The sequence below is a fragment of the Lethenteron reissneri genome, chromosome 25 (genome assembly GCF_015708825.2).
Source record: "Lethenteron reissneri isolate LAM-NWPU_2019-01 chromosome 25, ASM1570882v1, whole genome shotgun sequence".
Classification (NCBI taxonomy): Eukaryota; Metazoa; Chordata; class Hyperoartia; order Petromyzontiformes; family Petromyzontidae; genus Lethenteron; species Lethenteron reissneri.
The window spans coordinates 15,677,567-15,804,512 of record NC_083803.1 but is presented as its reverse complement, the minus strand read 5'-3'; the positions used below and the strand labels follow the sequence as shown (position 1 = coordinate 15,804,512).

The 126,946-nt window shown below is 45.4% G+C and overlaps 5 protein-coding genes across 11 annotated transcripts; 4 read left to right on the top strand and 1 right to left on the bottom strand.

Moving 5' to 3' along the window:
• The first annotated feature begins 7,744 nt into the window (after nt 1-7,744).
• LOC133346932 (ankyrin repeat and SOCS box protein 2-like) lies at nt 7,745-27,241 on the top strand. The gene is made up of 10 exons (XM_061558759.1): nt 7,745-7,795; nt 10,090-10,383; nt 13,765-13,869; nt 15,077-15,246; nt 15,873-16,028; nt 19,041-19,286; nt 20,558-20,729; nt 21,948-22,509; nt 24,640-24,793; nt 25,623-27,241. Exons 2-10 carry the CDS (start codon nt 10,115-10,117, stop codon nt 25,763-25,765), a joined length of 1,977 nt encoding a protein of 658 aa, XP_061414743.1. The 5' UTR covers nt 7,745-7,795; nt 10,090-10,114; the 3' UTR covers nt 25,766-27,241.
• A 2,526-nt stretch (nt 27,242-29,767) lies between these two features.
• LOC133347318 (ankyrin repeat and SOCS box protein 2-like) lies at nt 29,768-43,336 on the top strand. The gene is made up of 10 exons (XM_061559484.1): nt 29,768-29,896; nt 30,715-30,937; nt 33,235-33,342; nt 34,664-34,833; nt 35,143-35,298; nt 36,466-36,711; nt 37,822-37,993; nt 39,661-40,228; nt 40,924-41,077; nt 41,627-43,336. The coding sequence occupies exons 2-10, from the start codon at nt 30,738-30,740 to the stop codon at nt 41,773-41,775; spliced, it is 1,923 nt and encodes a 640-aa protein (XP_061415468.1). The 5' UTR covers nt 29,768-29,896; nt 30,715-30,737; the 3' UTR covers nt 41,776-43,336.
• A 537-nt stretch (nt 43,337-43,873) lies between these two features.
• LYSET (lysosomal enzyme trafficking factor) lies at nt 43,874-52,136 on the bottom strand. 7 transcript variants are annotated; one of them, XM_061559486.1, is made up of 3 exons: nt 51,442-52,129; nt 47,577-47,872; nt 43,874-46,252 (listed from the first exon to the last, which is right to left on the bottom strand). In XM_061559486.1, exon 3 carries the CDS (start codon nt 46,228-46,230, stop codon nt 45,826-45,828), a length of 405 nt encoding a protein of 134 aa, XP_061415470.1. In that variant the 5' UTR covers nt 46,231-46,252; nt 47,577-47,872; nt 51,442-52,129; the 3' UTR covers nt 43,874-45,825. The 7 variants fall into 7 exon arrangements, with proteins under 7 accessions (XP_061415470.1, XP_061415469.1, XP_061415472.1 ...); XM_061559485.1 differs by having other exon boundaries at nt 51,460-52,129; XM_061559488.1 differs by having other exon boundaries at nt 51,519-52,129.
• A 328-nt stretch (nt 52,137-52,464) lies between these two features.
• POLR3F (RNA polymerase III subunit F) lies at nt 52,465-59,687 on the top strand. The gene is made up of 9 exons (XM_061559482.1): nt 52,465-52,872; nt 55,680-55,797; nt 56,188-56,255; nt 56,360-56,427; nt 56,573-56,685; nt 57,150-57,293; nt 57,803-57,910; nt 58,038-58,229; nt 59,259-59,687. The coding sequence occupies exons 1-9, from the start codon at nt 52,817-52,819 to the stop codon at nt 59,334-59,336; spliced, it is 945 nt and encodes a 314-aa protein (XP_061415466.1). The 5' UTR covers nt 52,465-52,816; the 3' UTR covers nt 59,337-59,687.
• A 3,733-nt stretch (nt 59,688-63,420) lies between these two features.
• Nucleotides 63,421-75,484, top strand: SRP54 (signal recognition particle 54). Its single transcript, XM_061559481.1, has 15 exons — nt 63,421-63,993; nt 65,910-66,001; nt 66,102-66,186; nt 67,010-67,114; nt 67,914-67,980; nt 68,266-68,323; nt 68,586-68,736; nt 68,921-69,069; nt 69,447-69,547; nt 69,675-69,761; nt 70,370-70,443; nt 70,591-70,699; nt 71,982-72,152; nt 72,964-73,059; nt 73,802-75,484. The coding sequence occupies exons 1-15, from the start codon at nt 63,916-63,918 to the stop codon at nt 73,891-73,893; spliced, it is 1,515 nt and encodes a 504-aa protein (XP_061415465.1). The 5' UTR covers nt 63,421-63,915; the 3' UTR covers nt 73,894-75,484.
• Nucleotides 75,485-126,946: the final 51,462 nt, after the last annotated feature.

Sequence of the window (126,946 nt, the reverse complement as noted above, 5' to 3'; positions counted from 1 at the left end):
TACAAAAAAATTGTGTTTATTTATTAGTCGAGATAAAACTTCGATTGGTCGGGGGGAACGCCAGTGAATCATTGCATGCCCAATGTATGGTGCAGCCTTGGAATCAGGACCTCTGCCCCTCCACTCTTTCCACGGTCACAAACGACGGGGGCTTTCTACGTCTCTGTCTGCTTGTAGATGTGGCTTTATGAGAACCGATCGAATTTCACGCTCGAGTGGTTTTGTTGTTGTTATTGTTGTTTTTGCTGTTGCCAACTCTTGCACCGTGATAGAGACACGCGAAAAAAAACAAGTTTGTGCATACGGCGCTATTTATACACGGTGACGCTACGTCAAATGTGTGCGTTGGGCGGCGATGTTGTTACTTTAAATAAAGTATGATCTTCCTGGAATGTGTTCGCGGTGCATTACCACGCAAGTTGAAGCCTATCGCATGCGATAGGTGCATGACACATTCGAATATTTGTGACCCTTTGCCCATGACATTTTACGGTTCCACCCTAAAACATTATACCACATTGTCCGCTGTCGTGGACACACATCGTAATTTTTTGTGTTACGACTGCCCACAATCTTATGCTGATTATACAAATCGTAAAACAATAAACAAACCCGCTCGATTGTTATTTTCTCCATTTATTGTAAAGTGCCTAAGCACGCGTCCCTTTTGTCGCACAGCAACATACACTAATGTAGAGCAATGGCACCCTTTAATACGGTGTAGATATGAACACTGTGACCAGCGGCTTGACATTAGTGGGAGCAACGATGGCGAGATGGTAACATGCTCGCCTGGGTATGACGGAGATTGTGGGTTCGATCCCAACGCTGACCTTGTTTTATATATTTGGAGTTTGCGTGTTCCCCCCATTGATTTTTCTCCGGGTCCTCCAGCTTTCCCCTCCACATTTGTAAAAATGCATTTAGAGTATTTGGACAATTTCCACATTGGTAAGCCACTTCGTTTGAGCTATCATCTGTGGCCAGGTCGCTTCTGAAAAATCGCTATAAAATTCAGTGGGCCTTACCTGGTAAAATATAAAATAATTAGTAAGCGGTAGGGGGCCCTGGTGTGAGGAATTAAATGAGGCCCCCTATCCAATGTGCCCCATCTTCATAACGCGGCACCTGCCCGCCCCTCCCCCCCCCAGAATGCACCTCCTTTTTTGGGATCAGCAGTACGGAGTAAGTGCATTTGGTATTCACATAATTCCCTATAGCTTACAAGGCGATAAATGAAAGCACTGTGTTCATGCGGTACGTTGTTAGCTTTACAGAACATTTCAGTATTGGGTCTACAGCAGAGCTGGGCTGACAACACAGTGACAAATCCCAGAAAGGACATCATGCCAGGGAAGTGCAATGGAAGATCGAGGAAGATGGGAAGACCAAAGCATAAGAGAAACAGAGCAATGTACTGTACAGTAATAGCAATTTCAAGACGTAGGGACATTTTACATGAAAGAAGGGAGGTTTAACACGTAGGCTTTCGCGATCAATATCATCCCTTATACAGGTTTTTTGGGTTAGATGGCGTAAATATATATTTTACTACACACAATCGACAGGAGGGGCAAGAGCAGTGGGCTTGCATAATGTGCATGCATAATGTACGTTGATTACCATATAAATAACTCAAACGGCAATGGATACCCATAGTCATTTATATGCATTCATTAATCCCCTACCCCACTTCGCGCAAAAAGAGCACACAAATGACGTCATCACACCTACCCCTCTATTTAAGGAACGAAACAGGAGGATTTCTCCACAAATCTGGCTGTCGCCTGATGAAGCCAGTTGCAATTACTGGCGAAAACGTCGTACTCAGATTGTAAATGTTGCGGCTTTGCTTTCCAACACACCGATGTGCTGTACTAGTGACGAATTGGCACGTTCTGTTTACGTGACAAACCTTACTAATGGGCTGTGTCGGGTGGTGGCGGGTTTAACGACACATTTATATATTTACGCGATCTAAGCCAAAAAAAACCTGTATTGTGAAAAAAGAGACATTAACACGATCGTTATTTGTATATTGAGTATATTCCAGAATAGCTATCAGCGGTTTGTCAATCTACAGATGGATGGTGTCATCTCCACACCACGTCAGTCATGGCGGTAGTTCAACCATGCTTCACCACGCTGGTCAAGTGTGGATTAGTGAGAGTGGGGGAAAGGCCCAAACAAGTTCAGATACCACGTGCCACTGATGTGAACCCTGGCTGGGAATCGACCTCGGGTTTGCGGGTTCATAGGTCAATGTGCTAACAACTGCACTGCTGCTCCATCCCCTTTGAAACGAACTCGGTCCGTAAATATCAGTCTCCTTGGATTACACTTGTTCAAGGCTCAGTGCTAAATAATACAAAACTTTGCATTGAATAAATAACAGAGTATGATCCAGTGACCCTTTAACACATTCACTATGTCCTATTTTTGTCTCCAAGTGCAGCTGAGGTGCCTCGATGACAGATTCTATTCGAGGCAACATAGTAAAAGCCTACAAGGTATTGTATGATTTAAATGCGCTAAATGTGGATGATGAAATGTATGGCACACGTTATTTATATGTCAGTCCACTGCTAGATGAGTGTCTCCCAACGCCATGCGGGTCTTGGGGGATATTTGACCATACTTCACTGCGCTGGTCAGTGCAGGTTTTGGCGAAGACGATGTGTAAGTAAATATGTAAATATAATTGCAGGTGTTTAGCTAACAAGCAAGATGATGGCCAGATAACAAATGTAATCATATTAATCCGTAGAAACAGATGTAGACGCCCATGGCATGCATGACAAAGCGTGCGTCTGAGTTCTATAGAAGCAGAGCATGCCAGTAGCACCAGACTTGCTTATCCCAACTAAACTAAAATCCAAACTAAAACTATTTAAATTCTACCAGGTTAAGGTACACTAGGCTTGACATCTTTTTTTGTTGTCAGAAGCGACCTGGCGACAAATGATAGCTCAACGATGTGGCATATCACGTGGAAATGTATAGCAGTCACATATAATAAACGCATGTTTCTAAATGTGGAGGGGAAAAACCGGAGGACCCGGAGAAAAATTCCACACGACCGCGGGAAGAGAGACATGCAACTCCAAATATACAGACGTCAAGGGCGGGGTCGGGATCGAATCCACGACCTCTTGTATACCATGCGAGGTAGTTAACATCTCACCACCACGGCGCCTAACTGAACTCGTTCAGTCGCAGTTTGTAACACCTTCCTGCCGTTCTCAAGGGGGTCGAGACAATTCCCTACTCTGTGCCATCAGCTGGGTGCATAGCTCAGCTTGCTTTATTCCCCGTGTGCCCACTTCACCCAAAATGCATTTGTGATGCTGTTGTACCCTAACACTCGTGACTTATTTGCGGTATGCCAGCGGGCACTTGTAACACTCTGCACACTCATTTTGACCGGACTTCAATGACTGACCTCCAAATGAGTCACAGGACATGTGGTGAATATACAATGCACATGCGCCTTAGTACGAACACGGCCGTGTAACATATAAAATAGGCCGACGTGTCGGGCAGTGTGCCTTTTTCGGATAAGGTCACTGTTAAGGAGAAAGATGTTTTCTCTCGTCTAAATGAACTTGACTTTTTAAAAAGTTTCACCCTAAGTAAACGGGGTGCACTGACGCAATGAATAGTCACGATTCGATTTCAGAATCGATGATTTCTTTTCAACATTGGGACGAATGTAGCGACCTCCGGCAGCCGTGACATGAGAGTTGGCACATCGGAAGAAGAGCATCGACACATCGAACACTCGACGATATTCACCATAACATCGGAACACGCACATCGATGTTCGATTTTTTTCACTCCAAATAAACTTCGTATTAAAAAAATGTGCAATGTAAATATAGAACAAAAAGAATATGAAAATAGCACAATCACGTATACGATACATAAGTGTTCACTTTGAGAGTAGTTTCCGGTTTATACACCTAGCAACAACGTTTAGAGAGGGACCTTTTGAACAAAAAAAATCAAAGCCCTAAAAAAATTCTACCTTTTTTTCAGCGTGAAAACACACACACACACACGACATCGACATCGACAGAAAAACATCGAAACGAAAACCCTGATGTTCAGATAGGGTCAACATCGATGTCAAAACATCGACTTATCTGAACAAAAACATCGGTCTTACAGATGTGTTCATGTATTTTTTTTGCCCATCCCTGAATGTACAAATCGGAAACACCATCGGTTATCACTCACATGACTTCGACGCATTTACCTCCGAGATTAGCAATCGATCTTAACAGATGAATCGGTGCATCGATAGTCCCCCCAAATGCTCAGGGTGTCGACTGCATACACGCGGTCGTCGTCAAAAGGACACAAGAACACAAACCCTTCCCCCCCCATTCCCGTCGTGTTTTTTGCGCATTGGTTTACATGGCCCAGATTTGCTTGCTTGGCTTGCCAAGGTCAGCTGGGTTGCCCACGGCTGAACTTGCCATGGAGTGACGGGATGATGCGTGCTGGAGGAGCTCACGGGAGACGGCCCCTCGTGCATGTGTATCCACGTGGTTGCAAGATGCTTGCAAGGCATTTAGTTTGCGATTATGGCTGGTTACGCTTTGCCGGTTTAAGCACATGTTAGCAGCAGCAGCAACAACAACGATATACATACAGAGCCCACGTGCAGTAATGGCACAGCGTGCTGCATGATGAACCCGGTAACCCAAGTTCGAGTCCTTGCCACGGCTTGACATCAGTGGCGAGTAATGTCTGTACCGTTTTTTATTTATGTTGTGTGCTTGTACACCACTGCCAACGCAGAAACACCAAATCATTTTATACGATATTAGTCCGTTTGAAATGTTCTTGCCGTTGTAAGATATCCTAACTCGGCTTTTAATACGAACCTTCATCGTACAAATATAGACGTTTAATGAGTGTCCATATCATTTCCAACATCGTGTTACTTCAAACTTAGATGCATTCAACAACAGGTTCTGCAATATATTTCACATATTGACAACTATACCATTTGGGTTTCAAACTTTAAGATTAAAAAAAAAAATGTCATAACATTGTATCGGGTATTATTTGTCAACATACTAAACCAACATGAATTATTGTTTTCACTCTGTCGCAACATTGAGTATTGTTTTTGATGGCCACGTGAATGCTGGATGTATAACTTGGCTTGTCACTGAGATGCACACTCAATTGAGAAGGTTGGCCTTTGGAAAAATATATTCAGGAGGGTTTCAAGTAGAAAAAAACAACCACAGTGCTACTCCTAATAATAGCATGAGGTGTCTAAAAAATTACGCATGTGCTCCCACAGCTCACCAGCTGATAACGGAACAGATTTAAAATCAGCTGTCAATTAGTTTTGTTTTCCTCTCACAGCATTTAAACAAATAATTGGTGGCGAGAGTTTAGTCGAGGTCTGGTGAGTTTGCATTTTGAAACAAGATAGACAAACATTGCTTGTATTATCACGAGGCCACAGTCAGGAAACAAAATGGTAAAAGACTGCCGCACACATAGAAATGTCTCGGTATAAACGTCACGTGTTCACCTCTTTACGTCACGTGTTCACCTCTGGAAATTAAGAGATATGTCACGGTGGTGTAACGGGTGTCACACTGGGCCGGCCTTGCCACCTCGAGGTGGCCGCTTCGATTGCGCCGCCCGGAGGGGCAGTTGAAGCAGTGGGACATTGGGGGAAGTTTCTTAAATCCACCCCCTTCTGTCCACCCATTGGTATACATTGGAGCTCCACAGTTAGTTGGTCGGCGGTTTGCATGTGGTGGGGTAATGTGTGGATACGCCAACTTCTCCCAACACCTCCGATTAGCACGGGTGGAATCGTACGGTGTAAAAGAAGTTCAGCATACGTATACAACACGTCTGGTCAATGTGGAAGAGTAGACCAAATACCCTCCGTAGATCCCTTTAATGGAGGCCCTTCTGCCCGCAGTGGTGTTAGCATGCAATTGCAGGGCTGCACCTTTTACCTGTATTTTCTCCGGGATAAATAAAGATGCCGATTCTGATTCTATTTACAAAACTAGTATTTACCCTTAAACCTGCCACCGTGTGGTTTGTACGTTCGCAGGCGTAAATTCGTGCACTTATGAGGAATACAGATTCTACTGCAATCGATTACAGGTCCCAAACTTTCGGAATCGTGATTCGATTTTGAAAACAGGTGCCGGTTTACCTGTTATCTTTCAACGTCGTTGACAATTGCCCTGTCTTCTAAGAGCACGTGTTTACTTTGTATTTTTTTATTGCTCTATTCCCACGATCAACGCAAGGCTTCAAATTACTCTCGTGAGCATGTACACGGAATCGCATGAAAATGTAAAATATAACAAACGCTGAACGTTTTTTACTCTCACCGACAGGAACATAAAAATACAGTATTTCGACGTTTCAGCCAACTAGACTCCACCAGGAAACATCGCAACGGTTATCCCTCCACCTGCAGCCCTTTTCCACGCGCTGCGTGTTTCAATTGATGTACGGCCATCGTGTTAGCGGTGGAGGGGGGGGCACGCACCTGGTTAAAAATAAACGAACGTGCCATGAAATTTCAAGAATGGGGTCAGCCGAGGATGAATGGAGGAGGGGTACACGAGGGCGGCCGGAGGCGTCGTCGGGCGCGTGGCTGTTGAACCACGATTTTCGTGGTCGCGAGAGTAAGGCCCTGGAGACGACGATTATAAACAGACTTTGTTGTTGTCGTTTTCTCCGCGCAATGTCTATCCCGTGCCCGTAATGTTGAATGAATGACTGAATATTCGCGAATACCAGCACAGAGAAAAGCTCGGAACGAGTATTACTCAACAGGTATGACGACGATGAGGAGGATGATGATATTGCTAGTTGTGGGTGGAGCGGTGGCGCAGTGGTTAGTGCGCGGTGCCATGGACCTGAAGACCAGAGTTCGATTTCCGACCACGGCTAGCACCGGCTGAGAGTGATACATGAACCAGACCGAGGCTCCCTACTCCCTTCACCAACCTGCACTGACCCGCTTGGTGAAGTATGGACATACGACTGACACGACGCAGGGAGGCTTTCGTCTCGAAGTGGATTGACAAAGGGACAATATTAGCACGAGCAATGTTACTCGTAAACTGTATTGGCACCACATCTCGATCGCTGCATACTACATAGGGCATCCAAGCACACACGGCCTCCCTGGTGAGAGGTGTGTTGTGTTTGGCCCTGGAGATTACTGCATGATGTTTATAAACTGAGCTCATTGTCCGGAGCTGTCCTCTGTGTGCATACCTATTTAATGAATGTACTGTATACATGTACATCTCCTCTATTAGGAAGCCACCGGGGATAGGCACGGTTAAATCGAGATTGAAAACTCATTTCTTTAGAACTGCTTTTTTGTGTTTAGTTTGTTGTCCTTCCCCGCACCTCCAATTAGCACGGTTGCCTATGTACGGTGCGAAAGAAGTTCAACATACATACACAGTACATGCGTTCCAGCCAGCTTCCGCCACTCCACCGACTCTGGCCTCCTTGGTCCGACGTTTAACTCCACCTGCTGGGGCCTGAAATAACACATCTGGAAGTATATGGAACGTTCTTCCGGAGAGCAGGAGGATCATGCGCTCTGCAGCTATTTCGAGGCGGCGGTGGAGGAGAGGAGGAGTTGGCATGTAAACACACACCCGACTTTCTCGCTATAAAAGTCCTCCGTGGCAGAGGCCCGCGCCCCATATTCACCCGCTCGCTGTGTGCGCGCTCCGAGCGCGACGACACGTCCCGAGAGAGACACAGAGAGACAGAGGTACGGCGGGCACCTCACGCGCGGCTCGCACGCGGCAGCGAGCCGTGACGTCCGTTCGTTGCGCGCGCAGAGAACCCACGCGTATGCGCACGCGTGCACCTGTCACGCGCGCGCGTGCACCTGTCACGCGCGCGCGTGCACCTGTCACGCGCGCGCGTGCTACTGTCACGCGCGCGCGTGCACCTGTCACGCGCGCGCGTGCTACTGTCACGCGCGCGCGTGCACCTGTCAAGCGCGCGCGTGCTACTGTCACGCGCGCGCGTGCACATGTCACGCGCGCGCGTGTAAGCGAGTGAGTGGCACACGTGGAGTAAGAAGGCACTTGCACACAGAGGTGGTGGTGGCGAAATGGGGGAACTCGGCAGTTTCTAAAACTCTATTGAGGTGGCCGAAGAGGTGTTGACAAGGGGTAGGAGATGTGGGGAGGGTGAGGCAATAGAGACGCAAGACAATAATCGGGTCGAGAGAATAATTGGCTGCACGTGCGATGTTGATGAGCTCGTGATTGTTGGCGTTTAAATTTCGAGGTGAGCTTTGATGCACGCCCACGTTTGTTTCGTGAACCCGGAGCACCTTGCGCTGAGACGGGCGGGGGGGGAGGTTCCTACGCTTTTGCTTTTGCTAATTTAAGTCGTAGCGCCACCACCGCTTGCAACGTGCAGCGCTCACGTGGTCGTGATAACGCGTGCAACACTGCCACGGCCACATACGCACGTGGAGTTCAGAATCATAACATTTACTCAGAGCGGAGGAATCCGATGAGCTATAAAGCGTGCAGGGTATAAACACAGCATGCGTACAGGGCACCGCGTGTCAATTCGCAGCCAACAAGAACGGCCACGACGTAGCGAACCGTCACTGGGTTTGTAACAACCAGTCGAAGCCGTGATAACGAATACAAATTCAATGTTGAGCGGTGCTTGGGCTTCGGAGGCAAACGAAGTGGGTAGCATCAGCTAAAAACAAGTCGGGGCCGGGGGGAAGAAACCCCCCCCCCCCCCCCATACATACGCATGGATTCCGTCGCGTTTGTAAACATGCGTATTTTTCTGTGGAAGTGTTCAAGCAGCAGTAACGAAGTCGACGAGTAACTATTGGAGCAAGGTGCGTTTGCGTCATTACATTCCCTTTGCTCTGGTTTGCGTTTGCAAATGTTTGGGCGGTACTTCTTATTTAACCTGGTCGGTTTCCAATGGGATACCAAGTCCCGAATAGAAACACAACCTCGTACAAACGTTCGTCTTAATCTTTAGGAAAGTTGATGTGCATCCCCGATTACATACGGACAGAGATCGTGCATTAACGCTAACGCGATCAGATGGAAAGCGTGAAAACTCGCGTCGAACCGTGCATACGGAAATTTAAAAAAAAAATTCAGTTATCGGTTTTAACCGGTTCACAGCCAAATTTGTGTGGCTGTGGGTTATTAAAAGTGAAACCGATCGTGATCCTTGGGCCAAGTTCACTTTGAGGACGCTAGAGGAGGGGGGGGGGCACATCTGTCGTGGCAAAAGTTCTGCAGGGAGGTCGGCACTCGGCACAGACGACACGGTGAGACGACCCCACTCGAGACACGGAGACTCAACAGAGACTTAGAACGCAGACGGACACACGGATGGAGGTGGCTGTCCCGCCGACGAGTCGAACTTCATTTTCTCTTAACATTTCGGAGGAAGATTAATCGGGTCAGGGTTTATCTGGAGCATTTTGCTAGGAATATATTTAAGTAAATAATGAAAGCAAATTTGAGGTACTGTACCGTGTATTGTTCGGTGTGATTGCTCGTGGCGTGTGCACTGCTGTAGGTGCTGTTCTTTTGAGATTCCGAATGTCGTAACTGGTCCAGAGTTTGCTTGCTTGGATATGTGCTGCTGGATAATATTGGCCGATTGCCTAGCACCGGATTACACGGGTGTTAGGCAATCGGTTAACCAGAACGAAACCGGTCATTTGCATCCGAGCCATAACCGGTGTAATAGTTTTTTTCAGTCAACCCGATCAGTGTATATGTTATAATAAATTTGTATTTATTAAATGTTTACCATATGTAATATTTAGTGCGATGAACAATACCCCAATAAAGCCCTTATATATTGCGCAAACGACAGAAGTTAACGCTGTCGGGAACGCATCCCCACGTATACAATGGTTATAACGACCCCTTTAGCGCCGATTCGACGAGCGCTCACTTCTCCAGGAACGCATCTTAAGCGCTAAGCGAGGTCTGCCTGTAATATAAAAAAACCGTGGTGAACCACATCCACACTCGCATCTCCCCCCGTACCCCCTTTCAGGAGGAAACACAAACCACTACCTGCGATGGCGACGGGGCTGCAGCGCCACAGCAGCGCGCCCGACTTTGAGAGCGCTGAGCGGATGTGCGTGGAGGAGGACTACTCCCTGTACGGCAGCCTGAGCGAGGACGAGCAGATCTGCCTCGCCATCGAGCAGAGCCTGCAGGAGCTCGCGGGCAGAGGCGCGACGCCGCACAAGCCCGGCGCGGCGCCCGTGCTCGCCGTCACGGGCAGGAGCCATACGCCGGCCGCACCGACGCATCGCCCCGTAGCGGCGAACGACGTGTCCAGCAGGTGGTGGGGGTTGGTGGGGGGGGGGGGGCGTGGGGTGGTTGGTAGTGGCAAGGGGATGTTGGCAAGGGGGTGGGGAGAGGTCGTGGCAGTATATGGGGGGGGGGGGGGGGGGGGGTCACGAGGGAGGGCAGCAGGTGAGGGCCCATAAGGGGAATGTGGTAGCGGGGACAGCGGGAGTGGGCCGTAAGCAATAGGGGGGGCACAGAGGGGCACGGGGGGCAGCAGGTGTGGGAGGGGGCAGCAAGAGCGAGGCCACGGTGGTGGTAGAGGGGGGGGGGAGTGTGTGATTGAGTAATGTTCAATTATTCACTTTGTCCAAAGTAATACGCACGTGTTAATTTACACACATTTTACCGTGCAAATTAAGTAATCTGGCTTCCTAACTGGGGTATGGACAAATGTATATATAGTTCCCACCCAGTTTGCCAAGTCGGGAGTGCCAGTGCCTTTTTCCAAGTGGCACCGCCTATGGCAGCACTGGAGAACCTGGCCATGGTTGCAAAACTCGATCTCATTCGGGTTGCGGCCGCACGGGACCCACCAACTTCGAAGCGGCCAGCAAAGGGCGTCCATCCACCACCGGCAGAGTCTGATTGGGCACGTAGAGGGAATATATTTTTTCCGTGGCAACAGCGGTGCTTCTAATTTTAGTGCGCTCACTCGCTTCCCTGGCCTCTTTACACTTTACTTGGTCGATGTTAACTCTCCCCCACTGATTGTTGGGTAACGCCGAGGTGTGTGTGTATGCGTGGCTCCACCAAGAGGTATTTATTTCTAGATTTGAAGCTTTCGTGACTGCAAGGATTCATATTCTTAGGTTTTTTCGGTAAAGTCACGTAGGTAAAAAATTGAAATTCATAAAAGTTAAATAAAAATAAAATAAAAATCACGACGTTTCGGAGGTAACACAAGCTTCCGTCTTCAGGTGGAACCGTCAGCACGATAGCTGTATCAAGTAAGAGCTATCGTGCTGTGACGGTTCCACCTGCAGAAGGAAGCTTGTGTTGCCTCCGAAACGTCGTGATTTTTTGTTATTTTATTTTTAATTTACTTTTATTAATATTAATTTTAAATTTTTACCTACGTGACTTTACCGAAAAAAACTAAGAAGAGGTATTTATTTGCGCGTCCTATTGGCTCCTGAGTAAATGTGTTCTGCTCTCCCCTGGCTGATGGCGTTGTCTCTCGTCTGTTGTGATTCCTGGACATTGGCGCGTGTTGAGGGCGAGTTTGAGAGGAGCTCTCAGCCGAACGTGAAACTGAAGCCGGCCTTCACATATACGCCTTGCTCCCAGTGCTCGCCGCCTCCGCGGTGACCGTGCAGAACCCGCTCTGAGGTTTCACGGCTTTCTATTTGAGGGCAGTGCGCTATTCTTGGGCTCAACGTTTCGCTTTTTGCAGACGTGCCAAACGTCGAAGACGCAACCCTGAATGTATACACGGCTCTCTCGATACCCAAGCTGTGTCAGACACGAGTTTGAAACTATGTTCATAAAAAAAAAGTTTACAGCTGTTTTCAGGGTTTATCACGATGACTGTGCAACAATGTGACGCGTATGTTGTGATACCTCTAGACAGTCACATCACGAAAGCGCGATGACAACACACCTGCCCGTGATTTTAAATGGACATTTTTGTATCATTTGAAGAAGCTGCATTCCTTGCGTTGGACATGCCAGAACACGGCCTCGAGAAATTTGTCTTTTCCGTTTCTGTCTTTAAATTCACTCGGCCGACATTGGAGGGGTGGAGTGGTGGCAAAGTGGCCAGCGCGCTGCCCCATGAATCCGGAGAATGGAGTTCGATTCCTGACCACGGCGAATGTTCAGTGGCGGCGATATTAGAAACAGTCCTGCCTGCACCCCCTTCGTCAAGCCAATGTGGTGACCAATGTGGTGAAGTATGCTCAAACACCGCCCCCCTCCCCGTCCAGCCGGGAGGCGTTCATCCATCGGTGGATTGAGCATGACCGATTTCTTTTCAAATCTCTGCTAATTCATGTTTGACATGAGGTGATCATCTCTGATTAGCACGGTTGGTTAAGTACGGTGCGAAAGAAGTTCAACACACATTCAATGCACGTGTTGTTCCCTCTAGATTGTTGTGTTTTGCATGTCGAGAGATGCATTTTGTATGATACCCGGCATGGGTGGATATTTGTAAATGTCATAATTTCTTGGGATTTAACGACTGTAAGAATAAACTTAAAAATGAATAATTGGTGAAACATCCAAATCTTCCTGGAGAGAGAGAGAGAGAAATACATGGTCTGGATGTAGGTGAGGCTTTTTTGGGCAAATACAAAAAGTATTTAGAGAGGTCTTGAAATCTGACTTTGTGGCATATTGACAACACGTGAGTGGGAAAAAAACCCTGCGATGTTTCCGTCGCGTGATGTGGTATACACAGTAAAAGTCGAACACATGGAACACATGGAAGGCACCTTGATGATATGGCTGTGAAGCAGCGACACGAATGCACAGATCAGATGTTTGCTGCGGCTTCACCTGACCGAGTGCACGCTACATTCTGCAAGACTATAATTAGCCGCTAGTATGTTTTTCTCCATGCCTAACTTACGAGTCACTTACATACACACAAGCCAACAACCCCAGCTCCAGTTCCCAATGACACCACCGAAACCCTCCAGCACTCTCCAACAGTGCAACTTGAAAACACAGGTTCACTCGGGGACAGGTGCGACCCCGTTTTGGGGTTGGCTGGCACACTGAACTCTAAACGTAGACGATGCAAACAAGGCGCTGGTGTCGATCTGTCACGTACTGACAGGTCGTGTTTCCATTGCAAGCGTCCGTAGTCTACGTCTACCCGGACAAACAAGAAAGTGTGAGAGCAAGAGGTGTGATTCGCAGACATTTTGCTGAGCTGTGAAACTCCGAAATACGCTGTAGACCATCGAGTTTCCCGTTGTTGCCAACTTCAATTCGCTACCTTTTTGCGTTTCAAGATTCTTGAAATGCGCGTCAATCAAATCGGAAAGCTGGTTCACGCACGTTAAAAGACACCGCTTTCCGTTTGTCAAACTTTAGTTGTGCATCACAGCTAATTCACTTAGTTATTTCAATCAAGGGACAGGGCAGTGGTGCAGTAATCACCGCCACCACCACCACCACCACCGCCTTCCCCGCCCCCCATGTCCCTGCGAAATAAAATGAACAAAAATCCACCGCAGCATCGGGGATCGCTCAGAGTCGAATTCTAATGCACCGGGCTGTAGAAACGCGCAACCTCAGCACTCTTGCTGTCCTCGGCGCTGCTGCCCCCTTGCATGAGGATCGCTGACGGGGAGCGCCGCTCAGCTGACTGACTCGCGCGCGTGTGGATTTCTCTCTCACCCCCCCCCCCCCCTCTTCCTCGTAGGAGCAACCAGAGGAACGAGCAGCAGACGACAGAGGGGCTCGTGTCACGGCAGGGCGCCCGCAACTGGCGCTCCCTCCCTCGCCAGATCTTTCAGGAGCATCAGCAGTGAGTGATCGCCCTAAATATAAGAAAAAACAACGCGTAAATATTAAAACACACATATTTTTTACTTGCATAGTAAAGTAATTGTATTTTTTAATTTGCTATCCAGACAGATAATACGACAAATCGCTAACCTTAAACACCCAGTCGTTCATAAAAGTCGAAGGCGGTATAGTACTATAGTAATAGAGCAGAATCACTGAACCGTAATTTATAGCTTCAAAGCATTTAGCGCGGGGCCCTTGTAAGTGCGGGGACCGGAGCATTTGCTACTTTTGCTCCTAGGATAATCCGGCACTAGGTCGCGATCGAATCCAGGCGAGGATGATAATTAATATTTAACAGCCACGGCGCCCCTGTTAACACATTCCTGTGGAGGGAGCTGGTAGGAACGTTGGGTTGCTCGGTCAATGGCCAGGGTCAACGGCGGCGTGGTGTATTCCGCAAATATGCCCGACTGTGAGGGGTGACCAGCCCTCTCCACCCAGCCCCACCCTCCCCACCCAGCCCCTCCCCACCCTCCCCACCCAGCCCCTCCCCACCCAGCCCCACCCCTCCCACCCCCCACCCAGCCCCACCCTCCCCACCCACCCAGCCCCTTCCCACCCTCCCCACCCAGCCCCTCCCCACCCTCCCCACCCAGCCCCTCCCCACCCTCCCCACCCAGCCCCTCCCTACCCTCCCCTCCCGACCCAGCCCCTCCCCACCCAGCCCGTCCCCACCCTCCCCTCCCCACCCAGCCCCACCCCTCCCACCTCCGACCCAGCCCCACCCTCCCCACCACCTAGCCCCACCTCCCACCAGCCCTCCCACCCTCCCCACCCAGCCCCTCCCCTCCCCACCCAGCCCCTCCCCTCCCCACCCAGCCCCTTCCTCCCTACCCTCCCCACCCAGCCCCTCCCCACCCAGCCCGTCCCCACCCTCCCCTCCCCACCCGGGCCCACCCCTCCCACCTCCCACCCAGCCCCACCCTCCCCACCCACCCAGCCCCTCCCCACCCTCCCCACCCAGCCCCTCCCCACCCTCCCCACCCAGCCCCTCCCCTCTCCACCCAGCCCCTCCCCTCCCCACTCAGCACCTTCCTCCCTACCCTCCCCACCCAGCCCCTCCCCACCCAGCCCCTCCATGCACGACGGACACAATAATCCCCTGTGGGCTGGTGTAACCAGGAGGTTCCTACCAGTAACTGTCATCGCGCGTCTGCGTGCAGGAGCACCGACCCGGTGGCGCTGGCCATCGAGAATGACGACGTCTCGATGCTGCAGAGGATCATCGTGACCGGCACCGACCTCAGCAAAGTCCAGGGCCCAGACACCGTCCACCCGGTCCACGCGGCAGCCTTCCTCAACAAGCCCCGCTGCCTGCGGTTGCTTCTGCAGAGTACGTGTGGCCTGAATGGACGCGCTCCCACCCTGCTCACCACCAATCCCCCCCCCACTCCCTTCACCACCCAGTCCTCTATCCTCCCACCCTCGACCTCGGAGCTCTCACGCTCTATCGTCGACGGAGGCCGTATCCGTGCCATGTCGGTCACACGGGTTGCTTGACTCTACTCCACCATGCTAGTTGGTGCGGGTCAGTACGTACGTGTGCACTGCTAATCGCAGGTGAAGGTGGCAGGCTCGGGACAGGTGCAGATGTCAACTCAGCAGTGGCTGCGAATTGAACTCGGGTTGTTGGGTTTATGGCGGTGAGTGCTAACCACTACGCAGCCACACCTAGCAGGAATTGGTTACCTTTGTTTCATCGGTGGGATAAACTTTAGGACTGCTTTTTGTGTTTAGTTTGTTGCCCTTCCCCGGCACATCCGATTAGCACGGTTGACTACGCACGGCTTGAAATAAGTTCAACATACATACGTACAACCTATTGGTGTTACGGTGGCGTTGTAGCCCGTTCTTTGCCGTAGCCGTTCACGTCTCGGACCTCTCCACAGTTGTGCCTGTACCTCCGTGCCCCAGCGGCTCGGATAAGCGACGTTGCACCGCGCGTGTTTCTGGAACCAGAGTACCCGCAGCTGGTGAATCTGCGCTCGCGTAACAACGAGACTCCGCTGACGCTGGCATCTGGCACTTGCAACCTGGAATGCATGAAGGTGCTGCTGGGCATGGGCGCCTCCCCGGACGTTTGCCAGAGCTACAAGGAGACGCCACTGCACCAAGGCAAATCCGCTCGCATGTCGCGACACGCGCCCCAGGTCACTCGCTCCGAATGTCGAGGGAGGGAGGGAGGGGACATTGATCACGAAGTCGTGGCGGTTTTCAAGGCCGATTTTGCGTGACCGCTACGCGATGATTCCGCTTCTTGTGCAAGGCCAGCACGTTTAAATTTAATTTGAACTAAGTGCAACGCATATCCATTACCTGGCGTACATGAATATCTTGTTCTCTGGAAAGCTTGCATAATTGGAACTGAGGACCGTCAGCTGCGAGCAGGGATGTTGTAACATGTACCCATTCATGGACTCAATTAGATGCATTTGTAATTGAATCGTGCACTTAGGAATCAATTAATTACGATCAGTGCACACTATAAATAAATAAATAAACGTTCACATTGGATTTAGGCTACCGACGCACACAAATGTGTATCAATAAGCAAGCCAGACGGCAAGAGCATTACAATTAAAAAACGATTCTGGCAAATCGCCCGATGATGCTGGTTGATGTAATTACCAGCGAAACGTCGGACTACTGGATTTACTCTCCAACACACCGGTGGGCTGAAGCAGTAACTAATTGGCGTTTTGTTTACATGACAAATCCCTAACTAATTGTCTGTGTCGGGTGGTGGAGGGTTACGACACAACATTTATACTTACCCGATCTAACCTAAAAACCTTAATTATGAATAAATATTGGTCGCGAAAGCCTACTCCGTGGAAATCCTGAAAAAAGGGGTTTGCGAGTCGAATTGCGGCCGCGAATTGCGACGGATCGTCAAACTGAAGCGGTGATGAATCGTGTGGCGTGACCACCCACCCCCACGCGATCACCCTCACACGACACTCAGAGTGGCGCTGAGATTCATCTCAAGAGCGTTGCGCGGTTTTCAAGTCCCAATCACGGTCACCTCGGCAGGAATTTTGCTTCTCTTGCACAGCGGCATGCTTCCAATCAGTCGTGCTGCAAGTTACGAGCTGAACACCGTTGCGTTCATCTTCTTGGTTCTTTCGGTAAAGTCACGTAGAATGGCAATAATAAAATAAAAAAATAAAACATAATAAAATAATTCTCACGACGTTTCGGCCACAACGCAAGCAGCCGTCCTCAGGTGGAGAACAGGTCTGTCGAGAAGACAGAGTCTGAATGACACGCCCCAGGCTTGGAGCGACTATTTAAGCTGGGATGGAAGGGCGAAGAGCGCCTTGACAAAATATTTTGCATATCAAGAGGAATTTAGCATATTTATTGGAAATGCAGATATGCGATTAGTACTACTTGCGTTCGTTGCAGTCTGCTCATGTGTAGCCGACGAGTTGCCGTGCCGTGGAGAGGTTGTGGTGCTACAACCGAAAGCCACGGGGTTGCTCGTAATAGTTCTGCGACATTAAAAGTGTGTGACGTTTAAATTATTTCCAAAAATCAATTACCCTCGCCAGCCCCGCGGGACTGTGGTTTAATCTGTATTCATGTCTTATTGATCTGGTGCCCGTGGCTTCACGTTATGGGATCTCGGTCCTGATGGAAGGGACATACGGTTGTTTGTATGAAAAAATAAGAATAGGTTTTACTCTTTATGGCAAAAAACAGTTGTGTTAAGATGTTCAAACACCAGATATGAAACCTTTTGCAAGGAATCGTGTCTGCATTAACCACACGTACTTGTGGTGAACACGCAAACAAAACACGCTCTGATAATGATCATTTATAATAATCAATGGCATTGTCTTTGAAACCTATTGGTCTACACCAGAGACAGCCTTCTTTAGAGCCTCGTCTCAGCAGTGTCAGACCAGAAAACGCCAATACTGGCAAAAAGGTCCCATTTTTTTACGGTACTGTTGTTGGTGTTGAGTCGATGGTGGTCACTCTCCCCTAGAGGGCACCATGCGCTTTGGGAACGCAGACGAGCCGCGAGCGACACCGCGTGGATTGTTGGGCACGACGCCGTTAGCCGAAAGCAGAAGGGAATGCGTCAACGCGAGAGCAATTGCGCGTTTTGTTGTTTGCTCAATGTTACGGATGAATACCAACAACAACAAAAAAACAACAACAAAATATACTGACAAAAAATATAAAAAAATACACTCACAAAAAAATACTAACAAAAAATATATTAACAAAAATACTAAAATAAAATAAAAAAAATACCAACAAAAAAACTCAACGTCGCTATAAGGTCAAGAGACGTCATTAGGGGGGTAGCCAAAATGTGTTGAGAGAGGAGGTGACTTTAAAATGTTATATTATCGATGTTTTTTTGTTGAACTGAGACTGATAGCTCTTTTCGGTGAAGTCTGTTTTACGGCTATTTGAAAAATAAATGAGCGCCATTGGTCCAGAGAAGAAAACAAATGACACTTAGCTTTTTTTCTAAGGCAAACTTCAAACTTGAAAATATGCATTATCCAAAGACCGGCTGTGTCAAGTCCGTGATCTGAAGGTAAAGTCGCAGCACTGCAGTTGCATGCTCATGGCGCTGCTGGCAGAAGGGCCTCCACTCGAGGGCGTTCTGGACAGCCCCTCTAGATGGTATCTTGGCCTACTCTTCTACACTGGCCGGGTGTCTTGGAAGAGATGGGAGTACCCACACCTTCCCCCCGCCACTCGCAAATTGCCGATTGCATACCCAGTTCCGCTGCCGGGTGGACAGAAGCGGAGATGGAGGAGGGCGGGATTTAATCCATTTGTACCATTGTTCAAACTGCTAAGATACGCGTGTAAAGTGTTTTTGTTTCTCCTGCTTGGTTATTTCTGTAAAATCACGTAGAATGGAAATAATAAAATAATAAAAAGCTTGCGTTGTGGCCGAAACGTCGTGAGAATTATTTTATTATGCTTTATTTCTATTATTTTATTATTTCCATTCTACGTGACTTTACCGAAAGAACCAAGAAGATGAATCCCTGCAGTCACGAAAGAAGCTTTAAATCGAAATAGTTTTTTGTTTGTTTGTAACATACCTGCGTTCGTAGTCCCGCCGTGAACGCTCCAACTCGTTGTCCTCCGCAGCCTGCGAATGTGCCAACATCGAGGCAGCCTCGCTGCTCATCAAGTTCAACGCCAACGTCAACTTCCGCGGCAACCACGGCCACACGCCGCTGTACGAGGCAATCTCTAAGAACAACCTGGACATGGTGATCCTCCTCATGTCCGCCGGGGCCAAGATGAACGTGGCCAACGATTACGGTGTCTCGCCGCACTTCGTCGCGGCCGAATGTGGCCACCTGGCCATCCTGAGACACCTCGTGAGCCTTGGTACGAGCACGTATGTATGTATCCATCCATGCACGTGTGTGTCCATGTATGTATCCATCCATGCACGTGTGTGTCCATGTATGTATGTATGCACGTGTGTGTCTATGTATGTCGAACTTATTTTGCACCGTGCCGGGGAAGGACCACGAACTTAAACACAAAAAGGAGTTCTAAAGAAATTCGTTTTCAATGGAGATTAAAAAGTGCATAGCTCCAGTGGCTTCCTAATATCGGAAGGAAGAGCGTTCCAGACGGCGCGCGATGCGGTGGCCGTCTTCATTTCGATGGCTGGCACAAGCCGCTGCCGCGAGGATGACCGGAGTTTGCGTGATGGTTTATGCGCCTTCACGAGATCAGCAAGGTGTTGTGGTTCTTTTGAAGAAAGCACTTCGTGTGTAATGAGTGCGACCAGCAGGGCATGTACACATCGTGTTTGTGGGAGAGCCTTCTTTTGAGGCAGGCCCGACAATTCGGGGAGCGCGCAATGGTAAACGTTGTACGTTAAATCTCCACTGGATAGGAATTATAGGGCGCGAGATATATTCCCAGAGTGATTGATGGTCTGCTAATTTTTATTTGTTTGGAAATGAATAAAGTAAAACTTGTCAGCCAAAGAGGCGCTTTCACAATTTCAAAATAAATAAGCAGACAATATGCCCCCTTCCCATATCTGTCTCCACGTCATCCCATCGACGACATGGCCTTCTGCGAGTGTTTTTTTTCTTTTCCTCAGAAACTTTGGTTTAACGTAAACGAACTGTGGACTTGTTTCAGCATTCAGGGTTACTTATATTTTCCACGATGACACTAATGATTATTGTGTTTCTCGAGAATGTCTTTTACAAATACACTTTGTCAAAATTCATATAGTTTAATTATTTTGACGAAAAGATACGGCAAAGGAAGAACGTCAACATATTTATGCGATCATTGAACCCTTTCCCGTTCCGATGACGTACGTGTACATCATCCGTTTTTAAAGTAAAATAACTTTACCGGTACCGAGGCTCCCACAAGGCCACGCGGGAGGGCGTGGCACAATTTGGCGCCAGCTATCGTAGAGTGCGGTCGTGTCGCTACAGTTCTCTGCGGTGAGTACAGCGTCTTTAAAAACGACGGCGCTGTGCCTCTCCAAACAAAATTAACATACTGAACCGCTCGCACGTTCCTAGATTCAGCGGTGAACGGGACCACCCACCCTGCGACTTGCAGACGTCTCGGGACAGTTAAATGGTTAATTGGTTAAAACATTCCGAAACGTCCGCTTGCAGGTGCTGACATCGACACGGAAGCGAGGAACGGAGCGACGGCCCTCTACGAGGCGACGAAGAACAACCACGGGGACGTGGTGGAGTTTCTGTTGTCGGTGGGCGCCAACGCGAACAAGCCCACCAAGGAGGGCCTGCTGCCCCTGCACATCGCCGCGTCAAACGGAAACGAGGAGTGAGACCCCCACGCACCGTGGCGGCTCGTCGGTGGTGGTTGGGGGGGGGGACATTGGGGCCGGCCGCCACTCACGGAGACATCAAAACTGAACCTGATCAAAACTTACCGGTTCATTTTTAAAGATTGCACTGGTCAACACACTTTTTCTGGCATGAGGTATTCCAACGGTTTTAAGGTAATTTTGGGGTGCTGATTCCAAATCTGGCATCAGTTTTTGTCTATCACATCAGGTTTTTGAGATATCAAATATTGAATTTTCAATAAAAATGCAGAAGAAAAATATTAAATAAATGTGGATATCTACATAAAATTATATTATAAACACACTATCCTAAAAATACAGCACCATATTTTAACACTAAAGCAGTCACTGACTCGCAACAACTTGCAATCATAAGTGACAGAGTTAATTTCGGGTAAAATCAATAAAAATGGGGTATGCCGATAGCATAATAATGAGATGTGATAGAGCAAATCTGAGATCAGATTTGGAATCAGCACCCTGAAATTAGTCTAAAACAGCTGCAAAAGTCCAGGCCAGAAAAAAATTTTTTTGTTTGTTGACCAGTGTTGTAGCTCGTATACACCACCACTGGTTCCCCCCCCCCCACCCACAACGGCTTCCGTGCCTCCACAATACTTTTGCCAACAGGCACCACCGCATTCACCTAGCCGATGCAACTTTATTTCATTTCACCTTGTGTGTAAAAAGAAAAAAAGATGCAATTTCTTCCTATCATCCTAAAAAACGTGGTCAATCCACTGCTGGATGAAGGCCTCCCCAAGCCGCCGCCTCCCCTCACGATCCTGGCTACGCGAGAATTAGTCCACCCAGCACCCGCACATTCACTGATATCATAGCTCCGTCTCCACGGCGGACTACCTCTGAGACTGTGTTCCATTCCTTGGCTGCCGCTTCGTGGCCTATTTAACCCGATTCTATTGAATCTCACGTAAAATCAAGAAAATTTTTTTGCAAACTGCTATGCCTATCTTTTAATGTTACAGTCATGCGTTCTGTTTATGCCCGTACCCTTGATCTTTCCCGTTTTGTTTCTCTGCGGCGTTTTGGTAAAAAATATGCGTCGCAGTGTTCAGAGTTTTGAGACGCAATATGCATTAACGTTATACGTAAAATAAAAAAATATATTTTAACACTTTTTTTTAATTTTGACCCCCCACCCCTCCCCATTTGTCCACAAACCACCCACACAGAATGGTCTGCCTCCTGCTGCCCGGCACGAAAAAGGCTCGCATCAAGCGGTGCGGCATCAGCCCGCTGCACCTCGCCGCCAAGAACGGCCACTACGACGTCCTGCAGATCCTCATCAACAGCGGCTTCGACGTCAACTTCCAGCTGTCGGACGACCACTCGTTCTTCTACGAGGACCGCCGCACCACCGCCCTCTACTTCGCCGTCGCCGCCACCGACGTCGACTGCGCCGAGCTGCTCCTCGAGTCCGGCGCCGACCCCAACCTGGACCCCATCAACCCGCTGCTCGTCGCCATCCGCCTCCACGCTCACTCGCTCGTCGGGCTCCTGCTGGCGCACGGGGCCGACGTGAACGCGTGCGTCGCCACGCACCCGACCGCCTTCCCGGCCGCCGTCATGTTCTCCCTGCAGGACCTGCGCACCCTCGAGCTGGTGCTGAGGCACGGCGCCAGCGGGGAGGCCTGCTTCCGATGCCCCTTCGGCGGCGGGAAGCACCCGCCCGTGCCGCCCAAGAGGAGGAATTCGGACGACACTCGGGTGAACGCCCAGCCCAGGGTGGTGCACGTAAGTGCGCGCGGCGTGTCGTGCGGGAGAAGCGCTCGTGTCTGTGCGTGTCCGTGTGTGGGGAGCGGTGGTGCAGCGGTTAGCGCGCTGCGCTATGAACCCGGCGACCCGAGATCGATTTATCGCTCACGCCCAACACCGGTGACGATTTTCTGAACCGGTCCTGGGCCTCCCCTAGGTCGACTCAGCCTCAAATGAGTACCTGGTGTGATGTGTAAACATCGCCACTGGGGAGACAAAGGCGGTCGGGCGTGGTGCTGGTCACCCACCCCCTCGTGTTCCGTTCCCGCCTTCATAGGTGCTCGCTAACAGCACTTGCCCCTACAGTCTGTTAAGGCTATATGGGGGATCTTTATCTTTGTGTGTCCGTGTGGGGAACAGTAGTGTAGCGGTTAGCGCGCTGCGCTATGAACCCGGCGACCCGAGATGAGTACCTGGTGCGGTTGTGTAAACATCGCCGCTGCGGAAACAAAGGCGGTTTGGTGTGGTGCTGGCCACCCACCCCCTTGTGTGCCGTGCCGGCCTTCACAGGTGCTGCTACTCGCTAACAGCACTCGCCCCAACAGTCTGTTCAGGCTGTGAGTGGGATCTTTGTCTTTGCATGTCTTTGTGTCTACGTGTCCGTGTCCGGTTTGGGGTGGACGCGTTGGGGGGGCAGTCGAGGATGGGGTCTCGCCAACCTCGGCAGGGTTGAAGAGCCCTGGGTGACGCTCGCACGTGTGACCGCCGTGCAGAGCGTGGTGCAGAAAAATCCATTGCACTGAGAATTGTTTGGAACCGCGTGGAGATGCCCTCATCCAGCGGTGGGATTGACAAGAAGGGCCTGTAACACCCGCATGTGTTTTGAGGATATTCAGTTTAGTTATGAGTGCATTGCACACATTGTGCTGTGCTTTGGAGTTGTTTTAATCCAACGAGAGCCAGTGGATTCATCAACACCTTCATCATAATCATCCATGTTTTATCCACTGCTGGATGAAGGCCTTCCCAAGTCATCACCGCTCTTTGCAAGGCGATGCAACAATCCATAGGCCTAGCTCCTGCTCCCGAGCTGATCCCTGGTTTCTCTCAACTCATCCGGCCGGCACAAAGGAGTTGATTGAAAGCTTCTCCAGTCCGATTAGAAGTCCGGCGGTTGGTTTGGATTATTGTGGCACGGGTAAACCCCATTGGGCAATAATTGCTCATTTTCAATCAGGGACCTGGTGACACCAAGGAAACTTGGTTGTGCGTCAGGCTGGCACAACCAAGGCAAAGAATACAGCGTGGCTGATGGAACACATCACACACAAAAAGTATTGCCAAACAGCACCAAGGTCAGTAAGATTGGGGAAAAAAACACAACTTCGAGTCTGCAAACACAGAGCGATCAATTGCACTTACACGTGGAAGGCATAGAGCCTCTTAGCTCCTACTGAGAAGGCATCCACATCATCCTGCAGTGTAGCAGGTCGTGCTGACATTGCCATCCATCAATATGTGGCAAAGGCAATTCTCGCCGAGTGTAACGATTCAACATTTATGGGGTGATGCGCTGGTTTTCAGAGGGCAGCGCAGAAAAAAACTATTGTTGGACTGTACTTTGCCCTGCCCGTCTATCCACCTCGCCTTCACCAACCCGCACTGACAAGCGCAACGAACTTTAGTCAAATAAATTCCATGAACTGCGCAGGTTGACAAGGCCCTCATCCAGCAGTGGATTGGCATAGGGCTGTACCTGTGCAAACGTGCTGGATATAATAAAAACTCGATTTAAAGTGCAGGCTCCATCCGCAGTATGTTTGGCACCTGTAATAAAAGCTGCATGGCATCTACGAGGGCGATGGGTTTAGCAGTGAAGAAATAAGGAGAAGAATAAGAACGTCGCCGATGCCGTCATTAAAACAAAAACAAATGAAAGCGCACAAGGTGCGTGACGCATCACGAGCTCACTTGTGGACAAGAGCAGCTCAGCAAGGGAAGGGCGTGAAGGAGGATGGCGGAGGTCTTTGTCCACCAGTGGAAAGTCACAGGCCGACAACAACAACAACAAAAGCAACAACAACAAACAACGATTGCGCGCGTGGCGTCTTCGGCGTAAGTCGCTGCGAAAGGGTCCTAACGCCACGGCGCGCCGTTCCGCGTGTGCAGTTCTGCGAATTGCTGGTCTCCGACGAGCTCGAGTCTTGGGCTGGGCCGATCGTCGACGTCCTCCTCAACTTCGTGACCGACGTGCGCTTGTGCTCCCGCATCAAGGAGCAACTGGATAGCTACCACGAGTGGAGCCCCATCATCGAGATGGCAGGTGTGTGGCGCGGCTCGCCTCCTTGGCGCGGGTGATTTACGTGCCGTGTTTCCATACGCGGGCTTCGGAAAAGGGGGGCTGTGGAAAGAGAGGGGCGCGCGCACTTGCGTCCGATCGATTGGGGGGCCGTGCCTGGAGGGGGAAGTGTGCGAGCGACCGAAGCGGTCGAACGTCGTCGCTGCGTCGTTGTTGGGGGAGAGTATTTTTTTTCCTTGACGGGCGACAAAGCGCCGTCGATTCAAATGTTTCGATCTGCCGAGCGCAGTGAATTGATTGTGCTGAGCCTTGGGGGGGGGGGGGCGGGGGGTGGAAACAACAACAAACTCGTGCTTAAACTATAGCCGTCCGTCATGGGTACTGAGTTGAGTTATTATACAACGTGTTGTGGAATACATTGCAATGTATAGCATCACACAATGTACTGCTTTACAATACATTTAAGTGGACTTGAGAAATGGTCAAATGCAGTTTCATAAAACTCAACGCACGCCGTCAGATGCCCGTTGTTTACACCGCTGCTCGACGGATAACGATCCAAAAACATTAAATATCCAGATGTAGATATTTTAGGTGCTTTGAAGAAGCCCTCTTGCCCCGAAATGTCGCCCATTATACACGTTCTCTTTGTAAGGTCACAGTGGCATTGACAAACACGTTGAGTTCTCAGTTTGGAGGAACATCGAATGCCTCGGTGTTTTCCTGCCGCTCTGCATTGATCTGCCGATAGCAACTGCACACCGCGCACCTGAGTTTCGAACTGATAAAAAAAAAAACGTCCCGGGTGTTTATCTGTGCCGACGGTAATGCTCCGCTCTCTGTGCTCCCGCAGAAAACCCACGTCCGCTCTCCCACCTGTGCAGGATGACGATCAGAAGCCTGTTTAAATCTCAACGCATGCGCCTGATCGATTCGCTGCCTTTGCCCAAGAGACTGCGTGACTACTTGCTCCACAAATCCGGAGAAGAGGACTGAGCATGCATTTCACGCCGCACGTCTGTGCCATTGCTGAGAGCAGACTTCTCGCTTGGTAAGGGGTGGCTCTGTGTGTTCCACTGAGGCTCATGGTTCCGAGCGCGAGCCGTCCTTTCGTGCCACCAATATCTCAAGTGTATTGACAATAAAGGTTTTTGGGGTTAGATCGCGTAAGTATAAACGTGTCGTAACCCTCCACCACCCGACACAGCCAGTAAGGTTTGTCACGTAAACAACGCGCCAATTAGTTTACTACTACAGCGCACCGGTACGTTGGAGAGTAAATGCACAACATTTACAATTACATGGCTGATGTGCGAGCCATCCCCGAAGATGATGTTTAGGTCAGTCAGGAGTCATATTTTCTTCTCTCCTCGGGTGCAGTACAACCCCGCAGCTCGAAGCAGTGTGCTCATGTGTACCAGAACTGTGGTCGTTTCGTCAAATATTATCTGCAGTTCCACACATCCATGATACAGGTTTTTTGGGGGTTAGATCGCGTAAATATATAAACGTGTCGTTAAACCCGCCATCACCCGACACAGCCAATTAGTAAGGGTTGTCACGTCAACAGAACGTGCCAATTCGTGTTAAACTGTTCCACAAAAGGCCACAGCATGCTGGGAGCTACGTAAAATCCAATTGTGCAGTAACTCATCCTGGGATATGTGATTGTACAGCATTCACAACACAGGGTTCTGAATGCATCGATGCATTGATACGTCAATTCAGATTGATTGGTAGGCTTATAATTGTTCATGTGTTGAACTGTGCACCTAAGAGTCTGCTAATTTTGATCGGCGTGTCCTCTATCCGCTATAACCCTGGATCCACTCGCGATTCTACGTGAATCACAAAAGCAAAATAAAAAGTAATCGAATCTCGAATCTAATTGCGGCCCCATGTCGTAACAATTCATAGGGATGCTTTATTTCGTGCCTATCACATGTCCCGACTCTATAGGCCCGATACAGTATAGGGCTTTGAGCTTCATAACACACGTGTTAAACAAAAATGTGAAAGTAATATATTATGCAATCCAAATTGTACGCTGCAAATACTTTTCAACAGTGTAGATAACTCCATAGTAAGTTGTGCCTGGATTATCTGCATGTAAACAAGCAGAATTTTGGCTAATAGCGTAAACTGGCTTGCTATTGTTAAGCACCTTGTGCGTACTGTTTATATGCGATATACGATAATCAGGATTTACTTTAAATCTCATCTAATCTAAAGACGTCTGCAACTTATTGGCACGAGCATTGCAAAGCCATACCTTTAATGATGTCTACTCTATTTTATAAGCTGATTGTGTACACTCTTTCTATGCACAGGCATTCTTACGATGCCTCTCTGCACTAGAGGAGAGCGTTCGGATTTCATTTTACGTTCAATGTGTATTTTATTTTTTACTTGCATTTTTTTATTGCATAGAAATCATCAGTCAGTTTGTAAGATATCCAAAGGCAGTGTTTTAATGTGCAATAAATGCATTTTCCTTGGAAACGCTTTTATTTGTTGTGTTTAGTGTATTGTCAATCAATCAATCAAACGTTATTTCTGTAACACTTCGTGCAAAAAAATGCAATACATAGTGCTTTACAGGCATGAACAATGGAAGTGAAATTGTAGGCAAAATAAAATCACGTCACACATTTCTAGGAAAGGCATGCAAATAACACGTGAAGAGAATCCTAATTAAAAGCAAGTTTAAAAAAATAAGTTCTTAAATATATATTTTAAAAGTGCTTAATGATTCAGAAGCCCTCAGATCCCCTGGGCAGGCTGTTCCACAGGCGAGGACTGTGAACACTCAAAGCCGCCGCTTCTCCCGATGTTTTGGTCCCTGGCCTTTGGGAGGGATCTTGTTGGTTCATATCTCAAGAGAATGGAAGACATGTATACAGGTGGCAGACCATTCAACGCCTTAGAAAACAATAGAATGATTTTTAAATCAGTTCTACGACTGCCTTGCAGCCGGTACAAGGATCGTAAAATGGGTGTTACTTAGGTACTCTCTGTCTGGTTTTCGTCAGTACACGTACCGCTGCATTCTGAATTAGTTGCAGTTTACTTATTAATTTACAGACAGGAGAGCATGACACTAGTCGAGTCTGCTAGTGATAAAAGTATGCATCCGTCTCTCAGTAGTAGACCGAGAGCGAAAAGGCTGTACCTTTGATATGTTTCTGAGATTATAAAAGGCCGTTTTTGGTGACATATCTATTGTGGGCTTCAAAGTTCAAATCCGGATCAAACAAAACACCGACATATTTAACCTGCAGTTTGGCGTTTTCTGTCAACGAGCTTAAATGTGTGATCTCTTTGGGCTTATGCTCCAATGACTAGCACCTCTGTTTTATCTTTGTTGAGTACCAGAAAAATTATATGACATCAACATTTTTATTTCATCAATTCACTTCGTCAGGTTCTCAATGGGGCTTACATCATTAGGCGATACAGACATGTAAAGTTGTGTATCATCAGCATAACAATGAAAATCAATCCCTTCTCTCCTGATGACACCGCCTAGTGGTAGCATATGAAGATTTAATAAAAACAGGTCCCAGAATGAAGCCTTGTGGAACACCGCACGTAATTTCTGTTTTTTAGGGAGAAAGATCACCTAGAGATACAAAATAATCTCTACCGGTCAAATAGCCACTGTGGCGGAGAGGGCAACCCATCTCCGAAGTCTATCAAAGAGAATGTTGTGATAAACCTATCGAATGCTGCGCTCGGGTCCAAAAGTACGAAAACGGATGCTTTTTTGTCATCCGTGTTAACTCTTAGATCATTAACAATTCTAACAAGAGCTGTTTCAGTGCTATGTAGAGCATAAAAACTAGATTGGAATTTCCCCAAATATACAGTTAGTATTTAGGAAAACATTTAGTTGTTTGCGAACTAAGTTTTCTAGAATTTAACTTAAAAATGCAATGTTGGAAATTGGCCTGAAATTATTGAGCCATCAGCGGATCCTGGTGACTTTTCTTAAGAAGCGGTTTTACCACAATGGTGGCCTCAAGTTTATTGGGACAAATAGTTGTAGCTAGGGAGTGGTTTGCAATGGCAAGAAAATCCTCGGCCACACAATTATAAACTATTTTGAAAAAAGGAGGTCGGGACAGGATCAAGTGAGCAGGTTGAAGGGTCGAGGTGCATTACTTCTGTTTTTTAGCATCTCCGAGTTGACAAAAGTGAAGGTGCTCATTGTTTTTTCATGCAGTGGGCTGGGGCACTGGAGCAAGGATTCACACATACAGTATCATGTTTATCTTGGATTATATAATTTCTAACTGTAGTTATCTTGTCTCTGAAGTATGCCGCAAACTCTTCACATTTGGAAAAAGCGATGTGGTCAGAGATGTGTTTAGGGGCCAGATTAATAAGGCTCTCAATTGTTGAGAAAAGTACTCTTAGGTTGTTCTGATGGTTCGTCAACCGATTTTTTAAAATAAGACCATCGAGCATTTCTAATTGCGTTATTGAATATAGTGAGATGCCCCGTTTAGAATATCATAGTTGACAATTTGGTTTGTCTCCATTTCCGTTCAGCCTTTCCGCAATTCCTCTTAAGTATAAGAATGTCCGATTAGCACGATTGGCTACGTATGGTGCGAAAAAAGTTCAACGTGCATGCATACATGTAATGTACGAGCATTGTGTGGTGTTGCTATGTGTCGTCGTAATTGAGTAATTTGCAGTATTTTTTTATTCGGAGCACGATGCCAGCGCACAGTTGCAGACTCTTTTCGCACGACAACGCACGATCTTTAAGGTCCACCGTGAAGCAGACGGAGCATAGCAATTAACGGTCAACTTACGCCTTGCAGTATTAATCAGGGTGGCCTGCCGGATTCGAACCGCGAACCTCCGCAACAATCGGCGCACATCCTCCCACTGGGCTGCGTCATTGCCCCCCTTCCCCCCCCCCCCCCGCTTCACAGAGAAAGTTCCTGCAGTTTTTTTTTACTCGGTGCTGCGTAGTCATGTAAAAGTCAAAGTTTAAACTCGCCCGTCCTCCACCAAAGTCATGCCATGTACTCGTCCAAAAATACCGAGCAGCCTCCACTCACGTGGTCTGGACCCTGACATTGGGACCCTGGCCACTGTCGCCACAGCTTCACGGTGAGAACGTGCCGCAGGGAAACGCTTGCGGGTTTCCCGCCCTTACGCGTAGCCATGTAAAAATAAAATTTGAAACTAAAATGTATTTTTTTAAATGTGCTCATATTATCTTTTGTCAGTGCCAGTAACGAAGGCCACATGCTTTGCCACTTGTTACAGGTTGACGGCGCGTTGCGGCATGTTTTTTGTTTTGTTCTACCGTGTTGCTAAACTGTACGGAAATATTAAGAAGCGGCATAGTGGCCAATTGCTATCGAGATTGCACCTCCGATTAGCGCAGTACGGCTACGTGCGGTGCGCAAAAAGTTCAACATACGTACATACGAGATTGCTGAATGGTTACTGCAGCTAAAGTAGAAGGATGTAATGGTTTATTGACATGCTCAAGAGCTTTATCGCAATGTGCGTAGGCATGTGGCTGGCTTTGTGCAGGCGTGGGGCATCGAGTGTCCGTGTCGGGTTGCTGAAGGAAATGTCACAGATTTGTGCTGGCACGGTGCTTCTTAAAGCACAACCACTGCACTGTACTGAGAATACATTTGGCAGGCTACTGAAAGACGTTTTAGTGTGTCTAAGAATTGGATCAAAACGTTTTCAGAACTCAAAAATTCGAGAATATCGTTCCTCTGCCTATATTCCTTGAATGGGATGAAACTCATAAAACATGCTCGGTATTATTAGAAAAAAAAAAAATAGTCACCGAAATTGCAATCGATTTATCCGACCAGATTTGTGCTCCAGACGGCCCTGACTTTCTAATGACAAAACCATTGCCCGTGCCCTCTGCGCGCACACGCACACCTCGGATCGGTGTGAAGAGCACGCACACACTTCACAAAGCATGGCATCGGGCCACAGCCTCGATGCGGAAGACTACAGCCTCTACAGCAGCCTGGGGGAAGAGGAGCTCATCAGGATGGCCGTGGAGCAGAGTCTGCAGGAGGTGTGTGGCGGTGACGGAGCCCCGTTCCAGCAACTCAACGCGGCCACGGCCACAGCGAACCCGGGCCTCCGCAGGCAGCCGGGGAGCCAGGGCCGACGGTGAATTCCAAACCCTTGAGTTCCGCCCACAGGTCACGCGCTCGAGGGGAAGAAAAAAACAATCGGTGGGTTGTTCGAGAAGTGCGAATGGCATCGAGGCAGTCGAAACAATAGGCGTTGCGCATCGCTCGACACGTTGAGTTGAGGTGTTTACTGATTGATGTTTGCCGGCTGACGCTCTTAGCTGGAGCGGTCAAAAGGGTAGTCACTTTTCTTTTCTTCCGTTTATTGCCTTGATGTTTTTTTTATTTTCTATGGATTTGTAAGTCACTCTTGAGATGCCAGGGCATTTAAGCAATGAAATAACATCACCAATTCAGGTTTGTCAAATACCGTATATGCCGCTGAACAGGGTCCCGCATGTTGTATGGAGTGCCTTTGCCAATACCATCTGGTAATCCTATAGCATGTTTGGCAAGCCTGACTGCCAACAGGACGCAGAATATTGTAATCGGTTCAGATTTTGCTGACTTGTGCCAGTGCTGCTTGATAATTTTAATATGGCTGAAACATTTAAAAAATATGTATGTGGAGAGATAGAATGGAGTTCTGCTGATGATATTTGCTTTTACCAATGCATATGAACACTTTCCAAAACTCGCATAAGTGTGGAGACACCGTGACATTGACTTGTACCGTATAATCACCTAGCGTTGTGTACAACCCCTGGTTTCAAATTAGCCCTCCCCCTGTCTGCTGATCTCAGTTCAGAATTTTCGTGGGTGGTGAGACACTGCTAGGGGTTGTCGGTGAATTCCATGCCAGGCATCAGCCTTAGGAGTGTTGGCTGAAGTGAGCTGAGTCCACTCCCGGTTGGAAGTAAAAAAGATGTTTTAGTGTAGTGAACTATTTTTTGGGTTTAACACGTAGGCTTTCGTGACCAATATCATCCACAATACAGTTTTTTAGGTTAGATCGAGTACATATGAATGTCTCGTTAAACCTGCCACCACCCAACACAGCCAATGAGTAAGGGTTTGGAACGTAAACAGAACATGCCAATTCGTTACTAGTACAGCACACAGGTTGTGTGCTGGAGAGAAAATCCACAACATTTACAATCTGAGTACGACGTTTCGCCAGTAATTACAACTAGCATCATCAGGCGGACAGCCAGATTTGTGACAGCCAGATTCGAAATGGCATGCTTTATTTACATGAAAAAACGTTACTAATTGGCTGTGTCGGGTGGTGGCGGGTTTAACGACACATTTATATTAACGCGATCTAACCCATAGAAAAAAACCTGTATTATGGAAGTATTTTTTACTATTTTTTATTTTACTAGGTAAGGCCCACTAAGCTTGTTCAGAAGTGGCCTGGCCACAAATGACAGCTCAGCGAGGTGGCTCATCGTGTGGAAATTTATCGCAGCCAAATACTCTCAGCGCATGTTTATAAATGTGGATGGAAAAACCGGACCCGGAGAAAAATCCACGCCACCACTGGGAGAACACACGCAAATATACAAGCGTCAGGCTCCATATCGAACCCACAACTTCATGTATACGAGACGAGGTAGTTCGCATCTCGCCACCGTGGCGTTAAACATTTGGAGCACACATGAGTGCAATGACACGATGGGTGTCGCAGCCATTCCTCGTGTACACAGGAGGGGGTGGGAGCGATGTACGTGTGTACGTTGAACTTATTTCGCACCAGACGTAGCCAACTGTGCTCATTAGAGGTGCGTGCTAATCGGAGGAGCTAGAGCAGAATGCACGATAGACACAAGCGGATCGTATCGTTACTCATTCTGCTTAGCGTTTAACATTTGATTCAATTTTGTTTAACAGACTGTGCCGTGCCTTCCCCCATCGTTACCAGGCATAGGGAACATCTGGCATATGTGGCTAGATTAAATGTATTCTTACATACATTATCCAGGCTGGGCATTATTCGCACTGCGGCTTATCCAATTTACTGGTTCGCTGTTTCCCATGCAGTCCATTAAGACCCCTCGTCGTGGCAGGCAATGAACCGATTCATTATGCCTGATAATATAATTTGTTCAATATTGAGATAAAAAATATATATTTGTAAGGTCTGCATTGAATCAAATTCCCAATTTGTCAATTGTTGCTTCAGCGCTAATATATTATTTCAAGCCACCTATAACCTTACTTGTTTGCAATGTACAGTATATATATTTTTAATATTTGTTCCAAATATGTATTTCTCGTTGAGATGGATTGTGGCATCGCAGGACCATCAGCGATGGTGTTGGCATGGGAAGGCCTTCGTCCAGCAATGGCTGATATGATTATCAAACAATTATTCCCTTCTCGGGTTGTTAGGGTCGTGTTCTCCCATGGCTCGCAGGACCAGGAGGGCCTCTTCAAGCCTCCAACAAACAAAGTCAGTCCATGGAGGAGTATTCCACCACCAGTTCAAGAACAGACAGGGTAGGTGTGTGTGTATGTGTTTAATAAAGGTTCTCCCGTGCATATACTCTGTGCATAAACTCCAAAGTTTGTGTCCCGGAGTGTGTGATTAATCCGAAAAAAATCTGGAAATCAGGCTTCCGTACGAAACTTCTGATCAGAATAGATTTTTTTTCTAGAATTAATAAAAAATGTTTGCTATCACTGGAAAACGTGTCACTTAGATTACACCACTTCCGTGCCCCCCCCTAATAGTGGCATCACATGGCATACGACGATGTTACTTTTGTTAGCTAGAAGAAACGTTAAGCTCTCATAGAATGTACATTCTCCGAAATTTCGAAGAGAACATCCGAAATTGACCTTAGAAATGTGAAAATCCTCATTCAGATATATTTGTAAGAATCCCAAAACTCATCCCTAACGTGTATGCAAGTTACATATAAACATGGACACCTACTGAGCATTTATTTTTAGAACTGGATCGGAGGATCTTCCGCCAGCATTAGCGTAAGCAAGCAATTGCAAGGGCTGCACCTTTACGTGTTGCTATTATTGTGCAGTAAGCATGCGGCGAACACGACTAGGGCTCGGTGTTGTCGCCCTGCAATACAATACAGGCGATTAAATAGCCACCACGTGGAACCACAGCAAACACCACGTGGCGCACGGCGCTGGCTGGCCGCGCGCCCGTGTCACGCGCGCGTCTCCCCCGTGTCACGCGCGCGTCTCCCCCGTGTCACGCGCGCGCCTCTCGCGTGTGTGGGGATCGCGCGCACCGGGTCATAGCCGTGACTGCCAACAAGGGGCTCTTCCTACTCTTCCAAATAAGGCGGACAATTTACGGTGACCGAGGGCTTAATGCGTGCATGAATGTTATCCGGGGCGCTGGTATAAACGGGAGGTGGCACGTGACTACAGCCTTTGCGAGAGGTGATACTACTTCACCATGCTGGTCAATACGAGTTGGTGACGGGTGTGTTGGGGGGGGGGGGAGATTCCCAGCACTGGTTCATATATCTCTCAACTGATGTTGGCCATGACCAGGATTCGAAACTTCGATAACCAGGTTTGTAGTGCGGTATTCTTACAACTGTGCCACTGATACATGTGCCAGGCGTGGAGACATTATCCTGGAGATCCTGGTAGGAACGGGAGGTGTGGTGCATTGCAGAACTAGAAGCCACCACAGGCTTTGCGAAAAGGCGTTACTTGATGCGGTGTTCAGAGCGCAGAAATCTCTCTCTTTTTTTTCTCTGGAGCTCAGTAGCCCGGGGACAGCTGCGGCTAAAACGAATCTCCAATATCTGAGAGAGGCTCCGCGTCTGTTGCCATCCTTGAGGAGGCTGCTGGACCCGGTGTGGGAAGCCGTCTCCGCGGATGACGGCACGGCGCTGACTCGGCTGCGACGCAGCGGCGCGGAGCTGAGGGTCACCACGCCGCACGGCTGGATGGCCGTGCACGAGGCGGCCTACCACGACAAGCCGTGCTGCCTCGGCATCCTGCTGCAGGGTGAGCGAGCAGCAGCTGCAGCCCGCTGGTCGCTCCGCGTGTCTTGTAGTTGGTGATGCTGCTGCTGCGTTGTGCAGCAGCACAAACATAACAAATGAAAAAAATGAAAAAATGAATAGAACATTCCACGATAGTTTATCTGGCGAATATCAATAAAACACTAATTTTCAGGGTCTCATTATGGGGAGTGGGGTGTACCCCAATCGTTCCCCCCGACCCATGCATCTGCCACTGTCGGCGTAGCGTGTGGCCACGTTGGCTGTTCCGTCGCGTTCAACTTTCGCGGTGTCCCTCCGCCCGCTGCTGCAGCTCACCCCGACACGGTGGACGCTCGCAGCAAGCAGAACGAGACGCCGCTCTACCTCGCCGCGTACCGTGGCCACGTGGCCTGCGTGCGCATCTTGCTGGCGGAGAACGCCACCGTGGACGTCTGCAGGCACGTCAAGGAGACCCCGCTCTACAAAGGCGAGTCGTTCCCGATCCGGCATCCACACGCGCAAGCAGACGAATCGTCTCGGAGTCCGGAGGACCAACGGCCCCCTCCCTGCCCCACGAGGACAAAGGGATGAGTGGCCGACGCTGAAAGCCACAAGGTCAAGATTAAGTTCAAGGCTGGTGGGAAGCAATTTAGGTTGAGGCCACTGTCGGGATGATGATGATGGTGTTGTGGATGCGTGTTTGCGTCTGTGGGTGCTGTTTTAGTTTCATTCTGCCACTGCCATCTCTTCCACCCCAGTATATAAACCACCACGTACCCTGTGTGGACACGGAGAGCCCGAACTCAAACATTAAAGGACGATGTTACGTTTTTTTTGCTTTATTCACGTCAGAATACATTTGTAATTCCGTGCACTTTCCACAACCCCGAATGACGTTGCCATCTCCCTGTCCCCATTTACACTTGGACTGTATCATGCACGTGTTGCAGAACCCACCGCCAAATTGGTATCCCTCTGTGCCATATCGGTCGTGAGAGTTGTTAATACGCGTTGGTGACGGGTGTGTGGTGAGGGGGGGGGGGGGGTGCCCCGGACCGGTTGATATATCGCTTAACTGATATAGGCCATGCCAAGGAATTGAACTCCAATGACCAGGTTCGTAGTGCAGTGCCACTGATACATTTCGACGATGCCTGTCTTGTGGTCTGAACTTTGATCTTGATCTCCACCCTTTCCTTGCTATCAAACCCCCTCTGCAATCCTTAAAAGTAATCTCCAGTTCTGGGGGAGGCGTGCTGCCACGGTGAATGGTTAGCACACTGGAGTTGAGGTCCAGAAATGACCGGTTCAACCTCCCAGCATGAAAGTTGAACCTCTATCCACCCAGCAGTGGGAATGGCGGCAATGTCATGAACCTTTTACTATTATTCAATGACCATGGTTATGGCTCAATGCATGTACGTATTTACATACATTGAATATATGTACATACATTGCATTTATGGCTATACATTGTACACATTATATGTATGTACAACACAATAAAAATGCTTAAATAGACCCGTCGCCAGTTCGATACAAGCTCCCGGACGTGGCAGTTGCTACGACTGGCAAAGCGATTAAATGAACCCTGTCTCGAAAAACAAAATCTCTGAATAAACTCTTTGCCGCATGCACAAACCTATCGCCGCAGCCTGCGAAATCAACAACTCCGAGGTGGCGTCGCTGCTCATCGCTCGCAGAGCCGACGTGAACTACCGCAACATCTACGGCAACATGCCGTTGCACGAGGCCACGTCGAAGGGCAACCTGGAGCTGGTGAAGCTGCTCGTCGCCTACGGGGCCAAGCTCCAGTTCAAGAACAAGTTCGGCATCTGTCCCTTCTTCATGGCGGCTCAGTGCGGGTGCCTGAAGGTCGTCCGGTACCTCGTGTCTCTGGGTAAGCGTCACGCGGGGGGGGGGGGGTCTTCGGTTTTTTACCTAATATTTTCCTTGAAAACAACAACAACAACACGTCCTTCAATAACACCGTGGCCTCGTAAAGAAGAAAAGTGAGTGGTAGGCAACGTTTCGGGCAATGGGCCTACTTCTTATTCGTAGCACACACAATTAGAGAGGTTAGAGAGACAGGGTGGGCAATAAGAGTTGTATACTGCACTTTGCACCACGGGGCTTGAAGAGTACAAACAGCATCACCACTTATAGAGCAATGAAAATCAGCTCGTGCCAAGGATCTACATGGATTGACCCTATAAACTATGTTCAGCTTGGGGAGGCCTTCATCCAGCAGTGGAAAGATCATGGCTGATGGTGACAATGATGACTTCAGCTAATTTCATTCAAGCTCAACTGTGCGTACATGATAGCATCACTGTGGCACAACCGTGCTGTCCTTTCACTGTTTCGCTGGGCACAGGCGATAGTTTACCACCAATATTGACGCCAGTGATGAAGGCGAGGAGGAACGCAGAGAGGGAGTAGTTATAACGCGCACCTTCACGGCATCCCTTCCGGGGAACACGGAGGGGGTAATGAGGGCTCGGGTTAAGCATCTACATCATTAGACCTTCTTTGCCAGTACCAAAATATAATAATAGTTACTTTGATAGTGCATTGTCTTTGAGCTGTACGCCTTTTGGCGTCCTCTGGTCGAGTACCAATTGAGACGAGGCTCAAATGAAAGCTGTTTCTTGTGTGGACCAATCAGTTTCAAGGACAATGCATATATTATCAGTGTGTTTTTTGTTTGCATTTTGACCACAAGTATTGTGGTTAAGGCACACATGATTCCTTGTAAAAAGGTTTCAGTTTTGTTGCCAGAAAAAAGGGAAAAAAAACATTTTATTATACTTGACGACCAATTTGTATCTATCGAGGGGGCTGCAGAAACCCTTCCGTGTCCTCTGTCCACCTTGGCGTCCCTCTGCCTGGAGGCACTCCACACCACCACCATCATCACGAACGTGTGCTTGAGCCACTGGTTGACGACCGCTTTTTTGCAGGTTGTTGATGTGAACAGCGAGGCATGAGTGACGGTGCTGTGTTGCAGGTGTTGATGTGAACAGCGAGGCCTGTGACGGCACCACGGTGCTGTTTGAAGCCGCCAAGAACGGCCACGCGGACGTGGTAGAGTTCTTATTGTCTCAGGGAGCCGACCCCAACCGACCTACCAAGGACGGGCTGCTGCCCATACACGTGGTGGCAGCCAATGGCAATGAAGGGTATGTGACGAATATTTTATCTTGTTTTGAAAAATAATATTTCTGTTTTCCCACACCCAATTTTATTCACTTGTCATGAGACTAATTAATTCTTTATCCATTGAATTATCACGCAGGGCAGCGTGACTCTTCGTGTTGGTGGATATCGCAAAGCTACCACTTTAGAAGGATTGCCTTATCCGGGGTAGAAAAAAATGGGACATCACGAGAACAAGAATATAAATGGTGTATTGTTGTGTAATTGACAAAAAAATTGAACTTTTAATGTCCCGGAAAGACTTACTAATTTAGCAAGATAGCTGCTACATCAACAGGAGGGCAATCCTGGAAAAATAAATAGGACAAGTGGAAACCCTGCTGGAAAACTCAGCAGAGGGCAGCACTTTCCCGAGTGCACATGTTCGTTGCATAATTCTCAAGAGCTGTAATTTTAGACATTGAGTGCAGAAACAAATTAAATGTGATTACGTATTTTGTGTCGTAATTGGGGACGGGGTAGAGACCATCAACTCCATACACTGTTGAGCCCGATTTAATCACAGGCCTGGATTCACATCCAGGATCTCAGAGGTGCTGGTTCAGCACTCCGACCTTTGACCTACCCAGTCACCTCCTGAGCACAAGTATTTTTTTTTCAACAAAGTTGGCAATTTCTTCTCTAATATTAGCACTTCGGAATGTAAATAACAAAAATAAATCCCTCCCGAAGTACCTTGGGTAGGTTGCTGGAATCGCTATTAAAAAAAAATTCTGCCGACCGCCTTTGTCTCCCTAGTGACGATGTTTACACACCCCACCAGGTACTCATTTGAGGCTGAGTCTACCTAGGGGAGGCCCCGTGACCGTTTCAGATCATCGTCACTGGTCGCTGGCCATGAGCGAGATTCGAACTCGGGTCGCCGGGTGCTGAGTCTCACGCACACACACACAACACATAGCGTTGAAGACCTCGTGAGCAGTGCCGGATTATCCTAGTAGCAAAAGTAGCAAATGCTACGGGCCACGCACTTTCAAGGGCCCCGCGCTAAATGGTTTCAAGCTATCAATTACGGTTCAGTGATTCTGCACTTGCTCTATTACTATAGGACCGGTTCAGATAATCGTCACTGGTGTTGGCCGTGAGCGTGAAGCAAACTCGGGTTCGGAGCGCAGCGTCAATAACAGCTGCACCACCGCGCGTGTACACACGTATGTGTGTGTGTCAAGGCCGTAATTATAATATGTATTGGGGGGGCATATCCCCCCCCATGTTCAAATATGCTCAAAATGTCCCCCCAATATATTGCGATAAAATAGATTTCTGTGTATATGATTGTGGTTATGGTTGTACCTTATAAATCCCCAATCTCTGCCATTACATACAATGAAACAAGAAAAGGTAAAAAAGAAAAAAACAGAGCAATGTAATGCAATACTCTATTAAACATTATTGTATAAAATAAAAAGTCAATCCCATGTTTTAGTGATTTTTTAAAATATTTTAGCCGGAGAATTCATCTTCAAATTTCGATTTTGTTTTTCTGGGGGGGACCCCCAGACGCCCCGGAAGATTTGTTCCCCCCCAATGTTGACTCCATGGCTACGGCCTTGGTGTGTGTTATGTACAAGCGCGTGTGTACACACGAATGCGTGCGCACACACATGCGCGTACACGCGTTATCTCGCAGGATCGTCGAGCAGCTGCTGATGCCCGTGACCGACGAGCTCCAGGTGAGGCGGAGCGGCATCAGCCCGCTGCACCTGGCCACCAAGAACGGCCACAGCGACGTCCTGGAGCTGCTTCTCAGCAGCGGCGGGCTGGACGTGAACGCGACCCTCTCCATGGACCGCGCGCGCCTCTACGAGGACTGCCGCTCCACGCCGCTCTACTTCGCCATCATCAACGGCGACTACCGCTGCGCCGAGCTGCTCCTGGAGGCGGGCGCCGACCCCAACATCGACCTCCTCAATCCGCTGCTGGTCGCCTCGCGCATGCACGCCTACGCCCTGGTGAGGCTCCTGCTAAACCACGGGGCCAACGTGAACGCGTACATCCCCGCGCGACCCACCGCCTTCCCGGCCACAATCATGGTGTGCCTGCGGGACCTGCGCATCCTCAAGCTGGTGCTGGAGCGCGGCGCCGATGGGGGCGCCTGCTTCGATTGCCCCTTCGGCAGCGGGGAGCACCCGCCCCTGCCCGAGAAGCTCAAGCCGTGGGAGGAGAGGTGGTTCAACGGGCCTGGGAACGTCCTACAGGTCTGTGCGGTCGGTCGGTCACCTGCCGGGTTGACGCGCGGCGTTGTTCACTCCTCAAGAGGTGGGGGGGGGGGGCACAGTTGGCCAAATCGAGCCTCGTTTGGCCAACTGGCGAAACGTCGTACTCACATTGTAGATGTTGTGGATTTACTCTCCAACACACCGGTGTGTTGTACTCGTAACGAATTGGCGAGTTCTGTTTCCGTGGCAAACATGACTAATTGGCTGTGTCGGGTGGTGGCGGGTTTAATGACACATTTATATTTACGCAATCTAACCCAAAAAAAAACCTATGGAGCCTGGAAGAGTCGCTCGTTGTCGCTTGCGCAGATCCTTTTGAGTTAATACGTGCATGTACAGCCCCCTTTGTCAGACTGTCATCACATCGCAGTACTTTCAGATGTGCTTCTGCGGCCGTCTGGAACGCTCTTCTTTCCGAAAGAAGGAAGCCACTTTTAAATAATCTAGATTGAAGACTCATTTCTGTAAAACTGCTTTTGTGTTTAGGTTGTTGTCCTTTCCCCGCTTAGCACGGTTGGCTAGTTACGGTGCGAAAGAAGCTGAACATACATTTCAAAGTTTGCTTTAAACTGTAGGCTACATAATGGCTGTGTGGTGTCTGCAATGAAAGTTGCCATTGGGGTCGAACGGCACCGTCGTCGTCGTTGTTGTTGTTGTTGTTGTTCCGTGTGCAGTTCTGTGAGATGATGGCGTCCTCAGAGATAAACAGCTGGGCCGGGCCCATCATAGACACCATCCTGCACTTCGTGGCCAACGTGCGCCTGTGCTCCAGGCTTAAGGAGCAGCTTGACACCTTCAAAGAATGGACCTTGGTCAAAGACATTGCAGGTGCGTATTTATGTGTGTGTGTTGAAACTCATATACTTATGAAGTATGATGCCCTTTAGTCTGCTTCCATCCTAGGTGATCCAGAGAGGCTCGCTGCTATAGAAAGTTGTTTCAGTGTACAAGTGACAGGAGGAGGGGGGGGTCATGAATAATAGGAAAATTACAGAGCACAGCAACCACAAATAGAGCATTTAACATCAGATTTGAAGCTTTCGTGACTGCAAGGATTCATACTTTTAGTTTTTTCGGTAAAGTCACATAGGTAAAAAAAATTAAATAAAAATAAAGGAAATTAATAAATTATTATATTTTTTTTAATTAATTTTAATTTACATTTTTTTACCTACGTGACTTTACCGAAAAAACTAAGAGTATACATTTAACATCAACCGCTCGCATTCATAAGAGTGAACCAACCGAGGCCGCCCATCAAGATATTGCCAATGGGCACAGCACAGCTGATAAAACAGGTTTAAGTCACATTCCAAATTTGAACGTACTGTGACGATATGCCAGTTACCCTGTTGACCTGTCACTCTCGCACGACAGAATGCCCACGACCGCTGGCACACCTGTGCAGGCTGCAGATCCGTGCCAGCGTGGGAACTCAGCGAGTGCTTTTGTTGGAAAAGCTGCCCCTGCCTCGCCCGCTGCTCAACTATCTGCGCCACAAAGACAACGACAGCGTGGCAGTCTGATGGCAATACAACTCCCCCCATACGTTGATTCGTCCACCCAGATGGACTAGCTATCAGTCTTACCCACAGTGTTCAACTATAACAGTGCGGGTAAACGTACTTCTATTTCTCCTGCTTCCCGCTTATCGTTGATGTTTCCAAGTCCTAATAACTTTGCTCTGCTCACATATTAACTCTTTATTTATTACAAGTTTAAGGGTGTTGTTTGTTGCTGGCTCCTTGGTATTTCGGGCCACTAATGCCTGCCGACGTTGGAGGTGAGGTTAAAATTGGTTAAGTGGTCGGTGCCATTTCATTTTTTTTGCCAATTTTTATTCCAATTATTCCGTATGAGTTTCCCAATGAGATAAAGCGTTCGTTTGGAATGCAAGCCAGTTCTTCAACCTGCAGAATAATATATTAAAAAACGACCAATGACATAAATTCAAGTCACCTCCCGTATCCAAATGCCATGCGACACCATATATATTAAAAAAAAAACAATATTGTAACTGCAAGGCCTGGACTATAGCCATATTAAGTGAAACAAAAAAATAATGTAAAGTGCGTTTTTGTGTGTGCGGTCACTGTTGACTGGCTTGAGACCATCACATTTCTACATTTTGATAACCAGGTTTAAACAAGGGTTGACTGAAACTGAAACTCAGGATGACAATGGTGGGGATTCAGTCCGACGATTGCTTTTTCCACCCGGTCCACCTAGGTGCTCTTTTTATATTTTATCTGCCCCTCCACATTTATACAGACGCATTTCTTTGCTCTTTTTTATGCGTCCGTGTATAACGAAGTTAATGGAGGTTTCATTCATTAACTTTGTTTGGTTTGCACTTTCATTTGGATGACTTTTGAAATAGCTTTGCATTATTTGTGGATGTCAACTAAAAAATGGTGCATTTTTTAGTACATTTAAGCAGAAAATTCATTTAAAAAGACGCAGTGCTATGCAGTCAAGACAAAACATCCAAAGTGCAAATTATTAAAATAATCCCAGCACTATTTACGGTTACGTGAACAGAATATGACCTTTTGTGGTAGTGTAATTTTTAATAAAGAATAGAAAGGTATACATTTAAGAACCACAATAGAACATAGCTTATAAATGTTATTTTTTGTAATTGCACACCATACCTTGAAATCACTTACTTTCAAGAACTTTTCAGTGAAACATTATCGCATAGAAAATGTTGCCTGGATTTGAAAGTTAATTTTTAAGCGTTTCATGAACAGACATGTTTAAAATGCATTTTCAATTGTCTGTTATGCGTGTGCAATTATAATAATAAAGTGAATTCGTGTGCACATGGAAATGTATATACATCTTCACATGAACACGACTCATGCCTACACGTTGCAATATTAAAGAATGACTGCTGGCAAATCTCACTTTATAAATACATCACCACTCCCCCTGGAGGGAGCTCCAGGGGGAGTGGTGGCACAGTGGTGAGTGCACTTCACTGTGATTAGGGCTAAGTTCTAGATAATAAGTTTTCGTGACTGCAAGGATCCATACTCTTTGGTTCTTTCGGTAAAATCACGTAGGTGAAAAAATAAAAATGAAGAATAAAAAAAAAATAGAACTAAATTAAATCACGACGTCTCGGAAGCAACACAAGCTTCCATCATCAGGTGGGACAACCACAGCAAGAAACAAAAATTACTGGAGTGGGCAAAAAAAATTGTTTCTTACTGTGGTTGTCCCACCTGATGACGGAAGGTCGTGTTGCTTCCGAAACGCCGTGATTTAATTTAGTTATTTCTATTTTTTATTCTCCATTTTTTATTTTACTTTTTGACCTACGTGACTTTACCGAAAGAACCAAAGAGTAGGGCTAAGTTATTTTCTCTTTTTCTTCTTCAGAAAAGCCCTCAATCCTCTGGACAGAACTCAACAGTGCCCCCTCTTGCACATTGACACCAAGAACATGAGCACAACATTTAGAAGACTATATTTTTCTTTAAAATCACATTTCACAAAAGTATGGTCAAACACCCACAACTGACACTCTGCGGGAAGGCCTTCATCCAGCAGTGGATTAATAAAGAGCTGTAATTTGCAGTTATACCATACAACACACGAAGCAGATACTGCGAGATGTATTGTGAATCACTTTTATTCCACCTCAATGAAGAAACATTCAACTTGAATGTATGTACAGTATTTTAATTAGCTCTTTAACCTTGCAGTGAATGTTATTTGCAATTACAAAGCCATTGTAATATATGCTTGTAATCGCTAGGGCTTGGAAATATGGCGGTGGATAGAAATATGTACACCTTATGTACAAAAGATGGAAAAAGTGCAGTTTTACATAGATGTTACCTGAATTACTTAATTTGGTTGAAGTTACACTTTCCAAAATGTTTCTTTGCCAACAGCTCCACAGAATACACTTATGAAAAAACGACAAACCACGAAGAGACCACAAGGTTCCACCCCGGATTATGCCATTTAACATGCAACCCAAAGTTACCTTATGCATTTGTAAGTATAGAATAGCGCAGCATCAAACTCCGAGTCACAGACAATCAACTTTAACCTAAGTCTCGTGTAGTCAACACTGGCCAAAAAACAGATCCTGTATACTGTCATGCAATTTGTTCATTATGCCATTTATATACATATATAAAAGATATCCCAGTTTTATGTGTCATATAAAACCAAGGGTAAAATACACCAAAAACTCTTATTATACTGCCCATCATGCAGTGGTGATACAATGTATCATATTCGTATATTGGATGGAAAAAAATGCCAAACAAAAAAGGTATAACTCTACATTCTATTATGTTAAAGCAATTTACCATATCCTCCAGATTGTAAGACACTTCTGAAAGTAAGACATCCCAAAGAATTCTGCCGGGCATCAATACGGTTATACAAACTTGATCATAAGCACACACACGTACCTAACAGATTATATGACGCATCCCAGCTCTTGAGGTGCGTCGTGTAATGTTTTATAATCCAGACATAACGGCAATATTCCAGCACCTGCTCTTGTGCACACGTTACCATGGGTATCACACGTACAAATGATATCCTTAACACACATATATTACAACCATTTATAGAAGGCACTTTTAGAAATTAATACAAATTGAAATTCACATTTGTTTTTACATAAATCATTAAAGAAAACAAAAGAGAAAATAAATTGTTCAAGGGAAAAATAAATAAAAGTTTCCTATTTAGGAGGCCTGGTCTCCATACTTTTTGGAGTGAAAATGGTACATTTTTTAATCCTATACAAATATATTGTTCCTAAAAGACATTTAGGAGGTGCAATTAGGAGACCAACTGCAAACTCATGAGATGATGTCCAAATTGAAGCGTGCAATATTGCTGAATCACCACAATTATGGTAACGCTTGTACAAATACCATCTTTGTAAAATACGATAGCTAGTGTATAACGAGAGTTTGTTAGAAACCATAATTTGTAATAATTATACATCATATTTTTCAAAGTTTGAATTTTTATAAAATTGGTTGATCATTTATTAGACAGGGTAAAATGCACAGTATTCAATGTCAATAATACAAAAAGCCACCATCAAATTCAAACTCTCCAATAATATACTCTTACGTGAAGCCATGTTCTGAAAATAATCTATTTTTCCCAAAGCCACCTGTAACAAACATGAAACATAGTACATCTCTATAAATTACAATCCCGGCCCAAGCAGTGATATGTCGAAAAAAAGGGTCACAAATACATGTTTTAGCTTTTGATAGTGTTTATACGAATACACCTATCACAGCAATTGGCAAATACAAGCATCATGGGCCTTGGTCCATCTGTTTTTCATTGTGGAATAGATCCCCCAAATTGAGGTGTTCACAATAACGAACTGTACAATTATTTTCTTTCGCACAAGGAACTCGTGTGTCCAACTGAGCCTTCAATGGCCCATCGCGGCCATGCTATCCCCGCTAAGATGGTTAGGCGATAACAAAGACCCCCGTATAGCCTTAACATACTATTGGGGCGGTAAGCGAGCGCCTATAGGCGGTACACATATACACACACACTACTCAAAAGCGTCCTCACATATTAATGACTTGCACACCATTGTTGGCGTGAGCATACGTCTTCAAGCGTGGCTGCCGTGGCCTCAGCAGCACGAGCAGGCAGAGCGGGAAGAGGCAGTAGCCGACCTTCTTGGGCTCGGTTCGGGTGCACGACACCAAGAAGCAAAACACCTGGAGGTAGACGAAGAGGAGCAGCGCCACCCACAGCGCGAGCGGTGCCGACAGCAGAGCGTCCCTGAGCCACGTGAGTCTGCCTCTTGCGTGGGCGCCGGACTCGGAGGCCACGCGGTCCAGGGCAAGGGCCCCGTACGAGTCGCTCACGTCGAACATGTAGTGTGCCAGCGCCAGGCTGGCCAGCATGTAGAGACCCAGGCACACCCAGCCCATCCGCTGGCGGAAGTTCATGTTGCTCCATGCCATATGGATGCTGAAGCCAACATGCCTGCAATGACGTGGGTATGGGGGGGGGAATAAATAACAAGCTGGTGAAAATTATTCTGCACACGTGTCGGTTGTGTAATGCTCGTTAGTACGATGGGTAGCTGTAGGGGTAATATCAATTTGTATCCTGAATTCGCAAATAGTCCTTACTGCTTTGGTTTCAGTCTCATCTCCAAGTGTTGGGCAAAGCCTTTGATCAATTTGTGTAGCTGTCAAGAGAGCACTTTGCGAACTGGGAGCAGAAACTTTACACTACAGGTTTGGTTTATACGGGGTTGTGTTTGCACGAGTAGAGAAGATCCTGTTATGTACGGGCAGAGTTAATGCACAAACGATTTCCACCTTATTCCATTTGCGAAGCATTACACATATTATCAATAAATTACTTCCAAATAGCTTAGGCAAGTAAAAAGAACTCTTTCTTTCATCTCAAGCACATGCACACATGTACTCTGCCTAGACGTATTGAAGACGCATGAAACATTCTATAGTTTGTCAATGTACATTAAACCACTGCAATAATAAAACATTTAGCACAAGCTCTGACTTGTACCACTGTATGGCAACTGGCAGACTTTGAAGTTATTTTGAAAGCAGTGTCACATGTCAGATGTCATCATAAAGTCACCCCCTAAAAGGAACAATCATATATTCACGAATAGGCAGCAAGTATACACAACAGCTTCTTGGCGTTTACCCACACAAAATTGCCAAGAGCCTCTTTCGCGTCGACATTTACTTAGTTGGTAAGCTCAGTTTAATAATAAACTCCACAGGAAAAATGTAAATTGGCCCAAGGAATGAGTTGTACCTGTTAAGCCAGGCCAAAGAGCACAATGTCCTTATCCTTAACACACATCGGCAGGTTGAACATCTCTAATTGTGCAAGCGATGAGTAATCACGGCTGCTGATGTAGTGAAGAGAGATGAAGCGGGGAGGAGGATGATGAGTATCTACCCGTGTTCGGACGTGGTTGAAACCACGGCTGCTGATGTAGTCAAGAGGGAGGAGAGAGGAGGAAGGATGATTCAGTTTTTCAGTTTAATTTATTAGGTATAGCCCTGTGAGCCATTCGGCTCTTGAATCGGGTGCAACCGCAACAAACCAAAAAACAAAAACATGAACAAGAAAACATCTTAAAGTGACTATGTGACTATGTGCAAACAAAAAATCCAAGAAAAGACAGCAAAATATTGCAGAAAAAGCCCCGTACACCAACGCTGTGTGCAAAAATCACAGTGGGATGCATGTCAAACAACAACAAACCACAGCTGCTGATGAAGTGAAGAGGGAGGAAGAGAGTAGTAGGAGGATGAGTATCTACCCGTGTTCGGACGTGGTTGAAACCACGGCTGCTGATGTAGTGGAGAGGGAGGAAGAATTAGTGAAGAGTACGACTCTGGTTCGGTTCCTGGGGGGGGGAGCGGCCCAGGTGCTTTGTTGCTCCGCTGTGCAGCTCAGGCCCCGGGAGATGTTGGTGCGGTGATGGGGCGGCTTTTATGAGCTCGGAAGCAGCGGCCCTGGTTCCCGGGTAGAAGGCGTGAGCTCAGGTCCGGGGTGAGTGGTGGAGAGTCCAGAGTCTAGTGTTGTTACAGCTCCCGAGAGATGAGTTCTCTGATCCTGGAAGACAGATTTCAGGGTTCCAAATATGAGAGGTCCACGTCCTACACGACAGATCCCATAGAACTATGGGGTACGACGTACGGGGTGACATAGATGAGAGGACTCTTGGTCGTGGAGTGTTCAAGTCCTAGAATGGAGGTGCAAGGTTCATATATGAGGTTCCAGATCCAGGACGAGAATTCTCAAGGACTAGAGCAGAGGTCTCCAATTCTGTAGTGCTTAATGTTGAGCTTCTGGGACTGCGAGAGGCGAGGGTCCAGCCATGTCCCGCCGCTTACAAGGCACGAAACTATTGAGGGGGCCCCACAATGTACTTGGGACACCAATTCCCAGATCTTGGATAAGCGTTCCTAGGTCTTAGGCGATCTGGCTCGTATCGATCCCAAGTTCGTGTGAAGAGGTATCAAATCCAAGGGGAAAATCCCAAGGTCCTAGACGAGCAGGTTCAAGTCCTGTGGTGAAAAATGCCAAATCCTAAAGCAGAGCGCGTCCAGATCCTAGGCGGAACGGGTAAGAAATCCCCAGGTCCTAGAGGCGAGGTCCCTGGTTCCAGACGGAAATCCCAGTTTCTGAAAGAGTTCCTCGAGAGAATGTTCCAGCTCCTAGAGGCGAGGTCTCTGGTTCCAGACGGAAATCCCAGTTTCTGAAAGAGTTCCTCGAGATAATGTCCCAGCTCCTAGAGGAGAGGTCTCTGGTTCCAGACGGAAATCCCAGTTTCTGAAAGAGTTCCTCGAGATAATGTCCCAGCTCCTAGAGGAGAGGTCTCTGGTTCCAGACGGAAATCCCAGTTTCTGAAAGAGTTCCTCGAGAGAATGTTCCAGCTCCTAGAGGAGAGGTCTCTGGTTCCAGACGGAAATCCCAGTTTCTAAAAGAGTTCCTCGAGAGAATGTTCCAGCTCCTAGAGGCGAGGTCTCTGGTTCCAGACGGAAATCCCAGTTTCTGAAAGAGTTCCTCGAGAAAATGTCCCAGGTCCTATAGGAGAGGTCTCTGGTTCCAGACGGAAATCCCAGTTTCTGAAAGAGTTCCTCGAGAAAATGTCCCAGCTCCTAGAGGAGAGGTCTCTGGTTCCAGACGGAAATCCCAGTTTCTGAAAGAGTTTCTCGAGAGAATGTTCCAGCTCCTAGAGGAGAGGTCTCTGGTTCCAGACGGAAATCCCAGTTTCTAAAAGAGTTCCTCGAGAGAATGTTCCAGCTCCTAGAGGCGAGGTCTCTGGTTCCAGACGGAAATCCCAGTTTCTGAAAGAGTTCCTCGAGAAAATGTCCCAGGTCCTATAGGAGAGGTCTCTGGTTCCAGACGGAAATCCAAGTTTCTGAAAGAGTTCCTCGAGAAAATGTCCCAGCTCCTAGAGGAGAGGTCTCTGGTTCCAGACGGAAATCCCAGTTTCTGAAATAGTTCCTCGAGAAGATGTCTCAGGTCCTAGAGGAGAGGTCTCTGGTTCCAGACGGAAATCCCAGTTTCTGAAATAGTTCCTCGAGAAAATGTCCCAGGTCCTATAGGAGAGGTCTCTGGTTCCAGACGGAAATCCCAGTTTCTGAAAGAGTTCCTCGAGAAAATGTCCCAGCTCCTAGAGGAGAGGTCTCTGGTTCCAGACGGAAATCCCAGTTTCTGAAATAGTTCCTCGAGAAGATGTCTCAGGTCCTAGAGGAGAGGTCTCTGGTTCCAGACGGAAATCCCAGTTTCTGAAAGAGTTCCTCGAGAGAATGTTCCAGCTCCTAGAGGAGAGGTCTCTGGTTCCAGACGGAAATCCCAGTTTCTGAAAGAGTTCCTCGAGAGAATGTTCCAGCTCCTAGAGGAGAGGTCTCTGGTTCCAGACGGAAATCCCAGTTTCTGAAAGAGTTCCTCGAGATAATGTCCCAGCTCCTAGAGGAGAGGTCTCTGGTTCCAGACGGAAATCCCAGTTTCTGAAATAGTTCCTAGAGGAGAGGTCTCTGGTTCCAGACGGAAATCCCAGTTTCTGAAAGAGTTCCTCGAGATAATGTCCCAGCTCCTAGAGGAGAGGTCTCTGGTTCCAGACGGAAATCCCAGTTTCTGAAAGAGTTCCTCGAGAAAATGTCCCAGCTCCTAGAGGAGAGGTCTCTGGTTCCAGACGGAAATCCCAGTTTCTGAAAGAGTTCCTCGAGAGAATGTTCCAGCTCCTAGAGGAGAGGTCTCTGGTTCCAGACGGAAATCCCAGTTTCTGAAAGAGTTCCTCGAGAAAATGTCCCAGCTCCTAGAGGAGAGGTCTCTGGTTCCAGACGGAAATCCCAGTTTCTGAAATAGTTCCTCGAGAAGATGTCTCAGGTCCTAGAGGAGAGGTCTCTGGTTCCAGACGGAAATCCCAGTTTCTGAAAGAGTTCCTCGAGAGAATGTTCCAGCTCCTAGAGGAGAGGTCTCTGGTTCCAGACGGAAATCCCAGTTTCTGAAAGAGTTCCTCGAGAGAATGTTCCAGCTCCTAGAGGAGAGGTCTCTGGTTCCAGACGGAAATCCCAGTTTCTGAAAGAGTTCCTCGAGAGAATGTTCCAGCTCCTAGAGGCGAGGTCTCTGGTTCCAGACGGAAATCCCAGTTTCTGAAATAGTTCCTCGAGAGAATGTTCCAGCTCCTAGAGGTCTCTGGTTCCAGACGGAAACCCCAGTTTCTGAAAGAGTTCCTCGAGAGAATGTTCCAGCTCCTAGAGGAGAGGTCTCTGGTTCCAGACGGAAATCCCAGTTTCTGAAAGAGTTCCTCGAGAGAATGTTCCAGCTCCTAGAGGAGAGGTCTCTGGTTCCAGACGGAAATCCCAGTTTCTGAAAGAGTTCCTCGAGAGAATGTTCCAGCTCCTAGAGGACAGGTCTCTGGTTCCAGACGGAAATCCCAGTTTCTGAAAGAGTTCCTCGAGATAATGTCCCAGCTCCTAGATGAGAGGTCTCTGGTTCCAGACGGAAATCCCAGTTTCTGAAAGAGTTCCTCGAGAAAATGTCCCAGCTCCTAGAGGCGAGTTCCCTGGTTCCAGACGGAAATCCCAGTTTCTGAAAGAGTTCCTCGAGAAAATGTCCCAGCTCCTAGAGGCGAGTTCCCTGGTTCCAGACGGAAATCCCAGTTTCTGAAAGAGTTCCTCGAGATAATGTCCCAGCTCCTAGATGAGAGGTCTCTGGTTCCAGACGGAAATCCCAGTTTCTGAAAGAGTTCCTCGAGAAAATGTCCCAGCTCCTAGAGGCGAGTTCCCTGGTTCCAGACGGAAATCCCAGTTTCTGAAAGAGTTCCTCGAGATAATGTCCCAGCTCCTAGATGAGAGGTCTCTGGTTCCAGACGGAAATCCCAGTTTCTGAAAGAGTTCCTCGAGAAAATGTCCCAGCTCCTAGAGGCGAGTTCCCTGGTTCCAGACGGAAATCCCAGTTTCTGAAAGAGTTCCTCGAGAAAATGTCCCAGCTCCTAGAGGAGAGGTCTCTGGTTCCAGACGGAAATCCCAGTTTCTGAAAGAGTTCCTCGAGAAAATGTCCCAGGTCCTAAATGAAAGCCACCCAAGTGCTAGATGAAGACATCCCAGGCTTAGTGGTGACGCGTCGTAAAAAAAAAACCCCACCTTCTAGACAATGAAGGGTCCCCTTACGTGCAACGCGAGAGCTACCCGAGGGCCTGGCGGCGAAACGTCGGGCTTGACGATCGCGTCCTGCTCCTCCTCCTCACCCGGGAAGCGAGAACCCGTCACGTGACTCGCCGCCTCTCACTGTCCCGCGCACGTGCGCGCAGTGCCTCGCGTGCCGGTGTCACGCGCAGAGAGTTGACGGCGGAGGAGGCACCGCGGGAGTCGTGGAGTTTGTTACCGTCGCCACGTATTTGTGTCGATAGCCGCCGCCGTCGTCGTCGTTGTTGTCGTCGTCGCCGTTGTTGTTGCAGCGGCCACAGAAGGAAGCCGGCGGCATCGGCGCGAGCCGCGATACGCCGACGCGTGACGTCACGACGCCGTCGTGGTTGATGACGTCACGCGTGCGCACGGCAACCAGCGGCCACGTTGCTAAGGGGGCTGGTGCGTTCTGGTGCGCTCACGTGTCACGCCGATGGAATCGGAACGCTCACTTTGAACTGCGTGAGGAAACCGATGAGCTTGTAAAGATTTTGTTTTTTTTCAGACGTACAGAGAGGGGGACGAGTAGGACCGTCAACAACAATAAACACCAAAATAAAACATAGGATGGGGCGGGCGGTGTTGTAAGGGATCGCAGGCCACCAAGCTTCATGTATTCAGTGTTGTGCTGTGAACACTCGCGGGGACATGGCTGCTTGCTGTGTCCTATTGGCGTGGTCGACTGCGGGGGTAACGTGCAGACGGCCTCGCCAAGCTGAACGCAGAACGCCCGCGTCGCTTGGCGCCTCCCACCCCTCACGTAATATGGCCGCCGGAAGCAGCTTGAGGGCGGGGGCACGCGGGGTGGGCGGGGTTACACGGGGGGTGGGCGGGGTTACACGGGGGGTGGGCGGGGTTACACGGGGGGTGGGAGGAGTTACACGGGGGGTGGGAGGGGTTACACGGGGGGTGGGAGGGGTTACACGGGGGGTGGGAGGGGTTACACGGGGGGTGGGAGGGGTTACACGAAGGCACGCGGGGTGGGGTGCCACCGGACGTGACGTAACGCCAGTCAGCTGGTTCTCGTGCATCGAAGTTTCGAGTCCGCGATCCGCTGCGTTCCATTTAAGAGGCGAGATTAAGTTTCTCGCCTCGCTCGGTCTCTTTTTTTTTTAAGTCATTATAATTATCTCGCTCTCACACCGAACGGGTCAACTGTGCATCTGGCGCAACTTTACCACAAACCGTAATCAATCGGTGCTTGACATAACGCGCGAACGACACGTGCGTTCAGTTGAGTCGGCGACCACGAATCGATCCGTCGCCGTGGAGCATCGGGATGAGTGGCGTCTATTCCCCGCGCGTGGTTCAGGCTTGAGGTTGTTTCGTCTCTCTCTCGCTCGCTGTCGTGGAGGCGACAATGACGGACGTGGTGGTGAAGCAAGAGGCTACCGACGCCGTGGACCTGGAGAGCAGGTAGAGGCACCGAGCTGGAGAAGAGCAGTGGCTACATCCACTCGCCCACGTGCCCCCACCAGGGTTGCTGGACGGGGCACACATGGGTCGAACACACGGGCCACCCATTGAGCAAATTGGTGAACATGTCTTGCGCCTATTTATGTAAAGGCGCAACCCTGCAATTGCTTGCTCCGTCGCATTGCTAGCGGAAGGGCCTGCTTGTCTAAATGGCCATTGAACTCCTCTGCCAAATCTAGATCGAAACTAATTTCGTTAGAACTGTTTGTTGCGTTCAGTTTGTTCTCCCCCCCCCGCCCGCACCCCCGATCATCACGGGTGGCTACGTACGGTGCGAAAGAAGTTCAACAACATTACCGTGGTTTAGGCATCTTGGAATAATAAATAGGTGGGGAAAATCGCACGCTACGTGGCCGCAATCAACCTGCCGATCGACTGCCGAGGCGTGCTCATGCTTGTGGGTAAACAGCAGCATCCTGTTGACGTAATGAGAGCACCTGGACTAGGAGCTCATCCACCTGTTGGCTTTTTTAAATCCTTTATATTAAGTTCGCTTGCTTGCTTAGGACCGTGCAAATCTTTCGGTCGTTTTTTAACCCACTTCCCGTGATCCAATCGAGCTGACATTTTCCACACAGACTCGTTGTGCGTGACAATGTTCGTGAAATTTTTTTTCCAAAATTTTACACTTTTTAGGACAAAAATATATTTAATTATTAATTGCTTAATGGTGCAATGCAATCATCTGACCCATAGGTGGCAGCCATCTCAAGCCAGAGGACGAGAGGACTCTAGCCGCCACGCATATAAAGGATTTATAGTGAAAAACTTTGTTTTTACTGGTTATACTTATTATCGGTTTATATAGGAACGTAGACTCGCTCGAGTACTTGAACCCACTCCGTGGTTGTATATAGGCAAAGCAAATCGAACAAAAGCTGAACAGTTTGAAATGTTCAGGCGCACGCTTAAAGTGACACCGAGAGAACGAGATAGGCTTAGTTTAGAAAGCAAGCAAAGAGGCAATGAATTGTCAGGAAGGCTGAGTTTGGTCAGGACATGCCATAGCTAGAAGGGACGATGACTATACTATTTTTATTGTATTAGGTAAGGCACACAGCTATGCAGCTCTTTTTTCAGAAGCGACCTGGCCAGAGATGATGGCGCAACGAAGTGGCTTATGTGGACATCTATTGCAGACAAATAATGTAAACGCATGTTTCTGAAATGTGGAGGGAAAAGCCGGTGGACCGGAGAATAATCCACGCCATCACGGGGGAGAACATGCAAACTCCAAATATACAGCAAGCGGTCAGGGTTGGGATCGAACCCACGGACCTCCTTGCATATCATCAGGTTTTGGAAATGACACCTCGCCAACGTGGCGGTCGAGACTAACGACGGAGTGGCAGACATAACAGAGCACACTCGACTGCGGAGATGAAGCAGCAGCAATGAAGCTCATGAGTGAGTCAAATGGACCGTTTCATCTCTGGTCCGTGAGAGATGGTGACGTCTTGAGATCATCCAGCATTTTATGAACGATGGGCTCATTGCATTATCTAATTGAGCAGATGCACCAATCAAGAGTTCTATACATGAGCCCTCTGGTGAGCATGAATCAAGTGCACATGAAGCAGTCAGTAGGGGCACTCCCGCTAATCGCTGGAAGGTCATGCATGCATTTAACGCACACAGCACCCATTAGTATTCAAGCAAAAGGTTTGTGCGTGTAGCTTTGCAATGGTGACAAACAGCTTTGCAAATGTGACCCAGATCAGTCTTACAGACGAGACTAATTTAACCTTGTCCCCCTAGTTCTCACCCGGTTAAACAAGATGGATTTGAAACTTGAGGTTTACAATAAAGTAGTAACACTTGAATACGTGCTGTTTACCTTGTTTTAAGCTTACGATGTACCTTTTTATAAGGGGTGCTGTGTTAATTTCAACAGGGTGTATTCTTCTTCTTGGTTCTTTCGGTAAAGTCACGTAGAAGGGAAGTAATAAACCGAGCCAAGAAAGTTATACGCTTGCCAAATATCTCCGGAGAAAAGTATTTTAAACGTACTTTATATTGTAGAGAGGTTAATGAATTAATTATTAAATAAGGTTAACAGTCGTCACTGGTGATCTTACTAAAAAAAAAGCTAAATAAATCAAATTGGAAATGGGCAGAACGCATCAAGAGAAGAATGTCGAGAGATGAGAGATAAAATTAACTGTGGAATGGAGATAGGTAAAAAGGAGAGGGAGACAGCGGAGGAAGATGGCAAAATTAAATCAAAGACTTTGTAGGCCACTACTAGACAGTTTCAGTTTTTTCAGTTTCATTTATTAGGTATAGCCCTGTGAGCCATTCGGCTCTTGAATCGGGTGCAACCGCAACAAACAAAAAACAAAAATATGAACAAGAAAACATTTTAATGTGACTGCACAAACAGAAAAATCCAGGAAAAAACCAGATAAAAAAGCACCGTACATCAACGCTGTGCAAAAATCCCAATGGGATGCAAGTCAAACAACAACAACCACAAGACGACAAGAACAAAGAATGGAGAAATATAGCATCGAGTTTGGCTCAATCGGAACCAAATTCAATACGACTGCTTTTTATATTCGGCACCGACAAGCTTTGTTTTCCACAACGGTGCGTGTGGCATTTCAGGCATAGGATCATTTGACTGTTTGCCTTTTTTATAATGCATTTCAGTCATCTTTTCTCTTTCATTTACATTTTACAATGCAGACACTCCATGGTGATGATGGAGCAATAACGCTAGTGCCAATTGCCGTCTTCGTTCTCAGAATAATTGAGCTGTGCCAGCAGTTCCCACATGGCATCACGGACCAGGTGATCCAAAATGACATGCCACAACTGGAGCCCCAGCAGAGAGCCATGGCCATCAACCGTCTGCTCTCTACGGTGACTTTAGTTTCGCGTTTGCAACACACACACATACGTGATCTACCAAATTTGTACAATTAGTTTTGTGTCTTATCATCGGTATCGTCACAATCCATCGGCAGATAGCCCATTTTGTCATTTGTTTACACTTTCCTCTCTGTCTTGTGCTACTATTCTCAAGTAGTGAGCATATTGTTCCGTGTCTACATCATATTAAATCTTGTTTGTCCGTTAGAGTTTGAATTCCGGCCGCTCACTCTACAGCTGAACCGCCTCGCTGTCTTACTGCATGATCGTGTATTCAATATTTAACAATCTACTTTGCACGTAGAATATCGGTGTATAGTATGTGTCTATATATATTTGTTTTATCATTGCCTTCGTAATCTGAAAGTATTATTTACACAGGGCCGGCTGGACTTACTAAGAAGCAATGCAGGTTTACTTTACAGACTTAAGGATGCTCAAGCTGCCAGGTACTGTTTGGTTTTGTTTTCAACTTATTTACATTTGTGATTCATTGCATCAGATTTCGTCACTGAAGCATTCTTTAAAGAAAGTTCTTTTTTTTACATTGCAGCAAAGTGAAAGGAGCCGATAATCAGGAAAAGCTCGTGTATCAAATAATAGAAGATGCTGGGAATAAAGGTAAGGATGTAATCGCACGTTACAAGATATGATTCCGCGTCAAAGGCTCCATTCTTAGTGACAGTCTGAAACCACATACTGTGGTGAATAAAGATGAAGAATCTAGTCACTTATGTAAATGGCATGCTCTGTTTCTCCTGCGCAGGGATTTGGAGCAGAGATATAAGGTATAAGAGCAACCTGCCCTTGACCGAGATTAACAAAATCCTAAAAAGTCTCGAAAGCAAGAAGCTCATCAAAGCAGTCAAATCTGTTGCGGTATGGAAATGACTGAAACGCACGTCATTGCCGTAAACATGTATGCACCATAAAAATATGTCCAATGTTTTATACTGCCAATATATGCAACTCATTAACACTTTTTACCTGCTAGGATGCTATCATAAGTAGGTATGTAATCAGATTAAAATCAGCTCTTGGGCCCAGAATACATGTGTATCAAGATGTGTGCAAGAATCAATTATTTAAATGACTTGTTTACGCAAATTATATAATTTGAAGATTGGTGGGAATGAATAAGGCAGTACAAACAAGAATTGACAAGCGAGAGAGTAGCTGCAGTATAAATGGTTGAAATTAGACAATGCATCAGACTAGTGGGGGGAGGAGGAAAAGGGGAGTTATTACATCAGTCGCAATGGAGATTTCAGTCGGTTAACTTGTGCTGTAACCGATCACGTGCATATTAATTCTATAACTTTAAATGTTTGTGCATTATGTAGGCTTCCAAGAAAAAGGTGTACATGCTGTACAACATTGAGCCGGATCGATCTGTAACTGGTGGTGCCTGGTACAGTGATCAAGATTTTGAAGCGGAGTTTGTGGAAATCCTCAACCAGCAGTGCTGCAAGTTTTTGCAGCAAAAGGTATGGAGCATGTATCACTAGTAGTAAACTACAGTTAACTCTCGACTTTCCATTTGTCCATTGTCCGGGTTGCAGATTAACTGGGCTTGTGACGACGGTAACGTAGAAAATGTGGCATTGCACACTCGTTCTTGCCTTTACACACATGCTGGTTCTACGATTAACTGCTCACGTGACACTTAGGGACCGATTACATGCACTCTTAACAATAAAAACAGACAATGCATTCGATATCTTCACGCCTATTCTACAAAGGTAAAATAATGTCTGTCGTCTAATTTGAATATACCTTTGTATGTTATTGTTTTATCTGGACCCCCTAATATTACCCTGAGAAATTGATAGTTGACTGTAACTTACAGATTAAAAATATATTTTGCAACATCAATGTAAGTTAATGTGGATCATATTGTGCAAAACTAGTGGTTGTAGTTGTCATTCGATCACATCTACTGGGGAATCAGTTCCGTATTGTAGAATGTGTAATTTGAATTGTTTTGTTTCGGTAGGCTGAAGCAGCCCAGGAGAGCAAGCAGGGGCCATTGCTGCAAAGGAACAGTTCTTACGCTTCTTCCCATGAAGTGTGGAAATACATCTGTGAGCTCGGCATTAGCAAGGTCTCTTATTGCACCTCGCACACATTTGTATATTTTATTCTGCAGTAAATTCTGACTCTTTGCAGCATTTAACAATGTGCTTAAGATGTGGGTTGACAGATGCATCACTGTCTGCTTTGCCTGGCAGGTGGAACTTTCAATGGAGGATGTGGAGACAATTCTGAACACGCTTATTTACGATGGGAAGGTAGAAAGGACGATTTTGTCTGCGAAGGAGGGCACTGTAGGATGTGTCGATGGGTACATAAAACTTTTCCGTGCCATCAACCCACTGGTGCCTCCCACAGGGCTTGTCCGGACACCGTGTGGTGTCTGCCCCGTAAGTATTGCCATGCTCACAAACCAATTTCAACTTTTGTAATAGGTGTGGGGAATCAATCGTTTCATTCTTGAGGGCCTAACGCAACTTTCAGATACTTTGGCAGGCCATATATTAACACATCTCAGTCACTTATATCACCACAAGAGATTCTTTCAGACACAAATAAATTGACCAAGCTCATGGCAACCAGTGTTGCCAAGTGGAAACTATGCTCTATAGTTACCGAATTGAGCAGCTTGCAGTGATGGACAAAGAGGTATACTGTATATCAAGTGGAAGGCCTCATGTGGCTGTAACCTAAAAAATAGAAATTTTGTCATATCCATAGATTTTTTGACTTTATAACCAGACTAGCTTTACTACCCGGCTTCGCCCGAGACTTGGATTCTTGTCTTGGATTAGTACACGGTCTACGCGGAGGGTGGGGGATGCGTGACGTCAGCAGGCACACTGCGTGACGCTGCCGCATGCGGGTGACATCACAGATGTGACGTCACCACTCACTTGCAGTGCAAAATATATCCATTGCGCCGTCCCCCAAAATACAAAAGTCTAGTTTTATACATTTTGCATTGTGTACAGTCTGGAAGCTACCCAAATGCCAAATTTCAAGTTTGTTGCATGTCGGTAAGTATGCTAAACATTTCAAACAGACACACGTATTCACACATTTTCCTTTTTTATATACAGTAAAACCTTGGATTGCGAGCATAATTCGTTCCGGAAACGTGTTTGTAATCCCAAGCACTCGTATATCAAAGCACTCGTATATCAAAGCACTCGTATATCAGTTGTGATCACGTGACGCTCGGCAGACAGAACGTACTACTCGTATTGCAAGACCTCGCTCATTTATCAAATTAATATTTATAAAAAAAATACTCGTCTTGCAAAACACTCGCAGACCAAGTTACTTGCAATCCAAGGTTTTACTGTATATAGATGACCACATCTTTGTCAATGAGAATTTTACACATCTCAGATGCATGAAGTATGGCATTTAATGACTGTTTTCATTTTCACCAGATATTTCATGAATGTCACGAAGGCGGAGACATCTCTCCAGAAACATGCGTCTACATGACAGAATGGATGGCATTCTGATATATTTTTTAAATGTCTCCATTTTGCTTTGAAATTAGTCTATAAATGCGATCTTTATTGCAAAATGTAATTTATTTGAATGTTAACAAAATCCATGATTTAAATTTGTGCAAACCATGTGATACATTTTTTATTTTTAAGAAAAGTAAAATATCAGGTCAAGTTCAGATACTACTTTCGTGTCACAAAATGCCCAAAGTTAATCATATCGTAATGTTTGTTAACAAACTCCTTGTACATTGCCAACCATTACTTTAGTTACCCGAATGTATCCATCTGGGAAGCTTTATTTAAAATGGAATATAATTTATTTTGTATGAAAGATGTATTAAAGTTGTACGTTTAAACATTGATATTAAAATAATCTTTAATTTTTGGAAAATTATTGACACGGTAACTTGGAAGCGCTGAATATTTGCACAACTCAAGTTTACATTGTCCTGAAAAGTATTTTAATGTTTGGACATGGCTTGTATAAATGTTGAAATTAAGTGTATGACGAGTAAGTTAATTTGGTATTCAAGCCATTCCTGCTGTACAAAGATCATGAATTATAAAACATTTCCAAATTCAGCATACTCCAGAACTGGCCAAGTGACATCCCTGAATCTGAGCAGCAGTGACTTCCACGTAGATGGGCTGAAAACTGCACTTAAAAGTATAGTTATATTAGCCATGAGCAATCCACTGCTGGATGAAGGCCTCCGGAGGATGTTTACATAGTTCATGAGCCTGCGATGTGGATGTATCTCTTGGTTGCCAATCATTCTAGCAAGATGTCATGTTCAAGTCCACTTTTAAATAAAGTCCACAAAAAGGGACAATGTAGGATTTTTGCACGGTGAGCTGAATGCCACCAGCATAAGCGGACAGCTCTGATTAGTAGTGCTTGTAACTGCATATATCGTCTACACACCAACAATTTATCCACCGGGCTACTTTCAGATCAATATAACCCAATAGCGGCCTTTAATCAAGAGAACTACTGTACTGCACATCTGTGAAAAAGCTTTATAGCTCATAATATAGGGTGTTTGGGTTAGATCACGTAAATGTGGCGTTAAACTCGCCACTACCCGATACAGCCAATTAGTAAGGATTGTCACGTAAACAGAACATGCCAATTCGCTATTAGTACATCAACACCGGTGTGTTGGGAGAGCAAATCCACAATATTTACAATCTTTATAGCTCATCGGATCCCTCCAGTATAAAGATACATTCTGATATTTTGACTGCTTTCGACCATCCTGTGTCTCATCGGCGGGCAGGCTTGTTAAACACGCCGCCGAGTTGACTCGTTATTTGGCAGGCGCACTCCACACCTCGACCAACAACAACGTTGCCTCCGCCGTGCACGGGTTGAGTAGTGATCGCGTGGAAGCTCCACGTGGCACGCGTGGAAGGAACACGTGGCCTCGCTAACCAGCCAATCGGCGGCCGCTCAGAGCGGAAATCCCCCGAGCTCTTCCCGCTCGGATATTGAGTTCCGCGTGGAAATTAACATGTGACGGTGAAAAAAAAGTGGGTGACACTCACTAAAACGGATTTTCACGAATGGTTATCTCAATGTTTTCGGCGTTTTATTCGTCTAATTGGTCAGCAAGAGCATTGACTTAAAAAAAAATATGAAAGGTAATGGCCCCATTAAAGCTCGGAACCTTTAATTAATTTGACCCGGAAGCCGATGACGTTGGAAGGCGACGGAAACACCCCCAACCAGACTCCCACCACAAGGCAGAAATCGATTCGGACGTGTACTCGATTCACACTTCCCGATTCACGGATCGATTCGAAGTTCAACATTGTCTCAAGAAATGGGACCTTTTTTGCCAGTATCAAAGTATGAAAAAAAACTAAAATAGGTTTTACCCTTACTGGCAATAAAAAAAAGTCGTAAGATGATCAAACCACCAAATAGAAACATTTTAAATGTTCACCGCAAGTACTCTGTGTGGTTAATGCGAACTTAATTCCTTGCAAAAGCTTGCCATCTGGTGTTTGAGCATCTTAACGCCTGTTTTATTGCCAAAAAGGGTAAAAACCTATTATTATAATTTAATACTTTCATACTGGCAAAACATTTCCCATTTTGTAGCAGCTCACCCAGAGCTATGTCTACATGCCCTGATAGTGCATTGCCCTTGTGCTGTTCGTCTGTTGACGTTCTCTGGTCTGACATTGGTGAGACTAGGCCATAAAGAAAGCAAATGTATACTCTTTGGTTCTTTCGGTAAAGTCACGTAGGTGAAAATAAAAAGAATAAAACATAATAAAATAAAATAATAAAAATTAAATAAAAATAACTAAATTAAATCACGACGTTTCGGAAGCAACACAAGCCTCCGTCATCAGGTAGGACAGCCACAGCAAGAAATAATGGTAAGATGTTGAAACCACCAAATAGAAACATTATTATTTTCACCTACGTGACTTTACCGAAAGAACCAAAGAGTATGGATCCTTGCAGTCACGAAAACTTCAAATCTAGAAGGCTGATGTTTCTGGTATAGACAATGCCATATACTGTATTATCAGAGCATGTTTGTTTGAATATTCGCCACAAGTACTCTGTGGTTAAGTCAGTCCTTGATTCCTTGCAAAAGGTTTCTATTTGGTGTTTGAACATCTTAACACAACTCCTGTTTTATTGCCAGAAAGGGTAAAACACATTCTTATTTATTCACATCGTCCCAATAAAAATGATACAATTCTTGAATCGAATCTTCATTGTCAAACATCTTGGCTATTCATTGATTTGCCGTAGGGAGGGGGGGGGATCAGAAAATCATCCCTGTCAACCCCTTATCAGTGCCCGACCTTATAGCAGACCAACTCAGACCTTATTGGCCACCCCGTGGCCCTTATAAATCTCAAAGTTCATCCTACAAAGTCCAATCACAAGGGAGAAACACAAATAGATAAAACAATGGCTTTGCCCTTAGTGAAACGGCTGCACGCCGTATGGACCTGAAACTAAATTTCCCTGTACAAGAATACGGGGTAAACCGTATGGGGTTGACAGCTATGGAATATTTATTCATACTGGAGGAATCCGATGGGATGTAAAGCTCTTTAACAGCATCCAGAAGGCGCGGGTCAGAACGTTGCAACAAATAATACAACACCACGATAGGAGTGCAAAGTATAGTTTCAAGTTTCATTTATTAGGTATAGCCCTGTGAGCCATTCGGCTCCTGAATCGGGTTAAACCGCAACAAACAACAAAAACATGAACAAGAAAACATCTTAAAGTGACTGTGCAAACTGAAAATCCAGGAAAAAAACACAGCAAAAATTCCAGTATAAGAAAGGTAAACCAATAACTTTTAAAAAGTTATGAATGAGTAAAAGTATATATATAAAAAAATATGTTTTAATATAGTAGAGCGCACTTGAGCTTCGTGCTTCTTTTTTAGAAGCGAGATGGCCACAAATGACAACTCAAGGAAGAGACTCGTCGTGTGGACATGGATAGATGAATTGTCACGGCGAACGGTGACAACACGAACCACATTCATATTCTTGGTTCTTTCGGTAAAGTCACGTAGAAGGGAAATAATAAAACATTATTTCCAAGAATATGAATCCCTGCAGTCACAAAGCTTTATAACACCACGAACCAAATTGTTCCTGTTCGAGTCACTTGTGGCACGTAACGACATCAACCTCTGACCCGCACCATGCCTTGGGGGAGGCCCTCATCCAGCAGTGGATTGACACTAATGCACATTACTGTACGGATAAGTACATGCGGTCCAGATGTCTTGTGACCCCCAATTAATTACCCCCCCCCCCACACACACAATTTTTTAAAAATCCTATTTGCATATTAATTTATATTTGAAATAAACCTTACTTTGTTTTACGTTTTAAAGAATGAAACGAGAGTCACAAGACATCTGGATCGCCCTGTACACACTTAATCTGACCTGACGTGCCCCTGCTGGAAACATCTGTGTGGTGGCGGGGGGAGGGGGAAGCGCTTTAGAGCTCATCGGATTTCTTCAGTATAAATAAATACAATATTCTCATTCTGAAAGAAGAATCGATCCGAGATCCGAATCGTTCCGGGGGAGGGAATCGATCCAAGGAGAGTTGGGGCCCCAAGCGCTGCGTCCACAACCGCCGCCTGCTGTTGCTTAGCTGGGCCGGGGGCTCCTCGACCACGAAGAAATAACGAGAAACAAGGGAGAGAGACACACAGCGATAGAGAGACATACACACAGAGACAGCGGGAGAGAGAGACAGCGATAGAGAGACATACACACAGCGATAGAGAGACACACACAGAGAGACAGAGGGAGAGAGAGACACAGCGATAGAGAGACACACACAGAGAGACACAGGGAGAGAGAGAGACACAGCGATAGAGACACAGAAATAGAGACACATTCACAGAGACACGGAGAGAGAGACAGCGATAGAGAGACACACACTGAGACACAGCGATAGAGACACACAGAGACACGGAGAGAGAGACACACACAGAGACACACAGCGATAGAGAGAGAGACACGGGGGAGACGACAGAGACGCACTGCTATAAAGACGCGGGGGAGACACAGCAGCAGGCAGCATGGTGCTCGCGGACCTCGGCAGGAAGATCACCGCGGCCCTGCGCTCCCTCAGCAATGCGACCATCATCAACGAGGAGGTGACGACGAAACGTCGAACCATCTCGGGGGGGCCTCCCTGCGACCGGCGATGGCCTCACGCCGCCGTCGAGAGTATTGCCATTGTTGTTGTTGTTAAAGAACACCTCCAGAAGTCACACATTGTATATATATTTTTATAACTGTGTGTATATAACATTGTTGTAACATCTCTCTCGCTGGTTCAGTAGTTCCACCGCTGGATTATTTGTTCCGCCTGAGGACGACCGCTTGTGTCGCGATCGAAACGTCGTGATGTTTTATTATTTTCGATTTCTACCGACGTGACTTTAACGAAAGAACGAACCAACGAGTGTGGATTCCTGCAGTCACGAAAGCTTATCATGAGGATCGCCTCCACACGGTTACCAGAGGCGCCCTCGTGCTGATTTCAATGCGGCTTTGTGGGCCCTCCTTGTGCCGTGTAAGCCACGGGAGGCAATCGCGAATCCTCAAAGGTCGCCTTGGTACGAAGAGACCGTGTGATGGACACGAACCCACCAGCAAGGGTCGGGGACATGCCTGGCCCTTGGGTAACCGTGCTCCTCCCGGGGTTTAACACCTAATGGGATGAATCCCAAGTGTTTCAACAGCGCGGCTCGGCCTTCTGACAATTGGCATTGAACTCTGAAGTCTAAAAGAGACTGGCTCCTTTGCGCCTTGAAGGCTCACAAAGGTGCCACGGTATGATTCGCCAGATGCGATTGTGTCATTTAAGAAAACTGAAAACAACGCGTAATTCTAGATTTGAAGTTTTCGTGACTGCAAGGATTCGTACTCTTTGTTTTTTCGGTAAAGTCACGTAGGTAACATTTTATTTACATTTTTTAATTCTTTGTTTTTTTCGGTAAAGTCATGTAGGTAAAACATTATTTTTATTTTTTACCTACGTGACTTTACCGAATAAACCATAGAGTATGAAACAACACAGTTCTAGAAACTGCCATGAGTTTTTCAAGTTACAGCACCCATATGCTATTGACTCTTTATGTCCACGACGTATTCACATTGAATAACGATATGTATGTGTATTCGTCTACGTTTATACGCTATAGGTTAACTATTTTAATGATCCCTGTTAATAGTTATTAACGTAGACCATTCATGCAGATGTCTTCCTGTTCGATTATACTCGCGGAGTGTTGACCAGGCAGTGCTGGAAGGCCGTCAGCATAACATTGTTAAGTGGCTCACGTGGTCAATTGGCAACCCAACCATATGGTCCGTGTTTATGTACAGACTGGACCCCGCCATAGGAATGCAGAATGTTCCACCCTTGGAATGCTCATTGTCAACAACAGAGTGAGCTTTGATACCGATTTTTAGAATTGCACATTATGAATAAAGATCATGAGTACTTCTTGACTTGAAGCTTTCGTGACTGCAGGAATTCATATTCTTTGGGTCTTTAGGTAAAGTCACGTAGATAGGTTCAAAGAAAATAACAAAAAACTACGACGTTTCGATTTCAACGCAAGCGGTCGTCTTCAGGCTGAAAAAACAGAGGAAAGCTGCTTGAGGCCTCAGCTTGCATTGTGATCGAAACGTCGTAGTTTTTTGTTATTAAAATTTTCTTTAAACCTCTATGTGACTTTACCGAAATACCCAAAGCATATCATGAGTACTGCTCTAGGGGAAATCATATGACTTGAGCTGCGTATCTCAATGCTAGGTGCTGCCAATAACCACGGTTTGTTTTAACCAGTAAATCTCATGATGTCTGGTTGACCTAACAGTGAGCCTTAAAATATTTACTGGCCATAACGTGCACCTAGCCTGGTACAAGCCTCATGTTGACATAACCACTGCAAAATTGCCAATGATTGCTGTCTGTTTATTATTGGGGAACAGTTGTTGAGTTGTGTGTGTGTGTACATTGGGTAACGCATGGTCGTTTCTCCTTGTTTGAAAAATCTAGGTCCTCAACTCTATGCTGAAGGAAGTATGTGCGGCTCTGCTGGAATCGGATGTCAACGTCAAGCTTGTGAAGACACTGAGAGAAAATGTCAAGTATGTTGTGTTGCACGCTTTTTCTCTCTTGCTTAACGTGACATGAAGTCCAGCAACGTGTAACAAAGTAGATATATTATAAGTGGCTTTGTGTGTGCAGGTCCGCGATCGACTTGGAAGAGATGGCGACTGGCCTCAACAAGAGGAGGATGATCCAGCACACCGTGTTCAAGGAACTTGTCAAGGTTGTATCACATTCTCAGTCTCGGGCTCGGACGTGGCCAGGACATGACAGGAGCACAAAGGAGTCACATTCTGTGGAACTTTTTAGTGTTATCATCTCGTGTGGGTTTTCTTTGCATGCTGTGATTTATTCCCACTTGCCAAACACTCGAATCGAATTGGCCATACATCTTAATGTAGCACCATCTTGAAAGGGAATCCTAACACTCAATAAGACTACAGGTGACGTGCGCACTTATACTTTGTGACACATTTCATGTAGGTTTGGCTTTTTCCCATTATGGGAAATACGTTTATTGACCAAGATTTAGAACACTCATATTTTGTATTAGGTTCTGTTTTGTAATATTATGAATACCATTACATTTCCAAAAATAAAGTGTTGGCTAAGTAAAGGATACGAGACCACCTTGACACTAATTGTAGCCTATACCAATATAAAAATAATAGATATCCACCATGTAGGACTAAATAACATTTTGGTCCATTGCTCTATGGGCCTTCTGGACCCATATGTTTCCAGCAACATTTGTTTCACATGGCAAACTTTGGATTGTTTTTTAACTTCTGAATCTCATCAGCAGAATGTGACATTAAACGAGCGATGCTGGGTTGTCTGATGGTGAAGGTCTAATGCGATCAAGTAATGTCACAATCTGCATTTATGCTTAGCAACAATAGTCAACACTGATGTAAGCTTGGAGTTCATAGAGGCCAGTAGAAAACAAGTAGTTGCCACCAAAATTATGTTTGGTTTACTCATTTTTGTATGGTTACTATTATTACTTTTTGCGATCACTAATTTCACTTGTGTTTTTTTTCCAGCTGGTGGACCCTGGGGTGAAGGCATGGACCCCTGTAAAAGGAAAACACAACATCATCATGTTTGTGGGACTGCAGGGCAGTGGAAAAACCACCACGTGCACAAAAGTGAGACCTTGAGAAAGCATGAATGTTAATATTCTCATGGGTATAAACTAGATTGTATTTGCAGGGTTTCTGTGTGTGCATTTTGAAGGATCAGGATTTGACTTTTTTTGGCGCTTAAATGCCACAGTGTCTCAAAGCACCTTAAGTAACTAAATTAAGAAAATAAAGTTACCAGGGCAAAAACAGGGAGAAAAAAGAAAACAGGGAAAAAAATTTGACATAAAAGCACAAGGATTAAAGGGCATCGGAGACCCAGGGATAAAATGGCCCACCCACACAAATTGGAGCCATAGACAGCCTCTGAGATCCAATTATCGGAGGTGGGCAGGTTGCCCAGGTGACCAATGATAACACACACAAAATAACCCATGACATTAACTTTGTGGCTACACTTAATGGCATGAAGCCTGCTCTGAGATATAAATATAAATGGTACTGCCATGCAACCAACATTAATCTCTTTGGCAGAGCAAGTGGTAAAGTGTTGGCATCTCCTTTGTAGCTCAGAAGCCAATTGAAGGGACCGCTTCGATAGCTCTGATGTCCCCTTCCTTAGATTATCCTCAACACAATGGGATGCGTTGCTCTGTGAGAGATCCGAATGGATACTTTGTCTCAGGACATAAAGCACAATGGATACATTGGGAGAATGACATTTATATGAAAATATTTAAAAATAATCCTGGAGTCCAAGGGGGGGTACCTCTTATGTTAATTGTGGTTTCAAAAGCATTTAAGATGTGACTGCACTGTTGCTATGTATATTGGTTAATGCTCCCTAATTTCCCTTCTTTCATAGCTTGCTTACTATTACCAAAGAAAAGGGTGGAAAGCTTGTCTGGTCTGTGCCGATACTTTCCGAGCTGGTAAGTTCTTTTGTCATGGAAACTACATTTCAACACACCTTGTGATACTGTAGCCAACCAAGATTATATCTGTAGTAACCACTCCAAACACAGCTTATATACCATTTTCAGTTCTGTGTATGTATGTTTTACTTTGTTCACACGGTAAAGCTAATTTCTGTCGACTAAAGAAAGAATCGCAGTAAAACAATTTTTCAATACAAAAGTAGTGGGAACATCTTATGTTGTCATATTCCATCCACAAATACATCCTGAACTGAGTGTAATTTACTCTTTCCCACATAGGTGCCTTCGATCAACTGAAGCAAAATGCCACAAAAGCCCGCATACCGTTCTACGGCAGGTAAGCTGCGTGTCATATGCTTCAACATCCAGTGCTCTCCATCTTCACCCACCCGCACTGATCTGTGTGATGAAGTATGGTTCAATATCTCCCACGACCCACATGGTGTGGGGAGGCTTTCATCCATCAGTGGATTGATAAAGGGCTGCATGCGTAAAAGCTGCGTGCTTACTAATAAGCACCACCTCATCATGACCTTTTAGCGTGTTTTTTTTTGCAGTCCTTTGTAGCTTGAGTGACTTTGACGAACTTATGTTTGCAGTTACACAGAGGTTGACCCAGTGGTGATTGCGGCGGATGGAGTGGACAAGTTTAAGAGAGAGAACTTTGAGATTATTGTGGTGGACACGAGTGGCCGTCACAAGCAGGAGGAGTCGCTGTTCGAGGAAATGCTGCAAGTTTCCAATGCTGTGGTCAGTACTCCTAGCCAGAGTGATCTCGGGCATTTTTGGGTTGCAACCACGAGTTGTTCAGCATTCCTGACGTTTCACTCCGCATGCTGGAACAGTCTGCGGAAACAATTCAGTTCTTACGTGATGAATGTTGAATCGGTTTACTTTCGTACCGACTGAAAATGTTACAACTTTCATCTTTCAGAACCCAGACAACATCGTGTACGTGATGGATGCCTCCATCGGCCAGGCGTGTGAAGCACAGGCCCGGGCCTTCAAAGACAAAGTGGACGTGGCCTCGGTCATCGTCACCAAGCTGGACGGCCATGCCAAGGGCGGCGGTGCACTCAGCGCGTAGGTGTCTTCTCCCCTTTTCTAAACAACGTCACCCGCTTGAGCGTCAGGAATGCCTGGCTTTTTAATCTTTAAAGAGTGGTGTATTGCGATGTTCTACGATTCATAAACCCCAACGTTTGTGTCAATCGCACTGCTTGTAAAAAGGAAATCGTAGGCGACGAATTGGACGTTTGCTGACAAATGGCGTATTATTCCTCTTTGTGGGCAGTGTTATTGTTGAATGTGTTAAGTTTTTATTTGTGCATGTGCAACACTGTCAATGCCAGAGCACGCATTTTTTGTTCAAAGTGTGCTTGCATTGGTGTACATTTTCTGGTATTTCTGTTATGAATTCAGCACGTCTGATGAGTACATTTAATTACATTTTCCAACAGAGTGGCAGCCACAAGAAGTCCGATCATTTTTATTGGCACAGGAGAACACATTGATGACTTTGAGCCTTTTAAGACACAGCCCTTCATTAGCAAACTGCTGGGTAAGTTGCACCTTGTATTGAATATTTTTTTAAGTCACTGATTTTGTTGTTTGTTTACTTCTCTGATTTTGATCTTAATGACAGCGAGTTGGATGAACTTAACATTGTTTTCTCATGATTCTTGCAGGAATGGGAGATATTGAAGGGCTTATCGATAAAGTGAATGAGCTCAAACTTGATGACAATGAAGAGTTGATTGATAAACTCAAGCACGGTAAGTCGATTCTGGAGAATGTAATCATGCGACTCCTGCATCACTATCAGACCTGATCATTCTTGTCGTCATCTTGAAAGGTTTAGCATTTTTAGATATACCGGCCCTCTTAATTGGTCACACCACCTCACTCCCGAGCTGATGATGGCGTAGGCAACCAGTAGAGAAGGATATCCTCAACGGTGTAATCCTGGCTTCTAATCGGGGATATATGCCAAAGTACACACTTTCTCACTCGCGTATTTAACACGCCTGAATAACTTAAATGCCACATGTACCTGTACATATACATGTGTGTGTAATGTGAGCCTCGTTACATTTACTATGTGTATGAGGGAGGGAGAGTGAGGATAGAGATGTATGTAACAATTATTAAACTGATGAAATGTATGCAACATTTCACTTACCTGAGATTGTGGTTGCTTATTGTGGTGGTGGGTGGAGAGTGGAGGGGCGCATAGCCAGAATTCCCGCACCGCTCGGCCGCGTAGCTCAAGAAAGTAGTTTATCGTCGACTGTGTGCTCCCTGTTTTGCAAACAGTGTTCCCTCGTAGAAGAACCGTGTTATTGTGAAAACGTGTTTAACGAGGACTTGTCTATCTTTGTAGGTCAATTTACCCTACGAGACATGTACGAACAGTTCCAGAACATCATGAAAATGGGACCCTTCAGTCAGATAATGGTGAGCAATTTTCTCCTGCATTTTTCCCAATAACGAATACAAAATATCAACGAATAATGCAATGGTGAAAAGAAAAAAAGTTTTCACATCATGTCTGAAGTTTCGATTTTTTCGAACGTAACATGTTTAATTTTTTCCATTGTCTAGGGTATGATCCCAGGCTTCGGGACAGATTTCATGAGCAAAGGAAACGAACAAGAGTCGATGGCGCGTCTCAAGAAGCTCATGACCATTATGGACAGCATGAATGACCAAGGTGTGTGGACTTGGACATTGCGCTTCTGAACAGGACATACATTATACTGTTGTATTCATTTTTTCCATCTAAAAGAGAGCATGGTTGTCAACATTGTGACGTACAATACGTAGAATGTCCCATTATCCATACCTGGACTGAAAATTATCAATGTAGTTCAGACTGTGGGTGGGTTCGAGCAGACTTTTCTCCAACAGCAAAATTATGTTGGACATCTGTGAAAAAGAGCTTGTAGTTCATTCAGATTCCTCCAGTATAAATATGTTTCTGATAATGTTCAAGTCCAAACTACTTTCTCAATCCTTAACAGAAGCGTTGATTGACAAATACTATATATGAAGTTATATGGACACTTTACATGCAGATCGACTTTTTTTGAGGGTGGGGAGGGGCTGGGTGGGGAGGGGCTGGGTGGGGAGGGTGGGGAGGGGCTGGGTGGGGAGGGTGGGGAGGGGCTGGGTGGGGGGTGGGAGGGGTGGGGCTGGGTGGGGTGGGGCTGGGTGGGGAGAGGCTTGGTCACCCCGTGGTGCCCTTATAAAACTCAACGTTTAACCTACCCACGCCGGCTTGTGCCCACCCTCACAGTCGGGCATATTTGCGGAATACACCACGCCGCCGTTGACCCTGGCCATTGACCGAGCAACCTAACGTTCCTACCAGCTCCCTCCGCAGGAATGTGTTTTATTCATAATATCTGCCTGTGACGAAACCATCCGAACTGCATCTAATCTTGTCAGCTCCACAGGGTTCAGTCTGGGTAGTGCTTGTATGTGTGTATGTTGAACTTTTTTCGCACCGTAGATAGCCAACCACGCTAATCCGAGGTGCTTGGATGGCCAAGCATCATGTACGCACAGGTTGTTTGTGGGCTGCGGAACTACGAGTTGGGCAGCAGAGGGCAGTGCACAAAATACGTTATTGATATGTACCTCCTCTGCGCTTGTGTTTGTGAATATCCATGAATTCAGTACTATTTACATTCATGCATTGTGCATAGAGGACACCAACACGAATTGTCAGTGTATAACATCATCCTTAGGGTCACGTGCACCTTTGACGATTGTACATGTACGCCAGCGATTTAAAGTCCCTCCCCCGCCTGTTTATTAACTGGAGAGACACAAGATGTGTGGACACGGCTGCGTGTTGACCGATTGGGGAAACACAAGTTGTGTGGATACGGCTGTGTGTTGACCAATTGGAGAGAGACAAGTTGTGAGATGTGTTGCTTTGGCTGCGTGTTGACTGAGTGGAGCGACGCTGTGGATGTCTATGGTGGCAGAGCTGGACAACAAGGACGGGGCAAAGCTGTTCACGAAGCAGCCCGGGCGCGTGCAGCGTGTGGCGCGTGGGGCCGGGGTGTCGACTCGTGAGGTGCAGGAGCTGCTCACGCAGTACACCAAGTTTGCACAGATGGTCAAGAAGATGGGAGGAATCAAGGGGCTTTTCAAAGGTACCAGTGCGAAGCAGTGTCTGGCACAATGACCATCCGAATGGCAATTTGCGAGGAATTCACTTTTGTATGAGAGGAGTAATATGGTGTCAGGGGGCATCAGTGGTGCAGTGGTTTGAACCCGCTGACACTTAATCGAGTTTGATTCCTGGCCACGGCTAACATCAGTGTTGAGTGGTAACTTAATCTGTCTTGGCCTCCACCCTCTCCACTAATCTCACTGACCAGTGAGGTGAGTGGGGACCCCTCCCCGGTGTCATGGCTGTCACAAAGTTAAACAATAAGACATTGCATTTTCCATAAGAAAGGTTTTTGTTGGGTTAGATCGCGTAAATATAAATGTGTTTTTTAACCTGCCATCACCTGACACAGCCAATTTGTAAGGTTTGTAACATAAATGTGGGTTTACTCCCCAACACACGAGTATCCTAAATTAGTAACAAATTGGCGTGCTTTGTTTAAATGGCAAACCTTATTAATTGGCCGTGAGGGGCTTAAAGACACTTATTTACATGATCTAACCTGAAAAACACCCTCTTATGGATAATATAGGTCGTGAAAGCCTACATGTTAAACGGATATTGCATTTTGTGCATAAATAAATGTGTGTTTATGTATATGTATACATAACATCTATAGTTCTACAATGAAAATGAGGCCACGGTATTACGTTGCACGAGTGTCACCTTGCCATCTTAAAAGTTGTACTCGTTAACTCAAATTCAGGGTACGTGTAATGGTTCAAGGCTTGTACCACCGATCATCGGTTTCGGAAGCTGTTAAGCGTCGTTTCCGTTGCGTGTGGCATCAGGTGGCGACATGGCAAAGAACGTGAACTCGGCACAGATGGCAAAACTCAACCAGCAGATGGCGCGGATGATGGACCCCCGTGTGCTGCAGCAGATGGGTATGCACCTTCCTTCACTTTCCCCCTCTTCGTTTTCCCATTAAGCCAAAACGCACAGTTGACTTGCGCATGCACCTAACTTTTTTTATGGTGCCTCATGCCCTCATATTAGCATTGTTTTTTTTATTCTCGTGTTTCATTTACGGCATCTTTTGTTCAATATTGCATAAGGACGCTGTACTTGTTCGCTGCAATATGGATGTTTCTTTTCTTAAATAGCCGGGAAACGGGCTTAATGGGAGCATCATTGTAACAAATCAAAATACACTTAAATGTGGATTTACGGAACAGAGGTCAATATCTGTTGTTCATCACTAATCATGCTCCACAAAATGCACCGGTTTTTTTTGTATATTGTTTTTTGTGTTGACCTAGAACCCTGTGATTTTTAGATTTGGAACGATCAGGCCAATGACATCTGGCAAATTGAGTGCTATTTGCTTAACATCAGGGCTGCTAGTCATGAGACCCCAGAAAGTTGAAATCGGTGCCGAGTCTTGCCTGTTTAAACAAATTCTGCGTAATATCAAACCATTTACCCCCCCCCCCCCCCGATGCTCCATAACTACATGTCATGAGTTGTATGCTACTTAACAGGAAAAAAAAGGCAATTTATACTTTTGTTTACATTTCTAATACAATCAGGCCCCCATTTGATTGTGCATACTGTGTTGGACTCTACAGCGGCACTGGGGGGGGGGACAGCGTTTCATCTGCAGTGTTCTTTCTGTGTCCTTTGCAGGTGGCATGTCAGGCTTGCAGCACATAATGAGGCAATTCCAGCAGGGAGCTGCAGGCAGTGCCAAGGGGAAATTGGGCATGGATAGCCTCTAAAGGTTGTTCACCTCTGTGGATCCGGCGTGCAACTTTGGGAGGAAGAAGTTCACTCGTTGTTAAAGTAACCTCGCCATTGACGTTACCATTGTTGATTAAAAGTGGTGCATGGGACATTCGTGTACATACATTGGTCAACGTTGACTTAAAATGCATATTGACTTTATGTCCCAGTCTGCAACACAATATTCCAGCTGATGAGGGTTATTTTCTGTAAACAATACTAGTTTATTTATAATGATCGTACTCGATTATTTTGGAAATTATAAGGGGTTTACAATTTAGGCATCTGAATTGTTAACTGGGACTGTTGGCTTCTTTAGCATTGCTTTTGCTTTCAAACTATGTTTTGGTAATTGTACGCCTATTCCGAAAATATTTGGAAAATTATCTTATATCCAGCATTTAGATGTGATTTATAAACACACTTTTTGAAGTGTTAAAATACTTAAATACAAGTGTGACAGTGATGTAACAAGAGGATGCATCGTCAACTTTTTATTCAAAGATGTGGATGGCGAGGCACACGTGTAGAATTGCATTAAATGAAAATATCTTGTGATGCAGCTACTGCTGCTAGGTTGGCAGCGGTACACAAGCACAAATAAGAACAAAAAAGTAACATAATAGTTGACGTTTATTTATAGCTCAGAGAGGACTGTGTGCTGTAAAGAAGGGCCGTTGTTTCAAAGCGTCACCTATTATCAACTCAAGTGTTTTTGACATCTGACGGAAAAAAACAATTCTACTGTTAACTTTCTCACCTAAGGTGTTAAAAGTTGAACGTTCTTTTTGTTGAGGTGCCTCGTGGTCAAATCTGGTTTGAGTATCTATCCTATTGTTCCTTTGGTTGTTGTGTGCTCGACTCAATTGGAAGGTTACAAGTTAAAATCCTGGCTGGCTAAACTTTGACCATGCCTTTCAGGGTCAGTAAATTTCAGTAGCATTTATGTGGAACGTAACTCAGCGGTTTGTCTTTTTGGTTGATTGCGAGGCGCTTGCAATGAGAGTGAGATTTCCACGGCTGGATCGCAACTGCCAACCGGTGAGTTTTGTTCGAAGCATAATTGAGCAGGCACTGATTTTTTTTTAAATGCAACCTACAATGTGGGACAGCGTTGCCTTCCCAAACAGAACTCGTTTCCGCCCAGCTGCTTGTAATACGGTTAGAGGCTCATGAGTGCAGAATGCTTGAGGATAATTGGCAACACAAACCACGGGTGTCTTCACTTGCCGTGTGTGTTGGTTGTGTATGGTGGGAAATTTGGTCTAAGCATGTACTATAAAACATTTGAAAAATTCTAAATGAGATCTTTATATATTTTTTAAGTTTATATGGCCACGTCACTTGTAAACGTTTACCCAGATTAATAGAGTAGCGATCAGCCAAAGGCGTACATTGGCTGCGTAGATTACCTTCGGAAGTGAGCGTAAAGTTACGCATGTGCCACCCCCATTAATGCCGCTATTATATTTGTTTTTATGTTTTAGGGTTGACACTTTTTAAAACGTAAACGGTCAACAAATGTTAACATTCTGTTCTTAAAGCGTGCTGTTGTCTTTGCATTTGAATAAACAATTACTGATACGATGGAGTGGTTTTTCATTGGTATTAAATTGAATCGAATACCTAACAAGAAGGGCTCAAATTTCGATTTAAAGCTTTCGTGACTGCAGGGATTCATATTATTGGTTCTTTCGGTAAAGTCACGTAGAGGGGAAGTAATAAAATAATAAAAATAAAACAATTCTCGATCCTGATCCTGTTTTATTTTATTATTTCCTTTGTACGTGACTTTACCCAAAGAACCAATAATAAGGTCTCATTTTATAATTTGGCGAAAGTTTGTGCTAGCCAGACAACATTTGGGGATAGTCTCTCGCTGCCAAGTATCTAATAAGATCCTTCATCCAAAATACACGACAGAAATGCATTACGCACATGTATACGTTATCAGAATTAATATTTGGACTGTAGGAAGAATCCGATGAGCTATGAGGCTCTTTTCACGGGTATACAGTATGGCCACGGGGTCAGCGAGGTACAACAAACAGTGCAAAATAGAGAAAAGGCTACAAAAAATAGCTATAACAAATACATTGTGTAAGTCCGATTTATCAAGCTTGGCCAAGGCAGAAAAAACAACGGTCACCAGACCACACTGAGATACGTATAACTCGTGGTCTATCAGTAAGTGATTAGCCGGCACATGAACTGAATGCACATCACACAAACACTAAATAAATAAAACCCCCATATTTTTCCTACGAGCCTTATTTACAACGCAAGTCGGTGACCGTGGATGAGTGCTTGCCGATGAGCTGCTATTCATGCCAGCGAGGGTATGAAAGGGTGATAACATTCAGAAGGGCACTCTTAATAGTTAAACATCACTTAAGCAGACCAGCGCTCGGAGGTGATGACCAACCGATTCGTCTCTTTGCAGCTGTCAAAAGAGCAGGTCACGGTGACAGTGCCATCATATTCAACACTCCATTTGAGACCTCGACAATCCCCGGGGCTATTACTCGTACACAACGTACTACGCACAAGATTGATACTTGGTTCACATAATGAGCGGACGTCGAAACTCAAAATTAATGGCACATCACTGATGAGGCATCGGACTGCGACCCAACCGCATGATGGCAGTAGTGTTTAGTTTCTCATCCGTATAGCACAATGAGCAATTATTCCTTATTGAATCGCTAAGCCACGAAATCATATCGTTCCGGTACCTCCCTTAAAGCTCCGATGTCTGGCCCTTGTGCCAACAACTTCCAGGTAGCTGGTGACCTGGGTCACATGGCACTGAGATATTTAGTGTACAGCACAACGACGACGCCTATTTCCAATATAGGTTAACGAGTGACGAATACGTATGGCGTCAAGTGAGACAGATGCAAATGTATAATTTGTCGAAACTGGGGAGGCATATTCAGGTATTTGAGAGTACTCTTTCACGCTGGCCAGACATTTCGGAAGTGGTGTGAGTACTCACACTTTATCCCACCACATGTGACACCTGGCAATCAACCGACTTGCCCATTTATACTGCGGAACAGAGAGGGTGTTGCAACGAATAAACGTGCCCATTGTTTCAACTTTCACGCCGAGAGGTCAAACGGGCGACCCCTGCATTGCAAGTCTAATGTGCTCGACCATTATAACCTCAGCGGCAGCAAACCGCACTTGGTAATTGTTAACTCTAATACAACAAGACGGAACGTTGTGATATTGTTATTAAAATACATGAACAAGTGCACCTTTAATTTTCAGTCAGTTGTTGGCAAGGAGCGTCACGGTGGCGAGATGTTAACTACATCGACTGGTATGCAGGAGGTCGTGGGTTCGACCCTTAAGCCTGATATCTTTTTGGAGTTTGCATGATCTGTCTCTCCGTGGTGCCGTGGATTTTTCTCCGGGTGCCTCCACTTTTAGAAAGGTGCGTTCAGAGTATTTGGCTGCTATAAATGTCCGTGTTAAGTTATAATTCGTGGCCAGGTCGCTTTTGATTAAGAGCTATAGAGCTTAGTAGGCCTTACCTAGTAAAATAAAAAATAGTTATTATACAATCAGCGCAGTTCAAGACATCCACACGCTGTTAATTGAGTTGCAAATGCACCGAATAGTAGTTCCAAATACAGTTTGTACGAAATGTTACATTTGATACCCAACGTGCGGAGATCTAGGAGGTCACGACGTTAACAGGTTTTGAGTGGAGGATGGGGGATTGATGTGGTTCGTGGTTTTCTGGCGCACAAAAGGCGGGGCTTATTGCGGCAGTGATGAATTCAATTGAAGTCATCTCGCATCTGAACACGGCGTTTTCACAACGTCGCCATGAAATGATGTACCGTACCTGAAAGTGTACTTGAGAAAATTCATTGGAATTATTTTTTTACCAACTGACCTTCAGTGATGAGATGTTTTTGTTGTTGGTCCCAAACAACTGCTTAATAAGCGGCGTATTTCATACAATACGGATTAAATACGCACGGGCCCAGCGAACAATTTCAATGTCATACCACAGAGGTATCATTTGTAAACAACGTACTGCAGAAAATGTAATTCCTGCATGTTGTATGGCAATTAAGACATCATTATACGCTAACAAAAATGTAGGGGGGAAAAGTTCAACAATGCTTACAACACAATGTTGACTTGGGCTACTAAGGATGCTGATGGAGGAATAAGGGGGGGGGGGGGGTTCAGGTGATGGTGCAAAGGGGAAGAGCAGGACCTCGAACTGACAAAATGTCAAACAATCAAACATCGGACGAGATGGAATCTGCCAGCAAGGAAGACGCAGCGATGGACGGAGAGAAGAGGAAAGACCACGGCAAGGAGATATTGGCGGCAATTGTATAAACAACATCCCAAGAGGCGAAGAAGGGGACAGGCAGAAGAGGAACGTCAAATGTTTGCGCAAAGTTTAGAGCGGCAGATACAATTTGCAGCTGAAATGCAAATCAGAAACAATGCATTTCAATGCAAATATTGAACGAACACAATCCCAACGTCTTGCCAACTGTCGTTTCCCTTTTGATCACCGAGAGAAGAAGCCTTGCGTTCAGTAATTGATGACTTTATGCTTTGTCACCCTTGGATTCCCACATGATTGGTTCATATTGTGCACGGCGTGCCGATCCGTGGTGTTCTCACAAATGAGACCGCGTGTTTGATGTTAATGATAGAAAGCCGTGCGAAAGAAATGTGGAAATGGAATTTCAAGATTATTTAGAAAATTGGCATTCGCAGTTCACATTTGACACGACGTGGAATATGTTTTTTTTGCTTTTACCTTTACCGTGTGGAATTGTATACCGAGAATTGGCTGAATGGAAAGGAAACGGCGCTGTCTTCTTCTGTGCCCTGCTGAGTACATGTAAATGTGACCGCTGTTGATATGCAGACCTCAATGGAAATAGTGAAATAAGCAGGTTTTCATTGCTTCTGAAAATCTGAACTCTAGCCATGACGAAATCGAAGTGGCTCAGCGAGAGGGTGTATTCATCAGTGTGCGCTACCTGGCTACGACATGATTCGGAAACATTGGGATTCACGAAACGCATAGAAAACGGGAGAGTCCGCAATAGAGGCACGGGGAGACGCACGCTCTGAATTGCATTGATACAGAGGAGCGCGTGTGTTGGGGGGCACATGCCGGTTCATGACATCGCACCGAATGTATGAAGAAACGTTAAGTGATCATGTGGCAGGGGCACATCGTGTCGGAGGGATGATGGACGACGGTCAGGAGTAATAGCGGAGCGCCAGCCAAGGGATGGAAGGCATCCAAGAGGCCGCCCACAAAAGGAGATTCAATTAGCTTGAGTGCAGGTCCCTGGGTGGATTAGGCATCGCAGCATCATGATGGGTGACGGCACCTTGGGGGAGGCCTCGTCCAGTAGTGGATCGAGAACGGCCAAATATGAAGATGATGGCATCCATCACAGCTGGGAGACAAAGGCGGCTGGGAGTGGTGTTGGCAACACGACCCCCTGGTGTGCCGTGCCCGTCAACGTTGGTGCTCGTTTACAGCACTTGCTGCAATGGGTGCATGGGGGATCTTTGTCTGTGTTTATATGTGAATGTGTGTGTGTGCCTGTCACGAGGTTCTGAGAAAGAGCTCGCCTGCTTTCATGGTAATGGACAAGCAACGCGATGGAAGTGGCGCTTCAAAAGAATACAGCATGGGAAAAGCCTCTGCTATTACATTTTGCTCATCTGCCCATAATTTCTTAATCCAAAGGCTGCACTATTCATCAACAGCCGCTAAAGGCACACACTTTGTGACGGTGCATTACAGATTTGCGTGTGTGTGTGTTTTTAAACATCCTCGCACAGAGGAGGACATAGTTTCATGAACGCAAAAATAATTTCCAATATTGTCTTATTCCAGATCGGAATCTACTTGCTGTCGCGCGCGTGCGTGTGTGTGTGCGCGTGCGTGCGCGTGTGTGTGCGCGTGCGTGTGCGCGCGTGTGCGTGCGTGGGTGCGTGTGTGCGTGCGTGGGTGCGTGTGTGCGTGTGTGCGCGTGTGCGTGTGTGCGTGCGTGTGTGCATGTGTGCGTGTGTGCGTGCGTGTGTGCATGTGTGCGCGTGTGCGTGCGTGTGTGTGCGTTGTGTGCGCGTGTGCGTGCGTGTGTGCGCGTGTGTGTGCGTGTGTGTGTGCGTGTGTGTGCGCGTGTGTGCGTGTGTGCGTGCGCGCGCGTGTGTGCGCGCGTGTGTGCGTGTGTGCGTGCGCATGTGTGCAAATACGCGATGCGGCGTTTGTCCTTCGAGTCTTGCCGTTCACTCACTCGCGTGTCTCCTCTCAATGAAGTTGCAGCCGAAAGCTCTACGCGTGTGGCGGTGTTGACTCGAGTACCCGAGGCACCGTCTCGGCTTCTCTTCCCTGTGTCATAATCAAAAGGTAGCGGACGCTGACAGCCCTCGATTACAGTCAACCGGGACAACACAGGGCAGGGATGGCCGCAATCGTGTTCAAAAAGAGACGCCCCGTGCCCTCTGCTCGCTCTCTCTCTCTCTCACCAACACAATTTATATAAATCTGTCAACTCTGACATTTCATGGGTCATTAAAGAGCGTCACTCTTCAATAGCGAGGAGAGATTTTCTTTTTTTTAGTTTCACGGCAAAAAAAAATCTAATTCGCATCGTTGAAGCTAGTGTCGTTTCGTGGTTAACCTTTTAGAAATTAGGTCACACGTATCACTTTGGATACGTTTGTACTTGGGGGGGGGGGGAAGGGGTTGACCAGCAGATAGGTGTGTTCCGCAATGTAATTATCTCTTAAGACTCGGCTGCGTCATCTCTTCTCGAGAAATTGCGACGTTAAAAATAACATAACCCAATTCAGAAATGTGTGATGAATTATCGGGAGTCGAGCGGACACGTGTGTCGTTGTGTCTTTGTGATTTGGTTTTGTTTCTGCTCGTGCTGAAGGTACCAAGCTGGCAGGCTCAGCTGATTTTTCCTTACGACAGCACCGTAATTACCGGACTATATTTTTACATCACGGGACTGGTCAGAATTAGCCAACAAAAATGGCGATAAAAAAACATGAATAATGATATACAAAAGGCAAGGGCGTTCTATGAAAACAGACACGCCACTTTAGTACAAAGCACAGCGCAGGCAGCCGGCAGCCGGCAGCGAAGCATAATTATTATTCCAGAAACCGAAGTGTATCCCTTCGTAATTGTGGATTAAAACTCTTGACTGGCTTTCCAGCTCGCGTCTTGGTCTTTTTAACAGCCGTATAAACAATCAGAAATACAAAAATAATGGTGCAGGTCCATTCTTTTTTTTATATTTTGTCCAGATAAAAATATGTATGATGCACTGAATATATTTCAAGTCAAAATAAGCCACAGGTGATGAATTCAGAGACACACTCATGCACAATTACGTGTGCGTCTATTGCGTCTATTGTTATACCGTACTTCGTTCCGATGTCTATGTTCCCCAGCTTTATCAACTGAGCTTGGCAGTGAAGTATGGTGCGGGGAGGCGCTCATTCGGCAGTGGAGTGTACACATACGCGTGTACCATGAAATCAACGCGTAAATCACGGGACACAACACCCCATTGTGGATGCGATCTCACTTCGTCAACCTGAAGTTGCTCAACTGATTAAGAAAACAAGTGAATTGAAATGTTATTTCTCCCACGGATTACTAAACACAACCGATTGCAAGCAACCATAGTTGCACAAACGAGGCGAGCCAGGTAACGGCGAACAAAGGGAATTCGATGATAGAGGTGTTTTTGGGGTTAGGTAGTGTAAATATAAATGCGTCGTTAAACCCGGCCGCCAACCGACACAGTCAACGGAACATGGCCAATTCGTGACCAGTACAGCACACCGGTGTGTTGGAGAGTAAACCCACAACAAGACTCCGTTGTGTGCTGTACTCGTCACGAATTGGCATGTAACACAACCTTCTTCTTGGTTATTTCGGTAAAGTCGCGTAGAAGGGAAGTAATAAAATAATAAAAATAAAACATAATCAAATTATTTTATTTTTATTATTTTATTACTTCCCTTCTACATGACTTTACCGAAAGAACCAAGAAGATGAATCCCTGCAGTCACGAAAGCTTTAAATCGAAATTTAACACAACCTTTCTATACTCTTTGGTTCTTTCGGTAAAGTCACGTAGGTATATTTTTTTATTTTATACCCACGTGACTTTATCGAAAGAACCAAAGAGTATGGATCTCCGCAGTCACGAAAACTTCAATTCTAGATACAACTTTTCAAATTGGCTGTGTCGGGTGTTGGCGGGTTCAATGCCACACTCATATTTACGCGATCTAACCCCAAACGAACCCCTGCGTTAAGGATTATACACAATAACGTAGTTGATGGTGACGGTGACAAAGGGAATTGTTGCCCCGAAGGCGAAATTCGTCATCCCCATGGTGAATAGCGTCACTGACCAACCCGTTCGTGAACTGGTCTGATCTCTGAAGCACTCAAAATCCATTTTCATGTTGCAGTGACCTCGACGTTAGAACACCATCCTCCTCCATATGTTATGAGCTTCAATTGGCATTTTTTTAACAATGTGAAAATAACCCCACAAAGCCTTTGTAATGGAATTGAATGTAAACGAGAAGTCACGTTGTATATTGACATCCGCGTGCCGAACTCTCCCCTCTAATTACAGCGACTGCCCATTTGTGTTATTTTGGAAGAAAGAATGGGAGGCACTAATTGATATTTGTCATGACTTATGCTGTTTAACATTGCCATTTCACAATTGTTTGTGTCATTACAAGGGTAGACCATGCATTGCCGACAACAATCCAAGTGCAAAGTTCACGGCGAGGTAATTAACCCCGTCAGTAACGATATCTGACCTGCGAATTGCCTCTGAACATTTGACTCCATTTCATGCTGTAGTTAAATGTGTCCGAATCGGGTGTTGAGAACACTGCAGTGCTGTCCATGCACTGGTATGGACCACCGCATTCTTATTAATTTCACTTGACCCCAACAAAATGTCCTATATCCTCACAATGTCTTATGGATTGTGTTGTGGTAAGTACAGGCGCTTAAATAAAATGCACATGATAACTACTCTGCCAGAAAAGGAAAATGATGGTTAATGGGTGTTTTCTCTTCCATTGCTCCGTGTGTGTGTGTGTATAAAGAGCCCCGAGGTCCAAAAACACGCGCCTTCACAGATAAGCGTTAGGGTAGAGGGACACGGGGACAGCTAGCGAAGCTGCACTTTGCACAATTTGCTTGGTGTCCCTGGTCGTAAATTCTAGCTACGTACAAATGACCTCCGAACGCACATCGCAACGTTCCAGCCTGCACATATCCCTTAGAGAATGTTTTCGTATATTTTTTCACTCAATTATTAAATATTACATTTAAGTGAAATTGGAATAATATGGTTTTTGCAACATACACATTATAAATGAGAAATTAAGCATGCCTTGGGTGAGATTGTTTGAAAACAGATCATTAATGTAGTCAAACATATAATTGATCATTTAAATCAATATTTAAACAGTTTCTTCATCGGTAATTTTTTTATTTAAACAAAACCTATTATATATGCCATCCTAAAGAATATTTAGTGCGTGGCAATGATTACGTTGTCATCGTAGTTCGTGTGAGTGGATCGTCACGTGGCAGCCCAACATTTTAAAAATGCAAATGATCACCAATGTCGCAGCTAAACAATAATGAAACTCAAATCAGAAAGATCCTTGGACAAAATCTCGTCACAATTAAACCCATCGTCTTGATAACATTTGAATGAATAACGCCCCCCGCCCCGTGCGCTGCATTAATAACACATAATTTCCCGAAGCACGTCGCTGCTGGCTGTCAGCACGCGATCTGTTATGGATTCCTGGAAATGTCTGGCTGCTACGGACGAAATAAAACTGAAAAGACGGAGTGAAATCGAAATACCCACAAGGGCGGCCCTCTGCTCGTTCGCGGCTGCCATCGTAATTCCTATAATGGAAGCGAGAATTATTTAGTTGCACCTTCATTTAGTTAATGAAATTGCAGTGGGGGGTCTTTGTTCTAGATTTGAAGCTTTCGTGACTGCAAGGATTCATACTCTTAGGTATTTCGGTAAAGTCACGTAGGGAAAAATAAATAATAATAAAACATAATTAAAATATGAATAAATAATAAATATGGTTGAAATAATAATATAAATAAAATAATAAACAAATATTTTTATTTCTATTATTATTTCAATTATATTTCTTATTTTTATTATTTTTTTACTTACGTAACTTTACCGAAAAAACCTAAGAGTATAGATCTTTGTTCTTTCGTACTCATTATTCTTCCGCTTCTTATTCGTTCCAAGAATCTGGGCGTTGTCTAGACCACATAAACAAGTCGCAGTGATTGGGACACGCGCGTGCAAGATTGACAACACGCTGACAAAAGTAAAAGTCTTGTGCAGAAAAGTGGATTGAAGGAGCCAAGGAGGAGGGGGGGGGGCATGGAATGGTTCAGCAGAATATTTGGGAGAGGCCTAATTAGGCTTCTTCAGGGACACAACTGCCACGGGTTGGAAGTGAATGAAAATAGACCAACGTGCAATCGTGAGGATGAAGCCAGTCTTCGCATAACAGCCGCATCGATGTCATGATAACGATGGCAGTAACTTGCGGTCGTGACGATGACGATTACAATTGTATGCTCATTATTCGGGCTACGGTAGAGGTGGAACGTTGATACAGCGGTTACAACACAGTAATCCAAGTTCGATTCCTAGCCACGGCTAACATCAGTGGCAGGTTATATCATAACCGGTTCTTCCCTACCCCCTTCCCTAACCGCAATGACCAGCGTGGTGAAATATGGCCCATGATCTCCCTTGACCTTTAGGATTGAAATGTCTGGATTGTTATGTTTGCTCCTGTAATCCAATACATTACTTAACTGAATTGATGTAAAATTTTGATTAAAAGCTTTCGTGACTGCAGGGATTAATATTCTTGGTTCTTTCGGTAAAGTCACGTAGAAGGGAAATAATAAAGTAATTGTTGTATATTTTTATTCTTTTATTATTTCCCTTCTACGTGACTTTACCGAAAGAACCAAGAATATGAATTGATGTACTCATACAATATTAAGAAATGAGGAACACGGCCAAAAGAATCATGCTGTTTTGTCAATATACACCCCCCGCTGCCACTGCCATGCAAAGTGGCCTGAAATCAAATGCACCGCTCCGGATGTCTGCTGCAAAGTATGATCTTGAGTTTCTATTATAGTGTGCTGATCTTTTAAGGTGCATTTAAACTTTTTGATACTCCTGTTGTTATGGAGTGACTCATGCTGCCAGCTATGGATGCAAAGTTTGGTTGTACATGTTATGTTTTTAGTTTTTTGTTAAATTTGAATCACAGTTGCTATGATCACTGTTACATTGTTTTATAGCTTTCTTTTGGTGATGTTCGAAAACGTATGGTTAAGCCATGTTTGTTTGTTGAAGTACGGAGTTAGCCTGATAACTTTATCTAAATTGTCTTATGGTTTTTATTGTTAGACTTGCATCCCATTGTGATTTTTGCACACAGCGTTGATGTACGGTGCTTTTTTCTGGAAGATTTTACAGTTTTTTCCTGGATGTCTGTTGCACGTTGTCACTTTAAGATGTTCATTGTTCGTGTTAAGTTTGTTGCGGTTGCACCCGAGTCAAGAGCCTCATGGCTCACAGGGCTACACCTAAGAAATTAAACTGAATTTTTTTCTAAACTGGACTAATCCGTAACTAAAGGTTAGCCTCTGATAATTTTGATACAGAAAGGTAGTGCGTTATATCAAGACTACAGCTGGCAGCTCGTCACCGCACAATTGAGAGCTCGTCACCACCTAAAACGCAGGAGGTGATTTCACATGCTGCTAATATTAAGAAAATTGAGCCTGTTCGGATTTCCGAAATTCCATCCACACGTGTTCACAACACAGGCTATTGAAGGGTGCCCGTATAGATTCTGTTTCTGTTCAATTACGTCCATCGCTCCCCCGCCTATTTACTGGGCCAATTTTGAAGCCCAATGATAGATTCCTGTCTTATATAAAAAAAACGGTGAATGGCCGATGGAATCCATTGACAACCCTGTTAACGCACTTTGGCAACACAAATTGGATTGCTACCAATACTTGGCCGGCGTGCTATATGCATTCAGAATAATAGTAAGGGTCGATGCACAATACCGGTTGGTCGATAATACCGGGGTTCGATCTATTAATTTCACACCAAGAGTAAATGCAGCCTTGCCTCTGCGCAAAACCCATGGTTAGCTCTTGTATTCTCAGGCCAGACCACCACCACCACAACAACAACACAAACACACTGCCATTTTGTTCATCGCACTCCGAACGAACACAACAGCACGATAAGGCAGCAACAGGTAAAAAAAAAATCACAATTTTCCTAATACATGACATCGCTTCGTGGTCGTATCTCCTTGTCCAACCTCTACTGTAGTCTTTTGCCAATATTCTGCACAGCAGATCGCTTCCGGTGGTGGCATTGCCAAATCTTGAGGAGCAGCATTGTGGCGGTACTGCAGGGAATCTCATGAGATGATCCACGGGGTCTTCTCCCGACAAGCACATTATTGGTCGGTCGCGTAAAAGCCCCCCTCCACCCCCCCCCCCCCCTTGATTTCATGAGAGAGTTGCATCTGCCACAACCCACTCTCTCTCTTCAGTCTGTTCAGGCTCGGTCATTTGCGAGCAAATTTGTAATTAGAGCCAGATGCGGGCTCCTCACCGGCGGTGATTCCTCGCTGGCTCCTTTGCGCTTCGTGGACTATCCCCTTCGTTACTTCTCTAACTTGGTCTTAGGTATTCAGCAAGGCAATAACAATTATTATATTCGGGCACAGTATTATAATCGTGGGATACTGAACTTGATCACGAAAAGCAGAATATTGATATGCCTGGGGAAAAAAAACGTGTTCAATCAGTTCATACTACCAGCTAGGACGAGTATTAAAAACATGACCATTCGAACAAAATATGAAGAGTGCACTGTGAAGCGTGTGGAGATGCACACTCAGAATTAAACGGAGAGAAGATAGAAATAGGAACAAACGGATCGGACAACAAAAGCAATTCAGGGAGATGACAATTAACCGCTTCGAATAGTAAGCGAAATGGAGCAGAACGCATCGCGAGACTGAGTGATCGCCGATGGACAGGACGCGGTGATGGAACGGCAGTCAAAAGAAACGCGCCTGAGAAATTGACCATTGCAGAGTTGGAGCAATGAGATCAATTCACGCGCAGAAATGAGTGAGATGGATTATTGCATCGCAGGGGGGCTCAAGGGATTGGTAAGAGCGTGAGGAGGTCCTCAACCAACGGTGTATAGATTACACTGGTCAAAAACAAAAAACCGTTTTTTTCTGGCCTGGACTTTTGCAGCCGTTTTAGACTAATTTTAGGGTGCTGATTCCAAATCTGATCTCAGAATTGCTCTATCACATCTCATTTTTATGCTATCGGCATACCCCATTTTCATTGATTTTACCCGAAATTAACTCTGTCACTTATGATTGCAAGTTGTTGCGAGTCAGTGACTGCTTTAGTGTTAAAATATGGTGCTGTATTTTAGGATAGTGTGTTTATAATATAATTTTATGTAGATATCCACATTTATTTAATATTTTTCTTCTGCAGTTTTTATTGAAAATGCAATATTTGATATCTCAATAACCTGATGTGATAGACAAAAACTGATGCCAGATTTGGAATCAGCACCCCAAAATTACCTTAAAACCGTTGGAATACCTTATGCCACAAAAAGTGTGTTGACCAGTGTTACGGTTGATGATGACGAAATGTAAGTAAAATACGTATTCCCATCATCTCACGCAACTTGCTGTAACATCTCAATCACACGATGCAATGCGCAGAATCGGTACATGAATCCTGTCGTCCAAATGCTTAAATACCGTACATTTAATACAACGTTGAATAAATACAATTGCAACTGTTGAACAATACATGACGAGAAGGAATACTGCGCGTTCAGAGTCCACAGGGGAGCAAATTAAGTTGGGCAAAGTTGCCGCATCGCGCAGTGCCGGACTAAGCTAGTGCGGGGCCTGTAGTACATGTTATAAAGGGGCCCTAAAAACACACATAAATATTAAACAACATTTTTGCTTGCATAGTAAAGTAATTGTATTTTTTCATTTGCTATACAGCCAAATAATACGACAAATCGCTAACCTTAAACACCCAGTCGTTCATAAAAGTTGAAGGCAGTCTAGTACTATAGTAATAGAGCAAGTGCAGTGTAACTGAACCGGAATTGATAGCTTGAAAGCATTTAGCGCGGAGTCCGTAGAACGTGTAGCTACTTGTGCTACTAGGATAATCCAGCACTGGCATCGTGTCATTTGTAATTGAACGTACCACGCCGAGGCATTATTTCTCTGCTCAACTAGGAAACGCAGCGACAGCTTTCTTTTAATGATTATTATTTTTATTGACTAAAACACGTCCCCAGGGTACACGCGGGGTCGGGGGGGGGTTGTAACGCGAAGAGAACAAAGCGAGAGAGAAACAGAGGTGGGGTTACAAAATAGAGCGGCATTCTCGCGTGCACGGACATGCACTGCTTGACAACCGAGTGAGTTTATTCATGAAAAACATACGATTGTTTATAATAGAGGGGCTTTTAGTTGTTTTGTTAGATCGCGTAAATATATTAATGTGTCGCTAAACCCGCCACCACCCGACACGGCCAACTAGTAAGGGTTGTCACGTAAACAGAACGTGGCCAATTCGTCACTAGTACAGCACTAATCGGTGTGTTAGAGAGCCAAGCCACAACTATTTACAATCTGAGTAACGACGTTTCGCCAGTAATTACAACTAGCTTCATCAGGCGACGGCCAGATTAGTGGAGAAGTCCACCTGTTTCGTTCCTTATATGGAGGCGTAGATGCGGTGACAGCACTTAAATGACAGAGTACCGCATTCTTGCGCAAGGTAGAGGGGGGGGGGGATTAATGAGTGAACGTACATGATGCATGCGCATTACGCGAGCCCATTGATCTTGTCCTTCCTGCCCATTGTGTGTACTAAAATGGCCGTACCAACGGTAACAAACATGCGATTCAATCTTGATTTGAAGCTTTCGTGACTGCAGGAATCCATACTCTTTGGTTCTTTCGGCAAAGTCACGTAGGCAGAAAAATAATAGATCACGACGTTTCGTCATCGCTCGCTTGTGTTGCGATCAAAACGTCGTGATGTATTATATTTTTTTACCTACGTAACTTTACCGGAAGAACCAAAGAGTAAGCATACGATTATTTTTAGATGTATATATTTTGTGTTGTATTGGGTGCAATTGTGCAGAACAGCCGTATCAGACATTTCGTGCAATCTAATCGGCATAATCATTGTTTCACTGCAGCTCAAAGACTCGGTTCCCGGCAAGGCGTGTGGGGATTTGTTTATTCGATGACGACGACGACGATGATGGTGGTGGTAGCCTGTGTTATGCTGTTCGGTAACTTAATGGAATTAAATGGAACACTTTATCAAGCAGGCATGAGAGAAGAAAACAACATGTAAACGAAGTGCCAAGTCAATGCCGGTGCCGATTGGAGTGCCAAATGGACGTACGTGTTGAGATCGGTTGAGTTCAGTCGACGCTTGCTTCGTTCTCATAATGGTGGTTGGCCGCCATCATCACCATGGGAACCATTTATGTAAAATGATGTCTTGGGAATCTGGTAAAACGCTTTGTCTTTTTTTCAAAATCACACATATACGTCACAAACTCGACACCTATTTATGGCTAGAGGTCTCGTGCAATTTCAAGGAAAATACTGTCTTTTCCTCATGAACCTATTCATTGACAATAACAGGTCTGACGGTTCAACCTAATAATCTCGCGCCCCAAATGTTCTCTAAACGCATAGGCACTAATTCCACCAATACCTTAAGATATGTTGTCAAGATACACAAATCCCTATACATATAAACCGCACACCTTCAACAGCTCATTTTACTTGATCTGGTGAATTTAAATAAGCTCATTATAAAATGTAACATTGGTCGTTATATAATAATGCCAGTGATGTAGGGGCATCGTTATCCAACCTCGCATCTGGATAGCCTTATGGCTTTCCAATTTACAAACGAGCCTACAGTTTAGTGGTGAAAATAAAAGCAAGCTTGCTGCTATGATGTAAAACATTACGTTGAATATAGTAATAACCTTTACGATAACTTACAGTCCTTGGTCAATTCACTGCTGAATCAAGGCCACAAATTCTGCTATTATTGTCACGATGTATCCTCTGCTGGTTGAAGGCTTCCGAATATCTGTCACCATCTTTCATGGTCTTACGATGCAAAAACATCATTCAGATCCTGAGGCTATTTATTTGCTTGATCTCCACGATGGAAATCTTATTGGGCGCGTTGCCTCCTTTGGCTCCCACTCCGTCGTTAGTCTCGACCACCATCCATCATTTCTTCTAGTCACGAGTCTGGCCCAAGCCCACTTTCATTAATTCCATTGGATGTCACTGGCTTGCATGTTCTCTGACCCACGTGCTCCTATTTCGCTCAGTGCAATTTTCATGGCATGTACCTCTCCAATTTTTCGTAGCATACATTTAATAGGTTTTCCAATTTTATTTGGCAATGTCCGTGTTTCCGATTCACATGTCATAGCAGGTGATATAGACTGCTTACAAACGCTCTCCTTTGGGCATATCAGCGCTCATCTTTTTGATTATGTTTAGTTTCACAAAAGCACTGTACCCCACTCTTTTCCACCTAAATGTAATAGTTTTTCTCCGAGTGCTCCCTTGAGTAATATATCTATGTATTCCAGTTTGCACCTCCAGCGTATATCTGCATTTGTTTAACACACTTATTGTGCCGACTTCTGTGTTGCTCACATCTACTTTGCAGCATTATTACACCCTTAAAAATGTTCCTGTCATTAATTACTGTCGGTCATTGAAATGGCGATGTCAACAATAAACTTGAGATGATTAATATGTCTTCCATTTACGTTTAAAGCCATTATAGTTCCTAATGCAAGTTTTGTAAAAATGTTTTTACTGTTGCTGTGAAAAACTTTGTAAAATAATGTCTACTCTTTCAATTTGTATCTTAATAATCTTAGTGGAGCTGTTCCACGTTAATAAATGGTGTTTATTTCTAAAACTAAAATACTGTAGGCCCTGGTTTGTGAGAATTGAACGACTGTATCAATTACCATGGAGTCAAATGCATTTTTGTAGTCTACAAAGGCGAGGAATAATGGTATTTGATATTCATTAGTGCTTCCCAGAATGTGATTGATAGAATGTGGTCGATAGGAGACAAATGACAGGCCCATTGGCGCGTGTATATAAACTGCTTACAGAGGTAATTGGGAACACTATTATGGAACATTTAGAGGCCAACCAACTGCACGAGTGTACGGGGTTTAGGAAAGGCGTGTCTATACATCTACACAAAATATATAACCGATGAGTCCAAGAACAAGTGTCACGAGGTCACGGCCTCACGGCATTTCCACGCAAGCTGGATGGGCTAAGAAGGCTGTGTACTCAAAGAGGATGTTTCTCCCTTGGCCACGGCTGTTTCCAGGCAAATTATTCGTGAGCAGATAAATGCACGGGTGGGCGAATGTAGCATGGCATGTCCTTAGTCCAGAAAAATGCCAACATAAAGTGTGCTGACTCACCTATAGCAACGCCGCAGAATTGGGGGTGGTGAAATCTGGGAGCCTTATGCTTAGATGGAAGAGCAAAGTGTGTATGTACGTTGAACTTCTTTCGCACCGTACGTAGCCAACCGTCCCAATGTAACGGCTGCATAATCGGTGCAGTCGTTGCGCTCGTGAGAGCCAGTCAGGATGGAGCGGTGGGGGACACACAAAGATAAATATATTTTTTTCTGGAGCTGATAGGCGACTTGTTGGTATGCCCAGGGAATTTTTGTGTGTGTCCATCTGTTTGTTCTTCTCCCCGTCTGCCCGAGCACGTTTCACGCATCCATCCGAGCAAGTCACACGCTTCTACACAAACAGAACTACGAAACCTCCGTTAACTGACACGAAATTTAAGACAAAGTCGAGCGATGCCAAGGTCTGTGCAACATTGGCAACGAAAGACCTTCGAAAATGTAATTCATTAAAAAAGTGAACGTTATGCTGTGAACAAGTGGCATCCGCGTGCTTGCTGGCATCATTAATCGCCAGTATGGGTGTAGCAGAAAATGTGCAGTGCAGCATACATGTATATATGTTCTTGTGTTAATGTGTGTGGGCATGTCTGTGTGGTCCTTATGTAAGTGTGCTTGCGCATACGTAAGCGGTTAGCGCACAGCACTACAAACCTGGCAACCCTAGTTCAATTCCCGCTCACGGCCAACACTGGTGACGATTGCCTGAACTGTTCCTGGGCCTCCCCTAGGTCGACTCAGCCTCAAATGAGTACTTGGTGCGGTGTGTACACTTCGCCACTAGGGAGACAAAAGCGGCCGGGCGTGGTGTTGGTCACACACCCCTCGTGTGCTGTGTCGGTCTTCATAGTTGATAGCTAACAGCATTTAATAGTTTGGTAAGACAACGGTGGGATATTTGTCTTTGTGGCTATCTGTTGAAGGCTATAACAGTGATCCTTTTATGAACGATTGCCCAGCGATAACCCCAATGTGAAAGTGCTGTCGGGGTGTTCTGTCGACGTTATGAACGACCGTTATGTCGACTCAGCAATGTCAACACAAAAAGCTAATAAATACAAATACCCAGGGTCGAAAATTGTTCTGTCACACGTATTGTCCTGTGGATAGAACCGTGGCAATGCACTTAAATGGCAGAGCGTCGCATTGTGTAGCAACCCTCACTGTGGTATTGTCATCATCGTCATCATCAATAGGAGACACATTTTGAAAAACATTTCGAAATTTCGACTACACTTTGCACACGGACAAAACACGTTCATATTATTCCGGTTGGAGATAGACAAACATTACAAAGTAATTTGTTGATTCAATTTACTCCAAGCAGAGTGAAGCGTCAGATGTCATGCCGATCAATGCGCCGACACAATCCGAAAACACATCAGTGCGCTAAAATGAGTACCGCTTTGTGCAGAGTCAACAGGTCGTTGTGTTGTAGAGAGAAAGGCCTCCTTAACATCAGAATACGGAATTTTCCACCAGTGAGTGGGCTGCCAATGAACACACAGCACCTCCCAACGCTTGTTGGGGACTTAGTGTCTTTGTTTTACAAAAAAAACGCCGTTCCTTCTTGATCATCATGGTCATTCACACGACGGACATCACTGACACGTTGAGAGCGATGGGGTTTACGCAGAGATGGTGACACGCGTAAAATTGCGTTGACTGACAGCTGTCGAAGGATTTCACCACGGACGCGGGCGTGTGCAGGGATGGGACGCCTGCCGAAAGTGATGATCACACTGGTACAAGACCGCAAATGTTGTCGGCAAGGTCCGATGCAGCGACAAGTTGAGGGCACGTGGAATGTCCCACGAGATGTTGTTCCAACTAAGTGATTAATCGAGTAAGAGCACGCTTGATTTCCGGAGTGATTTGGTTTTATTCGAGTCTGTTGCAGTCATCTGAGAGCATTAACGTTGGCATTCCTGCGTGTATGTTTGCCGCCAACGCGAATTAGCTTGTGTTTGTGTTCCAGCTAAATTTTTTAAAAGTATTTTTTTCTTCCTATTTTATCATGACCTTCCAATCCATTCGGATCTTTCACAGAGTAATGCAACTTCCTTTGTGTTAGAGAATGGCCCACAGAAGCGGATATCACAAAAGTAACTTTGAGATTCATTCAAGTGACCTCTGGTCCACACAGCAGAGGGCAGCACTTTCCACCCGCTCTGCACGTGACAGTAATGTTTGTCACGTGACAGTCAGGCCATCAACTCGCTGCATGTGAGAACGTGGTGAATTCACAGCTGACTGCCTGAATTGAAACCTCGGATCTCTGCGGTACCCGCTCAGCGTTCTGACCTCTGACCTCCAGCCATCCAACCACCTCTCCAGCTTGAACTTTACATAACTTAACAATTTGTCCTGTGTCAAAACGATTAGCAAAGAACCGATTCTTCATGGGGCAGCGACTGAATTCATCTCGGAAAGCAGCGATTTGAGCTCAGAGGAGTTTGCCTAACGTGTATTTGCACTCCCACGAAGTGTGTTAACATACATAAAAGGGATTAAAGGAGTCTAAAACGCAATATATTTAGTGGATATAGCCACTTTAAAAACACTCCCAAACGATGTTTTAATCTGTAAAGCTCATTAAGCAATGGCATTGAGTTGGGTACTGCGGTGTAGGCAGGTGGCCATGTGAAAAGGTCAGATATGTGAACGTCTACGGGAGTATATCAGCTACACCATGCATGCACAGACATGTTTCTGGACAAGAATACGGCGTAGGTGTTTTGAGGCACGAGGAAAATGCTTCGGAAGTAAGCAAATGTACGTGAGATTAAGAAAATAAATACGGTTAAGCCACGCGAAATAATGCCACTGGACATGGGCGGTTGATTTGGGGGGGGGGGGGGGGGTCGGGAGATGTCTGCCAGGCGGATATGCGACACTACGAATGTGCGAACAAACCCAAAAAAATAAATTCCAACAGTCTTTGTATCGTCGACTCAGACTCAAATGAGTACCTGGTGTGGTCTGTAAACATCGCCAAAAGGGATACAAAGGCGACCGGGCGTGGTGGTGGCCACCGATCCCCTCGTGTGCCGTGCGGGCCTTCATAGGTGCTCAATAACAGCACTTGCCCCAACAGCTTGATAAGGCTACAGGGGGAATCTTTGCCTTTGTTCAATTTGTATGTACTGTATGTTGAACTTCTTTTGCACCGTACGTAGCCAACCGTGCTAATCGGAGGTGCGGAATAGGACAACAAACTAAACACAAAACCGCAGTTCTAAAGAAATTACTTTTCAATCTTTGTCTCCCGGCTCATCTGTTTGGCTTTATAAACACACACGACAGTGACGATCTTCCCTCCCGTGACCCCCACCCCCACGTGTTCCCCCGGGGGCCTCCCCCTCCACTATCACGCACATCAAAACATATGCTCAAAACACAAACGGACAGTTTTCCTTTTTTTGCGAGAGCACATCTGGAAGACATCGCCGTGATTCTCAGCAAATCCCCCGGGATGGGGGTTGCTGAGAAGCGAAGGGTTTCGCACGGTCCCCTCGCAGCCGCTGCCCCCGTGGGCAGGGCGCTTGGCGTAAAAGTCGCTGAGGACGTGGGAAAGGAAGTGCCCAGTTGAGCTTCGTGTGGACTCATATTCTTAGGTTTTTTCGGTAAAGTCACGTAGGTAAAAATTTTAAATGAATAAAAGTAAAATAAAATTAAATAAAGATCACGACGTTTCGGAGGCAACAGAAGCTTCCGTCTTCAGGTGGAACAGTCACAGCACGATAGCTGTATCAAGTGAGAGAAATTCCAAGAACACAGTATTTGTATATATATTGGTTGAGGGTGGGAGGAGCCAAGGTAGGCCCTGAATATTATTTTTGTGAGGTTCGGTGCGGCTGAAGCCGCTGTTAGGAATGGGTCTTTGTTGTGTAAACTAGGTGCGGATGATGTAAAGGTGCATGTAAAAGGGACTGAGCCTTTTTGTTATGTAGAGATGATGCGGCTGAAATCGCTGCCAGGAAATTAGTCTTTAGTGTGTGGAATGGTTGACTGAGCCTATTGTTATGTAGAGGTGGTGCGGCTTAAATCGCTGCCAGGAAATGAGTCTTTGTTGTGTAGAATGGTTGACTGAGCCTATTGTTATGTAGATGTGGTGCGGCTGAAATCGCTGCCAGGAATGCTCCAAATATGTGTAGTTAAATCTTTTTTGCATCGTGTGGACGTTGCAGAAGTTGTGAATCAGGTTCGTCTTGAGTCAACAGGTGGGCCCGCCGAATCGTGGCTGGCCAGTGTCAGCTATCCATCACGGCAGCCTGCGGACAAGCGATGCGTATGTAGCGAGATGTTGACTATCTTCTAGATTTGAAGCTTTCGTGACTGCAAGGATTCATGCTCTTAGTTTTTTCGGTAAAGTCACGTAGGTAAAAAATTGAAAAAAAAAATTTAATAAAAATAAAATAATATAAAATCACGACGTTTCGGAGGCAACACAAGTCTCCGTCATCGGGTGGGACCGTCACAGCCAGATTTGCTGTATCAAGTACCTACGTGACTTTACCGAAAAAACTAAGAGTATGTTGACTATCTACGATTGTTCCCCTCCACATTTAGAAATACATGATGAGCCACTTCGTTGAGCTATCACTCGTGGAAAGGTCTCTTCTGAAATAGAGCTGTATAGTTCAGTGGGTCAAATAAAAAAAATAGTTTAATAGTTTAAGTTTAGTATGTTATGAAATGTCTTGCTCATGCCAATCCACTGGAGGGAGCTCTATAGAGGATACATTGGTCTACTCTTCCAGACATCGTGGAAGAGGTGGAAGTACCCATATTTGACCACACCACGTGCAACTTACCGATCGACTAACTGTGACGTAACCGTTCATACGGTTAGGTGGGCGGGTCGCGGGGGGAGTTGGAGATTTTAGAACATTTCCCATTTGTCATCTGCCGTACCTGGGAGATCAGAAACATCTGGATTGCAAGCCCTCTGTGCTGCTACCCATCGCGAACAAGGCATCCCTGTTTTTTTCTCATTTTAAATATGCAATGTACAGTAATTCGAATCTTGTTCTCTATAAACTATCCGATTTATTGTCTGTGTATTTCATGCAATATTTTAAACAAATATTAAATATGTAAAATCGCGTTGCACTGGGGGTAGGTTTGCCATTTCAGCATCGTTTTCTTGAAGTGATTCGCGTCTTGGCCTCAATGTAAACAATGGAAACGTTCAACAAAACACACACTAAATGTTGTCTTACTATCTTAAACAGTTGCGCTCATTTGGCCAGCACCGGTCTTTTTTTCCACCCCCATCAAGGCCACAGTTTCCACTTGTTTACATCTCCAACGAGTTAACAAAAATACGTGCGGTTGTGTGCACATTCCTGTTTATTCCGTGTTTATTTTTTCAAGACGCTCTCAAAGTCGTCTTGTAAAACGCTGCCAAGTAGATTTCAAAATACACATGTGGAGCTGTTGTCGAAAGAGTTTCAGTGTCTCGGGGGCTAGATCAGTTAATGCGCTCTCAAATAGAGGTTGTCTCTTCAACTTTTGTTGGCCTACAATTAAATGAATGATATGAACTGTGGGTAAACGACATCTGACTGCCACTGGATATAAAACCGTCAAATTAATGGAAGGAAATTTAACAGATCCACATTGATAAAGGCTGTTTCATGAGGCCCTTCCAAAAACAAAATATCTACAAATTAAATAAAAGATTGGCTTTCTTCTCCCAACTTGTATCCAAATTGTGTTTGTGGTGTCATGTCATGAGCAAACACATCTTTGGAGAATGGCCCACAGAAGTGGATATCACAGAGAGAGAGAGAGGTGGATCTGCTGCTCTCTCTCTGCCCCAGCCCCTCTCTATTTAGGGCCTCGACACAGAGGCATTGGGTCTCTGTGTGTCTATGTTGTGTGTCTCTCTCTCTGTGTGTCTCTGTGTTGTCTCTCTATGCTTGTGTGTCTGTCTGTGTGTCTCCGTGTCTGTGTTTTGTCTTTCTCTAAAATTTAGTTCTACCTGATGATGGTTGCTTGTGTTGCAATCGAAACGTCGTATTCTATTATTTAATTTATTTTCTTTCTACTCGACTTTACCGAAAGAATTTCTCTTACTTGATACAGCTATCGTGCTGTGACTGTTCCACCTGAAGACGGAAGCTTGTGTTGCCTCCGAAACGTCGTGATTTTTATTTTATTTTTTATTTTACTTTTGTTAATTAAAATTTTTTACCTACGTGACTTTAACGAAAAAAACCTAAGAATATGAATCCTTGCAGTCACGAAAGCTTCAAATCTAGAATTTACCGAAAGAACCAACAACTCGTCTATAAACTCACCAAATGCTCAGTTGGTGTGGCTCTTTTCCCACAAGGTCTTTCAGCCGCCTCAAAGGTGTGGCCGTTTTCCATCCTGTGGCCACTTCGAATCAGACAGTGAAGCACTTGGAAAGTTGCAGGGCTGCATAAAGGACGCCAATTACTTGACGAGCAAGCATGGAGCAAACAAAGCAAGATATCGCTCCGACTACTTTAGAAGCAACACGAACTCGAAATGCTGAAGAATTCGCCCGGGAAATGGAAATTGCAACAATGTTTTCGATCTGAAATCACCAGAATCACAATATTACCCAAGCGCCCATACATATTTTACAATAAGTCGACAGAACAGCGAACTACCTATCTGTTCAGACGTATTCGTAGGGCTACTTCATTATAAACACCATTTTATATCCACAAAATCACTGCAACAAGAGGTGCTTTTGAATTTTACCACCACCGCTAACCCTACTACAAGAGATGTATCTCAGGAAATAACCATCGCAGAACTTACATATTTGGCCTGGCTTCATATCTGATCTGTATCTTCCACTGCGCCAAATATAAGCATCGGCTAAAGGCGGGAAGCTCTGGTTGAGTTGTCGCGGAATGGCACGGCACTAATTCTGTGCAAATCAATTGCCGTTGTTGTTCCTATCTGTACATTAGGGAAAATATGTCGATTGTTCCAAAACATTACGTATTATGTAGGTTATAGACTAAACTAAATAAGAAATATAGTATGTAAGTTACAACTTTTAAAAGCGTTCCTTATATGCATCCAAATGTCTTAACCGTGTCGATCTAAAGGTGAAGAAAATGCTCGCCAAGATTTCCTGCACAATGCATTCGGAAATTGCGATAAAAGTAGTCGCTAACGCTATTGGTACCTCATTTGCCAGTAAAAAACATGATAATTGTTTTTTTTACCCTTTTATCTGGCAACAAAACTGACACCATTTTTACGAGGAGTCATGTTTGCATTGACCACAATACCTGCAGTCATAATGAAAACAAAAAACACAACTCTGATAATGTATGCACTGTCCTGAAAGTTGATTGGTCCACACCCGAGACAGCTTTCCTTAGAGCCTAGTCTCACATGACGCTAAAAGGTGCACGCCTTTTGGCGTCATCTGGTCCAACAAAAAAGGTGTCAGTTTTGTTGCCAGATTAAAGGGTAAAAAAAACAATTATCATAGTCGCTAACGGTTTGTTGTGCAGTGTTTATTTTAAGTTTTTAGATTTCTCAGCCTCATGACAACCCAATAAAACGTGTCTAACGTTATTATAAAGCAATGTTGCAAAATTATTCGTTTTTGGTTGGTCTAATTATCCATAATATAGGGACAATTATCTCACACTTTTGCATTAATGTAATGGCCATTATGAATATTGCTTTGCCGGGCAGGCAAATGCACAACCATGAGCGAGCTGTGTGTGCATCATGGACAGACTTCAATTAAATGTGAGCGATATAATCTCTGCATGGACATTTTTATTGCCAAGGGCAACCTCTACCCAAGAGCTGGCCAACTAAAGGAGTAAGCTCAAAATGAACATGTAAAAAAACCCACTGTAAATGCAAATATGATAATATTTTATGCTTTAGCGGTATGCAGTTCAGAATAGAGATAGCTATTTTAACTGCATATTAATTCAGCTTCCCCTGGAAATCACGAGGTGATTCAAAATGCTATTCTAATAAAGAATGGAGTTTGGATCATTCCAACATTGTTGATGAAACAGTGGCATTTTTGTAAACTGTTCATTAAATCCCTGGTCACCCACAAATTCAGGCAAACGCTGTGCTTGCACAATTTAAAGCACTCAGGAATTGGCACTGCGCAAAACAAACTCCGTAACAATCCGATTTGTCCTCTGGACAAAATGTTCACATTGTAAATAAATAAGTAAAGAATTGTTTAACATTCCATCTCCGACTTGTGGCAGTGATAGCTGTTTGCAACACGTGTTTCTCTATGCCAACACACAAAGAGAATTGGCGAAGCATTCCAATGCAGCACAATCCTGAATTTAATTTATCGTACAATATAAGAACCAAACGTTTTCTCGCACATCTCTGCGCGATGACGTCACCCGCATCCCACAACGTTGAGCCGGGTTCCTGCGTGCTGACGTCATGTCTCCCCCCTAAACACCCTCCGCACCGGACGAGTATCATATCATTATACCCAATCATACTCACGCTGGCGTTCCTCGCTTTACGTTTTGGTTGCGTTCCTGAAAACCTGAAAGTAAAGTGAAACATTGAATATCGAAATGTGCTTTACTATAAGGTCCCATTATATAATCTAAGATGCGTTCTTAAGAAAATATGTTCTGACCCATCGCTAACTCAAATGACAATTTTCAATACGTACTAATATATTTTCAAATGGAGCATAACAATAATAACTGGACAGTTACTGAAAACAAATACTGCACACTGTAATGTACTCATCAGAACCTGCAGTGCAAGACGTGTGAGATGTTGACGGGTGGACGGGTGACTGGGAGGGTGAGAGAGGGGCTCTTGTGGTGAAACATGTAAGGCTTGGATACTGGCAGAAAGGTCCCATCGATATGACTGCTCGGCCCGAGCTGTAAGTGTCCCGATACTTACATTGTGTTTATATTGTTCGCCTTTTGGCTATCTCTGGTGTAGGCCAATCAGTTTCAATGCACGTTTGTTTGTGTGTCCACCACAAGTACGTGTGTTTAATGTCGACTTAATGCCTTTGCAAAAGTTTTCTATTTTGTGTTTGTACATCTGAACAGCTGTTTTATTGTCAGAAAGGGTAAAACTTATTCTTATACTTTGATACTGGCAAGAAAGTTCCCATGTCGTTGTACATTACATTTGTATAATGCACGCGGCTTTAGATTGATTCCAGCTGTCAATGTTTAAGTTATTAACCCCCATCGACATCATAACCTCAAGTTCTGTTGGGCGGTGTGTAGAGCATCTTCTCTTAAGATTTCGTCATGCACCGCTGCAGCCACCTTAGGGAATCTATAATAATACTTTAGCAATCAAATCGATTAAACTACTGAAGGTGCACACAGTAGTGTGGCGAAATATTGAAAGAAGAAATGCTGAGCAATGTGAGCTCGCCGGGAAAACCGCACTTGGATTACAAGTCGCTGCAAAAAACTTACGTGTCGAATTTACATCGTAAGTTATTACAACAATATCCAAACATAATGAATGATATACTACTGTACATATGAGATGAAGGGCACATTGGGTATTACATAAATAACAAACATCATTTACTGATCTCCATTTCCATCCATGGCTGGATGAAGGCCACCCCATGCCACATCAGTCAAGGTAGTTGCTTGACCATACTTCAGCACGCTGGCGAGTGCAAATTGGTGACGTGAAGGGGGCTCAGGTCTCTTTCAGATATCGCTCACCACCACTGGTGGTAGCCAAGGCCAGAAATACAACTCAGGTGACAGGGTTTGTAGCGAAGTGCGCCAACCATTGCACCACCACTCCACCAAAAGTTCCAACATATTTTTCCGGAACTTTTAATATTCCCCTACTCAAATCATTCTGTGCCGCCGTTCGTATATGTGCACGTTTTCTGAAATTAAATGCGATAACCTGACGCGGTCAATGTAAAATTGACTGCGCTTTTAACGGATGGCTTTTCCTCTGTGGCTTGACAACACCGATAATGCATGCAAATGGTTATTCCGCTCTAAAATGAAATGAAATGAGGCCACCGAGGGAAGGGTGGGGGTGGACAAAATGCATTTCTAAATCTAAATTACCCCTACACGATATCAGAATGTCTGGTAATTGCTACTTCCACGTGCAAGGCAACCCAGCAATGCTCGCGAGGCCAAGCACTTGTTGAGATTGCCTGCGCACGATGCTGTGGGTTTGGATCCGGTTACCTTAGGCCTAGGGAATAGTCCCGGGAAACGGCAACGCTGGTTAAGTTTCCAATTTTTTTGCCATTGAGAGGCAACGTCTGTTGTTGCAAGCAGTACGGGGAAGAAAATGGAGAGAAGACACATTTATTTTTTATTGTTCCCCAATGTGATGGCGGATTGCCGCATTTCATACCTTTGTGTAAATACGAACAGTTGATTTATTCTCACTTGGAAAGTTTTACCCGTGACGTTTCACAAATGACAAGGAGCATTCAGATGATGTTTCTCTCTGCGATGAGAAAATTTGGTACGTATTATCGAGGTGATTACAAAACCTTCGCGCAATGCCACGGACACGCGTCGAGAAGAATGGATCGGGAAAGAATCATCGTCAAACGCGGAATTGCACGCACACGTGCATGGGCAAGAAACGGCAGGAGGGCAATTTGACACAGCGACACAGTTCGTCATGATCTCAAACCCAAAAGGGCAGCAAGCGAAGGACGCTGGTGAAGCTGGTGCGAGACGGGAAAGAGGCGGACAGATCTCACTCGGCCTCGTCATCTCCCAATGAAGAAGGAAGGCAACGACGGAGCAACTTGACGAATACGCAAAGCTCTCGATTTTTTCGTCACACATTCAGCGTAATATTCACGCACAGTGATTCTTTCAGTCTCAAAGCAAAGATTCGTCAATGTCTGGGGAATGCATGAATCCAGAAACTGTAATAAACCGTGACAATGTATTTTTTTTTCCCGCTGGCAACTGAACAATCGCAAAATGTGAAAATGAGCTCTGCAAATATTTTTTTGTGTAATTCATTCCCCACTTTTGTCACTACGCTCTGTCCAGTGTTGCATCACAGGGCGTTCTGTACATAGTGACATCACAGTTTGCACTGTGCACTGACATATACTTACAATTCGGATGATGCTCTAGAAGGGCAAGAGAGTGGATATTTATCTAGAAAACCCCAAAAACCAAAATGTTTGAATTAAGGCCCCACAGTTTACAGCTCAGTGGTCCCTTGGTTTCAATCACAAGACATGATTCATCCTAAAGTACAAAATTGCTCTAAGATTCACGTTAAACAATTCTAAATAGACATACAATCCTCGTAACCAAATAAGCCAAGTAATTCGCCTCCCATGGAGGTTCATGCTTATGTAGTGACGTAAATGGAGTCACTATGGTGTATAGCGCCAGCTACCATCACAAGAGTGAAACTGTGCGTCTTGAGCCTTTCTCTGGCACCAGAGTGGGTATGGTGACGGTCTAAGAGAGGGCAAGTAAGAACGTGACAGTCTGGGTGAACCCGAGAAGGCACGTAACCGGGACAGGGTAGGGAGGGGCCCCAAAAGGGGGCTCGAGGGACACGTGATGCTTGGTCGAGAACCTTCTGGTAAGATCCAGAATCCGTCGGTGCTACGTCTGTTCTATCCTCGGTCTTCGGTCTTTCTGCTCGATTTGGTGGGTCAGGCAGTAATGTTACTGACTGACCCAGTTATGTAGTTACCCCATTGTGGTCTAGTTAACCAAGTGTATGTTTGTGCAGTTACCCTGTTGGGGCGTTATAATAAATGTGTTGCCTCCAAGTTCTAGTGTGTGCCTCCGTGAAGAACGCTACACTTAAGGCAGTAGAAAGTGGGAAAATACATTGCCATATACGAGATATGTAATATTAAATCTATTGTGGATATATATATACATGAATAGTTTCCATAATAATTTGTGCCTCATAAATTCATTTGTACAGGTCAAGTGCATCTTGTTTCTGGAAACATTCGCAATTTTGAAAGGTTGCAGTTATAAACCTCCAATAAATGTTTCCCACTGTCAATTTGTGTGCTGCAGTATTCGTAGAAACACATAATTAGGAGCAATTAAGACATTAACTTTAACCAGTTCCAGCTAATTGCAGTCAATGAAGGCTCTCTGAACGTACTAAAACAAATAAACTAAAACCTTAAACTGATGAAGGATAATGCACATGAATCCCTACATTTGAAAATGTTTATTGATAGTGAACACACAAATTTAGCCTAATTTATGCTAGAGTTTCGCGACCAATGTTATGATTCTTGACAGATTTTTGCTCATACAGTGTGACACAAAAATAAATACATTTTGAATCACAAAAGTATGGATTTATGTAATTGCTGGACATATTTACGAATTTTCACATTCAAAGTGTTTAGTGCCATTAAAGTGATTTATTTATTTACTACTTCCAATTAATTCGACGATGTCGTGCCAGGAGAAAAATATATTTCATCATCATCATCATCCATAGTCTATCCACTGCTGGATGAAGGCCTCCCCATGTTGTTGACATCCCTACGCAGTCTTGTGATGCCATGATCCTGCACACGAGCTGAACGCATTTGCTCTTTATTCATGGTGTGTTCTCTATTTTGGCTGCCAGCTTGTCACCAGCCTCCATTCTTCAGCCTTAATCCTTTTTTTAGCAACGTGTGATCAATCCCCAGGCCCACTTACTTTTTCACAATGGCCAATTATGTGTTTTAACTTTCATTTGTTGTCTAAATCCTGCATTTATCTTTCTCAGTGCACTTACTGGCGTGCACTTATACACGATTATTTGTGTACTTTTCACTTCTTGTTCCAATTTCTGTTTCGACAAATTATGTTGCTGCTTTTGATTACAAAGTAAACATTTCCAAAATCCTTCTACAATCTGCTCTTGATCATATATTTAATCATTTTGATTCTGGTGTACCTTAATTGTTTGGAATATATGCACATGTTCTGCATGCGTTTTCCAGCTGTGTCTCTCCGAACATTTTCGTTTGTTCACTGAACTTTTTGTCCACGATTTTGGTTTTGCTCACAATTATTTTGAGCCCAACTGTTTGCTGCCCCTTCTGTTCATCATCTTCAAATAATTTACCATGTTTACTGTTTGTGAAGGATTATTTAAGAAGGATCTTTGCCAGAAACGTTGCCGATTATGAAGTTTTTCATTTTTAAGGCCACAGTGTTATTGGTGAATGTATTGAATGGTTTGGGGTGGCATTTGTGCAAAGATGCATTCGAGAAATGATCCCATGCCATTCGTTCAATATGCTTTTGCTTGTATTCTCGGCATACACCTAGCCAATCGAACACAACTTTGCCAATGAGTGCATGCCAATGGAGCATAACAATTAAGTAGGTTTATGTTATATTTACTGAACAGCATTAAGTCCTATAAATAGATATATACTTCAATGTGTATTTTATATGGAGCCAAGCAAAAAGAAATTCTCAGCAGGCAACACAATTAGAATTTTCAGTCGTCAGTTATGAATTATTTTCAAGTTGTTCAAAGCAATTGTGCACAATCCTGCAGCATTATTTGAATCGTGTATGTCACGTGCTTGGTTCTGATTGTCAGTCGTTAGAAATAGCTGACAAAAAACATAATAATGGGAATATTGTTATTATGAGACAATTATTAAATATAGCAATTTATATGAATTCAAATATCCTCGTGTGGAATTTGATTACATCTATTCATCATTAAGCAGGGTGTACATTTGAATGATTACATTTAACCATTTATTATTTTAATTTCAATACCCTTCACAGCTGGCCGTTCTGATGTACGATGTCAGTGGAAAATGTACACAGACCAGGATTTAACATGTTTATGTTGACTTCAGCCATTATGAGTACATTATGTAATAAAATGAGGTACATCGCCACTTATCAAACCCTAAAATGTTGTATTAATGCATGACATATCCGAAAACAAAAGAACTCACTTTCAAAGCTTGCATTCGTGATATAATTTGACAGACGAGCTCCATGAACAGCAACCGTCATGTAATGCTTTGAATGTGATGTTTAACGTGAATTGTTACACTGCACACAAAATCATCATTCTGGGCTCGAATTGCACTGGCTTACGGGGGCGGGGGGGGGGGGGGCACCTGGGTCACGCAAACCTCACAGTGTAGATTACAGACATTTCTTCCAAAAAGGTCAGGCTTCTGTCCTGACCAACGCCGGGCTATGAATGTGTTCAGGCAAGTGAAATATTGCCTTGCTGCTCACCCATGCATGCACTTGTCATGGCACAATGAATGGCTTTTGTTACAACCTGCGTACAGGGCGGGGGGGGGGGGGGGTCCTTATCACAGTGGGGCAGACCTCATGGCCTAGAAATAGAAGTCTATTGAAGCTTAAATTTTGGAAACTGTCCCCTTTCTTAAACGGAGAACATCAACACCGTATTTAAATCTTGTACCTTCACTCACGTGAGCCACATGCAGCGTTGATGCTCTCAAATGACTTCGCTTCAAAGCGTTTAACTGCTGACATTTTTACATCAATCCCGTTTGTGCGCGTCAGCATTTTGTGGTCTTTCACGTTTGTTGATAATCACCATCAGCCATGATCTGCACTGCGGGATGGAGACTCCTGTGAGACGAGCGATCCACCCCTTCCAATCATAGTCGTGTGATTACCATCTCCTAAAATGCAACGCGGATCATGTTGTTGTTTATCTCGAGTCCAACATTGTCATCTTATTTACGAATTCGCCTTTTGCCCGTCCAAGGACGGGTGTATTGCAGTAAATCTAAAACTTGCAAGGGAAAAGCAGACTGCGACGTGCTATATTAATTGCATCCATTCGTGTGCAGTTTGTAAGGGCGCGGTGACACAGACCTATTTCATTTTAAGATTATAATCCCTTGTTCATCATGACGTCCTTTTTACTTTGATGTTTCAACAGCGTGACGGAGATCACGTGACGTGAGGGTATACACATGTTTTATTGGCTTTGTTGGGTGGTGGAGAATCATAATCGGGTCCAGATGTTCAGTTGGGAGGGTTATAGTTAAAACATTGACATACTAACACGAGCTCAACCAAAAGAAGAAACCAATTTATGAATCATATTAGTCATGGAAGCCCAATTATGGTATTAAAAAAAACATTGTTTTAGTCTAAGGTTATTTTCTCCAGAACTTCCAATTAAATGTAATTGCACAACAATTACTGTTTATCAAATGCGCTTCCACTCATGTCGTTAAATAAGCACAACATTGTATGCTTAATGTAATGAGGATGATTATTGTAGTTTAATGTAGCATTGGGCAATCATCGACATTTCTCCCGAGTCACACCCGCGCCAGCGGCCACTCTCATCCTCAGAACTCTTCCGATTGTAAATGTTGTGGCTTGGCTCTCCAACACACGACCGGTGTGCTGTACTAGTGACGAATTGGCCACGTTCTGTTTACGTGACAACCCTTACTAGTTGGCTGTGTCGGGTGGTGGCGGGTTTTAACGACACATTTATATATTTACGTGATCTAACCCCCCCAAAAAACCCCTCTATTTAGGACCCTTCCGTTAAAGTCACTCGTGTGTTTCTCTTCCCACGAACCTCACACAAGCGATTCTTGCACCCGCGCCGAGGACCTCTGCCGACCAGACTGAACGTTTTGTCTCACCCACACGTTGTTAAGCCACTCGCACTGCAGGTCACAAATAGGACACAGACAAAAATCCCCCCGTACAGCCTTAACAGACTGTTGGGGCAAGTGCTGTTAGCGAGCAGCACCTACGAAGGGCGGCACGGTGGCACACGAGGGGGAGAGTGGCCAGCACCACGCCCGGCCGCCTTTGTCTCCCCAGTAGCGATGTTTACACACCGCACCAGGTACTAATTTGAGGCTGAGTCGACCTAGAGGAGGCCCATGACCGGTTCAGATAATCGTCACTGGCGTTGGCTGTGAGCGGGAATCGAACTCGGATCTCCAGGTTCATAGCGCAGGGTAGCGCTAACCGCTACACTACCGCTCCCCTTCTAACCGCTACACAACAAACAAGGACACTCACTCCACCACACTGCAGGTTACACGGCTCGACTGGCATTAGCATTTTTGCTGTTGCAAATTCGTATAACCTTGCTGAAATCAACGAATACAACACTCATCTTCGCCTTCTTCTATATGCTGCTGTTCGTTATTGACCACTTGGATATTGAGCCTTAGACGTGTGCCCAGCAACCGTGATGGAAAAAAAAAACGAGCACTAATTGGATGAAATATCCCTTGCATGGCATTCAAAGTGCAGGGTTCATTCCCACCCCCCCCCCCCCCGCTTTTGTAATTCACTGGCCAAAATTGAGTGGTAATCTGTGTGTCGCTGTGATCCTTTCTGAACAATGTGTTGGAGCATTGTGTGCCGGAGAGGTTCGGCCATGCGACATCTGCCAGAGCACACAAGGGGGTACGTTCAGCACACGGTGAAGCCACGTCCCCAGTGATTTGTGCTCACGGTAAACTGAAGTACACTCTGCTCGTATTTTCAGAGTATATATAGTTGCGGTCTTGGAAAAAATGTGTCCGTAAACTCCGATTCATAATTTTTCACGGTTGGTCCAATTAATGATGTGGCCAAATTTCTAGAATATTTGCTGCGAAAATGCTACGTGCCAAGTAAATTCCGTGGGTAAATAATACTGTAGCCTTGGCAGACTTCACAATTGGGTGAACATCGTTTCAGACTTCTCATGCTTTAATGACCTCTTTCTGAAAGAAAAAAAAGCTAAAATATGCAGGGGCCGCACGATGCAAATAGTGATGTCCAACTATAAAATCAGTCAGCCTGTCTGCCATCTCTGCTTTGAAAGAGGACCGCTGCCTGAAGCGTCAGCTACTATGATTTTTTTCTCATAGTAAGGCGGCGTTCATGACGAATGTCTACCACTTGCAGATACACACGCTCTCAGCAGGAACCAAATCGTCTATCCACTGCTGGATGAAGGGGTATTCATGCCATTTCGGTCATGGGGGGGGGGGGATTGTTTGACCATATTTCACCTATTCTTAGGTTTTTTCGGTAAAGTCACGTAGATAAAAAAATTGTATTAATAAAATTAAAATTGAAATAAAATAAAAATAACGACGTTTCGGAGGCAACACAAGCTTCCGTCTTCAGGTGGAACCGTCACAGCACGATAGCTGTATCAAGTGAGAGAAATTCACCTCGCTGAATAGTGGGTGTTGTTGGTGCGGGTTGAAGTGCTGAAATTGATAACCGAGTATCAAACTACATTTGAAAATGATCACATCTCTCTGCGCCCTCATTAGGGTCTGGTATGATTAATTCTTGTAACAATCTTAAATACAATATCCCCATACAGGACAGTATAATCTTGGATGGCTATTAGTACACTATTATTATATTGAATTGAGTTTTTTCTTCGCCTTGTTCATAGTCACAACCGATGTCAGCGTATGCCTCTGCGAGCACTTTTTTAAAAGCAGGTGACGGGCGTGCTCAATGATGCTGGAGAAAGGCCTTGTGACACGGGGTGACTAAATGCGCTGATGAAAACAGTGACGTAACAAGAGAAAATCACTTAGTTAAGTACTCATAAAGTAGGCCCTTATCCTCAGCCATCATCATCCTTTCTCATATGTGGGCACTTCCACACATTAGACGAGCTCACAGTCAAGGTTTCAAAGTTATCCTACCAATGCATACGCGTGTGTGTGTGTGGGGGGGGGGGGGGTAGTTTTGAAGGTTTGTTCCCTCAGAAAATGTGGATTATTCATGAAATAAGTCGACGGTTTGACACATGAACACGGCAATAAAGGCACCATCGCAGCGTGGATGAAAACTAAACTGACGATTAGCCACAAAGTCTCTGAAATTAACTTCCACGTATTGAATAGACCCGTGGTTCCAAATGATGAAAACAAGTGCAAGGTCTCTTTTGTTTTCTCTGTGCCCCCACCCCCGGGACCCCCTATCCCAAACGATGCCTCACTGCTTCCCTACTCAATCCACACGCAGTGCAATTGCTGTGTCCTCAGCAACCCCATCAACCCCCATATCGTCGCCCCTCTGTCACCATGGCTTCTCACCTCGTTCTACCCACGTCCCACTTTCCACGTTCCTGGCACACACTGCAATTTAGTAATAATAATGAACAACCCTTTGGCAGTCGATTCCTGGATGAACGTCTCCACACAATTGTCCAGTCATGAAGGCATATACAACTTCACCACTCTAGATTTAGATGTCACTGATGCTGACACGTGGCCAGCAATCAACCTGTGGCCACTGGGTTCGTACCACAGTGTGCTAATCACTGCGCCATCACTCCACCCCGCCACGTACTGAAAGTAATTTTGTATCAGCCGAAGAAAAGAACTACCCCGTGCACGATGCACTCCGGCATAATGTCCCTGAGTAGTTTTGCTGCAAATGATGCATAATGATGAAGTGTTAATTTCATTTCAGAAATCTCACGGAACCATGAATCCAAATATAAACACGAGTGGCGTGCTGACAGCACAGTCATTATGTAACAAAAAATGGAAATGAAGTGTGGGAAATTAATGCAGAACTTTGTTGTTAAACACTCTCACAGTGCCGATAGAAGGTTGCGTGTGTTCTGAAGCCCAATTTCATCTCAAACATCAACCGAGCTCTTTCCACTTTTGCTCATCTCTCTTTCTCCTGGGCTCCAATAATTCTGGCTTGTTTTGTTCATCCACTGCCATCCTTTTCGAGTGGTATGTGTTTCCCAGATTAATATGCATTCTAATTGTAGAACTCCGTTTTCGCTGTTGTGCTGCCATTCGTTGCTTTCTGTTCAAAAAAGCTACCCTGTGATGGCAATTGTTCGTGAGGTTGTTTACCCCTCTTGAAATGTTTTATGTTCTGGCCGGAGATGCAATTTGCAGTGTGTCATTAAAGTTTTCTCGCACCGAGCAAAAACCTTTCTCCTTTGAATTTAATGCGAATTTATTGTTTTCATGAATTCACATTTAAAAGGAAAAAACATTGCATGTTTATTAATAACGCATATGACTGGGTTCACCAGCCATATGAAAGACCCAACGTAGAAGATCACTGGGTTTGATCTTCCACGAAGCACATGGTCCATCCTAGAACCGCATTCGCACAAACCATGGTAGACGCGGATACCTGATGCACAAATTGGCAATGAAAAACTCTCCAGTGTTGTGCGACTGTGGTCATCCAGAACAGACCGTACAACGTTAAACGATGCAATGCCCGATCCACAAATACGAAGGAAACATCGAGATGCACAACTCCGCTGCTCCCCACGAGCTCATCTGGCCGGACCACCTGAATGTGGAATTGCAGTTGTCGCTCTGCATCTCCAACAACCATACGCAAGAAGAAGAATAATAAGATGCAGACTTAATTCACCGTCATGCCACAAGCGTTATCAGTAAATAATTGCGCAAGATAATTGCTCGAACGGAATACTAGCGACTCGGCTTCAATCAAAATGGAAGCATCAGTGTTCTCTTCGCCACCTCGAGCGTTTCACACGGCAGCTCGAATAATGATTTCCCAATAAAAGGGTTTCAAAGGCAATGCCGAATGTGTTCTGCACAGGGTGTACTAAAACACGTCTGTACATCGTAAAGAAAAGTATATGCTATTCAAGAACCTTCTGGCAATCACGGAAATGGGGGGTGCAATTTTTAGTTAAAACAACGCAAGTCATCGTGGTCGAGGCAGCTTATATTACTAGTGACAGCGTCATTTCTATCTGAATGCAGTGTCTATGTGTTCGCCAGTTGTGTTTCCGGAGGTAAAAATATTATAATAGAGAAGAACGTTAGATGCTCTCCGACGTGTTCTCGTGTTTAACTGCCCGTTGCTTGTGCACGACGTCCGACGTTTTACTCCGAGTGCTGGGACCTTCATGGCTTCCACTTGTTCAAGAAGCTTTCCAGCACGTGGAGTGAAACGTCTGAGATGGTGCTGAATGACACGCGGTACAACCCGAAACACACTGAACAGCATGACACACCGCACCCGATCATCTTGAACTCTCTCTCTCTCACTGCACGTAGGCAGCATCCAGGCAATCTCAACTTTCAAACAGCCCCTCAATGGATTCGTGCCTCTTGAGTTATCTCGATGGAACACTGCGTCCAATTCCAGAAAATGTGCCCATGATAAATAGTGTCTCTTATTATTTTCATCATCAGAACAATGTCATTGTGAAAAAAACACACATTCACGATCGACAAATTGACGGCAGTGTTCACCACCTGCTGTCCCACGAAAGCGCCCTTCACATTCGATATTTAATTTTTAAACACATTTCTCCTGCGGAGGGAGCTGGTAGGAACGTTGGGTTGCTCGGTCAATGGCCAGGGTCAACGGCGGCGTGGTGTATTCCGCAAATATGCCCGATTGTGAGGGCGGGCACAAGCCGGCGTGAGTAGGTTAAACGTTGAGTTTTATAAGGGCACCACGGGGTGACCAGCCCCTCCCTACCCAGCCCCACCCCTTCCACCCCCCACCCAGCCCCTCCCCACCCAGCCCCACCCAGCCCCTCTCCACCCAGCCCCACCCCTCCCATTTTTGGATTAACGACGGACGGACGGACACAATAATCCCCTGTGGGCTGGTGTAACCAGGAGGTTCCTACCAGTACGAGTCATCGTATCCCCCCCCCCCCCGTACAGTGTGAGTACAAGTTAGACGTTCGGCTCAATGTGCCACGTGGGTTACTCAGATACTCTGCAGAGCCCAGTATTAGTGTGACATCAACACAATGCAGAGACAATAATCAAAATGAAGCTTTCCTTGGCCTCCAAAGAGTCACGATTGCAGCTGCGGATTGTCCAATGTCAAGACCACAGCATACAGTTTCCATACAAGAGAAGCACATCTGCGTACAGACGCCAAATCGGTGAGCCAGTGCTCACTGATTTGGCATTTCCCCCTGCAATTGCAAAACCACAGCGTCATTTGCAAGCTGGCACTCGTTAAATCATTGCGTCGTCAACAGCACACGTTGGCTTGTTTCAACGTTGAACTTCTTTCGCACCATACGTCGCCAACCGTGCTAATCGGAGGTGCGGTCCCAATGTACACAAAGATGACATAAGCTCCCGTTCTACCACTCCCCACACCCCAAGCAATAATCGTATCACACGCTAATGACTACATCTGTGTAAAATCTCCTAAGCTAAGCAATGTTGTGCCTGGACGGTGCTTGGGGGCCGACCATAAATGAGGTCACGCGATTTTGGACGATTTTGACCCCCCCCCCCTTTCGTCACACGGCATCACGAAAAGTCAGACTTCCCCCCTCAAATATGACGTCACAAAGCTCTGCCTCCCCCCCCCCCAAAAAAAAATAAAACATGCTTCAAATCGCTTTAAACAATTGTCATTGTAGTGCGTATTTAATGTGGCGCTGCACTCTGATGTTGAAGGAGAAAACATTTTTTTGAAGTCTATTTAATTAAGTTGCGCATTTTTATGTGACGTCACATTTCTCACCCCCCCCCCCCTCGTCACACATCGTCACAAATGTCTGACCCCCCCCCCCCCCCTAGGTGCGTGACGTCATTTATGGACGGCCCCTTTAATGGATGACCACCGCACGTCAAACAGGTGATGTCGGCGTGGTGGGCGGTCGGGGGCAGTGCAGGGACATCCATTGTTAGACTGCACTTCTACGAGCCCTGCCTTCAACAACCAGCTCTGGGCGGCATCGTGAGGGAGTGGGAGGCGTTTTTTAATCACGCAGTGGAAATCTCGAGAAGTGACCTCTCGTCCACACGAAGAGACCGAACTCTCCCACCCCTGCCACTTTCTGAGCTGTAATGGAGCTGAACGAAGTCCTATCGTTTCTTATTCGTTCCTTGTATTGTTTGTTGTTTCTTGTATAACTTTCTAAACAGCAGCCCCTGCTGGACATCTGTAAGAAAGAGAGCTTCATAGCTCATCGGATTTCTCCAGGATAAATACATATATTCTGATTATGAAGTACCAAAAACAACCAAAACGTGATTTGAGGTGTGCAGTCGCTGGTGACCGGCCCAACACCATCAACATCATCAACTTGAGAAATCAAATTGTTGATGGGCGGCATACACCTTCTCTTATCTTAACGTAAACTGCGTATGTATATAAATGTGTATGTATCGCCTGAAGCAAGGCGCTTTACAGAGAATTGATAACGGTACACGTGGATGTGATGGTGGAGATGAGGTGGACAAAATAGTTGATGAAGCATTGGGGGCCAATCTGTGCTGCGTGAAGTCGGTGAAAACGAAATCGATGACAGTCGATGATGATAATGAATGGATCGAATGAATTAATGGAAATGAGTAATAGACTTAAACATCTGGATTCGTATTTCGGGGATGGCCAATTGAAGTGGCTAATGCGGAGCTACCTTGCAGTTGAACTCTGTTTTGCACAGTAGTCGGGCAGCATTTTCCCATACTCTTAGTTTCGGTAAAGTCACGTAGGTAAAAAAGTGAAATTTAAATTAAGCAAATCTGGCTGTGACGGTCCCACCTGATGACGGAGACTTGTGTTGCTTCCGAAACGTCGTGATTTTATTGTTTTATTTTGATTAATTTAAATTTCACTTTTTTACCTACGTGACTTTACCGAAATAACTAAGAGTATGAATCCTTGCAGTCACGAAAGCTTCAAATCTAGAAGCATTTTCCCACTTTACCTGCCACTGAGAGGAATGTTCATCCCACGAACAGTCAAATGTTGACACTTTTGAATGCTCAGAGTTGGAATTTTGACGAATTGGAATCCAAATTGAATGTAAAACGTGCGCAGTCATCGGTGAACAGGGGGAGTCCATGAAGTGGCTGGAGATCCCGGTTCAATCACAGGCGGCTGTCTGGATTCCAACCCAGGACCTCAGTGGTGGCAGCACAGTGCTCTGACCTCTGTCTATAAACCCAGCCGTCTCTCTCGGTGATATTCTTCACAACAGCAACAACAAAGACATACACCAGGCATTATCCGATGCGGCGATTGCGTGATAATCCAGTCTCCATTCCAGTTCCAGTCATGCTCAGCTGATCTCCCTGACAGGTATCGTGCACTTTCCAAATAGACCCCATTTGCCGTGACACGCGTAATGAATACCTCGTCTGACACTCCTTCACAACATCTGACGGCCGCGGCTGGCGAGGAGTAAGACACCATTCATTACTGCATCTCGCGGAACGGCAAGATAGAGCCCGACCTGAATGAAACTTAGGGCCATGCACTCAAATATGAAGCCGATTTTCTCCTTACCCCTCCCCCTCTCTCTCTCCCCGCCGCCTACAGCCGCGATAAAAGAGTTTGGGACAAAGGTCTCCGTGCGTCACTCGAGGATGCACCGGGCGACGCGACAATGGCCAAGTTCACACTTTGCCTCCCACGAGCAACCTGCCCCATCCTCCAGGGGGGAGGGGGGGGGTGGAATTATCGCTCAAGTCGACGGCGAAAAAAGTTCAAGACGGCGAAAAATCACACGAGGTGACGATCCCATGAAAGGCGACGGTCTTTTGAAACGGAGCGCTCTGCGCCACGGTGGCGAGATGTTAACTCTCTCGCCTGGTACGCAGGAGGTTGTGAGCTCGATCACGACGCTGACGCCTGCGGTATATTTGGAGTTTGCGTGTCTCTCTCTTTATCATCATCATAATCATCACGGTGGCTGGGAGATGTTAACTACCTCGCCTGGTACGCAGGAGGTTGTGAGCTCGATCCCGACCCTGACGTCCGCTGTATATTTGGAGTTTGCGTGTCTCTCTCTCTATCATCATCATCACGGTGGCTGGGAGATGTTAACTACCTCGCCTGGTACGCAGGAGGTTGTTAGTTCGATCCCGACCATGACGCCTGCTGTATATTTGAAGTTTGCGTGTATTTCTCCCCGTGGTGGCGTGGATGTTTCTCCGGGTCCTCTAGTTTTTCCCTCCACCTTTCGAAGCACGCGTTTGGAGTGTTTGGCTGCGATAAATGTCCACGTGATGGTAAGCCACTTCGTTTGGCTTTCATTTGTGGCCATGTTGCATCTGAAAAAACAGCTGTATAGCTCAGTGGCCCTTACCTGGTAAAATACCAAAACATTATATTTCGATTTAAAGCTTTCGTGACTGCAGGGATTCATATTCATGGTTCTTTCGGTAAAGGTCACGTAGAAGGGAAATAATAAAATAATAAAACAATAACATTCTCACGATGTTTCGATTGCAACACAAGCAATCATGAATACAAAAACATTGTTTGTTAGTTAATAGAATGGCGCGAACACCAGCGGTACTAAATTATAACTATAATTATTGGGAATCGGGGCCTTGTTTACTAGGAAGGGTGGGGCATACACCACAGGAAATGATCTCCCCTTCCCTTAACCCTCCCAGATTTATAGCAATTGTTATTCACGAGCCGCTGCAGAGGAAATGCTTAGTCTGGGCCACGGAAAGAAAGAGTTGCGTCGGTGATGATAATCACTTTGTTTATGCCTTTGGGAGAAACTGAGAATGACTTACTCTCTTGACTCACATGTCGAACTGTGGTAGCAGGCAGTAGTTGGGCACAGAAGCACCAATCTATTTTTTATTTTTTGGTGTGTGGAGCGGAGTGAGTGTGATCTGGGGAGGCGAGTGCATCTGCGGTTTAACCAACAAGACATTGGACTATAGAGCTACAGCGAGGTCACAAATGGTTTCTCCAAAGACGAGTACTTTAGTGTTGACATGTAACGCTCGCATAAACATCCAGCACACAAAAAGCACACACACAAACATCGAACAGCTTGTAAGTGGCATTGTAAATGCGCTGGGTGAAATGTAACTGTGTTAGCCTTACGAGATGGCTTTCGCAGCCAATATTAGCATTCATGGTTGATTTTTGGGTTCAGCCAAATTGATGATGGGGACAAATTTTATTCTTTAGGGCCCTCCGCTACCTGACATAGCCCAATGAAATAAAATTGTCACGCTATATATGAGCGTGCGTTTATTGCGCCAATTGCTATGATTGTTTCAGGACCACACTGGCAAGTTGAAGAACAATTCTCATGACCGGGCTTAGCCATTACATTTGTAGCGACATAAATTGGTACGTTAAACACGGATGTATTGTGCACATAAACAGATGGCATATTTATTTTATAAAAACAAAGAGGTAGTCACAGTCAAGGAACGTCTCAAGCCTGGACTTGAACAGGGTGAAGGGGAGTCGAGTGAGATGAGAGGGGTCTAGAGTTAAATGAGAGTGGAGTAGAGTGAAATGAGAGGTAGGAGAGTGCGTGGAGGAGAGCAGAGTGAGCTGAGAGGGGAGAGGTAGGTGAGTGCGTGGAGGAGAGTAGAGTGAGCTGAGAGGGGAGAGGTAGGAGAGTGCGTGGAGGAGAGTAGAGTGAGCTGAGAGGGGAGAGGTAGGTGAGTGCGTGGAGGAGAGCAGAGTGAGCTTAGAGGGGAGAGGTAGGTGAGTGCGTGGAGGAGAGCAGAGTGAGCTGAGAAGGAGATCAACGCATTTAGTTACCCGCAGGAATTCCGACTGAAATTTGACATACAAAAATCATTAAGTACATAAAAAACACACTTACGTAGACAATTGCTGACATTAAAGCTGGGTCATGATTGTAATAAGCTGATGATTAAAGTGTACGATTACTAACGGGACATTTAATAAGTAGAGCATTGCAATTATAGCTTTGTTTACATTGTTTTGTTTGTGTTTGTGTCTGCGCACGTGTTTTGGGGAGTGGTGGCGCAGTTAGGTTCGCGACAAAGCTGGTGAACCGAGTTCAATTCCCGACCAAGGCGAGTAATGTGTGACCCAGCGCCGTGCCTCCCTAGATTGACTCAGCCTAAAATGAGTCACGCTACCCACTCGTAAGCCGTGCTGGTCTTTGGTAGATGCTCGCCTACAGCACTTTTGCCTACAGCCTTTCAAAGTCAAATCTCCAAATGACGAGCAAGCCCATCATAACAGAAAATGGTGCAGCCTTGCGATACATTTCAAAACAATTCTAGGAACCGTGTACAAAAAGGTTACATAGAGCATATTTGACTTCGTTCTCCGTGTATCTGTGTGTGTGTGTTCGGTGTATATCGCGTGCGCGTGTGTGCGAGTACTCGCACATGTGGTCTGTGCGTGGACTTTAAACAAACACTGAGCATTGGAGCTTCGCTGAGTTACGTTTGACGTTTCGAAACGTCAAAACAATGAGAAGGCATAACGTTGAACATACCCCATTCACTATCGATACACTTTGAATGTAGGACAGCTATCAGCAACGTCGTTTACACAGGCCTCAGATTAACAACGGGTTCGCTCTGCCTTTTCAGACGCGAAAGCGAAAAAAGAAGTGTAATTATTTTTCTCCAAATCCAGTGAGAAATCAAACTTCATAATTGTAACTTTTTGTTTTGAAAGGCGGCACGAATGCCCTTAAAGCAAGGAAATGGCTACTTATGTTTTGTTTGTTTTTGTTTATCATAAAGGACAAAAATAACCTCTTTGCATAAGAATATATTTTACCCCTTTCTGGCAATAAAAACACCAAACAGAAAGCTCTTTTCAAGGAATCACGTCTGCATTTAGATTTGAAGCTTTCGTGACTGCAAGGATTCATACTCTTTGCTTTTTTCGGTAAAGTCACGTGGGTGAAAAAAGAAAACAAATACATTAAATCACGACGTTTCGGAGGCAACACAAGCTCCCGTCTTCAGGTGAAACCGTCACAGCAAAATTGCTGTATCACTTGATATATCACGTGACTTTACCGAAAAAAACAAAGAGTATGTCTGCATTTGTCGCACAGGCTTGTGGTAAACATGAAAAACATTAACATGCTCTGGTAACATACGGCATTGTCTTTGAAACTGATTGGTCTACACTAGAGACAACTTTCGTTACCTATTCTTATACTTTGATACTGGCAAGAAAGATCCCATGTTGTAGCTGCTCACTCCGAGCTATAAATTCTCAACATCTTAACACCTGGTTGATTGCCAAAAAGGGTTAACACCTATTCTTATACTTTGATACTGGCAAGGTCCCAAGTTATAACTTCCTTGGTAAACACATGCTGCCTTCTAAACTGACGCTCTCTGATGCGTTTTCTGGTTTGAACGCGTGTTGGGAAGCTCTCAGTTTCTCCAAAAACCTTCTCAGCGCAACACGGGGAGACGGGCCTTTGTGGTGTATGCATACACCTTGAACTTCTTTCGCTCCGGCACGTAGACACCCGTTGCCAAGCGGAGGTGCGGTACGCTTACACGTAACGTTCGTATAATAATGAAAATCAGTAATGTTTATTTTATTTTACAGCCCCTTTGTTAATCTACTGCCGAACGAAAGCCACGCCTTCGTGGCCCCTCCGTAATCTGCTATGTGTGCGTGCGAGGCTCCCAGCACGTGCGGCAAAACGCCGGACATCGTGATGGACCAACGGAGAGGCAGCCAGCCCATACGGCAAAACTGCCACCAAAAATAAACCTACGGATTTTTAATAAAAGCTGCATTTACAAAAAAAGTACTTTTTAAATCCTTTATATTAAGTTCACTTGCTTGCTTGCGCGCTTACGACCGTGCAAATCTTTCGGTCGTTTTTAACCCACTTCCCGTGATCCAATCGAGCTGACATTTTTACACACAGACTCGTTGTGCGTGACAATTAATTTTTGAGAAATTTTTTTTTCAAAATTTTCCACTTTTTAGAAAAAAAAATATATTTAATTACCAATTGCTTAATGGTGGCAGGCAATCATCTGACCCATAGGTGGCAGCCATCTCAAGCCAGAGGACGAGATGACTCTAGCCGCCACGCATATAAAGGATTTATAGTGAAAAACTTTGTTTTTACGGGTTAATTTTTCATTTGTTCTCCGCGCGGCGCACGGCACAATTAGACCATCCTGCTTTGATCAACATCGTAAAGCCCACTTGTGCTTACACTTGCTATTTTGTGATGTTCACTACGTCCCAGTGTTACTACTACTACTGGCTTCTGATCTCATTGTTGTGTACGCATCCTTTATCCGTGTCTCTTTGGCATGGTCCCATTAGGGCTCTTTAATATCATCTCGATAACCTCTGTCTGAACAGCCTCGATTCCTTCGTAAACAAATGTCTGTAAACACTCATTATAGCTTAGGAAAGCGGCCAGACCCACGTATTTCTTGAGACATGTACATTTACTGGTAAGCAGTGGGGGCGGGGGGGGGCTTCTGTTGGCTTTAGAATCACACTCTGCATGTTGCGAGTTACTTGGGTCACTCCTGATGACGGGGATTGTTTAATTCTAAGTGTTTAACTCGGGACTTTTAACGTCCCAAATGTTATTTTTATTGTTGTTTTCAGCTTCACGTCAGGAGACAAAGTATCCGTTTGGATCATTGGCAGAGCTTTGCAACTATTTCGTATTTCGGGGATGGCCAAATCAAGTGGCTAATGCAGAGCTACCTTGCAGTTGAACTCTGTTCTGCACAGTCGTCGGGCAGCAGTTTCCCACTTTACCTGCCACCGAGAGGAATGTTCAGCCCACGACAGTCAAATGTTGATACTTTTGAATGCTCAGAGTTGGAATTTTGACGAATTGGAATCAAAATTTAATGTAAAATGTGCGCAGTCATCGGTGAACAGGGGGAGTCCATGAAGTGGCTTGAAAACCCGGTTTAATCACAGGCAGGTCTCTGGATTCCAAGCCACGACCTCAGTGCTGTCAGCTCAGCGCTCTGAACTCTGAGCCACATACCACGATACCTAAAGCAATGTAAGACTTCAGGTGTGCCTTGCACCTACGAATTAAATAAATCAATCTCCTGGCTGCAAATTACTCGGGGTCCAATTGTCAGATTATGTATTTTTAAAAAAAATGTCTTGTCATATCATAGGCTTGACTTTGCAGTATATTGTGTCGAAATTCAGATTTGTGGCCAGCCTGGAAGGTCATTAAAATGTGCATCAGTCACTTTAGTCACAATTGTCTTTATGTACCGGTAAAACAACTTCATAAATAAAACGAAAGAATGTGGTTATCTGCAACGCAAACACGCTTCACAAAGCCTATAAATAATTGCGACATAAACCACTGTGAAATGTTATGACCCCCCCCCAAAAAACGTAATTCTTAACCCTAAAGTCAATGCATATTTACTGCTCTAGGAGCTAAGTATTCCCTGTTTTGTCGTGAACTATATAATAAAATGTTAAATTCACTCAGCCCAACTGAGCACTGTTCATTCCTCTGGGAGGTGGTGGTTAGGAATTGGCTAACACGTTTTTTTTCTGGAGCCACAAGGCAATCCTTTTGACTTAAAATCAGCAGACGGTACAATTTTGTAACTCAGGCCCTCATTAACGTTGTGAATAAAAAACTTTTGAATTTGCACTGCATCTTATCTCTCATGCCCACACTGTGCTTTAAATCGCACAAGGATGAGATCACACAGCTGAGGGTGAGTGTGCCACGGCTCACTACTGCGACTTGGGAAAAAAACAAAAATAATTGGTTAAATTAATTGCGATGCATTTCACTGGCTTCTCCAACAACGCATGGAATAAAATAGAGAAAATTGTTGGCACCGTGAGTTTGTTTTCGTGGTTGCTTACAGACACATACAGGACGAATCGTATATTGCATTGTAGCTTATCTTCGATTCGCACTTGGTTATGGACTACATAGTTGGGAACGAACTGCTTTCTCATGGGACAAAACAAGCAATGTGTTTTGCAGGAACTGGCAGCACATTAATTCTTACCCCGCATGGAAGCACATCTGAGGGAATTTAATGATCCGAAAGAGTGTTCAAATCTTCAGTGAAGGATGGTAATATTGACTGCTGGGTGAAAGCCTTCCCAAGACTGCGTTGGTCATGCCGGTTGTTTAACCACACTTCATTATTATGTTCGTTGAAAGTTGGTGGATGGGATGGAGGTGGTTAGGACTGGCTCAGAGTAATGCCACTGTTCTTAGCCATGGCTGGGAAATGAACTTGAGTCCCCGGGTTTAATAGCGGAGTGAAGCCTATCTTTCTCTTGCAGTGCAAGGTGCGTAATTTGTGTTGCAAGTTTGCTTGAGAAGGTAAACGCACAGCCTTCTTTTACAATGGAGTGCGTGGTCACCCAAGTAATGTATTCGAATAGATCATTGAGCAATATAGTGAGAGGTCAGACTCACAGAAATCACACTGTCCTTCCCCTGCACCTCTGATTAGCACGTACATGCGTCGAATTATAAAAGTTACTTCTCAGATTGCATGCAGTGCTGCCGTTCATATATGTAAATAACTTCAAATCTAGAAATATGTAAATAAGTAAAACAGAATGTTTGTTCCTGGAAGGGACTCGCTATTTTCAGATCCTTTTACCAAGCAAACAGTTTTCTAACTTGATTTGAAGCTTTCGTGACTGCAGGAATTACTTTTTGTTTTTTTCGGTAAAGTCACGTAGAAAGAAAATAAATTAAATAATAGAATACGACGCTTCGATTGTGTGTTGACCGACTCTCTGTGTTGCATTACATTACATTTCCAAATTTTACTATGTTTGCTTTATTAAGTTTGTTTTTTTGCTCTCTGTGTGTCTCTGCCCCCCTCTCTCTCTATTTAAGGCCTCGACACAGAGGCGTTGTTTCTCTGTGTGCCTGTGTGTGTGTCTCTCTCTGTGTCGCTGTGTTGTCTCTCTCTGCTTATGTGTCTGTCTATGTGTCTCCGTGTCTGTGTTTTGTCTCTCTCTCAAATTTAGCAATCTTTGTAAGAACGTAATAAACCAGGTAGGGTGTTGACTGTTATGTTAGCCAACTCTCTGTGTTGTATTGCATTATATTGCTAAGTTTACTAGGTTTGTTTTCTCATTCATTCGTAGCTGATGATGATTGCTTGTGTTGCAATCGAAACGTCGTATGCTATTATTTATGTATTTATTTATTTTCTACGTGACTTTACCGAAAGAACAAAAAAGTAAACAGTTTTCTGTTTTCAGATTTCTCAAGTGCAGTGGTTCAGCGAGAAATACGATGCGACATCGATTGACAAAGTGCCCTCCCCGTCGCCAGCTTCCGCAAGCAAAGAGCGTGACACACTCCGCGTTCTGGTTGGAAAAGTCCCATATATCAAAGTCTTCCTCGAAGTGGACATGCTCCATTGGACACTGCACCAGCAGTGATGGGAGCCGGGTGGAGGGCACTACACCAGTACGCTCGTACGGCCGATAAACACCGGCAAGCGGATACTTTGTTCTTTCTGACATCGCACCGCTCGATTAAAGCGCCCATCCATTGTTCTTCTCCACGTCTTCGAAGACATCGTTCTGCCATCTCATCATCTGTCAACCTCTCTTTCTCCATTACGACCTTACACATATGTTGTTCAATTTACAGCACTGATTGGTGGGTTCGTATTCAACTATTTACTATTTTTGTTTACCAGGTAAGGCCGACTGAGCTATTAGCTTCTTTTTCAGAAGTGAAGCGACCTAGCCACAAGTGATAGCTCAACGAAGAAGCTCATCATGTGGAAATTAATTGCACCAAAATAGTTTACACGCATGTTTCTAAATGTGGAGGACCCAGAGAAAAGTCCACACGACCACGAGGAGAGCATGCAAACTCCAAATATACAGCAGGCGTCAGGATCGGGATCTAACCTGTGACCTCCTGTGTTCCAGGCAATGTATTTAACATCTCGCCATTGTGGGTAGGTGGGTACATGTATGTCACATACTAAGCAGATGGATTGCTTTTTTATGGCATTCATAAAAACATTAATACATAATACACTTTATATTGCTCTGTCAATTCACTGATGAATGAAGGCCTTTTAACATAATTGGCCATGGGCAGTTGTTTGACCATGTCTCACTACACTGGTCAGTACAGGTTGATGAAAGAGGTGAGTTATAATGTGCCGCTGAGGTTAACTGTGGCCGGGATCAAACTCGGTTTGATTAGCTGCATGGCAATCGTTCTCGCCCTCACTGCTCGCCCGGAATGTGCAAGCATTGCTTTTTTTTCTGCATAAAATCAACGTGTAAAACCCCCCCACCCCCACCCCAACCCATTTTTACTCAAATTTTACCAAAATGCGCACGAAGAATATGTTCAGCTGCTCGTCAAAAAGGCCTTCTAAAGAGCAAATGACAATGGAAAGAGTGCCAGACCGAATCTCTTTCAGCATGTTTATGCGGCGTTGTGCACTAATGCAGACAACAGAAATCCATAACCTAGTTTTATAATAAATAACTTGTAACGGCTGCAAGCTGAGGATGCGTGTACGCAACTCTAAGGCTCGTACGTGGGATTTGTCCAATGAAGCATCAATTTGCCCCCTCTTTGACAATGCACCAATGCTTTACGAGTACATCATCCTGAAAGCACTATTATGGTGCACTTAAGGTGTTAAAATGCTGCTCCCCCGTTCCCACAGCCAACAACAACAGTCGCTATGCTTTGTACAAAATACTAAAAAAAAGTTCACTTAACTTACCAGTGACCAGAAGAGAGAGAGAGAGGCGAACACGTGGTCAGTATCCCTGCCGCTTTGCCCTCGTCTCGCTCGCACCTTTAATGTCCTCGGGAAGGATGCCGCCGCTCACGTTAACCGACCACACGAGGCTTGCCAAGGTCAAGGCGCCACGGTGGTGAGACGTTAACTACCTCGCCTGGTGTACAGAAGGTCGTGGGTTCTATCCCGACCCCGACGCCTCCTGTATATTTGCAGATTGCGTGTCTCTCTCTCTCATCGTCATAATCATCACGGTGGCTGGGAAATGTTAACTACCTCACCTGGTGTACAGAAGGCCGTGGGTTTTATCCCGACCCCGACGCCTCCTGTATATTTGCAGTTTGCGTGTCTCTCTCTCTCATCGTCATAATCATCACGGTGGCTGGGAAATGTTAACTACCTCACCTGGTGTACAGAAGGCCGTGGGTTCTATCCCGACCCCGACGCCTCCTGTATATTTGCAGTTTGCGTGTCTCTCTCTCTAATCGTCATAATCACCACGGTGGCTGGTAGATGTTAACTACCTCGCCTGGTATGCAGTAGGTCGTGGGTTCGATCCCGACCCCGACGCCTCCTGTATATTTGGAGTTTGCATTGCTCTCTCTCTCTCATCGTCATAATCATCACGGTGACTGGGAGATGTTAACTACCTCGCCTGGTGTACAGAAGGTCGTGGGTTCGATCCCGACCCCGACGCCTCCTGTATATTTGGAGTTTGCATTGCTCTCTCTCTCTCTCATCGTCATAATCATCACGGTGGCTGGGAGATGTTAACTACCTCGCCTGGTGTACAGAAGGCCGTGGGTTCTATCCCGACCCCGACGCCTCCTGTATATTTGCAGTTTGCGTGTCTCTCTCTCTCTCATCGTCATAATCATCACGGTGGCTGGGAGATGTTAACTACCTCGCCTGGTGTGCAGTAGGTCGTGGGTTCGATCCCGACCCCGACGCCTCCTGTATATTTGGAGTTTGCATTGCTCTCTCTCTCTCATCGTCATAATCATCACGGTGGCTGGGAGATGTTAACTACCTCGCCTGGTGTACAGAAGGCCGTGGGTTCTATCCCGACCCCGATGCCTCCTGTATATTTGCAGTTTGCGTGTCTCTCTCTCTCTCATCGTCATAATCATCACGGTGGCTGGGAGATGTTAACTACCTCGCCTGGTGTGCAGTAGGTCGTGGGTTCGATCCCGACCCTGATGCCTGCTGCTGTATATTTGGAGTTTGCGTGTCTCTCTCCCCGTGGTCGTGTGGATTTTTCTGCGGGTCCTCCGGGCTTTCCCTCCACATTTAGAATCAACATCACGCGTTTTGATGATTTGGCTGCTGTACATTTCCACACGATGATAAGTCACTTGGTTGAGCTGTCATCGGTGGGCAGGTCGCTTCTGATAAAGAGCCACGTAGCTCAGTGGGCCTTGCCTGGTGAAATAACAAATATCACGGTGCCAATGGGCCTCCTGTAAGTGATGAATGAGAGAAACTGTGCCCTCCTACTCGCCCAGATCCAGAGGCAGGCGGAGAAGCAACTCGTAATCATCCCAAGGTGCCTGCAGGTTTACCACCCTCCGTTCAGGTGCAGCCACCCACCTCAACCTTCAACTCTGGCTCACAGCGATGTTGGTCAAGGCCCTCTCCTCTATCCGTGGGCTCTTCGTCGGCCTCTGGGGGAGGGGGGGGGGGCATTGGCTGGACTTTTTCAGATTCGAGTATGGCATGGCGAAGGAGAGTGGGGGAGTGGAGGTGAGGGGGTGAGGGGGTGTGGGGATATAAGACTGAGTGGCAAATCCCCGACTAGTGGCGTCTTCCTGAAAAGGCGCGAACAGGGACTTTGATGGGCTTCTCCTACCCCTCCTTGACGATTCATTCTACCCCTGAAGATGCCCGCGGGCGCAGTAGCGCATGGCGAAAGCTGTTCATGTTCGACACGTGGCCTAGCGTGCAAACGACATCCGGTACTTGGATTACAAGCGGCAGTGAAAACGCACGCGTTAAGAATGACCTTAATTTACCCAAGAATGCCCTCTTGAATCTCAAAGCTCTTTCTTTTAGGAGGGTCCTTCATCGAATTGTTTGGCCGATTATGTTGTAAAGTATTGGGGTGCCCAAAAAAAAGACTCCACGTATAAGATGAGGGGGGGGGGGTAAACTACATTTTTTGACATCTCGTGGCTGCCTCGCAGCCCAAGCCTATAACACCTGTTATTACACCTGTTGTCCCCAGGTAGTCTCTTCATGTAAGTACGAAGCAAGCTCACCCCTGTGGTGTGTTGCGGGGTTGTGCCGTGAATTGTTCGTCACGATGTTGCGCGTCACGACCCCAGCACGCATCAGAGCCGTATAGAAAAATAAAAAAAAAGATACAAAAAAATATAAACAAAGCGTGAAAGTCTCCCGACCGTGTGTCTCAGCCCTGTTGAGTTCGTGAGATGGGACGAGATCGAGGCACATTCAGGGCAATTTGTTCAGCGACTGTTTATACTACGGCAGCAAACAACCCCACTGATTGTTGTTGTTTCGTTAATAATGTATACATTTGAGAATGGTCACATGACCACATTCATTAGTGCAGCAGTGAATCAATCAATTTAAAGTGGCTTTTAAAATGCACAATCCTCGAGGCAATTTATTAAGATAACATTTTGTATACTTAATAACAACGAACAAGGCAACGATAATGGAAAAACACATTTTCCGCGAGCAAAAACACAGAGGCATTTTTGTCATTCAGAAATGTTTCACCTTTAGCGAATTTGTTTATATACAGTGAGGGAAAAAAGTATTTGATCCCCTGCTGATTTTGTACGTTTGCCCACTGACAAAAAAAAGATCAGTCTATAATTTTAATGGT

Coding starts and splice junctions, on each gene's coding strand:
- SRP54 (XM_061559481.1), top strand. CDS start 63,916: ATGGTGCTCGCGGACCTCGGCAGGAAGATCACCGCGGCCCTGCGCTCC. Junction 66,187..67,009: donor TGTTCAAGGAACTTGTCAAG/GTTGTATCACAT, acceptor TTTTTTTTCCAG/CTGGTGGACCCTGGGGTGAA. Junction 68,324..68,585: donor CGCATACCGTTCTACGGCAG/GTAAGCTGCGTG, acceptor TTATGTTTGCAG/TTACACAGAGGTTGACCCAG.
- LYSET (XM_061559489.1), bottom strand. CDS start 46,230: ATGGCATGGAGCAACATGAACTTCCGCCAGCGGATGGGCTGGGTGTGC.
- POLR3F (XM_061559482.1), top strand. CDS start 52,817: ATGACGGACGTGGTGGTGAAGCAAGAGGCTACCGACGCCGTGGACCTG. Junction 55,798..56,187: donor TCAACCGTCTGCTCTCTACG/GTGACTTTAGTT, acceptor TTATTTACACAG/GGCCGGCTGGACTTACTAAG. Junction 57,294..57,802: donor GCAAGTTTTTGCAGCAAAAG/GTATGGAGCATG, acceptor TTGTTTCGGTAG/GCTGAAGCAGCCCAGGAGAG.
- LOC133346932 (XM_061558759.1), top strand. CDS start 10,115: ATGGCGACGGGGCTGCAGCGCCACAGCAGCGCGCCCGACTTTGAGAGC. Junction 15,247..15,872: donor CCTGCGGTTGCTTCTGCAGA/GTACGTGTGGCC, acceptor TTCTGGAACCAG/AGTACCCGCAGCTGGTGAAT. Junction 20,730..21,947: donor GCGTCAAACGGAAACGAGGA/GTGAGACCCCCA, acceptor CCACCCACACAG/AATGGTCTGCCTCCTGCTGC.
- LOC133347318 (XM_061559484.1), top strand. CDS start 30,738: ATGGCATCGGGCCACAGCCTCGATGCGGAAGACTACAGCCTCTACAGC. Junction 30,938..33,234: donor CCGGGGAGCCAGGGCCGACG/GTGAATTCCAAA, acceptor TCGGGTTGTTAG/GGTCGTGTTCTCCCATGGCT. Junction 36,712..37,821: donor CCGGTACCTCGTGTCTCTGG/GTAAGCGTCACG, acceptor GCTGTGTTGCAG/GTGTTGATGTGAACAGCGAG.